Raw genomic sequence first — 144,179 nt, forward strand, 5'->3', positions numbered from 1 at the left:
TTTTAGAATAATTTTTTTTAAAGAATATCAATCGAGGAAAGTCTTACAAAATATTAAGGAAATGAACTTTGTCAAAGGAAATGCTAAAGTGTACATTGTATGTAGAATATAACTAAGCTATTCTCTTTACATAAGGTCTTTAGCATTCCATACATCATCTATGCTAATTGGCTCCATTAAATTGTGCACTCAAAAGTCATGCTAGTAGCATATAACAAACTGATTTCTCAAAGTGTACTATTATTCATGATTAAAATAGATTTAGGTCTAAGGAAGTTAGTTCAATAATTTAAATTATTACTCAAATAGGTGTTTATTGAAGGATATCTATTAACACTTATGAGGTATTCCAAAGAATTTGAAATTCAAATTGAATATATGATAGGACTAGTGAGGTTATCTACCTTATTAAAATAGTATATAGTTATCCCAAGATGTAAGAAATTTATCTAGGGAATACAAAAAAGAAGTCAAAAAAAACATAGTATAAACCCTTAAGGATGAAATTTTCAAATATTCTCAAGTTACTCGAGTAAAATGATCAGCATTCATCAAAACAATCAATATTTAAAACTTGAGAAGGTGCCGAACTTCTCTAAATATCACTCAACTATTATTGGAAAGTAATCAACTTAATCCTCATAGCATTTGTTAGGTATATAAATCCAATCGATTGGACTCGAGGTTAAAGAATAAAACTGTGTCTTGGACTAGCATCAATTGAATGAGAAAAAATCCATGCAAATTCTTCTTAACCAAAATTAGTCAAAAAGACAAAAATAATCGAGTGAAGAAAATACACTTGAGTATCCTAAAAATCACATTAACTTATGCGAAAGATAAATAAACTATCAAGGTGAGCCTTTAAATAGCCTCTCTCTCTTAGGGCTTCCAAATCGTCTGCAAACTCTCAAGGTAATCCTCAAATCTCTCGTTTGTTTCTTCTTATTTCAACTTCAGCCTATTAACTTTATTATTCTACTATAATATCATCTCATTCCCAATGGCTCCCAAAAGAAAGATTCCTTTATCTTCATTCCCATCGCCATCTAGAATAACTAGGAGCAGAGGGAAATATTCTAGTACCACATCTAAAGACTCCAAGAGGAGTAGAGATTTCTTTCAAAAAAGCCTTGTTTTACATTATCCTGTATATGGGATTCATATTAGGAAGAAATTTTGATTGGCTAGACTTAGACTCTTTAGGATTTGGTAGAAATCTTAAACTTTGGTTAATTAACATGGGCTAGTTCACCCTTTTTGGTCTCAACCATCCATGTTTCCACGAGGACATCACCAAATTTTACTTTAGTCCACCTAAGAATCCCTTCTTAGGAAAGAATGAAAAATATTTTGTTGATAATATAAGCTTTAGGTTTTAAGGACAAAACTACATCTTCATTACTGTAAAGATCTGGAAATAATAGTAATTTAATACTAATAAAATAAATAAACAAAAAAAATAAAAGAGAAAAAAAATATATATATATATAAAGGGGGGCGAGAGCAACCCCCAGATCAGCTCTCTCTCTCTCGTTTGTTGGTTCCTCGTTATCCGACAGTCCGATCTTGCATCCGACTTCACTTTCACCATTTAAGTGCCCTCGATCTACAAGGAGGTAAGTGTTTTGGGTTGATCTTCGATGGTTTTTCTGTTGTTTCGTGAGATCTAGGTATATAGGAGTGATTTGGGTCTCGGCCGAATGTTTAAACTCAAATCTACAGAGATATGACCGTTGGATTTTTTGGGTTTTGGGATGTGTTGGTTGGAATAGGTAAGGGTGTGGAATGGTGGTCTCAGATCACCGAAAATCGCAGGCCACGGTGGTCGGCGTTGACTGGCAGCGAGTTATCTATTTTGGCCGAAAATAAAATCCTAGATCTACGAAAATCTAGCCGTCCAATCTTAGTCATTTTTGGATATGTTGGTCCCCTTGGTGTAGCGCACCTCATGGTAGCCTCCGATCGTCGAAAAATTTGTCGGCAGTCGACGACCAACGATGAGCAAAACGCTTCCCTATGTTATCCGAAAATTAATTTTTAAATCTGCTAAAATCTAACCGTCTTATGGCTCTCATTTTGAGATACGTTGATGTTCGTAGCGAGGGCTTCGAAATGGTATTCTGGTCATCCATATCATCGTCGGCTGACGGTGGTGGCCAGCAGCAGCAGAATGTGGAGAAGAAGAAAAAATAGGGGGCTTTTGGGTTTGGGCATGTCGAGTAAGGTTTTGGCCTACAATAGAGGGGCCCGATTGGGTTATAGAATGGCCCAATGTGTTGGGCAGGGTTTGACCCAATTGTGGCAGCCCTTGACTTGGCCTACTCGACTTGTTTTCCCTTCTTATCGCTTACCCTTGAACCTAGAATAACTTGGTTAGGTTGTCCTACTCAGGACATCAACGTCAGTCTAATTTGGGTTCTCTTTAGGTCTCTTGGAATTAGCAATGTGACTGGCAAGTCACTTTGCTGATCGGAGTTCTAAGGACTAAGCCCTATATTCGAGACCGAGCAAGATTAACCTCGAGTGTGTTCTATGCTAGCCTATGATAATGACTTGGGTTTACCCCGAATCCTGATTTATGATGGATTCATTTTATTCTGAGGCTAGCACATTGCAATTTTTTTTAAGCTATCCATTAAATCATTAATTAATTAATTATTACTGTAACGCCCCGCTTTCCCGGGCGTGTTATAACTTGGGACAATTTCGGGACAATAATTTTTTTCTTCAAACTTAAAGCTAAAGCACATCATTCCTTGAATACGTCCCAGAATTCTCATACTTTAATCTCGAAAGAGAATCATTATACACATCAAATGCGGAAGCAATGATCAAAACCTGATATCTTAACATTGATCATAAATCAGTTCTTACATCTTCATTAACCATAAGAATCAACATTCCTCAAAACGTTTAGAATCTAAAGTAGCAGGACTTAAATACAAGGGCTGCACAACATACATTTCATTCTTCATATACTCTGCTAAGTGCCATTTCATGACTCATTTATCCTCGTATCTGCTACAATCTCCATCTAGAACGTTTGAATATTCTAGGGGCAAAACCTAAGTTAAATAATGAATCATCTAAGTAAGGGTACAGAAAACATATTTCGTGCATGAATGCAATATCTTTCCTCATAGGTGTCAACTGCACCCCTCATACTACCTACCATTTTTGCGACCACCTCTTTCGAAGCCGGGGTGTATGGGTGCACCCTTGGTAAAGTAGCGGTGCCAGTTCGTACTCTATACGGCCTCAATGCGAGTGATCAATGATATCAACGTGTATTTTTGCATTTCATAGTCATGTCATGTATGCAGTCTATGTGATGGTTACATATCAGAGTATGTCAATATGATGAAAACATTTTCAATGAACATAATTCACTTACAAATCAAGCATTTTTCATAAAACTAACTTTAATTGAGAAGTACTATTTACCTTCTCAAGCTTATCAAGCTATCTCGATATTCGCGCCTATCTCGAAGTTCGTGCATCACCTCGATTTGTGTGCCAACCTCAAAATTTGCACAAGTCTCTTCAATTTTAGTCTCAAAGCATCCTAATCACCATAATTATTTAAATAAGCATCCAAAACCTATTTTCCATAATTTATTGCATTTTCTCTATATTTCTTCCTATTTTTCCTCAATAAATCCAAAGTAAATATTTCTAAAATATTTTCTCAAATATTTCACTACGAAAATTCATAAAATAATATTCCCAAATTTCTGAAATTTTCCAAAAAATTTCACTTACCTTAACTTAGCTTCCTCAGCTTCCTCGATATGCGTGCCCTGATCTCGAAATGCGTGCCCGAACCATTTTCTCGCCCAAAATATCCAAAATATTAATAAATCACCAAATCCTATTTTTTGAGATTTTTTTGAGAATTTTTCCTTTTTTTTTCTTTCTCTTTCTTTTCTTTTCTTTTCTTTTTCTTTTTCTTTCTTTTCTTTCTCCCTTCTTCTTCTTCCTCTTCTTCTCCTTCTTCCCGCGCCTGCAACTCCTCTGCCTCATCTTCTTCCCGCAGCCGCCGTCGCTGCCAGCGCCACCGCACGCCTCCGCCGTCGACTGCCCGCCGCCTCGGCCTCCCGGACCCAGGCGCCATGCACCGCCGCGAGCTGCTGCTCGCGGCCGCCGCCCGCTTGCTACCCAGCCGTTGCGAGATCGCGGCCCCTCTGATCTACTGCCGGCCTTGCCGCCGCTTGCATCTGACCTCCTTGCTCGCTGCTCCGCTCGCGCCACCACCGCGACCAGCTGCTCCATGCCCGTGGCTCTCGCTCCTATGCCTTTGTTCGTCGACCATGGCTGCCGAGCAGCAGCTTGCTGCTGCTGCCATGGCCATTTTCGGCTATCTCCCTCTCTTTCACTTTGGTCTCTCTCTTTCTCTCTTGATCTCCCACTTTCTTGCTGCTCTGAATTGGCCAAATGCATCTCAATTTATAGGCAAGCTGCTATACAAAATGCATATATATATATATTTATGTGTATAATTTATATATCACACAATCTCAATCTGATCATAATCTTGCTAACATTTTCTCCAATCTTGCGCAAATCTCGGATGCTGAATCTTGTAGGAAATCCTTAGCCATCACTCTAGCAATTGAATAATTCAACTTGCAGCAAAATGAAGCTTCACATAAGCTCTCATTCACGCACACACGCGCACGGATGAGTATATATATCTATATATTTTGCACGTCACGTTTAATTGCTTAATCCATCAAATCATCCTGTCCTACCTACACCATGTTTCCTGGAGATTTTTTCCTCAATTTATGCTACCAAAATCTCTCCCATTGCAGCAAATCTCGGCCATTTAAAAGCTTCACAGAAGCTGGCCTTCTCATCTACTCGCATATATATATATATAATTTCATATTATACATTTAAATCTCACTTTTCATTTTTATTACACTTGTGCAATTCTCTAATTGCAATTACATCCTCAAACGCTGAATTAAATTGTATTACAATACCGAAAACACAAAATTAATAACTTTAAAGTTACTCAAAAATATCGATTTTTGCCCCAATGTCCTCACCGGGCTATCGTTTCATCCTGAAACCACTGAAGGGTTACTCATTACGCAAAACCAGAGCCCCCCTAGAGTTTCGTTGATCTTTCGGGAGTCCCCTACGACAATTTGATTTTTACAGCCTAATTAGTAACTGTATTTTAGCTGTACCGAAAGCTGTTCCCGATCCGATTTCTTTCGATACCATAAATCTTATCTTAGAACGCTTATCGAAACCCTATCATTTTCCTTAGACAATTTCACTTCGAGGCATTCCTTACAGTCGGTTCGATACTTTTAACTGCTATCAAACCAATTTTTCGGTATTTTAAACTCATCGAAATTACGTGACAAGCTCATACAAACATGGGGTATTACAATTACGCTTTTAAAAATTTACCAATTAAGTCATAAATATATTTTTTGGGGAAAAACTTTAAAATGTTATCTATATTAAAAGAAATCTAGTTATGGGTGAATATATATATATATTATTCTTATTCCAGCCTATAAGTAGGTGTGTAGCTCCACTATACACATACGCGTAGCATACATGGCAAAGCATGATGACGTAGTCGATGGCTAAGCTTGACAAATTCCATGGTGCCAAATTCAAATATTATGCAGGTTAAGGTATATAATAACTGATTCGGGGTGTTAGGCAATGGTTAAAATCTTCGATAATTTTCATTACGTCGCTATTTTTATTACCCAAATGTGACAACCTTGTTCTATTCATTGTAGGCTTGGATTCTCAGGATTTCGCTCGATCTTCTCCCAAGCTCGAACTTGAGTCATTCCTTCCCAGGTAAGTAGACAGGATATGTTATGTTTACCTTATATTGTGCACGTATATACTGTTCCATGCATAATTTGTACATGATTTTTATATGCGGATCATGGAAAAATACTTTTAAATGTTTTTAAAATGCATAAAATATTTTCATCCTACTAGGAGAGACATAATCATAAAGATTATAAATGATACCCTAATTGATTTCTTGTCTTTGAGTATGTGAAATGTTGAATGATATGGTGCATTTTAGGCACCACATGAAATGATAAATGGTTATGACTTGTGCATTAAGTAGGGTATCATTTGCATTATTAGAGGACTAACTGGTAGATTCTCTAATGACTCACAGCAGGAAAAGATCATGGTACTGTGAGGCTTGGCATGCCAAGGCCATGAGAGGCATGGATAGTATGTTTCAACACTGCTATCACGTGGGCTATTATGGTATTATAGTGTGATGATGATGTATGTGCCAGTATATATGTACTTGTGTGCATATGTGTATAGGTGCTAGGCCAGTTTCTACTAGTGGGTCGTTAGATTCGGTGCATGCATTGCATACAAAAAGTGTAACGCCCCACTTTTTAAATATACAATGAAGCTAAATACAGGCTAATCGGGCTATTTACAACACACAGGCGTTATTGAAAATCCTTTATCAACGAAAGCAAGGATTGAACCTGAGTACGCTAAATAGTTAGGATTTCCACAAGTTTAATAAAAATCTGTCATGCACCAACATATCAGAAAACTATAGCAGCCTTATGAATACATGAATTTGCAGTACAATCGTAGAACTGAACACAAACACCATACATCCTTAAGTATCTTAGCTGCTATTTACAATATAATATTGGAAATACAAGTACTATGCTTGGTTTACAAATATAAACAGCGATTTCGTAAACTAAAAAAAACCAAAACTTAAAAGCTAGCCCAACACTACCTCCTCGCCTTTACTTGAACTGGAACCTAGGATACCTGTCACATCTGACATACCTGGAACGTTGAATGTTCCAGGGGTATGAAACCACAGTTACATCTAAGTGAGTGGTACAAGATAGGAATAATGCATGCAAGAGCAATATGTAGTGATGCTAAGAAATATACAGAAATAAGTACGAAATCTCCCAAGATTATGTCAATATAAACCTCCCATGTGGTAGCCATGTCAGGATGTTGTCATGTCCGAACCTCTCGGCCCCCTTACACAGGCACGAGATATTATCTTTACTTGCCATATATGAACCCCTCGGCCCCCTTACACAAGCACCCATGGTAGTTCATACACAACAAGCCACCAATTAGCCACAGTCACCAAAATGACATGATGTATGAAAAAGCAGAAGGAATATGATATGCAAGAAACAAGCCATGCACGAGAGTCATCGTGTTCAGCCCGATGTAGCAAAGTAAAAAAGACACGCTCAAAGGAAACATGAGATGTAAGCAATAGACTACCCACAAATGAAACCAATAGTGATCAAGAAGCAAGAAGCATGTAGAGACCACTCACCTTGACTGTTTACCTTTTGGGTGTACTGCTCGCGCTTGTCCGGTTCGATTTTCTGCAGAAAATACATATTTTTGTAAACCAAAATTTAAATATTTTTACATATGGTTATTGTTTATTAAAATAGGAGTTGATATGAAAAATTGAAGGCAAAAAGGCCTATTCACGCGCCCTCATGCGTCGAGAGAAGAGGCCCCATGCGCTGCCACGCGCAACCCTCCCCGACCCGTGAAGTTCACGCGCCACCCTTATTTTTCAGCCAGCCTTGCACAGTTTTCGTATTTCGGCCATAACTCACTCGTTTTAACTCCGATTTGACCCCCATTAGGAAATAGGACTTAAATTTTGATTTATCCAGTAGTTGCAGGTGTTTTCCAGCGGTTATTTATTTTCCGATGAACCTCTCATTCTCCTTCATTCCTTCACCGATTTCCCCTATTTTCTTGCAGAACCTCCCCATTTCTCTTGAGAACAGAATCCTCACTTAGAAATATCTCTAATCCACAATGGTTTGGCCCAAAATCTTTCACCCAAAGGCCCTATTTATAAACTTTCTAAGCCAATCACTTGTCTCCACTTATCCCGTCATTATGAGTCTTATCCGCCACCTCAAGGGAGTCATTATGAGGCGTAATCATGACTCCCAAGTGGCCTAATAGTTTCTTGCCACTTGTACTTAAGGATAAGGTTTGGAAACTTTAGCAAACTTGGAGATTAAGTAAGATTTTCTAGCCAATCACGCGATGCCACATCAAGAGGGGTCATTATTAATCATCATATGACCTTATCTTATCTTCTAAGTGGCCAATGGTTGCTTGCCATGTGTCCTTGAGGATAAGATTTTGGAGACTTGAAGGCTAAGTAAACTTCTATGGCCAATCACGCATTGCCACCTTGCGAGGTCATTAATGATGTTTCATCATGACTTCCAAATAAGCTAATAGTTTTCTTCCACCTTGGGGGTTTATTATTAAAGAGGTTTTATCATTACTTTTCTAATGGCCAATAGTTTTATGACACCTAAGCACCCTTATCATAACTTTTCCTTTGGGCTAATCATATCACGCCACATGTCCAAAACCATATTTGAAAAGGATTTGGAATCCAAAGTTAAATCGAAATGTTATTTGGAGTCCACAATGTAGATTTAAATGTGATTTGAAATCCAAACCTTTCAAATATTGCACTTTCGCCCCAAACTTTTGGGTAATTTTCACTTAAGCCCTTGCAACTTGGTCTCCGGGTAATTTTTAATTACACTTTTTTGCCCCTAGAAAATGGATAAATTATGCTAATACTCCAAGATTTTAGGTAAATTACACTTTTACCCAAATTTCAATATTTTCAATTTTGCCACTAGCTCAAAAACTGAACATTTGTCTCAAGACTTCTATAATCCTTTGAAATAACCTATTTCCTCAAGTATTAGAACCCAATAATCTCAAGTATTACATCACATTTGAATTTGAAAATCTGGGATATTACAAAAAGTATAGGAGACTTAGGTGGTTAGGTGAGCAACTTATGGGGGTTGTCTCTAGGCACCTACTTTTCTTGCATTATGTTTTTCTTTTGAACCTCAAATTATGTAAACCTATGATACATATACTTGTTATTCTTCCTACTATTATGTTATTATATCCATGATATTCTTCCTAGCATTTTTATTGCATACTCTCATAGTGGGCATAGCATACCTTATACTCACGAGTCAACAAGACTCACCATTTTTTTAAAAAAATATTTTCAAAAAATTCTTCTTTTGAATATTGGTCCAGCGGATCTTCTGTTATGATGTCAGACCTCTTTTGATTCTTGATTTGATATAGAATGCTCTGTGGAGACGCACACTTATTGTTGAGTCTATTCTTTTATACTTTATTTTTGTGATATACATTTGTTCCAAAATCCCGCGATATGGGACTGTATATGTATTTATGACAGCAGAATGATAGATATTCATTTTGTAGCTGTTGTATATGAGATATCGAGATCTTTTGTGGGAAGTTGATATAGTATTTTAGTTCTTGTCTCTATATTTTGTCAGTATTATTAATGCTTATAGCAAATCAAGCTAGAGAAGAGGCTTACTAATCCACGGTGGGGTCTCTAGGCCTGGGGATTAGGGCCAGTCAGGACCTATTAGAAATTGGGTCGTGATAATTATAACTTTGTAATGTTCTTAACTTGACTCCTTGGAAACCCTTCTTGAATCCATTCCTCTCAACCTTAATGAAATATGGAAATTTTTCTCCAAAAAGTCATAAAAATTTGATTTAGACAACTCCATGGGATCACACTATTTTCTTTTCCCTGAACATCGTTTGCTCCAACACTTCATTTCCACCTCTATTAATGCCCGAGATGAATCTTTGAACTATATCAATATTCATTACCTAAAATCATGTAGTGCATCATTACCAATGCTCGCTTTAATCTTATTGCATTTATCTTTGATAAAATGTATAAATCAATCATCCATAAGTCCTATGAAAATCTCCTATACAGGATGTTTATATGTATTATTCTCATCCAAACCCACGGGTATTTATAAAAGGAAGAATTTACTCTGAATTCACCCTCAACCTTTTGAAAATCCATTGTGGACAAAGGATATGGCAAATACCTTTCGGTCCTCTACCAACTTCTTTCGGTCATTATTCACAAAACTCTCAAAATGCCACTAATCCTGCCTAAAAAATCCCTCCAAGTCGATCAAAAGTTCTAGTGATGCTTGAAGAATCAACCTTTATACATCATTTTCTCCAAGATCAAATGGTAAAGATGGAAGAAATTCAATAAGAGATCATGAAGAAAATAGATAGCATGGATAAGAGGCTAAGGAAAGTACAGCAAAACCAACAAGTGATTCTTAACAAGTTTGGAAGACCTAGAACAAGAGCTTAGAAAAGGTAGCACATAGTGGTTCTCAACTCTGATAAAAAAGAAGAGGAAAACGGAAACCATCAATGAAGATGAAGAAAATGTTTCTGGAGTTAAGGAAATAATTCAAATGATGTAATTCTTATTCCTAAGAACTCTCAATTTATTTTGAGTTGTAATATCTTTAGCACTCTTTTATCTTAAATTTAGTCTATTTTCTTTTGCAAATGTGCTCTTTTGATTAAAATTTTGAAATATACGAGTTCTTAGATGAATCTAAATACAAGTTGAAGAAATGGGTAATATAGTCCTTGGTATACAAGCAAAAGATTATAAATAAAAATCAATAAAATCATGTATTGAAACTGATTGAAAATCGAGTGAATTATCAAGACAAGTGAGTGAGCCTAAAATCTACTCGAATTGAGCTTGAAATATACAAACATATTCTTTAATATGTGAACATAAAGTTGCAAGCAAAATTGAGTGAAAGAAAAATTGTTATCAAGTGAAGGAAAAATCAAATCGAGTGAAAATTGAAAATACTCGAAGACCATAAGAATTAGAAAAAGTGAATAAATCAATCTCTTTCTACTCCATTGTCACTAGAATACCATGCGAGTGAATATGAGAATCACTCGATTATCAATAAGCACCAATCAATTGAATATTTCAAATAGAAAAGGAGTAGAATCCTCTAAATATCACTCGATTATCGTATTAAATAGTTGATAACTTTCAAAGAAACTGAGAGTGTTATCTGTTAATCCAAAATCCAATTGATTAGTAAGAAAAGCTACATGATTTTCCCTTAACCTAATTGAATACCCTTAATCCACGATCAACAACTTTATCATTATCATTGTTAAGGACACGAACTATTCATCTAAGGGTTCCATAGTCATCATATGCATTTAAAGGATGTCCAATGATGCCATCATTATTTTCTCCATCAATATTAGCTTCCATAACATCTTCACATTCTTGTGTTTGATCCCATATACTCTTATGTCTACACCATGGAGGTCCATTGTGATCTTCGTCAAACCCTCCTCTAAGCTCATGCTAAGGACTGGGTAAAATAGTCTCTCTGTTGATCAACATATCCTACCTATCAAACCATATCATTCAAGTTAGATCAAGACAACTTCAATATTGTTCTAGTCTTTCACCTATCCCCTAATGTAACTCAAATTTGGATGAAGATGGAAGGCACCCCCATGAAACATAATAATTTGAAAAAGATTCAACATCATGCATGCAAATTGCATAATAATGGTTAGGTTGTTCACTACCAAAAAAAAGTAGTAAAAAGTTAGGTTGTTTAAATAATAATTTACCAACGAAAGATGGGTGATCCAAAAGATGGAAAATATTTAATATGTGTTCAATGTCAAAAATATCCCACTCCAAAGTTTAAATGATGAGAAATATATCTTCAAATTTAAAAGTTGCCTATGAATATTTTATGTAAAAATTCCATGTCAAAAGTTAATCATTCCATTTTGAACATGAGATTTTCTATACATGAATGTCTGAAAATTCTATGTGTAATATTTCTATTTCTTTTTTTTTTTTTTTTTTGAAAGAAGATAGAAAGTTTATAAATATTAAATTACAACTAATCACGGGCCAATATTAATTGACATGAACATCCTTGCTTAAAACCCTAGAAGTACTAATACAATCCCACCAAGCTGTAAAGCACACAATTAAATGATGAAATTTGAGTTGCCAACGAAGGGGTGTGCAATCTCCAGCCATTGTAAAAACATAATAGTAAGTCAAACAACCATATTATACGAACTAAGCACTTTAGTTGGTATTAATCGATTGAACAGATGAGGAAGAAACACGCAGCACTGCAGAATAATCATGAACAAAATAAACACATATGTATAAGAGTCATTAACTGACATCTATAGAAAATAAGCACCAACAAAGCTAGCAACCTGATTGTAATAATTGGTACCAACTTTCCCCATTTGAAATCGAAAAAAATTCAAAAACCTTCATATTTGCTTAAAGTGTTTTCTATACATGACAATTCGTAGTTTAATGTGTTTTATCAATTAATTGGCATGAATGAGAGAGAGAGAGAATGAGAAATTTTCATATTTTTTTAGTCAAAGATTAAACAAATTCTACCTATACTTATAGTTATGCAACAAAACAAATGATAATTGTAAAACATCAATATTTTTAGCTTTTTGTCGTTTTTCCCAACAAATTTATAGTTACTAATTAACCATTATGTACCTAGTTGGTTGCAAAAAAAGTATTTCCTCAAAAAAATTTAGAATAAGCACCATATTCTAACCTTTTGGTGAACCTAGATGTCCTCGATTTGTCAATAACGATGTCCCCACTGCCTCTATTGTAATCAATCCTCATAGTTAATCTGTTGTGTTTACTTAATTGTGACCCTCAACAACTTATATCCAGCGTCTTTTCCCTCAAGTCAATTTTGCACAAGAATCCTCACATGTATTTGTTTTTACCCATATTTTATTCTCTATATCAAAACCCTAGCCCATCATTTTTTATTGATTTCACATAGAGAAACTTAGCAAATGTAAATCAGTTTCAACATAGAGAGCATACCTTTTTTATCTTTCAAACCCTAATTTGCAGCCACTAATTAGTTTCTTTCCCATAATTTGGATTTTAGTTTACTTAATGTTCTCACAAACAATTTCAATAGATTTCCATGTCATTTTGTATTTTCCACCTATTTTACTTTCATTTTCACATATTTTCTTTTAAAAGCCACGTCATATGTCCTTGTTAGAAGAAAACAATATAGAGTAATGGTTATAGACGATGATATACTGTTGAGTTTTATGTTTTGATGATGACTGTTTTATATTAAAATTTTAATGTTTTCATAAACTTGTTTTGATAGCTTCAATATATGTGAAATTTATTTTATCCCTCTTTAGCATTGTGCTTAGGGCTATGTTAAGTTTATCTTGATAGCCTATATGTTGAGGTTGCCTTGAAAATATATAGGGTTAAGGAACGTTGTAACGCCCCGCCCTTTTTAAGGGCGTTAAATAACTTAGGAATTTTAGGAATATATTTTTTTTTTCAATATAAACTATTTCCCGACAATGTCGTTTTACCTTCCCAGCATACTAAACAAGAATCAATAAGCTAAGACATGTAATCATCATAAATGCGGAAGCTTAAAATCGAAACTTGATATGGTACATAATCAATTCGCTTTATAACAATATAAGAATCCGTACCATTACATCATATCTTCAAAAACTTTAACACATAAATACATGGAGACTCGTTTCTCGAGATATTAACTAAACACCTCAGGTGCAATCTAATGATACCTCAATCATACATTGACATTTCTCATCTCATCTGATATATATTCAGATCTTCCTGAAACAAACAAAATACCGAATCAATCTGCTAAATCATTGGACACGTCACCCCGTGCCGCCATACCTCATTCACGTTCTTGCCTGAGCTGCAAGTTTAAACTGGAACGTTGAATGTTTCAGGGGTATAACCCAATTAGAAGATGAAACTTCTAGTGAGGGTCCAAAAACATATATATGGATGCATGATGCAATAACGTGAACAAATATTTACCCTAGTGTAACTTTCCTAGCCCACAAGCCCGACACGGAATCCTAGGCAGAATCTTGGCACCTCCGGCAAGATAATCCTAACATTATTCCATCAATTGCTCTTGGGGAATTAGAGCTACACTCTTACGGTGACATCCCATTCCCATGCACAAATATCAATATGACAATAATATCGTACCATGCAAATATCGCGACTTTCCATATAATATGACAAAATGAATTATATCTTTCATAAATATCATGCATATATAGGCAATCATATTTTTCATAAATATCATGCATAATAACCAATCATATCATATAGGATAGGCCAACTCACCTTTTGAGATAAACACGAATTTTCTTGAAAAGCACGCATTGCCTCGATATGCGTGCTATACTTCGATTTTCGTGTCAACTCTCAAAAATTGCACCAATCACTTTTCCTTGAGTACATAAATCATAAAAAGCATATTTAATCGCTAAATATTTTAATATTCCAATTTCTTTCATTTTTTTCTATTTTTCCTTCTAAAAATCCCAATAAATTCCCTCGAGACTATTTTCTCAAGTTTCTTTCCACAACAATTCATAATATCCAATGAACTTCAAAGGAAAATTACTGAACTTACCCGAATGTTGCGTTTTCATGCAAAACGAGGCTATTTGGTCTGAATATCGAGACATCGAGATGGCAAACACCAAAACTTTACGCACAAACCCTCGTAAAACATTTTTCTCGATTTTTGAGAAATTTTTGCAGAATTTTTGGACTGTCCACGCGCCCGCACGCGCCTAGGGCGACTGGGTGCGCGTGAAGACCAGCGCGTGACCGGCACGCGCCGGTCGTCTTCTCTGGCGACGGCACACTAGAGAAACTGGCCGACTCCACCAGCTTCTTCCTCTCCTTGAATTGATCCAAATGGCGTACCTTGGGGGCTGAAAGGAGCGCCGAAGGGCTTCCAACCGAGGCCTCAAATGATCGGCCAGGCGGTCCGCCTCCCAACTCCAGCGAAGCTCGAACAGCCTTCAAACCGCCATGAAAATGCCCCCAAAATCTCCAGAAAGCTTCCTCAGGCTATGGGTAACAAAAGCCCTCTATTTTAGTCTCCTAATTTGTTCGAAATTAGCCTCGATTTGAAGCTCCAAGTCTTGAAATTTTCGGCCTTCATGAACGCCTATTTATAGGCAAATCCGATCCTTCAAACGCCCTTGATCGACCAACCCGAGGCCTTAAGAGCTTCTACCTCCCCTCAATCGACCTCGAATGAGCTTTATCTGACTACAAAAGTGATTTGCAGGCAAACGACCCACGAACCAAACTTTTGGTTGCTTTTTCTTGCTTTTCTGACCAACCTAGTGGCCGTTGTCGCCTCTTGCCTTTAGAAAAGATGCTCCCCCGATCATCCCTCGTGCAACACTATGGTCCATTTCGGTGATTGGATGGGTTGGTTGGCATGGCTGTTTGGAGGTTTTCCTGAAATTGCACTTTAGCCCCTCTAATTTTGGCTATTCTCACTTTGGCCTATTTCACTCAACCCCTGAGCTTTCCATAATTTCTTTTAAGACCCTTAAGTCCTAAAACATCCATTTGACCCCCAAAAATTCCAAAAAAACATTGTTTCGGTCTCCTTCTGGTAATTTCGAAAAACTACACTTAGGCCCGAATCTTCGTTTTGGCCCTAAACCCTTTCGTTTCTTCCTGAAACCACTGAAGGGTTGTTACTTATGAAAAACTGAAGTCCCATCAAGCTTCCGTTGACTTCTCAGAAGTCGTCTATAATAATTCGATTTTGTAGCCTAAATGACAATTGCATTTTAGCTGTACCGAAAATCGTTCCTGATCTCATTTCTTTCGATGCCATAAATCATACCTTGAAATACTCATCACGGCCATATGATTTTCCTTTGGCATCTCGACTCTAGGGCACTCCCTGCAGTCGATGCGGTCAATTTTTTGGGCTATTTAGATATCAATCTTCCCCAAAATTTCGTTTTTATAATAAAACGCTTATTTTCAAATAATCCTAATTTCTTGGGTATTACAAACGTTAATAGATTTATCATTTAGTTTGATTTATCTCTAAATGTTCTCATATGTGTTAAACTTGTTTTAGCCATATGCTTTATTGGTATATTTTTTAATATGCCTCTCTTTGGGGTCATCCTAAAGATAACGCATGAGCGCTTTGTAGTGCTCGTGATATACTTAGTGTTTTATGTGACAACATTACTCAATGTTTAAGAGTAATGTGTTCTATATTTCTTATCAGATGTTTAAGTGTCAAACATCGAGATTTTTGTGTAAATGATCATATGCTTAAGTGATAGTATTTGAGTTTTGATTTGTAGAATTTAAATTGTCTTATTTTTTAGGATATGTTATATCCTTTTTTCTATCATAGGCTTGTTAAGGTTGTGCTAATAACCTTACAATGTTTTTCTTGTGATTGATGTAACACCCTACCTCTCTAAGGCATTATATTTATGCTAGGATTTTTTTTTTTTATACATACTCGAATCATTCTAAAATTCTCAACATAATCATATAAGAATAACATTCCCAAAATAGAACTAGGGAACGGTAAACTAATCATAAACGGAAGTAGAATCAGAACCTAATGATCTCAAAAATTAATACACAAAAGAGTCATACGTTCACATCACTCCGTCCAACATAATATTACAATAACAATTTAAAACCAAATACGAAACCAACTGAAATATTGGTCCTAGCCTTGACATAGGGCCCACAAAAACTTTCATCATGCTTATGCCTCGATCACTCCCATGCCTTTCCGGTCGGTCGTCTCGCTTGGAACATGGAAATTCCAGAGACAGATGTCCAACATTAGAAGATGAATCTTTTAAGAGAGGGTTAAAATAACATGTATGTATGATGCATGGACTCACATAAACAGATGCCCTAGTGTAATTTCCTTGGCAAATCAGCCCAACACAAAACCCTAAGCAGTAGTCCCATCTTGCACACAAGGCAACAGAATACTCTTATGCGTTGTTTCAGCAATACCATTGGGGAATTACGCCTGCACTATCAAGGTGACATCCCATCCCATGCAAAATTATCAACATGCCAACAATATCATGCCACGTGAAAAGTCACGTTTATCGATGCAACAATATATGTACAAACATGACAATATTTTTGAGATTTACATAATACTTAGCAATTTTCAGGAATAACATGCATAGTAAAAGAAACCTCATCACATATAAGCCTTTAAGGTAAAACCACTCACGTCGAACAAAAATACATTTTTTCTCGAAAAACATACGTAGCCTCGATTTTCGTACCAAACCTCAAAAGTCGCACAAACGCTTAATCCTCAAGCCACAAAGCACCTTATCCATCATATTTATTCAAATAAACATCATCACCTACTTTTTTTTATAATTTCTTCACATTTTCTCCATTTTCTTTCTATTTTTCTATCCAAAAAATCCAAATTAAATACGTACTCAAACATTTTTCTAGATATTTTTGCACCAAAAATCCTAAAATAATTCCCTCAAAATTTTGGAAAAAAAATCAAAGATTACCTATTGGCCGCACGCCTTGCACATGGACTACGAGTGAAAGAAGAGCGTGAGCTTCACGCGTCGATCGTCTTCTCCAGCTCCAATACACTGACGATGCTGGATTTTGCTCCTAGATTGATCTATCTTCTTAGTTGATCACAATGGTACCTAGCTTGGCTTGAAATGAGCACTGGAGGTGGTCCAACCGGCCGATCAAAGTCTCGACCAAAACTACCACCTAGGACTTTATGCCAAGCTTTGAAACCTCACCAAAACTACATGAAAACCCTCTAAATTTTTTAGAAATGATCTCACCATCTCAAGAGAAAAAGCTCTTTATCCATTTGACTCAATTTTTCCAAAAACGTGAGCAATTTGAAGCCCCAATTTCTAAAAACCTTTGGCCAAACCCTACCTTATTTATAGTCGAAATCGAGCCTCCAAACGATCAACCCTATGCAATCTAAGGTCTATAAAGCCTCTGTATGCCCTAGGTAGACCCATTTCCCCTGTTTAAGCCCCAAAATCTGGCTTCCAACATCCTCGATTTTCTCGCCAAGAAACGACAAAAATTTCCACTCAATCGGCTATTGACGTGGTTGATTCTTAGCCAAAGACTAGCCATGGTGGCCTAGGCCCAGCCCTGAGACCCCTCAACCCACACCTTTGAGTCTCCCATGCTCGAAATCGACGATGGGAGGTGGGGCTGACAACTTGGTCGGCCATGGCTATGCCCAAGTTTAAAAAATTACACTATAGCTCCTCAACTTTTTAAATTGCATTTGACACCTTTCTGAGCAACCCCTTGAGTTTCCAAAAATTCCATAATGACCCATAAGTTCTAAACTTTTCATTTGACCCCTAAAAATTCAGAAAAAATATCTTTTTCGACCTCTCTCAGGCAATTTCAAAAAATTACACTTAGACCCGAACATATGTTTTGACCATAAACCCCTTTTGTTTCATCCCAAAACTAATTAAAGGTTATTCCTTATGCACGATTTGACTCCTATAAAGGTTTCATTGACTTCTTGAAAGTCCCGTATGATAATTCAAATTTTCAGCCTAAACTAAAACTGTACCGAAAACTATCTCTAATCTAATTTCTTTCGATGCTAAAAATCATTACTTGAGATGTTTTTCAACTTTGTACCCTTTTTCGTAGGTATCTAAGCCCCAGGGTATACCTTGCAGTAAATTCGGTCAATTTTTTGGACTATTTAAATGTTAAACTTCCATAAAACTCGTATTTTTCTCAAATTAACTATTCCCAAAACAACCCAAACTTTCGGGTGTTACAATTGAGGAATGTTATATTCCTTATCTTCCAATATACTTAGTATATTAATAAGTTGCTATAGGATTTCAAGGGATATTTCATATATCCTTAATGCATTTGTGTTTTGGATAAATGCTATATATCCTTATAACACTTAGAGTAAGTTTGAGGTTGAAAAATATCTCAGGTACTCTAAATATGTGAGAGCATTACTCAAGTCTAAAAGCAGTATGCTTTAGTTGATACTTTTGTGTCAATCTTTCTTACTCTTGAATAAATGTATATATGTATTTGTTCTGAGGCAAGTGATCCTAAGTTCTCAAGCCCTAAAATCTAAGAAGGATCTCTTGAAGAACTTTTCTTGTTGAATGTTTGTTACCTTGATTATGTAGTTATAAACAACATTTTGTTAAGCTGCTTCTAAGGATGACAATCAAGTGATGGATTAATCACTTGAATAAGAATGTAGATGCAATTAAATGGTTTTATCTTAAAGCATCTAGATATAGTTAGAATAGTTCTTGAAAGAACTTAATGATATATGTGTTTCAAGCAATACTTCCTAGTGTTGCTCATGTTTAGATTCAATGCATTAGAGTAATAGAATTCTAAAGTTTTTATCCTTCAAGAATTTTTCAAAGTATGCTTTAGCAGTGAATGTGATTGAAAAGTTAGTTTTAAGTAACTTTCACAAATAGCACTTGTGTTTATTTGCGCTTAAGGATTATATTATTTAGATGTTGATGAGAAAATTGAGTTTTATATTTAAACTCAATGTTTATGATATCTTAGATGTTGTTTTGATGGTATTCAAAATAATATATGTTAATTGTATAATAGTCGAGTAAGGCATAGAATAAATTGAGTATTTATTGCATGTTTCGATTATAAGAAAAGCAATAAAGTGATCAAAGTTGTAGTCAAGTGTTATGCCTTTTAATCGGATAAGAGACATGCATAATCAAGTAAAATCTTATATTACTCGAGTATTTCGATTCAATAGTCGAGTGATTGTGCTTGAACAATGATTATGAGGTTTTTCTCACTTTTAATCGAGTATTTTTCATGAACAATCGAGTATAAGTTGATGTATAGTCGACTATTTGTGTGTGATAGTTGAGTATTTAATTCATGTCTTTGTTCAATCGAGTAACTGATGAGTTCAATCGAATAGTTGTTGAGTATAATAGAGTGCACTCAAAAGTTAGTCGACTAATGAAATTTGATAGTCAACTAATAAGCATTTTTACCTAAGTGAGGACCTATATTAGTCGATTAATTTTGAGTTGAAGCTGAAAAATAGAGCCGTTGAACTAGCTGTTGCAAGTACATTAAATGCACTATTTTGTCTGTTTAGACTTCAAAAGACTCTAAATTTTTTCTCAATCATTTAGCATGATATTTAAATATTCTAATGATTATTTTATGGGGAAAAAGAAGACTATTCATATAGATTTCATTCTTTTGACGACAATTATAAAAAGAAATGAAAATGAAGAACAAGACTGTTGTTCTTGAATTCTTTCAACTGACTTGAGTTAAAGAGATTCTTCAAACTTTCATCTTCAATTAAAAAAAGAGAGAATGAGTGCTTATATTTTTTACATTCTTTCTCTCTCTTTTCTTTGTTCTAAATCTTATAAGAGCTTCTCAAATTGTTTAAATTGTAATATTTTCTTATATTTTGTGGTTTTGCCTGATCCTTAAAAGGGAAGAGATTACGCCTGATCCTTTGAAAATGTAGTGGTTACGTCTCATCCTTTAAAAGACAGTGATTTCGGTTGAGCCTTTAAAAATTGTTGTAAAGTTTTGTAATTGGTTACTATTGAGCATGCGAAAAGTAAATGTTATAATTGCACCTATGAAAAACTGAGGTTATAACTGAACCTGTAAAAACTATAGTGGATTGTTGAAATCCTTGGTGAGGAGCCAATGTAGTAGATTAGATTGGTTGAGCCAAACTATTATAAAATCTTTTTTTGCTGCATTGTGTATTTTTTTTCTTTTATTTCAACACTATCATTTTTCTTTCGGTAACCTTTTTTTTTCCTAGCAAAACTTGAGCTCAAGTTTATTACTTTAGTAAAAGCTTCTTAAAACTTAAAAAATATAAGTTTTCATGTATTGAATCTATTTTATATTTATCAGTTTTTGTCAATATTATATTTAAAGCATTAGTTTGAAAAAGTTCAAACTGTTTAATTAAAAAATTCTTTAAAATTAAGAAAAAAAATTGAAAACCCAATTCATCCCCTCTTAAGTGTTTATCATTTCTTTCATATACAATTGAAGTTAAAGTGAAAGTTGGATACCTTAATTGCAAAAATCAAAAGTTGGGTGTAAAATTGAAAACAAGTTAAGAGTTAGTTTTTTGTTGTTGTAATTTTCCTGATAATTTTAGTTTATGTATAAATAAAAAAAATATACTTATAGTTAAAAATTAGATTTTTAAAACTTATTTTTGTATTCAAAATATATTTTATGTAATTTAAAAATGTATTTTTATAATTATAACATATTTAGGCAAATAAACAAATTGGTCACTTACAAAGGTAATACTTAATTTAATTACCAAATGTGAGATAATGTTTCCTTGTTTATCTCATTATTAATTCTATCTTATCATTATGAGTAAATTTCACAAACCAACCCTTGAGGTTGGAGTTCAATCGTTTGACAAAATTACACCAATTACCCTCGTGTTTTCAAAAATGACACTAAATTTTATTGAGTTTCATTCCCCCATATGAATTTCTCCCACAATCTGAAAACTATCATTAATTTTTAACAAATGCCCAAAACAGTCTTATATTTATATCTGTATTCTCTTTTTCTCTCTCATCTCCACCTTACTCCATTGTTTTCATTTGTACCTTGTCAATAGTCATTGGCGAGGTTGTCAACAACCATGACTCTCATCTTTTTCTCTCTCTCCCGTAGTCAATTTAACACTATATCACTCTCTCTATCATTTTTTCTTTCTTTCTCTTATTAAAAAATGAACTTCATCTCCAAAAAAAGCCTAAATTAGGGTTCATTTTCTAAAATGATGAAACCTAGAATTGGGTTGGGTTTTGTTTCTTCTTCAAAAACAAAAGAAACCCAAATCTTTCATCAACAAAGACAACAAAACCTAGATATAGGTTCTTCGAAGACAATTCATCTTTCTCTTTAAAGAAACCCAAATCTAAGTTTCGATCATCCTTGAAAACTATGAAACCCAATCCTAAGTTTTGTTTTTAAAGATTACGAAATGTAGGAGAAACAAAAGCAAGATTGATGAAATGAAATCCAAATATGGGTTTTGTTGATTTGAGTTCGATCTGTCATTCTTAAATCTAATTTGGGTTTATTTTTTGTGTTCGATTTGGGTGTTTTGATTGTTCCCATATTGAACTCAAATTTGGGATGTCATTGATTTTGTTTGTTCATCATTAGTTCATTTCAATTCACTTTGGATATTTAATTTTGTTTTTTTTTCTAATTTCAATTATGCAATACAAAGAAATAAGGCTTAGCTAGTTGTTTGACTTGGTTGCACAAAGTGTATCTATAGGTAAAAAAAAAAGACCTTGGTAGTTTCTGAATGAGAAATTGAGTGGGAAAAAATGAAACCTTTCAAACCTTTAAAACATTCAAACTTTCAAAAACCTAATATTAAATAAAAATGTTGGTGATTCAAATTTGATTTGATATTGTCTAGGGTTTCTTTGTGTATGAAACAAAACTCCCCATAGATTTTTTAACTTATAGTGGCAAGACTTGAGAGACATGAGAGGAGGGTCATGCTATTTAACTTGAGTTTGGGTCTATTTTTGAATCTAACAAACTTGCTTAAACTCAATTCATCTAAAAAATAAGGCTAATGAGTTTAATCTAAATCCATCAGATGCAAATTTGGATTTTCATGGGTTTGATACGAGTTTAGATTGGGTTAAACTCAACCCATGATAGGTTTAGCTGGTAGTAAAGGTGTTTGGTATAGGAAAAGTTTTTTAAATTCTTGAGAATGTTAGATTGAGAATCTATACTTTCATATTTGGTACAATTTTTTAAAAAATAATTATGAAAAAATAGTATTCATAGGGTTTATTTTTAATCAACTTTCTTATAAAAAGATTTTGTAGGGGTTGGGAATCTTGAATTCCCACAAACTTGGGAAAGTTTTTAACAAATAAAAAGAATAAAACACTCTTTATTCTATTATAACTCTATAGCTCTTTCATGATTATTTTTATCATAATTTTCTTCTTACAAACATATATATTATACAATATGTATATACACACACATATACATACTGTGTAAAAAATCGACATTTTTTTGACTCCCTAAAAGGTTTTGAATCTCAATATATTTTATATATTAAAAAGAATTTATTATTTTTAAATAAAAAATCAAATAAGGGTAATTTAAAAAAAACATAAATTTTTAAAAATATTACATTTAAACCAAACATAAGAATATAATATTTTTATAAAAAATACCCAACATTTCTGAGAATGTTTAAAATTAATCAAACATAAAATTGTATAAATTCTGAGAATTAAAGATTTTAAAAAATATTATTAGAAATCATAAATTTCAAAAATCTAAAAATTTCCCCTGTACCAAACACCTAAAAGTGAAGTAGTCTAATTATTTCTTTTAACAATAAGAGAAATTAATACCATTTTTTAAAATATATAATAATAAATGCAATTTTTTTCGAATGGCACGATGATAGGAGAAATTTAGGTTTCAACAATTGCCGCCCTCTGGCGGGACAGGGTTTTAGCCGAATATAAAGCTGGCTAATACCGAAGCCCTCGGGTGGGCGTCTTCTTGGTTGCTGTAATTGTCCTCTCACCTTCGGCCGCCTTCTATCGACCCTGCAAACGCCGCCGCTAAGCTTTCATAAATACGATTTACTATATATATATATATATATATATATATGAAAACGGGGATTCGTATGCTACACTTTTATTGTGGAATTGCGTATTGACAGTCGAACATGATGGAGAATTCTTTAAGTCTTGGCGAAGGGATCGAAAAATTGAATAATGGCAAAACGAATCGCGGCACTCAGAAACGTAGCCTTGAGATGGTTGGCAAGGAGTCGAGGGACGTTAAGAGGATTTTACTTTCATTGAGGAAGCCATCCCACACGCTCAAAATTGGTTCCGAGAATGTACGGACCAAAAATCGAGCTAGATTGCGCCGCCTTCTCAGCCGTCTTGTGCGGCAGCACAACTGGGATGAAGCGAGCGGTGTCCTTAGCGTCCTACTCAAAGGCACTCCCAACGAGAAGTCTCCTCCGAACAATCGGACCAAGTATTGGGTATAACCTTTGTACTTTATGTTTTTTTTGTTTTATGTTTTTGGTGTTGTTTTATGTACTTGTATACTTCCTTTAAGTGCGGGAATTCATTTTGTCCAGAAGATATGGTATTTTGTGGGTTAGATATTAAAAACCTTGAACCCTGTGTTATAAAATGGCCAATTCTTTCTTTCTTTCCTTTTTCTTTTTGTTTCTCCTTAGAAGATAATTGCATCCTTCAATTTCATTGGAATTGTTCTACCTGTGCTTGTCCTATCTTTAAGAGACAAATAGGATGCGTAGGAAACAATGGGTGTGAACTGTGAAGAAGAAGAAGAAGAGACAAATAGCATGCATAGCAAAAAATGGGGGTGAAAGTGATTAGAAGAAAGGACTGCAGCTTTAATATTGTACTGTTGTTATGAAATTCTCAATGAGATCATGATATAACCAAGCTGCCTGACCTTGACTTTTGTTTGGGTTGAGTTTGTTTGAGACTGACTTTCCATTCAAGCCAAAGCTTGAACACAATTCAAAGCTGGTCAAGTTTTATGAGCTTAGGCCAATAAAAGAAGTGTGATTGTACAGCAGCATAAAAGCCAAACTTGTAAATTGCTTGATTGGGGCTCTTTTGTTATTGGTTGAACATAGTAAGCTCAAAGCTTTCGATCCAAGTATGAACAAATCCTTGCTTGAATTGGTGTCTTGGTGGTGCCAAGCATACGATCCTAAATAATGGCAAGAAAGATGTTCTGTGGCATTCAAAATACGAGGCAAAATAAATATTTCATAATGGGCTGCCCTTCTGGATTGAAGAGGCTATGGGCGCAACAATTCTGTAAAATTCCTGTGTAATTTTGCACGTCTTTTCTTGGTTTTTTTTTTTTCTTAATCTCACACGAGTCTTTTGTTCTGTTAATACAGACGTGAAGTATTTTTTGTTCGTGGTTTCATTAACTTGACCAATGACACCAATATTCTTATATGATATTTCACAAAATCTTCAGGTAGCAATGGAGCTTCTCAGGCATATAAGAGGTGAACCTATCAACTTGAGCAAGATCCAGCATGTTTATGAAATTTGGATGAAAAGGATTGGATCAATGAAAAATTGGCCAATAAAGGTACACTGCAGAAAACATCTATTCCTCTAGGTGCAGAAATAACATGTATTTGTCAATGCTGCAATTTATTTATTTTTGTTGATATTGGATTTCTTCTATTCCTACCTAGTGAGATTAAGGCTTATGATTGTTGTTGTATTGATTTTCTCCCATGAGTTTTTCCTAGTCCCTTACCATCTCTCTTTGGATGTCATTGATTAATTTATTGAATTTTTCCCCTATCTTGATTTATGTTAATTGTTTTTGACGTAAAGATGGTAAATGTATGAACCTTCTTGAAATCATATCTGAAGAAAAATAAGGAAATAAGAAAGAATTCACAAACATGATTTGAATTCTTACAACAGCGTCACTATGTGTGAAATTCTTTTGCATTTTTGTTCATGAAAGATTTCTATATCTAATTGCAACCACAAAATTCTGTAATCCAATTATATTCAAGTGATATTTGAAAGAGTGCAAAAAACAGAGAGAATTCTGAGCACAGAGGTGTTCTCAAGAGAATTTCAGAAAGGAAACTTGATTTCTCTTAATGAAAAATGAAAAATCTAATAGAATCTGAATACAACTGAACTTATATACAGGTGCAACTAACTGAAACTAAATCCTAGCTGGATAAAAAGAATTACAACTGAAGCCAGCTGCCAACACAGCTTAACAATACAAAAATACCACATGGATAACAAACCTATATGCTATCCAGCTACTATCAGCTTAGCTATTTAACATTCCTTCTCAACATTTCCCCTCAAAAGAGGTCCTGGTAACTTTTGTTCTTCTGGTTCAGTTTTCTCTTCTATCTCTTTAACACTTTGTCTTGAGAAAACCTTCTTCTCAACATTTCCCCTCAAACGAAACTGAGGGGAGATTCTCAACTGCAGCTTGTGACACACAATAAGAAATTTGTCCTTTTTTTTTTTTTGAAATAAGAGAGCTCAATTATATTAATGAAAGTAAATAAGATGTACATCAAAGATCCGGAACAAGAGAGTTCCAAACAAAACTATACCGACCAAAACACCCCCCCCCCTCAACACAAGCCATTAGGGGAAAACGACAACCCAAAATTGACATTATAGCCAACAAGCCTAGAAGAGGGAGAAGAACTTAGCGGCCAAGGGCAGAGGTTGACATGATAATCTGATCCACTGAGTAAGGGAAAGGTGGCTCCACAGCTCTCACCCAAGCAACTAACCTAGCAAGCACATAGTCCATAACGCTGAATAAAAGAGAGACTTCCATACCTTCCTTTGACCTTTACCCCGAGCAAAGAAATCCCACTGCTCAAACAGACCCCCAACTGATCTCGGACAAACCCACTCATAGCCCCACCAACTAAAGATTTGTTGCCACAAGCACAAAACAACCTCACAATGGACGAAGAGGTGGTTCACAAACTCCGGAGCAAAGCCACAGAAGACGCAAAGCGGATCATCCCCCTGCAAAATCCCTTTCCTACCCAGATTGTCCTTCGTGTTAGTTTTACCCCAAATGACCAGCCACACGAACAGCTCCACTTTTGGAAGAGCTAGGCTGCCCCAAACACGAGCTGCCATTGAATTAATTTGAGAAACATTGGAACCAAATATTAGGGAGCAAAGCCTCTCATTGAATGAGTGCGAAGAAAAGGAACTGGCCGCATCAAGCGACCAAAATACCGTATCCCTCCTCCCTTTCACCAAATGGACATGGGAGATAACTCTCAACAGCTCAGCCCGGATAGACTCTTCTCTATCAAGAAGCGGCCTTCTCCAGCTAAGGCTCCAAAACCATTCGTTATTCACCCAAAACCCCAAATCTGCCATTCTCTTCCCTTTATCTAGGGACACCAAATACAACTGAGGCAAGAAACTCAACAGGGAGGAGATACCCACCCAAGTGTCTTCCTAAAACCGAGCCAAATCGCCCTTACCTAGCTGGATTTTAACCCCTTCCATGGCCACAGACCGAACCTCATTATTGCTGGAATAAGAGTCAACAATGCCCCTCCACCAAGAACTGAAGCTTCACTTAACCTCCACATCATTGATTCCAACGAAGATACCATTATGCCTAGCCGCAATGACTTTACACCAAAGCTGATCCCCCCCACTAATCATCCTCCATAGCCATTTAAAGAGCAAGGCTTTGTTTTTGGCCAACAAGGACCCCACCCCTAGCCCGCCCAGCTTCTTAGGCAACTCGACCAATTCCCATCTAGCAAGAGCCATTTTCGCCACGCCCTCATTCCCAGACGAACTTTGTCTGCATCTTAGATTCAACTTCTCTCTAACCAAATGAATGTCTATCTCAATGTGTTTAGTTCCAGAATGGAAGGCAGGATTCTCAGCCATACTTTTAGCTGCAGTATTTTCACATCAAATAACAGGTGAACTGGAAAAAGGATATCCAAGTTCAGAAAATAGAGACTTTAACTAGAGTACTTCAGTAACACCTTGAGCTAAGGCTCTATATTTTGCTTATCCCTCTGATCTAGCCACAACTGACTGTTTGTTAGAACTCCAAACAATCAGGTTGTTACCCAAATAAACACACAAACCACTTGTTGATTTCCTGGTAACTTGTCAACCAGCACGATCAACATTAATAAACACCCGTACATCCAAATTAGGAGGAGCAAAATGCAGTCCCATGCCAAGAGTGACTTTAAGATATCACAACAATCTCTTGCAGGCAAGCCAGTTTTGCTTTTTAGGAGAAACCAAAAATTGGCTCTACTTATTGTCATGACCCAAGTAGTAAGTAAAGGGCAATATAGTAATAGTATTATAATAATAGTTAGAAGATATTTTAGAAGCACATGGGGTGCATGTGCTAGGCCGTTAGTGAGCTTGTAATGCCTATATAAGGCTACTGCTATTGGTTTGTTGGGTATGTTGAAAATTATTGATATTGAATCTCTATTTTCCTCTCTACATTTCTCTCCAATTCTCCCTCTCGTTTCTCTCTATTACTCTCTCCCTTTCTACTGATTTCTTCCCCCATTCCTGCCCCATTTCTCCTCCTACAATTCTGATTTCATTCCCCAATTCCTCTTCTAACCCATCACAGACCTTAGGTTCGTGACAATTGGTATCAGAGATAACGATTCTTGGCTGTGGTTCCGATTTGTTTGAGGGTAGCGATTTCAGTGGGCTTCTCACGGTCGAGTGAGTTGCAACTCTGATCGGAAGTTCCGATCCCAACTGGTGAAGCAAACCAGTGGCAATCAAGCACTGCCACCTTGATCGGAAGCTCCAACCCATACTAGTGAAACAAACCGGTGGCCTTAGAGAGCGACCCACCCTGTTCGAAAGAAGGTTCTGATTCGTTCTAGAGAGGCGACACTGAGGCTGAAAGAAGAAGACGCGTTCTCTCAATTCTGATTAGTGCGAGGCACAAAGTTATGCTAGGAGGTTGGTCGAACAACAATTTAGACGGAGAAGATTGTTGAATCCGCAGAGACGGTGGTGTTGGTCAGTGATTGGGTGGTAGTTGCATGGCTATGGTTTCAACGCGAGTTGAAGGTAGGGAAATCCGACTCAGTGATTAGGTCCATATTCAGAAAACTTAAAGCCGACTTGGCTGGGTGATGTTCCAGCGACTTTAGAGATCTAGACAGTGGTTGATGTTTGGAGATATTAATCTCCAATAGTGATTTACGAAGGAGATCCAGCAACAGATTCGGAAAGGCGAGCGTGATTCCGTCACCGGTGAAGCGGACGGCCCAGAGCGTTACGAACAGATTGGAAGTCCAGTTCGACCAGACCGATAAGCTTCCTCTAGGCGCGGCTGGGTGTTGCAGTTTGATCGAGAAATTCCGACCGGAGTTTTGGGGTGTTGCCGCTTCGATTGGAAGGTACTGTGTGCTATGGTTTTGATTGCCTTCCGACTTGTGTTGGAAGCGACTGAGGGGGGTTCGCTGCCGCTATCCATTGCAATTGTTGATGGTGGCGCATGCAGTTCTCTTGGGCTGGTGTGAGGCTACTATCTCCAGAAATTTTGAACAGTCCTATCTGACTTTTGAAGGCAAAGACAATCGGTGATTATAATTTGGGTCGGTCCAGCACATTCAAGCTATCTGACAGAGCAGATCCCAGTCTTCATCTTCTTCTGCTGGTGCAATTCCATCTAAACAGTCATGACATTGGATGCTCCTTTTGGAAACTGGGAGAGAAGGTTGGGGCGCTTTGACAGAAGGGTGAATGGGTTTCTAGATGAAATGAGGGATCAACTACAGGGTCTCATGGACATGCTCACCCACCAAAGTCAATCATCCATGAAGAAACTGACTCCAAATATCCTAGAGAATATTGAGAGGTATGCTTTCTCTTTCTCATCACCACCTCCTTCATCTAATTGGAATGAATATGAAAAAGAAGTGAGAAGACCTAAAGAGGCAACTACCCAAAGGCTGCAAAGGGAGATGCTTGGAGATCGATGTTTGTCTAATGTGGTGGAAGAATTCTACAAAATCAAGCAAGATGGGTTAGTAAGGGAGTACGAAATGAGGTTTGAAGAGCTGAAGGCCTTGATGCACAATTATAACCCCTATTTGACAGAGGATTATTTCGTTTTAAGCTTCTTAATTGGCTTAAAACCAGAATGTCGATTAGTGAAGGGGATTCTTTAGCCCAAGACTGTCAAGCAAGCTGCTGATAGTGCCTGATTCCACGAATTTGTGTTTGAAGAACAGAGGAAGGAAGAGGAGGAGAAGCTGAAAGAAAGAGCAAACAAGGAAGCAAGGAGCATTGATCATTTTATGGAAGAGTTGGAGCATGAATCAGAAATGAAGGAAAGATGGAACCAGGAGCGTGGTGAACACCGCAGTGAAAATTCTGCCCCATCCAACCGAAATGATGAGAACTGCTATGGAGATGGCCTATTTGTAGCTGAAATGACTTCGAATGTTGTGAAGGTGTGTAGCACTAATCCTAAAATGTGCCACAATGTTGCTGTAAATTTTGAGGTTGAGGAGCAACATCAATTGAAGGCTGAAGGATTGCAAGTTACACCTGTTGCCGATGGCTGGAAACAGCTAAATTCAATGAAGGCACTAGATGAGGACGTATTAACTGGATTTGGCATCATATTCTATCCTCAACCAATGGTTGATGAGTATCCAAGAACAAATAAGAAGCGGCCTAGAAAGGGAATGATAAAAGAAAGAACAACCAAGCTAGAGAGAGTTGGTATTGGTTGAGGAGCAATGATTAAATTGTTGTAAGTTCTTGGGGACAAGAACTCTCTCAAGAAGGGGGGAATTGTCATGACCCAAGTAGTAAGTAAAGGGCAATATAGTAATAGTATTATAATAATAGTTAGAAGATATTTTAGAAGCACATGGGGTGCATGTGCTAGGCCGTTAGTGAGCTTGTAATGCCTATATAAGTCTACTGCTATTGGTTTGTTGGGTATGCTGAAAATTATTGATATTGAATCTCTATTTTCCTCTCTACATTTCTCTCCAATTCTCCCTCTCGTTTCTCTCTATTACTCTCTCCCTTTCTACTGATTTCTTCCCCCATTTCTCCTCCTACAATTCTGATTTCATTCTCCAATTCCTCTTCTAACCCATCACGGACCCTAGGTTCGTGACACTTATACACTGTAAAAGCAATATCCGCCTTGGTATATGTAAGATATTGAAGGGATCCAACAGCTTTCCTGTATAAAGGAGCATCAGGAAACATCTCTTTCAGTTGTAAGCCATGTCCCAACTATTATAGGAGTAGAATTGTCTATTCCACCTTTAACCAAAAGTTTGATAGTGTACTTAGATTGGGAAAGATACAACCATGTAGAATCCCTATACCCTTCAAACCCAAGAAAATAATTTGTTGATGTTTTGCATTGAGAAAACTGTCCAAAAGGTTAAGAAGAACAGGAGATGTCTCGAGTGTTTGAAGCGGCTGGTTTTATTCTAAGTTAAAAGAGTCTAGCTTAGGTGTTTTATTATAAGGGGTATTTCGGTTTTTGTGCCGGCTAAATAAAAACCTTGTAATTATCACTCATAATGTCTATAAATAGGAGACATAGGGCAAGGTAGTTACAGATGATCATTCATTCTCTATGATCGAGTGCAGTGTGTGTGAGAGGAAAGGCTTGTGTCCAAGAAAGTCTTTGTAATCTCCAAGAAGATTGTACTCAGGTGGAATAGAGATGGAAGAGTGAGATATTGATCATTCCAAAAGCCTCTGAATACGAGTGAGATTGCTGTAAAGAAGAGAGGAAATACTTTGTGTAAAGAAAAGTGTTTGTAATCTCTTGAGTGCAATGAATTCGCGAGTCATAGAGGAAGAAGAGAGGGACTTCTTGTAACTGTTCTACACTCGGTTTCTAGTGGCATTGCTCTCGTTCTTGGTGGCTCGATGTAGGGCCATTTCCGTGGCCTGAACTAGGATAATTCTTGCGCCTCTTGTGATTGTGGTTTGATTGTTTCATTTTTGTTTCCATTCTTTTTACAGTTGCATATTTTCTGTTGTTTGAGATTGATTTTAGGTGAGGAGTGTGAGTGAATTGGCAACAAGAATCATTGATTGCGTTATCTAAGAGTTCCTAAACTTAACATAATTCATTGATTCAAGAGTCTTTAGTTGCAAATGTAGTATCCAGATCTTGAATAAAGGAATGCATCAAAACTGGACTGGAACAGGTCACAAATATGTCTAACATAAATTGGCACAAACAAAACTTCTGACTGCAGACTTTTTATAAAGAGAGACATCTGAAAGTGCACTCTAAAGTCCCCAAGACTTGATGTCACATTCCTAGGGGTAGTTTGGTCCATACTTGAAATTTTGTCAGGCTACATCGGGATGTACCAAAGCTGTTATCGGCTGTGCTAAAAAGGGTGTACCTTCTAGAAGGGCCCCCTAACCGACTATAAATATGTAAAGGAGCTATGCTCCAACACATGAATGAGAAGATTTTGATTCTCTCTCTCTCTCTCTCTCACTATTCTATTATTCTCTCTGATAATCTCATAATTCCTTCCTAGAATTCTATTACTGCCCTTGTCAGTTCCTCCAGTATTGACAATTGGTATCAGAGGCGGCGATTAGGGGTGAGCAAAAGTTCGGTTAAACCGAACTAACCAAACCGAAAAGTTTGGTCGGTTCGGTTCGATTTTTCATAAAAAGCGGTTTGGTTTGGTTATATTTTCCTTTAAAAATCGGTTATTCGGTTCAGTTCGGTTATTTTGATAAAAATACTCAAAAACCGAACCGAACCGTAGATGTAGCAAATAGGCGAACTGAACCGGCCACACTGCCCCCCCCGCACGAACCGAACTGACCGTCCCCCCCCTTCACGCACGCGGGCGCGACACCCCATTTCGTCTTCTCTTCATTCTTCTCTCTCTCTCGTGTCTTCTCTTCTCTTCGAGTTCTGGCGATGGCGAAGATGAAGACTCTCTTCGAGTTCGAGTCTTCGAGTTCTGGCAATGGCGAAGACGAAGACTCTCTTCAAGTACGAGTCTTCACAGATCTGGCAATGGTGAAGATGAAGAGGAAGGCTCTTCGATGGCGATGGTGAAGACGAAGGCTCTTGCCTTTTCGATGCTTCGTTGATCAGCACTGGTCGCCCATAGATCTTGCCATGGCGAAGATGAAGACGAAGACGAAGACGAAGACGAAGACGAAGACGAAGGTTCTTCGTTGCTTCGTAGATCAGCACTGGCCAAAGGCTCTTTGTCTTCATCTCTTCTCTCTCCCTCCACCATCTGTCGCCGTGGCCGATGGCGAAGAAGAAGATGAAGGCCGGAGACGAAGACGACGCCAATGATTTGTCAGTAAGTTTTTCGACTACTTCTCTTTTACATTAAAACTTAGATCTACTAAAATCCAACCATTAGATGCTTTTAATTTTTGGGTATGTGGGTCACCGTGGTTGGGGGAATCTGATGATCGGTTTTGATCATCGGAATCGCCGGCTGGCAGCAACAACAAGGCTATTTTCTTGGTTATTTTGTGTTTCAGTTCGGTTATTTGGTTCGGTTCGGTTAGCACGGTTTAGGTTTCGGTTAGTTCGGTTTGTTGAGGTTAGTCGGTCGGTTCTGTTCGGTTATTGCATATGGTTCGGTTCATAATTTTTGGCCGGTTTGGTTTGGTTATAACCGATTGCTTACCCCTAGCGACGATCATCGGCCAGAAAAAAAATGGCAGAAGGCACATGTATGAAGTAGATGGAATTGCGATTGGACGTCATAGAAGCTAGCTTGAGGCAGAACCATGAACAAGTTGATGAGAGGTTGGAGACAGTGAAAGTGGGTGTTAGGAACACTCAAGAAGATGTTAGTCATATCTGAGTAGACATACTGGAGGTGGAAAGTGTTAAGTAGAACACAACAATCCCATTGATTCTCTCAACCCAATTACTCACCAAACCCCAAGAACACAAATGATATAGGCGAAAATATCAAGGATAATAAAAATAGTAAAGAACACAAGATTTATCCTGATTCGGTCTAAAAAATGAGACCTACGTCCAGACTGAAGTGCCTCCTTCCAATCCACTATCTTGAAAACACACTTAGGATGATTACAAAGAGTTCCAAAATCCACCTAGCCCATATACCCTGAAAACTATTAGGATTACCGAGATTACAATACTTATTCCCAGCCTTCCTCTCGATCTCTCATTCAATCCCAACCCATAAGATAAAAACAGAAGAAACAACCCTTCTCGGAATGAAGCGCACACCCCTGCCTTGCCCCATGATCCCTATTTATAGACTATAGGGTCGAGCATAGTTCTAAAAGGTGAGAGGCGCATTGAGGCGCAAAGGGTCCTAGAGCCTGAGGCGCGAGGCTCAGGAGGCAAGGCGTGTTGTGAAGTGAGGCACACCTTTTAGAAAAAAAACTCAAAATCTTGTAAAATCATAAACAACTATCAAATTATCAATAATAACACATGCATATCATTCATGATTCATCATCTTCAAATTCTAAACTAACAACATCAAAGTTGATTCATTCATCATATAAATTCTAAACTAGAAATATCATCAAAGTTCAAACTCAAAGTCTCAAACTCAAACTCAAACAAGTACCAATCAGCACGCAAAGTTCTAAACAAACACATAAACACTACAAGTCCACAATCAATAAACACTACAAGTCCACTGTTAGAATTTGTTTAGTATAGCTGTAAGTTTCTGTAAAATGGCAGATATGTTTGTAAGGAAATGTTTCTCTCTTATGTTTTATGTGTTTAAAATGTAACGGAAATGCCTCTTGGGTTATTTCCGGTTAAGTCATGTATTTTCCTTATATTTACATAATAGTCCTTTTAAGTTGTAACCGCCTCTATCTTTTATAAATAGAGGTGGGTAGGTTCTGTGAGGGAGAGTAGCAAGAGAGAGAATTCATATGTTGTATTCGCACATAGGAGTTGGAGAATAGAGAGAGAGCTAGTACTCGGTCCTTTGTTTTCTTGAGAGAGGCTATAGATTAATAGCCTAAGTGTGTGCGAGGAAGAGATCAAGGAAGAAGTGCTGTAATCTTGTTCTTTGATAGTAGATTCTGTCGGCATCATCTGACAGTCTGGATGTAGGGCAATTTCTTGCCTGAACCAGGATACGTCTTCTTGTTCTTCATTGCTTCTGTTTTGCATTTTAATCTGTTTTACTTTTCTTTTAGTTTCTATCTCTATCGGGTGAGCATTTGGGTGAGAGAGAGGTTTTAATTGTGTGAGGATTAGATCCAAAACTCAACATCCACAATCAAGAAAATGTTTTCATTTTGAAAAATACTATTTTTCTAAGTCTGGAAGATTAGCACATTATAAGGAGACATAAGAAAATGTTTTCATTTTAAAAAACTATCTCTCAGTATTTTGATAGCTGATATTCATTGTTGTTAAAATGATTTTTAATGAATTTTTCAAGAAATAGTAGGTATGTATTTTGGAGGGGGGTGGTAAAATCGCTAAATCCCGAGTTTGTACTAAAACCAAAATTCTATTTTCTTATTGTTATGGATTTTGATTTTTTTAGATATTTTTATTGAATCTAAATGGGGTGTACTTTCTTATTTACATTTATTTATGTATTAAAGTAAATGGAAGGTAAAATATAAATTAAAGAAACTGTGGACATTTACTTAAACTAAAGAAATGTAATTATGTTGTAATGTATACATGCACATGCTGGAACCGAGAAGAGGGGAGGCTGGAGAGGAGAGGAAGAGAGGATGCAGGCATGGCTGGAGTCAAGAGGAAGATGGAGTGAGGAGCGAATTGGGATGCTCAGGTTTTAATTAAAACCTTGGTTTCATGAGGCGTGCCTCTCGCCCTGGCGCCTCATCGTGCAAGACTAGGGCCTCGTTGAAATCGCCTCGCCTCAGCCCAGGTGAGGCGCCAAATTGGCACCTTGCGCCTAAGCATGCCTTTAATAACTATGGGGTCGAGAGTTACAATAACTAACCAACTGACCGATTGACCGAAACTAACTAAATAACTAAACCAGTCAGCCACTTTTCTAGAAGAATATTTATTCTAACCTTAAACCAGAAAAGGAAACATACAAATGCTAGCATACAGAATATTTGTTTACATAACTTATAATCTAATACAAATGACATAACATAAAGGAACCTACGGGAGGATTTCTCGCATTTGCGTGGGGAATTCTCGGGGCTGAGCTAGCAGTTGAATGCTGTGTTGGCCATATTCTCCAGATAGCCCAATGCAAGCTTGTTGATGAATTTTCCACCGCAAGCCACTGTAGCTTCGATCATCCCAGGAGCCAAGGGAAGACCATAGAGGGAAGAACGAATGAAATTTGTAGCCAAAGCCGCATTAAGGGGAACTATAGTTGTAACATCTCGCATTGAGCGATAAGAAAGACATGAACAACTTACCCTGATGGGCCTACGCGAACTTCCCAGGGGGTCACCCATCCTTAAACTTCCCCAGCTTAAACATGCTTAACCCAGGAGTTTTTTGCCTACATTTAGCCAAAAAGGTATCCATCTGGTGTTGTTTTCTTCTTTACTTATCCTTGATATATACTACCCTTCTCTGAACTCTTAGGGTATTACATTCTCCCCCCCTTGAGCACATGACGTTCTCGTCATGCTACCTTACAATTGGTCCCAGATCTTTTTCCCTTTGGGGGCTGTCATCCTAAACTCCTGCCAGAAGCCGCTCTTTGTACAGGCTCTCGAGCCCCGGTGCCACTCTCCACCCTCATTGGACCGCCTTCACCAAGGGTCGGCTCTGATATCACCTGTAACATCCCGCATCGAGTGATAGGAAGGATTAGAACAACTTACCCTGATGGGGCTACGCGAACTTTCCAAGGAGTCACCCATCCTTAAACTTCCCCAACTTAAGCACGCTTAATCCGGGAGTTCTTTGCCTACATTCAACCCAAAAGGTATTTAGCTGATATTGTTTTCTTCCTTACTTATACTTGATATATACTATCCTTTTCTGAGCTCTTGGGGTATTACAGTAGTCAACCAGGCCAACACTCCTATGCCTAAGCTGGAGATTCCAATGTTCAAAGGAGAGAAGCCTATGTGGTGAATCAGAAGATGCGAATGCTTCTATCACTACTGGGTGGCAGAGGAGAATAAGGTGAACATGGCGGCTGCTTATTTGAATGATGCGATAGATTCATGGTTTCAAAGTTGGAGTGGACGGAGAACGTAATGGAGATAGCCAGAATTCGTGGAGGAGTTTTGCGCTTGTTTTGGAGAAAGGAGTTTGACGGATGTAGTAGAGCAATTTAACAAGCTAAAACAGGAAGGAACGGTGGAGGAATATTAGACCCGATTTGAGGAGCTTAAATTCATACTCAGTCATGCTTATCCAACCTTAGACGAGCATTACTTTGTATCTAGCTTCCTTAGTAGGTTGGATGATGAGCTCAAAGCAATGGTGAAGATGTTGCAACCCACCACGGTGATACAGGCAACAAAGAAGGCTCACTTGCACGAGCTATCACTTGAAGCCTTTGTGAGGAAGCATAAGATTTCCTCAAAGGGATTTGGAGGGGGTTAGCAGAATCAAGTGGGAGGAGAATACAAGGGTAGCAGCTCCCAGATGAGTAGGGGTAACTACTTGCCTCGAGTACCAATCCACGCTGCTCCAATGAGGTCCCTCACATTGGATTAGAAAAGGCAGATGGGCTTGTGCTTCACGTGTGGGGAAAAGTACACTCTCGGGTACCAATGTCGGAAGCACTTGATGCAGATGGAGGGACAAGAAGAAGGTGAGAAGAAGAAGATGAAGGAATTGGAAATAGGAGGCAATGTAGAAGAAGGGGAGGAAGGGGGATAGATTTCCCTCCTTGCACTAGAAGGCCATCCTTTTGAAGAAGTGATTAAGATTAAAGGGACCGTAGGGAAGAAGAAGCTGGTTGCACTCATTGATAGTGGGAGTACACATAGTTTCTTGGATGAGGGTACAACCAAGGAACTACAATGCATATTACAAGCCACTATTCCCCTATCAGTTATAGTTGCCAATGGCAACAAGATGATTGGTAAGTACAAGTGTCAAAGGCCTTACATGGAGGATGCAGGTGTATGAGTTCACAGTTGATCTAAGGATCTTGCACCTAGGGGGTTGTCAGATTGTGCTAGGTGTTGATTGGATGAGGACAATAAGTCCTTTGATATTTGATTTCAACACCTTAGAGGTAACTTTTGAGAAATGAGGAAGGAGATTGACATTGATAGGATGTGTGGAAGGAGGAGAATGCAAGGCCGTCTTAGGGAACCACTTGAAGAGGTTATTTGAACAAGAAGAGGAGGTCATAGCTCAACTACATTCAGTGTATGCCATTGAAGTGGATGAGGAGTACTAGGAGAATGGCACAACCAAGGCAGAGGATCACTATTGGTTCAAATTAGAAGCCCTCACCTATTCCTTAAGCGAGGAAACCTTTGATGACTCTTTACACTCCTTGTTGGTTGAATTTGAGGATTTATTCTTGGAACCCTCTTCCTTACCTCCTAACCGCTTCCTAGAGCACACCATCCACCTCAAACCTAACACAAAACCCATAAACGTCCGATCATACCGAAACTTTCCTTTTTAAAAGGTAGAAGTTGAATGCCTAGTCAAGGACATGCTCTCCAAAAATATAATTCAACCTAGCCAGAGCCCCTTTGCTTCCTCTGTTCTTCTTGTTAAGAAGGACAGAACTTGGAGATTCTGTGTTGACTATAGACAACTCAATTCCTACACCGTTAAAAACAAATTTCTAATACCAATTATAGAGGACCTACTAGATGAGTTGGCAGGAGCTACTATATTCTCAAAGCTTGATCTCAGATTTAGTTATCTCCAGATCTGTATGAGCTCCCCAGACATCCCTAAGACAACCTTTCGCACTCATCAAGGGTTGTATGAATTCCTAGTTATGCCCTTTGGCCTAACTAACACACTTGCTGCCTTCCAAGTACTAATGAACCACATTTTTTGTTCCTACCTGAGAAAATTTATCCTAGTCTTCTTTGATGACATATTAGTGTACATCCCTTCCTTAGAACAACAACCACTTTCCAAGTCCTTAGTTCTAACTAGCTATTTGTAAAGAAGTCTAAATGTACCTTCGCGAAAGGAAAGGTGGAATACTTAGGGCACATCATCATGGGGGAAAGGGTGACTATGTGTCCTAAGAAGATCATTGCCATGGTGGAGGGGCCAACACCCAAGACCATTAAGGACTTAAGGGGTTTCTTAGGTTAACAGGCTATTATCAAAAGTTCATTAGAAGTTATGGGGTTATCAGCAAGTCGTTAACAAAATTGCTTAAGAAGAATGGGTTTAAATGGAATGACAAGGCAGAGACAACCTTCGATTCTCTAAAGAGAGCTATGACCCAAGCTCTTGTACTAGCCTTGCCTAATTTCACCAAACCCTTCATCTTAGAGACAAATGCATGTTACGTAGGAGTGGGGGCGGTGTTGGTTCAAGAGGGCAGGTTTATAGCTTTCCTTAGTCAAGCTTTGGTCCCAAGCACTTGGGGTTGAGCATCTATGACAAGGAACTCATAGCAGTACTAATGACAGTTGAGAAGTGGAGATATTACTTAGAAGGAAATTCATTTGTCATCATGATGGGCCATGAGAGCCTTAAATTCTTGGGGAACAGAGGCTGCACATGCAATAACAGAAGAAGGGAGTAACAAAAATACTTGGATTAGACTACACCATCCAATACAGGAAGGGTAAGGAAAATATAGTGGCAGATGCACTGTTGAGAAGAGAGGAAGTGGGGGAATGTCAAGTGATCTCAATGGTAGTCCTTGATTGGATTAAAGAAGTGTCAGTTAGCTATGAGCAAACACCTTGGGCCAAGGATATTATGACTCAGCTGGTAACTGGACCACCAGAGCACAAGGGGTATACCTTGAAGGAAGGGTTACTAAGATACAAGGGAAGACTTGTAATTTGAGATGGCAATCAGCTTCGGAAGAGGATACTACAAGCCTTGCATGACTCACCCGGTAGAGGACGTTCTAATTTGAATGTCACTTACAACAAGGTGAGGCAACTATTTCATTGGCCAGGGATGGAGAAGGAGGTGACTACCTTTGTGCTAGGGTGCTCTATTTTCCAAAAATGCAAGCATGAACTGGTTCCATACCCTGGCTTGCTTCAACACTTAATGATACCAGAACAAGCATGGCAACAAATCTTCATGGACTTTGTGGAGGGGCTCCCTAGGTCTAAAGGGAAGAACACTATAATGGTGGTAGTGGATCGGTTGATTAAATTCAGCTACTTCCTAAGCCTAGCCCATCCTTCTACAACCCTTGATGTGGCTATATTGTTGTTGGACTCGGTGGTGAAGGTGCATGGACTACCGGTGTCCATAACTTCAGATAGGGATAAGGTATTCACCAGCTCTTTCTGGAGAGAATTGTTCAAATAGCTAGGGGTTGGTTTGCACATGCCCACTGCCTACCACCCTGAAATAGATGGACAAATTGAAAGGGTGAACCAGTGCCTTGAGGCCTATATAAGGTGTGTATGCTTCTCCAAACCAAAGAGTTGGAATCAATGGTTACCACTTGCTCAGTGGTGGTACAATTCCAACTACAGTTCCCTAAAAAGGTCTCCCTTTGACTTTTTGGCTACAAACCCTCATTGATACTTGCAGTGATGCACTATTCTAATGTAGAGTTGGCAGGAGACCAACATCTAAGGAAAAGGCAAGAAACCCTACAAGTGATAAAGAAGGAGTTGACAGTGGCACAAAATCGGATAAAACAAATGGTAGATATGAGAAGATGTGAGAGGAGCTTTGAAGAAGGGGACATGGTATACCTGAAGATAAGGAGGTTCCAGTAGCAACTGCCTAAACATTCCCCATCTAAACTAGGCCCTAAGTATTTCAGGCCCTTTCAAGTGATGGCCAAGGTGGGGAAGGTGGCTTATAGGTTGCAATTACAAGAAGGGGTTGGAATCCATCTGGTCTTCCACATATCACTACTTAAAAAATCTGTTGGACCCCATGATCCAATCAGTTCAGACCTGCCTCCCTTGGAGATAGATCTCCCAAAAGTGACAGAGCCCCTAGCAGCGTTGGACAAAAGGGTCACCTATCACAACTCTCTACCCCTGACATGGGTACTGGTGCAATGGACTAACCACCATCTTTATCACACCACATGGGAGTACCTACCGGATCAACTCAAGCTATTTCCACAAGTCACTAGGTTGTTGTAATTTCTTGAGGACAAGAAATGTCTTTTAAGGGGAGGGGTATTGTCCCATTCCTAGGGGTAGTTTGGTCCATACCCAAAATTTTGTTAGGCTATATCGGGGTGTACCAAAGTTGTTACGAGCTGTGCTAAAAAGGGAGTAACTTCTAGAAAGGCCCCCTAATCGACTATAAATATGTAAAAAAGCTACGCTCTAGCACATGAATGAGAAGATTCTGTTTCTCTCTTTCTCTCTCTATCTGATAATCTCAGAATTCCTTCTCGGAATTCTGTTACTGCCCTTGTCAATTCCTCCGGCATTGACACTTGAGAGCTTGTTTAACTTTAGAATACTTGGCCCTAAGAGATTTTCTAAAACCATATAGAGATTTTGTAAGCTTACAAACATAGGAAGGAAATTGAGAATCAACAAAGCTTTCAGGTTACTGCATATAAACTTCTTGTAGATCTCCATTCAGAAAAACATTATTAGCATCTATTTGTTGAATATCCTAGCCAAAAGAAACAACCATAGAAATAAGAACTCAAATGGTAGGAGCCTTAACCACTAGATTGAATATTTCAGAAAAGTCAATGCCAGGATTCTGTTGAAACCCCCTAGCCATCAAACATACCTTATACTTGAGAACTGAACCATCAGATTTGTATTTACTCTAAAAATCCTCTTGCAGTAATCAAATTCATATAAGAGGAATAGGGAACAAGTTCCCAAGTGTGATTGTTCAGTAAAGCGGCAACCTCTTCTTGCATAGCTGCTAATCACTTAGGATCTAACAAGGGCATCCTTAAATGGGTAGGGTCCTAAATCTTGAACTAAAGCAGTAGGTAAACAGTGATAAAAGTTATAGATTTTAAAAGATTTCATTGAGATCTAGTAACCATCGAATGAGAAGATTTGGAAATAGGATTGGAAAGGTTAGAAAAAGGAAGCAATTTATTTTTGGATTGGTTATCATAAGATGGAAAAGATTCAGGTGAAGATGTAGTTTTAGGTAAAGAAATAGTAGGAGCTATTGACTTAAAAGGATCAGAAACAAGAGTAGAACTACGATGGTGAGTTGGAACTGGCTGCTCTATGAGAATCAAATGATTGCATTGTAGGGCTGTTCAAAAAAATCGACAAATTGTAGAAACCGATCGAACCGCACCGCACCGCACGTTTTCTTTTTTTGGGGGGGGTGGGGGTGGGGTGGGGCGGTTCGGCACGGTTTGAGAAATCCTCAAACCATGCGGTTTGTGATTTGAGGATTTCTCGGTTCAATTCAAAATCGAATCGCCTGCATAGTATTTTAATAATATAAAAATTAAAAAATAAATTATGAAACATTAAAACAAAACCATAAACCCTAATCCTTCATTTCTCACACCCACACCTAGCCCCCACCGCACCGAGAGTCCTCTCTACCCACCCACACTCGGAGGTCCTCTTTACCTAGTACCCATCCAGCCCCCCCGGCCACTGCACTCTCGAGACCAACGACATCGTCTCGGAGTCGGAGGCATCCAAGCGCTGTTGGTGTTGGAGGAGATCCCCTTTCACCTCATTTCCCTCCGCCTTCGCACTGTCGTCTCTCGTCGACGCTTCGCCAGAGACGCCTTCCACGGTGGCGGATCTTGAGAGGTTGGAGGTAACTTCTTGACCATTTTCGTTCTTGAAACTTTCTCTGGTTCATGTATTCCTATGAATAAATTGCAAGCGGATGAGGTAAGGTAACTTCACGTTCATGGGCTAAATGGATGAAGCGACTTTATGAAACCGCACCTCGAAAATGGGTGAATTAATATTAGGCATGTTTTGGGCAAATCGCGGAAACTTGCGGTGCGGTTTCCGTGGACCAAACCAGACCGCGTGGTTTGCTTTGATAGAAAAACCACACATGCGGTTTGGCATATTGAAAATGTTAAAAACCAGCCAAACCGTACCGTGCACACCCCTACTGCATTGATTGTCTGGATGATGCAGTCACTGTTTTTGTTTGAAGACCTGGCCCAAGGCTGACCCGACCTAAACTGGGCAGTCCAGAGTGGCCCAAACAGTAGCGAAACAGTCCAGTTTGGGGGGCTGGGGGGCACGAATTCCATAGGGCTGAAACTTCATTAGTTTTTAGGATTTTAATACTTCATATGTTTTAGGATGTTAATTCTATTTCATGTTTGTTAGGGTTTTACTTCTATTAGGATTCTAGTTGGATTTTATTTACAAGTATTAGATGGATTAGCTGAACACTATATATATATGCTTAGAAACTAGGGTTTGTAACCAACTTTTTATCAATTCAATTACAACAGCCTATTCGGATTTCTTTCAAGCAAAACAGTTTCAGTTTTGTGCCTCTTTGAAAGCCAAGCTTTTGCCATTGAAGCTTGTTTTCAAGGGTTTCTTTCGTGTGTTTCTTTACACACTCGCTATCCGCTGTGTCACTGGAAGAAGAAATAGGCACTCGTGCTGCAGAAGGATTAGAAGAAGAAGAAGAAGCAGCAGAAGGAAAGAAGACCGCAAACAGGTAATAGGCGAGTTAGAAGTGGAAAGATAGATGAACATGAGATGCTTGAGAAAGAGTCTTGAAAGGAAACTCTTATTCATTAATGAAAACATCTCTAGAAACATAAATTCTACCAGAAGGATGGAAGAACTTATAACCAGCATGCATTTGACTATGTCCAATGAAAACACATTTGGAGAAATGAAAATCAAATTTATGTCTATTATGGGGTCTGAGGTAAGGAAAACATGTAACCAAAAAGTTTTAAGAGAAGAATAATCTGGTTGCTTCTCAAATAACAGCTCAAATGAAGAAGCAAATTTTAGAGCTCAAGAAGGTAAAATATTGATAAGGAATACTGCAGTTTGAAAGCTTCTACTGAAAACTTTAAATGGCATTTGAGCGTGAGCAAGCAAAGTTAGACCCATTTCAACAATATGTCAATGTTTCCTCTCAGCAACATCATTTTGTTGATGAGTATATGGAGAAGAGAATCTAGGTAAAATGCTATGTTTCTAAAGATAAGGAATAAACACTTTAAATTTCTCACCATTATCAGCTTGAAAGGAATTCAATTTGGTATGGTACTGTAATTCAACAAATTTATGAAATTGTACAAAGGTAGCAAAGACTTCTGATTTCAGTTTCAGAGGATATAACCAAGTATACCGTGTATAAGTATCAACAAGAACAATATAATATCGATATCTTTCAGTAGATAAATAATGAGATGGAGTCCAAATATATAGGCAATGTTCAAGAGGTTGTATTGCTGTAATTTCACAGTCATGAAAGTAATTGATGTAACTTTTCAAGTTTACAAGAAGCACAAAATTGAAGAGATGAACTAGAACAAAGAAAGATCCATCTTATTCCATACTTTTGTAGTACAACAAAAGAAGGATGACCTAACTTCATTTGCCAAAGATTACAGCCAGTTTTATTTTGTTCTGCTGGAACATTAACAGTAGAAGATTCAGATACAAAAGATTTTGAGTCTTGAGACAACAATGAGTCTGTCTTTACAGAAACTAAAGAAGGCTTTGAAGCTTGAGGTAACAGTGTCCACTAGAACCAGAAACTGAAGAAGAAGGTGGCTTAGAAACTTGAACGGATCTTGAACTTGATGAACTTGTATTGGAACAAGTTGGTAAAGTGTGATGCCTCGACCCCCACTGTCGGGTGTCACCGTAACCCACGGTTACAATCCCAGCCTATCTCGAAAGACGGTTATGTCCTGCCAGCATAAAATATTAAAATAGTATGGGCGCCCTGGGTGGGGTCCAGGATTCGCCGCCTTCAATTGTCGAGAACTCGGGTTTAAAATACATAGGCAATGGAAATTTACCCGATTCTCGTGCTCAATTAGGCCTTTAGAATATAAATCCAATTTCCGTAGACAAATCAAAATAAGTAACAACATGCTAAATAAAATATTCCACCAATCAAGTATATTTAAATAGGTTTTATATTCCGACCGCAACCGATCGGTTCATACACACACTTTGAGTTACTCATAGCGGGAACCTTAACTTGATCTTAATCAAATTTTATTTAAACCGTAGCCATCTCCCGTAGTCAAGTATAGAGCATATATATGTATATTACATAAACGACATAGAAACACGACCCACATTCTCACTGCCTGCAATCACTGTTAACCGGTGACTCTTCCACCAATACCGCTTTCCCTTCTTAGACCTCGAGTTATTTGTTGGGCTAGTGGGAGTAAAATGGTGAGTCCGGGGACTCAGTAAAGGCAATATGCAATGCAGCAAGTTAATGAGCATGACATCATAGATAAAAAATGAAGTGCAACGTGCATGCAAGCCCGTCCACCGCACCTATCCCAGGCTCTAGGTGGCCTCTAGTGGTTCCCTCTATGACCCCTTCTTAAGACTCTCATGGTCAGTAATCCACCGTTTCATTCCTAGGCACTTCCTTAACATTTTATGCAAGTCATGACAAAAGTAATTTACACACAAAGCATATTAACCCTTACCTTAAATTGTTTGTCGCTCGGTGACTTTGTTTCGTTGAACAGAACCGATAGCGCACCTGCAATTCCCTTATCACAATTATATATATCCATAAAGCTAAGTAATCCATTAGATAACCACGGATTAGATTTACTAATTTAACTAATTCCAAACATTATCTATCAATTTAACTTATTAATTAAACTAACTACTTTAATTAACTTAATAAATTAACTAATTAAACTACATTTTGAAATTAATTTTGTTACCTCACTGTTGAGTTCTTCCTCTTCAAACTCACGGACTGAACTTCTTCTCCACTTCATGCTTCCTCTTCCATGGCCGTGCTTGCCTATTTATAGGCTTGGCCGCCCTATTTTCCCCCCCAAATCCATGGTTTAAGCTTCAAGGCCCAATGTCAAATGATGGTATCGGTTTTCCCCTCATTACGTGGCTGAAAATTGGCTAAACAAGGAAGAGATAGGAGTTGAGTTTGCAAGCAGCAAAAGGGAGAGTTTGGCAGCTGGCAGGGGCGGTTTTTGCTGCCCACACGTGGCTGCTTTGTGGCAGCCATTAACCCTTCAATTCGAGGCTTAAACGGCACCGTTTTGGTGCCTAATTTTGCTGGAAAATTCCATCTCTTCTCTACCAAAATCAACCTTCAATTTCTCCCCCCCCCCTTGGATTGAACTCATGGCCCCTACTGTGACCTTCGTGCGCGCGACTAGCTAGGTTGAAGATCTCCTCAATTTCTTGCTTGCATTTGTTGTATTTAGCTTGTTCTTTGGTTGCCCCTTGATAAAATCCCAAAATTTCCAGCATTCTTGCATGTCCCAAGACTTGAACTTTCCACCTTTCAATGCACACTTGCACTTCCAACCACTATGCTACAAGCTCCCTTCTTGCTTAATCCCACCTAATTTAATCTTATACCAATTAAGTGCCCAATTTTCCCACCTTGTATTCAAACCCAAGAAATTTCATAATTTCTCATTTACTTCCCTTATTCAAAAATACATTAAATTTAATATTTTTCATTAATTTCCTCAAAATCACAAATATTCCATAATTCATTAATAAACCACTTCCAACACACTAAATCACTTATTATTATTTTTTTTACCCAAGGTCAGGGATGTTACATAAAGTCCTTTCTAAAGCTTGCCTTTGAGCAGCACAACTCCTGTTGTCTCGTACTTAAACAAAAATCATCATGAAACTCAGCTATGACATGATTTTCTTTGGTAAGCTTGGATACCCTAATCAGGTTTTTAGTCTAGCAGATATATATAGAATATTAGGTAATGGACAGATAGAAGTTGTTGGTCCATCACCAACAGCAACTCTCTCAGAACCTTGATATAGAGAATGCAAAGATAAATTGTTGAGATTTGAGGTTAAATGATTTGTTGCACCAGAATCAACAAACCAGGCTGAATTAGTAAGAATTTCAGGAGAAGCATAAAAAGATTCAGGAGAAGCTGAATGCTGTAAGTTCTGATAAGAAGATGCTTCAGTTAATGATGCTTAGTAGCATAGTAAATTATCTGATTTGTCTGAGAAACAGATTCTCCAGAATTAAAGTTTGAATGCTGAAAATATGATCAAATCTATGGTAACATCTATCAGCATAGCGGCCAGCCTTGCCACAGAGTTGACAATAAATTTTTCTAGTACCACTTCTTCCTCTTTCTCTACCTCCTCTATTAGTTGAACCACCTTTGACATTATTAGAGCCTCTAGATCAATTTGTAGAAGAATCAGATCCATTAGATGGAACATTTGCTGCATTCACTGAAAGGCTTCCATCAAATAATCCAACTCTTTCTGATCACTTCATCTTTGTTCATGCATTAACAACAGATACTGAACATTTTGAAGGTTAATTTCATCCATCTGATATGTGATGAAAGAAACAACAGTCTCATAATCTGATCCTAGACCACTCATTATTGCAAGAAGTAATTCTTTATCTGCTAAAGGTTCACCAATAGCTGCTAGAGCATGTCCAATAATTTTGATTTTCAAGGGTATAATCATTGACAGATATATTTCCTTTCTTTGTGGATCTAAGCTGCTGCTTAAGCTGGAATGATTTAGCTATAGTTCGCTGAGAATAAAGATTTTCAAGGACTGTCCAAATTTCAGAAGAAGATTCACAATGAATAATTTGTGCCAGTACCTCTTTTGTTATTGTTGAAAATAACTGAGCTTATATACAGGTGCAACTAACTGAAACTAAATCCTAACTGGATAACGAGAATTACAATTGAAGCCAGCTGTCAACACAGCTTAATTCAAAAATGCCACGTGGATAACAAACTTATAAGCTATCTGGCTACTATCAGCTTAGCTATTTTAACATTTCTTCTCAACAATATTAGTGTCTGAAATGTGCTCCAATGCATGTTAGAATATTTACTTGTCCACCTAAGACATTAGTCAAATTCCCTATGTCAATGTTAAATATTTTAGCATGACTCTGTGTTTCTCCTTGACTATTTGGAGGTGTTTATTAGTGATTATGTGGGAAGCATTCTATGCTGTCATTGTATTATTTGTTTTACTTTGTAAAAATGTTCTTTTATTTGTAAGGTAATGTTTAAATGTCTCACAGTTAGCTATCAATAATTGTTGCATTCTCTTTTTTTATTTGTATGTTAGGATTGAAATGTTCTGCAAAATCTGAAGAATATGGGAATATCCTACTAATGGTTAAATGATAATGACAAATGATAAGAATGTTGCATATTTGCATGCATTATCATCTGATTGCTCTGGCAAAAGTTCTATCCTGGCAGCTTAGATGCCTACTAAGACACTATTCTCTGCTTTGTTTGAATGTGAAATAAAGTCTAGAAGCTTTTTAATTCTTTAAACACCCACGTCTTGCAAATAATTTGTCTTGCATTTTGGTTGTATTGGGTATAATTTTCAACCATTTGGATGTTGGCAGGATAGAATTGTGGTGCAATTGGAATTCATCCTTTTTTGTCTTAAACAAGGAAGTGTTGAGAATGCACATCAGGCAGTTCTATGGTATGGCTATTGAATATGTTTTTGTTTGTAGGAATTCAGAAACCAAACTTATTTCTTCCATGTCTTTCTTTTGTATTTAAGTAATTCACTAGCACCAATATACAGCTTCTGGTGATGTCTAACATATACATATTGTCACCCTCTCAGTGCTTTTTGTTGTTTCCTGGCATCTTTTGTTTCTTTTTATTTTCTAGGCTAATAATGAGTAAATGCTAGTTAGAACTTTGGGGAGAGTGGTCAAATGAAGATTTCTTAAAGTACGAGTAGAATTCAGTACAGGGAATGCAACTTCAGTAAATTAAACATAGGAATGAAGGGCTAGTAAATATTGAAGGAGAAGAATTACTAAGTGGTAAAGAACCCTTAATGCCTAGGCTGAATCTTACCAGAAAATGGATATTATAGCCTCCATCACACTTCTTTCTACCACATAGAATTTGAAAAGATGATTTCTCCTGCTTTGATATTCAAATTTTTTATATTCTTTGTGCTAGTAATTAAAATGATTGGGATTACCAGATATGAATTTTTGATGTAGGCAAGTGTTAATACCCGCACCAAGTGTGATGCAATGGCAAAATTAGGCAGGATGTGCTTAAGTTAAAAACGACTTGCAAATATTAACATTGCATAAAAAGAGAAAAATATTGCAACACTTAAGCACATTTATAAGTACTATGATAGTTAGAGGTTTAATTTGGAATTGCAAGTATTTGATGGCACCTAAAATTCTTATGCTTATCAGCGGCTCAACACATTTGTATCTTGAAGTTGTGGTATTATCCTGTTTCACATTCAAAATCCTTATTCTTGAGGCCCAATTAGATTATGCTATATATTATACACATGGCAAATATAAAACATGTTTTCAACAAGATACCGCTTTACATATACAAAGGCATTAGACATGCCCCTTAGCCACAGTTTGCATGACCCACAAGTGATAACTTTTCAGAAAATCTGGGGCAAAGCATGAATTTTGGCAAAGAACTCTGGCAAAGAATGCCTGACCTTGAAATAAATACTTGTTGGTATATACCTTTGCTCTTCTGGGGGATTCTGGGGGATTAGAGGATTACTTTTCTATATAATTCTCTCCTTATCCCACAATTTTTGCTATATACCATTTTGGCCTATGATGTGTGTCTGGCAACCAATCAGGTATTGCAGACTGATGCTTTGGCATCTAGTTGGTAGTCACTCAGGTGTAACTTTGTTGAATGTAGGTGTGGAGTTTAATCCTGGTCAAATGTTGTCACTGGAATTTATAAAGAGGCAAGGGGAAAATTGTCAACATGTTTAACATAATTGTAGGGTTGGGACATGTTCCTGTACCTATATGAGAATAATTTTCAACGTGATGCATTATTGGATACTAGTGTGAGAAGTTTTCTTAATGAGTATCGTTTTCTTAATATATATGTGGTTTTGTGAGTTTATGCAGCCAATATAGATGTGGAGGTGAAAGTTATTTGTTAAGTGGGGAAGAGTGTGCAAGCCAGTAGTCACTATTATTAATCTTTAGCTGTACTTTTTATTATTTACTGACCCCATCTAGTGGGATTAAGACTTGTGATTGTTGTTTTATTATTACCATCGTCATTGTTTCTTCAAGTTTTACCTATGTCAAGAATGAATCTTCTTTTGAATGTGAGTAGAAGGTGCTAATACTTTTCCAATTGTGCATGAGAGCTTAATTTGTAAAGAGCTTTGTCTTTATTGATTATGGATTGTTTCTTTCAGTCTAATGCAGCAACCTGAATTTGGAAATGACCCAGTTTCAAATATGGTTGTGGGGTTGACTTTTTGTCAGTTGTGGTATTCTTCTATTCCTGAAGAGCTTCAGCTGAGAGATTCAGAAGAGGCTTACCACCCTGTGCATACAGAGATGTCAGAAACAAGATTTGATGTTTCACTTGAGAACTATGAGGGTCATGATGCAACTGACACCCATGAAGCTGGTTCTTCGTTTAAACCTGATTCTGACACCTCTGTAAGGAATGACAAAGATGTAGCTCTAAATGATGATGTTCACCACCATACAGAAGTTTCTTTGGAGGTGGATGATAAAATAAAGACAGAAATAACATACCAAAACCACCAGTCCCAGGGCTTCTACATGGATCCTGCTGAGGACAGTGGACATGGGAACTATTCCTTCTCTAATCATGGTGATGATATGCAGTATGAATCTAACTTTGATGCCCGTGGTGAGTTTCAAAGTTTACTTGCTTGTAGGTGTAATCTTTGTTTTATTGGGCATGTTTTTATTGATAGGTAAATTCAGAAAACAGATTTTCTATCTACAATTTGTCACCAATTTGTGCGGCTTGTTTGCACACTACCACTTTTAGTATTTTGCTGAAGTGAGCTGGTAATGAAGCATAGCAATGATCAATTTTTTGATTTTCTTTCGGTTGTTCTTCTGCTAATCATTGAGGTGTAGGGTTCTTTTGATTTGTTTGGTGGTCTTGAAGTTAAAGTTTCTCATATCCATCCATCAAAAGTGTCAGTTCCCATGATAGCTGTTACCGTTCTAGCATTTTGAATTTTTTGGCCTTCGGCAAGTTTGATTTTCTGTTTATGTTTGTGCAAGTTTCTAGACTTTAAGATGATATCAGCTTAGGTTTAGGCCTTGCTACAATGTGGCCACCAGTGTGATTAACCCATAATGTAACAAATGAATTGCATTGCTTCCAAAGTGATCTAGAAAATCTTACCAATTTTATGCTAAAATAACTTAATGTAAATGATGTATGAATTCATGGGGATCAGGAGGGACAATTTTATACTCACTGTAGGAAAAGTAGGAGAAGGAAGCTAGAAGTAAAAAAAACTAGGGAATGATGGCTTTGTTGAAAGCTGATTGTTCTTGTTATGGCAACAAATAGTTGTCTTATTTCTGTTAGATTTGGGATGCAACTTTGAGCTTTTAGAGATCATTGCAGATTTTATTTACTTCATTTGCCAGCATTTATAATAATACAGCATTTTTATTCTCTTTTGGTTGGGGCAGGCTTGGAGTCATGGTTGTTGCCATTACGGTTATCTCAATCAAATAAAAAGCTGGAGGACTCCATCCACACACGTGGGGAAATGCTAAATGATTATTACAAGGGTGCAGTCAAGCATTTAAGAATTGCCCTTAATGCAAAACCTCCTGTGTACGAGGCCTTTCTGCCTTTTGTACAGGTAAGTTTGGTTTTTTATTTTCATTTATTCATCTTATGCACGTTGATATTGTTTTTTCTTATTGTAAGGAAAACATAATGCAGTATAGAAAAGTGCCCTCAATTCGAACATTTTGTTCATTAAAATAACTTTCAATTCATCTTTTACCAAGAAAAAAATAAAAAAAAAACATTTTTCTATTCCTTGGTAATATCATGCTGTCCCATCATTTCTTCCATCTTGTGGAAAGTTCCACCATCTTGCCATGCTACCATCATCACCACCTTTTTGGTGCACACGTTCATGCATGTGTAGTCAAAAGACAACTTGTAGTAGCCTGCAGCTAGTTTCCTTTATTACCTTGTTATTAATCTTTATGATTTTTATTGTCAAAAAACTTCTATTCCCTAAAATATTTTGTGGCAAAAAATGCTAATATATCTTGTCAAGAGGGTTCTTTAAGAGTGGGAGATTTTTCATTTATCCAATTTTAGATTGGATGTGGCTATCTTGAAATGAGGTTTATATTATTCCTATCAGTTGAAGGAGATAGTTTACTTTGAGATAGTTGCTGCAAATTTTCTTCCTTAAACTTCACTTTTTCACATGTAAACAATGTTAACCTTCCCTTTGTGACTGGAAGGTCACAAGTTCAAGTTGTGGAAACGGCCTCTTTGTGAAAAATCAAAGGGAAGGCTACGACCCTGCCCACAACCCTTGCAAAACAGGGAGTATCATGCACAGGGAATGCCCTTTTTACATGCATTTTGGCATGCATATAAAAAGAATTATTATCCTTTTCTTCCACAGATTCTTGTTTGATTGAAAGGTAATGCAAGGAATTACAAATTACTACTTTTTCCTCTATATATTTCTGTTGTTATTTTTCCTAATTATCCAAGTAACAGAGGATGTTTTGTGTGATATGTCAATTATTCTTGTTCATCGGAACAATCAGTTATCTATAGTGTTGTTTTTAAACTTCTATGTAATAATTGTTATGGAATAAGAGTGTCAATCCTGGTTATCTGGTTTGTGATAATTTTTTCCTCAAGTTAGTTTGTTGTTTTACCAGATGCTGCTGCTTGGAAATCACATTGATGAGGCTCTGGATGAGGCTGAGAAGTTGTCTTACAATTCAGAGATGATACTACCTTTAAGGTAATGGCTTTTTTCTGTTTCAGTCACAAAAATTAAAATAATATAAATTATGTTGAGGGAGGGATATGAATTACTACCTAATGGAGGAATTGAAAAGGCTAAGAGGAAACAATTCCTGCTTATGGTGCTAGAAGTAATGCTATTTGCAGCTGTTATGTGAGAGTAATTGATTTTTGGCAATATTGGAGTTGGATCTACCAATTCTGTTATTGGTGCCAGAGATAGTAGCTGTGGCTTTGGTGGAACTGGAGTGTGTTGTAAACTTGTAGTGATGGTGGCACATGAAAGTGATACTGATGATACTCTTTTTCTCTGCTATCATTATTATTATTGATGGGTATCATGGAGATTTCATTTTAAGAAACTGAGGAAACTTTTATCAATACTTTTTTGAGGTGTGTTTTCTTATGTTCATGTTGGTGTATCATTCCTAGATTCCATCATGTTCTCCCTTGCTATAAATTGCATATTATTGTTGGCATAGATTTGTAATTGAAGTCTTGAAGTTGATCTGGTGATGATGGGTGAAAACAAAACAGGGAGGGAAGGAGGGAATACTAAGCTTGAGATATGGAGAAACCCTTCAAAATCTAAAGGTTTTGAATTAAGTAGAGTGAAAATGGAATTTATAGAATGTAAGTTTAGCAAAAATATTATTGTGGATAATGTAATGGTAAAACTGAAAGTTCAAATCATAGCAAGAAATGATTAGTTATAGTCTTGGATCAATCCAAAAAGATAGGAAGATTAATGAGGATGTTACCCATAAAATTAAGGCATGATGGTTAAAATAGAAAAGTGTATTATGTGATAATAAGATTCCATTAAAGCAAGGAAAAATTTATAAGGCAATTATAAAAGTAGCTTTGTTGTATAACACAAAATATTAGGTAGTAAAGCATTAATATGTGCAAAATATGAATGTAACCGAGATGATGATTCTAAGATGGATATGTTAGTCATACAAGAAAAAATAAATTAGAAATAAGGTTATCCATAATAAGGTCTAATTGACTCTTATTGAAGATTGTAAGACGTGATTAAGATGGTTTGGTAATATGAGAAGAAGACCAATAGACGTTCCTATTAGGAAAGCAGATGGAATGGAACAAATATTAGCAACCGAGGTAGGGGAAGACCAAGATTAATTTGGTGGGAGACATTTAGGTGTGATATAAATTATACGAGCGTTAAAAAAGATAAGTATATAGATAAAAATGAATGGAACGCTTAGAAGTCATGCCGTTGACCTCGGATAGTGCGATAAAGGGTTGGTATGTTGTAGAGACCACTTCTCTATTCTAGGGAGAAATCACACTTACACACAAAACATTATTTGAATTTCTAGTGTCTTGTTTCTTAAATCAAATATTTTGTATATAAGTATTTTTATATAAAATAATTATTCACATAAATATTTTTCCAAGAAACATGTAAAATATATGTTTCAATGTATATGTTTTGCATACAAATGCAAAACTACTATTTGTATGCATTCAAAGAAAAATTACAACTTCTGTAATTTTTAAAATGCAATCCCAACACCACAAAATAAGATGAAAAATGTCTTTTTTTGTGTAATTTTTTTGTATGAAAAATATATTATATTGAAACAAACAGAGCCCAAATTTCTTCTATGACAATGGAGTTTATAACTAAACATTATTTATTGTAAAACCTAAAATTAAAATTAATCTATTGTGTTATGCATGCATTTTTTTAAATGTTATTAAGGGTAATGTGTGAAGAAGACTAATAGAGGTTCTTGTGAAGAGAGTGGATTGAATGGAATAAAGTCTTTTGCAAAAAGGTTAAGACCGACCGAGAAAAACTTGGTGGGATTAAGGCTTGATATGTTGTTGTTGGTGTGATGTTAAGAATAATATTGTCAAACTATCGACTTAATTTCACTTTCAGGATTCCAAACATAAGAATTAGAATTCAATTTCTATTTTTGATGATTTGTTCCAAGCAAAGTTACTGAAATTCTAATTCTGTTGGAAACTTGGAATCGCTGAATTATTAAATTGGAATTCCAATTCTGTAAAATTGTTTCCAAAGAAGTTCTAAAAAAGGAATTGGCGTCCTGCTCCATCTGGCTAATTTCGTTTTCAGGATCTCTTCACTGAAAGTGCTTAATTTTGTTGTACCTTCTTATCTGTTCCCTTTTGTCTGTAAACCTGAAGTTTTGCATCTTCCATCTATAACATTTGGATTAATGTTATTTGGGGAACAAAGCTTTATAGAGTTGAATAGGATCAAGATTTTGAAGCTTTTTCACTTCATTATTTGTTTATTTCTATTTAGTAATTTTTCTTTAAAGGGGAGTTGGCATTGAATCGTTGATGAACTTTTGTATAATTTCATATGTCCTAGTGCCAAAAGCCAAATTAGTTGTTTCCCGAGTCAATTTTATCATACTTTGCAGTCATTGCAAATTGTTTATATGTTTTCCTCTTTCTGCTAATATTATGTTGTGCTATCATGTAGATTATGGTTATATAGGGATCTTATTACTGCAGATCACAAATACAACTGGCTTGTTTATTTTCTTCATTTATTCTTTCTTTCTTTTATTGAGTATTTAGTCTTTCTTCTTAAACATGCAACCGAGGGGCATAGCTGTGTGAACACAAGGTTTGTGCCAGCCTATGAAAGGAAGTATGGCTCCAAACCCATTACCTTTGCTGCAGCAGTATTCCCAGGGTAATGACAGGTGGCATAGCATAGCCCTCACTGACTTGACTGACTGGATAACCCTATTTTGACCAGCTTGTGCTAACTGTTTCGGGGGCATGCCTCCTAATTCACAAGCATAAATGAATGTGCAAGAGAGGAGCAGCCTGCCTTTGTGAATCAAAAGCCTAAGGCAACTTAACCTTAAAAAAGCCCTAAAATACCCAATCCCTTGGCCTGCTAAACAATCTGCGCTACGCCTAAGGGGCACAAGCACTTTTTAGTTCTTATCGCTTCACTCCCTTTTCAGGAAGACGAGGATTGGACGAAAGGGGTTCACTACTTTCTTTCCTACCTTGTCTTCGTGATTGGGCCTGATGTTAGAATTCATGTAGTCAACCCTATCTAGTGGGATTAAGGCTCGATATATTGTTTCTGTTTATTTAGTCTTCATTTTTTATTTCTAGTGGGATTAAGGCTTGATATATTATTTCTGTTTATTTAGTCTTTAGTTTTTATTGCTGCAGGGTAAAAGCTAGTCTACTGGAGCATTTTGATGGTGCCAATTATGTCAAGCTTTCAACCTGCTTTGAGGATATTCTGAAGAAGGATCCAACCTGCAGCCACTCCTTGTTAAAGCTCGTGAACATGCATCATAACGGTGACTATTTTATTCCTAAACTTCACATTTTATAGTTTGGATGCGGTATTGGTTTAGGGTTTAGATCTTATTCTGAGATCATGTTTACAAATTCCCCACCTAGTGGGATTAAGGCTTGATATGTTGCTATTTATTAAGTTTACAGATTCCTAACTATTATTTGCTGATAGCATCAAATAAATGATGGATTTCTATCTTCAAAACCAATTGGGAGAACTGAATAGGAATCTTGTTAAACTCTGATATTTCTGGAAAACGCTTCTTGGCCTTGGCACTCTTCATGGGGAGGCTTCTTTCCCATTTGCTAGTTCTATGAGTCTCATTGTGATTCGAGGATGATGGACTTTCCTTGGAAGACTTTATCGAGATTGAAGGCCAGTGTTCGAAAAATCGGCCTAGGCGACCGCCGAGGCGTTAGGCGGACGCTGGCCGCCCCGATTTTGGCCTAGTCGGCCCCCCTAGGCGCTGGTCCGCCTAACCGGCCGTCGGCGGCCCCTAGGCGTCCCAGGCGGCTCCTAACCGCCTGGGCGGCCCACTTCTAAATTTGTAGGGTTTAAAAGAGAGGAGACAAAACATAGCGGCCTCTCCTCGTTTGCCCCGATTGCTCTCTCCCAACCGCGACCGCCTCCCTCTTCGAAAGCTCATCCTCATCGCCGCTGACGCCTCCGCCTCCTCCGCTGCCGACCATCGTCTCTCTTGGCCGCGATTTTCCGATGTCCCTTGGCCTGGACCAGTCGTTTCTCTCGTTCGCTGAAGCTGTTCTTCCTCTGACCACCAGTATCTCTCTCTCTCTTTCTCGTTGTGCTTCCTGATTTGCAGTAGCCATCTTGCACTCGATTCGCTGTTCTTCCCTTCCCGATTTACAAATAGAAATTCTATTTGCTATATACTATATAGTATATAATATATATAATATTATTACAATATTACTGCTATTGCTATATGCCTATATGTATTGCTATATAGTATATATATAATATAATATGCTATTTCTATGTATATACATATATTACTAACAGTAACAGTTATAGATTATATATATGCATATATTACTAATAGTTATAGATTATATATATGTTATTGCATTATTGTTGATTTTTTACTTTGATTTACTTGAAAATAATATGACATTATATCAAAAAGTTCAAAAAAATAAAAAAAACAACAATTTTTCTAGGCCTCGCCTAAGCCCCGCCTAGGCGCCCAAGGCACTAGGCTCCAGCTTGGCGCCCGACTAGCGCCTAGCGCGTTTTAGAACACTGTTGAAGGCCCTCTCTTGGTTTGTCCTTGTTGCAAGCAATTCCAGGGGAGGCTGACTGTGGTGGAGAATTGGCATTTATGTGCAAAGAAAATAGGAGTTTGTTAATCATGGATTGGTTGATCCTTGGTTTCCACATAGGTATCGGCAGTTTGTTTAATTTTGGGTATATTGCCCATACACCCCCCCGTGATTTGAGCCTTTTGCTCAAACAACCCCTATGGTTTGTTCTTGGCCAAGCCAATCCTTGTACTTTATTTCAATCACCAAAACACCCCTCGTAATACCCTATATTACATGGTGTTTTTAAATATATTATTATAAGCTGAAATTCATATAAAGAATTTATTTTTGAATTTTAGAAAATTAATTTAACTAATTGCCTCGATTGGGGATAATTGAGTTATTTAAGGAGAAACAAGTTAAAGGGACGGCATATAATCTTGTTAAATAAGACTTGAGATATGTAAGCATTTCTATAACAAGCCTAAGGCTATGTTCGAGTTGAAAAATGGTTGAACTCAATGAATTATCAGAGATTCTGATGTAGCATTAGAATACAAAAAATTTACGGGGGTAAGCTTGAAATTCAAGGGTTGTTAAGTATGGTGCAAGGGACAATTACTTAGTTACCCTGGGATCCAAGGAGAATTAAGGATCACAAAGTGAGCTGAAAGGAGATTAAATATTATTATTTAAGAAAAGTAGTGGCCGGGGTAGATAAACAAAGATATTTAAATCAAGTGGTTGACCATTGTGCATGACTTGCTCATGAGATAAATTTCTAGTAATTTTAGTACCCTTGAGCATATTGGTTGAGAGCTTAACTCTTGCATTCTTATAGCCACATGGCCATAGTGGCAAAACTTGAGAAGCTAAGCAGGAGGTATCCTTGGAGAATTAAAGAATGAAAATGAGGTGATGAGTCATCATTTTGTTAGGCTGTGAGATGGAAACCGAGTTATTGGGGTTATAAATTTAGATTTTCATTGCAGTTGAAAAGCTTTTGCAAGTCTCATTTTCTTTGATGTAACTGAGTGCTAGACCAAAAGAATGGAAAGCAAAGGAGAAACAGAGGTTAAGGAAATCTCAGGAAGAGAAATAAAAGAAACCAAGAGGAACTTGCTTGGCCAAAAGCTCTAATTGGGTAAGTTCTTTTGGTCTATCCACTTAAGTAATTAGTTTGCATTTGAATAGAAATGATGAGATAACGAATTTCTTGATAGTTTGGTGATTACTAAAAGCTAAAGGAGAGGCTAACTTGAAGAACTTACTCAGCTCACTTAAGGAAAGGTAAATCCTACAGTTCTTTTGGTTTGGTTCTATACTTGAGCGGCTTGAATCAAGTAAGGGTTGTGAAAAAAAAAAAAAAACAAAGAAAAAGGAAATCAACTATTAAGTTTTCAAGTTGCAACAGCTAGGTAAGTGGTGGATTTTCTGAGGTTTGTGAATGATTCATGAGATGGATTTCTTGTAATTGAAATTTGTAGTAGTGGTGGCAGATTTTTGGAGTGTGCAAGGGGTTAGCTATTGACAGTCAAATGGTGATGTGTTTAATTCTCAGGGGTGTGGATGTATATGTGTGTACGTGCGGAATATGATACATTTGTATGTGTATGACGGCATATGGGAAATTTTAAATCTGGAATCTCAACTCCAGCAAGGTACAGTCAGCTTTAAAATGTTTTTTGGAGTAACAGAAGTTGATTTGAAATGATTTTCTGTTTTAAAATGCAGCTTTTCAAGTTAGCTTTACAATGGTATATAGCTCACAGAAATTGGATATGTTTGGGCAGTCAAAAGATCAAAGAATTGGACTGGAGTTCATGCAGTGATGCCCCTATGTGTTAGTCACTTGTGCAAGGACACATTCGTAGTAGCCCCAAAACCCTCTTAGTTATATAGTTAGTGAGGATAATTGGTCAATTTGGTCATAAATGATCCTCGGCGAACATGCAATGCTTGAAAATGATTTTTAAACCTTACTGAGTAGCAATGCTCATCACCGCACATTCAACATGTAAGGTTTTGCAGGTACTAATAAGGGGGAGGGTCTAATTGAAGATTAAACCCGCTTTGGTTTTTTTTTTTTTGGAAAAGTTTGCAATGAATATGTAACATGTTTTCAATGTTCAGTAAGTAACTAGGCATGCTTTGTAGTAGTAATGTATGTATATGGGTAGCTGGAACTACATGTACTATGTTATTAAGTATGTTTAATGTAAACGTGCAAGGAACCAAGACAAAGGATGTTGAATGCGAATGCTTCCTGCATGTGGTTAAGGGTATGATGGTGCGTGGTCTTGTTGAATATTTGTTAGGTTAACTCCAATTGATCATATTGTATCTATCAACTCTTCTTCCTCTTTTTTCCCCCTAAAACTTGGGTAGTGAAGATGTGTATCATTAGGAAATAGTTAAGAGTTTGGTTGGATTGTGTTCAATTAAGATTAATTTCTAATGAGTAGAAAATAAGGGAAAATAAACTTTTTAATAGTCTAATAACCTACAACAATAATGTTGGATATTTTCCCAAGGTTAAAAGGGGAGCAATCACTTGTAGTAACCCTAGGGCGAGAGTAGGGCATCACACCCTTTATGTCAGCAATGTCTTGGTTTTGACTGTTGGGTTCTACCCATCGCTAAAACCCAGCAGGGGGGAGAGAGGGAGAGAGGTGGCGGCGGCGGCAGCGGCAGCGGCGACGGCGACGGCGACGGCGACGGCGACGGCGTGAGGTTGAGCAAGTTCAAGGGAGAAAATGGAGAGGTTCGAGATGAGAGAGGTGGGATGAAGAAGTCGATTGACAACATGAACTTGCTGGTCCTTACCAGTGACAAATCTTATTGAGGAGTTAGTTGGTAGAATAGTGGCATTGGTCCTCAATGGTGTGAGATCTGATGGAGAAGTTGATGGCAGCATGAAGGCTGGTTGTTGGTGATGCAATGTTTGGTGATAACGATGTTTGGTCTTCTTCTTTTTCTTTTTCTTCTTCTTCTCTCTCTCCGCATTGCTAGGTTGCATTTGGAACCTAAGAAGCAAGAACTTGATGAGGGTTCTGACTACCTGCTAGAATTCAATTATACAAAGGGAATTCTCTCGCAATTCAATGGATAATTGCGCGGGAATTGGTGAAACAAAGAGGAAGAGGAAAGAATAGAAAGACAGAGAGAGAGAGAGAGAGAGAGAGAGAGAGAGAGAATTGAGAGGGGAAAAGAGATCGAGAGAATTGAGAGAGGAAATAGAGTCAATTGTATTCCAATCATGCCTTTAAGGGCTGTGAGGGTTGGCTTATATACCAATCTTTGGTGCCAACATTTGAATTATATTCTGCAATCTTCTATAACCATCTTTTATCTTTTATTTCAATAATACTGTCAGGACCCGAGGATTGGGCCTGACTCGGTTGGTAATTGACAGCAAAGAGAGAGAAAGAGAGAGAACAAAAGGGAGAAAATACTGAAAATACTTCTTCATTCGATGCCTTCTTCTTTACATGGACAGTAGTTATACAATCAATTCTAACAGAATAACCATAGTTGGTTATGGCCAGCTTCCCGCCTTATAGCTCCTAACTAACATACAATGTAGGTTTTATTCCCTAACTGCCCTTAGGGTCGTGACAATTTCCCTCCCCTTCAACCAATTCTTGTCGTCAAGAATTATAAGAGTCGGGTAGCCCTAGGAAAGTGCTGCAACAATTCTAGTAAATTTTCCCAAGTAGTATGCTCCGGTGGCCGATTAGTCCACTGAACCAGTACTTGTGTAATAGGTAAACTGCCCTTGTATATGATCCTTCTCTCAATAATGGCGCGAGGCTCTACCTCCTCTTCCAGCTGCTCAGCTATGGGAGGTAATTCTGTGTTGACATTCGCTAGGGGCCCTTTAACTGGCTTAAGTAATGAAACATGAAAAACAGGGTGAACTTGCACTCTTTCTGGCAGCTGCAACCAGAAAGCCACTGCTCCCACTTTGGCCACAATAGGAAATGGTCCAAAATACTTAGGACTCAGCTTGGAAACTGGAATTGTGGTGTAAGGCTGTTGGAGGAAATGCCTGACCTTCAAATAAACCTGCTCCCCCAATTCAAATGATCTTTCAGTCCTCCTTTTATCCGCCATCTGCTTCATACGGTTCTGGGCAGTGGCTAACTCCTTCCTTAAGATAGTTATCAGCGACTGCCTTTGTGAAAAATACTCGCCCACTGCTGCCATAGTAGGATTAGGGCCTGAAATTGCGGGTAGGAGGGTTGGTTTATACCCAAACATGGCCTCAAAAGGACTCCTCTTAATGGTACTATGGTAACTAGAATTGTACCGCCATTGAGCTAGGCCTAACACATATTCCAGCTCCTGGGTTTTGTGAAACACATGCAGCGCAAATAGGCTTCAACACACTGATTTACCCGCTCCGTTTGTTCGTCCGTTTGGGGATGGTATGCAGTTGACATATGCAACCCGACACCTAATTTTTTGAATAATTCCTGCCAAAAGCGACTAGTAAAAATGGTATCCCTGTCAGATATTATGGATTTGGGCACCCCATGGATCTTGACCACCGAATCTAAGAAAACTCGTGACACCTTTGCTGCTGTAAATGGGTGAGTTAATCTGATAAAATGGCTGAATTTGGTCAACCGGTCTACTATCACTAATATCACATCCTTCCCCTCTGATCTAGGCAGGCCTTCCACGAAATCCATTGATATCTCCTCCCAAGCTTGCTCTGGAATTGCTAAGGGCTGCAACAACCCAGGGTAAGGGACCTGTTCATGTTTACACTGCTGACAGATCTCACATGACAACACTAATTGTACCACATCCCTTTTTAATCTTGGCCAAAAGAAGAATTGCTTCACCTTTTGATAGGTGACCCTTACTCCAGAATGTCCTCCTATTGGTGAGCAGTGTAAGGCCTTTATAATCTGCTCTTTAAGCGTTTGGTCTTCTCCAACTACCAATCTACCTTTGTAACGAAGCACCCCTTGAGTTAAAGTATATCCCTTAGGATTTCCTTGCTGCTCTGCTGGTTGCACTGCTAATTGGGCCACCCTCTCCTTAATCCAATCCGTGGTGTCATAACTTTGTACCAACTCCTGAATCCACATAGGCAGAACATTAGATATTGCATGACAAGTGCCTTTCTCATCCCTCCTTGACAATGCATCCGCTACCAAGTTTTCTCTACCCTTGCGATATTGAATTATAAAATCTAACCCCATCAGTTTGGAGATGCCTTTCCGCTGTAATTGTGTGTGCAATCTTTGCTGTGACAAAAATTTAAGGCTTTGGTGGTCTGTTTTTATCACAAATGGAATCCCTTCCAAGTAATGTTGCCATCTTTCTACTGCTGCCAATACTGCTAGTAGTTCTTTGTCATAGACACTCAATCCTAGGTGTTTTGGAGCTAAAGCCTGGCTAATGAATGCCACAGGTCACTCTCCTTGCATCAACACCGCTCCTATTCCTTTGTCACAAGCATCCGTCTCTCCACTACAAAACCCTTTGTAAAATCCGGTAATGCCAACACCGGGGCCTCAGTCATAGCCTTTTTAAGCTGAACAAAAGCAGTTTCAGGTTTTGGATTCCATTGGAAAGCATCTTTCTTAAGTAATTCAGTTAGGGGTTTGCTTATTGTCCCATAATTCCGAATAAACTTTCTGTAATACCCCGTCAATCCCAGGAATCCCCTCAATTCTTTTTCAGCCACTGGTCTTGGCCACTCTACCATGGCAGCCACTTTAGCTGGATCTGTTTGTACTCCTTCTCCCTACACAATATGTCCCAAATATTCCACTTCAGTTTCAGCAAAGGCACATTTAGATAACTTGACATACAATTTATGAATCCTAAGGACTTCAAAAGTAAGGCGTAGGTGAGCAACATGTTGTGTTAAATCAGGGCTATAGATGAGGATGTCATAAAAAAAAACAAGGATGAACTTCCTCAAGTAGGGCTGGAAGATTTGGTTCATTAAGGCTTGAAAAGTCACGGGCGCATTGGTTAACCCAAAGGGCATGACAGTAAATTCGTACAGTCCTTGGTGTGTCCTAAAAGCGGTTTTGTGGATGTCATTAGGTGCCATTCGGATTTGATGGTAACCAGATCTGAGATCCAGTTTGGAAAAAACCTTAGCCCCATGGAGTTCATCTAGTAAATCTTCAATTAAGGGTATAGGGAACTTATTTTTGACAGTATGAAAGTTAAGCTGCCTATAATCAATACAAAATCTCCATGTACCATCTTTTTTTTTAACAAGAAGTACAAGAGAGGCATATAGGCTTTGGCTGGGACGAATTATAGAGGTTTTTAACATAGAATTGACTTGTTTTTCTATTTCAGATTTTTGGATGGGAGAGTATCTGTAAGGCCTAATGTTAATAGGGTCTGAATGTGGTTTCAAAGGAATGGAATCGTCCAAAGAACGTTGGGGTGGTAAGGAATGGGGCTCATCAAATAAGTCCTTAAAATCCATCAAAAGTAGGCGCAAGGTATCCGAATTATGTACCTTCTTAGAGATTTGAGCTTCAATGGTCTGATCCGCTAGCTGTTGGCTATTCTGGGGCTTGCCGTCTTCTTGCACTGCCACAGCTTGTATAGAATACAGCTGTGCTATCTGTCCTCCTTTAGTGAGCATCATCTTGTGTAGCTTGCTGCCCTTAATCATTCTGCATTCACCTTGCTCTAGGCTGCCCAGCAAGGTAAGCCTCCTTCCTTCCACTTCCACAGTCACCTCCAACTTATTGAAATCAAAAGTTAAGGGACTAATCGTCTTCATCCAGTCAACCCCGAGGACTATATCGCATCCTCCCAGCTCCAAAACTCTGAGGTCAGCCACAAATTCTTGATCCTGCATCACCCATTTGAACCCTTTGCATTTGTAATGACTAAACATCCTACTACCATTAGCCACTATTACGGATAAAGGAGTAGTTGCTGTTAAGGCCCATTTCAAACTTTTGGCTATAGTTTCACTGATAAAACTGTGGGTGCTCCCACTGTCAATCAACACCATTAGTCTTGTTTACCCCACATGGCCTTTTACCTTAATAATTTGTCCCATGGGACTGCCTTTTAAGGCATGAAATGAAATCTCGCCCCCTTCCTCCTCTTGTAATTCCTCTGTATTGTCTTCTTCTTCCTCTATCATTGCTTCTTCTTCTTCTTGATCCCCTTCCATTTGCATTATCTGTTTCTTGCATTGGTGCCCAAAGCTATACTTGTCCCCACACTTGAAGCAAAGCCCTAGCTGTCGCCTTTGTTCCATAATCGTATTCTTAGGCCCCTGAGGGTTGTAGGCCCCTTTAGGTGTCCCTTGAGTCACTAATGGAGTCATGGTCTTGAAATTACCCCCACCTGATTGTCCATTTCCCAATCCTACTCTTAGAGGTACCCTGTGTTTCTTGAAAATTGCTTCCAATGTCAACTCTTGGAGCCTCGCTTTTTCTGCCGCTTGACTTACAGTCGCTGGCATCATCATCTTCACCATTGACCGAAGCTCATCCCTCAATCCATTAATGAAGGTCGAGACTAGATATTGCTCCGTTAAACCCGGTTGAGCCAAGCACACAATGGCTCTCAATTCCTCAAACCTTGTTTGGTATTCCACCACTGACCCTTCTTGTTTTAGTTTACTGAACTCTTCGATTACATCCCCAATGCTTCTTTCCCCAAATATTGCACATAGCTTTTCTGCAAAAACACCCCAATTCCTTTCCTAGTCTTGATCTTGGGCCCACCCTTGGTACCAACAGTCAACCGTATCGTTTAGATAAGCTGCGGCCATCGTAACCTTTTGCTCCTCTGGTACCTTATATAACTGGAAGAATCTCTCACAATGCCTCACCCACCACCTCGGCTTAGTTCCTTCAAACATAGGGATTTCTAATCGTGGGAGTATGGTTATGAGAATTATATAGAGGGTTTCACACCTGAGTTTCTTGATTTGACCTTGATTCTTCCGCCCTTAGCTGGTCTCGATTGGGTATATGATCCTGGGTTGACAATAAGGGTTCTGAGTTTCCCCTAGGAGGAAACTCTGGTGACAATTGGAATTGCGGCAAGGACGATAAGATGCCCAAGACGCTATTCAGTCTTTGTCCGTATTGTTCTAAAGCCTCACAGGTTGTTTCCGCATCCCCTTTTATCTCGTCCTTCATCGCGACCAGTTCCTCTTGCGTCTGCGTCATCGCCTCTTGAGTCTGGTGCACCTCAAACTCCATCGCCTCCATCCGCGCTTCCATCTGCTGCGTCCGTGTTCCTTCGGCCATTCTTTCCAATCCGTCCGCCTTTGTCCGTCGCAGGCCTCCGCTCACCCATAGTCGGTTCGACTGGCTCTGATACCACTATGTCAGGACCCGAGGATTGGGCCTGACTCGGTTGGTAATTGACAACAAAGAGAGAGAACAAAAGGGAGAAAATACTGAAAATACTTCTTCATTCGATGCCTTCTTCTTTACATGGACAGTAGTTATACAATCAATTCTAATAGAATAACCATAGTTGGTTATGGCCAGCTTCCCGCCTTATAGCTCCTAACTAACATACAATGTAGGTTTTATTCCCTAACTGCCCTTAGGGTCGTGACAAATACCTTGGTGTTCCCCTTATATCCTCTTGCCTTAGTAACCAACCTATTGGTCAGATGACAATTCCCCCTTGCTTGAAACCTTACTTGTCCTCAAGTAGGTTAAAGTAGCTTTACTACCTTGGGAAACTGCTTCAAGAGATCAGGTAGGTACTCCCAGGTGTTGTTTTTTGGGTGGAGGTTGGACTGACGCACTAACACTTGTGTGATTGGCACCTTTTGCTTGTAGACGATCCTTTTGCTCACTATAGCTATAGGTTTTGCCTCTTGTTGAGTAGTTTGAGCTATTGGAGGTAGAGTAAAACTTACCAGGCTGTTGCCAGGCGAGAACTTAAGGAGTGATACATGAAACACGGGGTGGATGTAGGACCCCTCTGGGAGTTGTAGTCTATAGGCAGCCTTATCCACCTGAGTTATCACTTCATAAGGACCATAAAATTTGGGGTTGAGCTTAGTTAGCCTTCAATTGGGCTTGCCTTAACTACAAATACACCTTATCCCCCACAGAGAAAGACCTCTCACTCCTCTTGTCGGCAAACTGCTTCATTCGATTTTGTGCATTAGTTAACTCTTTCTTTAGGGTGTGCACCATCTGCTGCATCTAAGCCGAATAATTGTCCACTGTAGCCACTAAGTTATGGCTTCCACCCATTGGTAATGAAGGAGGTTTGTACCCGAAGAGCGCTTCAAACGGTGTCATTTTCAGGGAGGAATGATGGCTGGTGTTGTACCACCATTGTGCCAAAGAAAGCCATTTATGCCACCCGGTAGGATGCATTAAGCACACACACCTTAAATAAGTTTCTAGGCATTGATTGATTGATCCTCTCAATCTGCTCATCCATCTTCGAATAATAGGAGGAAGACATGTGTAGCTGAGTTCTTAGGGACTTCATGAGTTCTTTACAAAGTAAACTTGTGAAAAGTTTGTCCCTATCTAAAATAATTACCTAAGGTAGCCCATATAACTTGCCCACTTGATCTAGAAACACCCTAGCCACCTCTTATGTGGTGAAGGGATGAGATAGATATACTTCGTTAGCCGATCAACCACCACCAATACACAGTCTCTTCCTTCTAATTTTGGCAAGCTCTCTACAAAATCCATGCTGATATTGGTCCATGCCTGATCAAGTATGGGTAGAGGTTACAACATCCTCGAAGGGTGGATGTTTTCATGTTTACACTTGTTGCAAGTGTCACAGCCCTTCACATATTCTCTTAATGCCTTTTTTAATCCTTGCCAGTAAAATAGTTGTTTAATCCCGCCATAAGTATTTTGCACACTTGAATGACCTCCAACAAGAGAGTCATGTAGTGCTACCAATACCTCTTTCTTGAGGGATTCATCCTCCCCAATCACCATTTTCTCCCTGTATCGTAACAGTCCATTCTTCAGTGTATATCCAGGTCTACTAGCTGGGTCAATAGTAAGCTGCTCCATAAGCTCCTTGGTCCACTCTCCCTTATCACAGCTGGATGTTACTTCTAGGAACCAATTAGGCGTAAGGGAAGTAATAGCAACTAAAGCTCCTTCTTCCAAGCATCGAGAGAGAGCATCGACTACTTTGTTCTCTTAACCTTTCTTGTATTAAATGACATAATCTAGCCCCATTAGTTTTGGCGTACCTTTTCTTTGGAGATGTGTATGAAGTTTTTGCTACAACAGAAACTTTAGGCTCTCATGATCAGTCCTTATGATGAACCTTCCCCATTCAAGGTAATGTCTCCACTTCTTTACTATTATTAGAACAAACAAAAATTCCTTATCATATACACTGAGACCCAAATGTTTAGGGGCCAATGCCTGGCTGATAAAAGCTAGGGGTCTGGCCCCCTGCATCAGAACTACCCCCACCCCACAATTACTTGCATCTATCTCCAATACAAATGGTTGAATTAAATCTGGGAGACTTAATATAAGGACCTCACTCATGGCTATTTTCAGTATTCCAAAAGCTTCCTCTGCCCTCCCCCCCCATGGAATCCTTCCTTTTTCAACAACTTTGTCAATGGTTTACTGATGATGCCATAGTCCTTTACAAACCTTCAGTAATACTCAGTAAGGCCCAAGAATCACCTCAGGGCTTTCACATTAGCAAGTCTTGGCCAAACAATCATGGATGGTACCTTTTGGGGGTATGTGCTTACTCTTGCCCCTGAAATAATGTGGCCAAGATACTCCACTTAGGTTTGTGCAAATACACATTTAGACTTCTTGATGTACATCTTATTGAACCTGAGGACTTGTAGAGTGGTCCTTAAGTGCTCTAAGTGTTTGGAGAAAGTAGGGTTGTGCACTAGGATATCATCAAAGAATACCAAAATAAATTGGCATAGGTAAGGTTCAAATATTTGGTTCATGAGGGCTTGAAAGGTTGCTGGGGTGTTGGTCAATTTGAAGGGCATTGCCAAGAATTCGTAATGCCCTTGATGGGTTCTAAATGTAGTTTTGTGGGTATCATTAGGGTGCTTACAGATGTGATGATATTCTGATTGGAGGTCAAGTTTAGAGAAGATTTTGGCTCCATGTAATTCATCTAATAAGTCCTCAATAATTGGTATAGGGAATTTATTCTTTATTGTTAGGGAATTGAGTTGGCGGTAATCAACACAGAATCACCAACTGCCATATATATATATATATTTTACTAAGAGTAAGGGAGAGGCATAAGGACTGATACTTGGTCGAATGATAGACATGTGCAGGATGTCTTTGATCATTCATTCAATTTCAGTTTTCGGTTTTGGGGGTATTTGTAGGAACAAAGGTTAACTGGCTTAGAATTGGGTTTTAAGTTGATGGTGTGGTCTATTGGTCTTTGAGGTGGTAGAGCCTTAGGTTTCTCAAACAAGTCCCCAAATTTAGCTAAGAGTAAATCAAGAGAGTCTTGTTGGTTTACCTCCCAAGGAGTTTGTGCCAAGTCCTTAGAATTTAACATGAGCTTCCCATCATCCTTTGTTTTTTCCTTCAGTTCAATAGCATGTACAAAAAAAAGCTAGGCCACTTGTGTCCATTTGCTCTTGAACAATTTGTGCAACCTCTTGCCTGTGATTAACTTACCGGTTCTTGTCTTAGCATTGCTAGTTAGGGTCATTCTCCTCCCTCATTTTTCGAAGCTCACTTCCATCTTATTAAAGTCAAAACAGATTGGACTGACTTCTCTCATCCAGTCCACCCCTAAGATCATATCACATCCCCCCAACTTCAGTAAACATATAGATCAGCCTCAAAATCTTCCCCTTGCGTCTGCCAACAAAATCCTACACATGCATATTTACACAGTGCTTTTTGGCCATTGGCTACCGTGATTGATAAGGGATGAGTCATTGTTAGGCTGCATTTCAACTTCTTGGTCTTCTTGGTTGTCTCTTCATCTTGGAAGCTATGAGTGCTTCTGCTGTCAATAAGTATCATCAAACTACTCTCTTACTCTCCTTTCCACCTTTATGATCTTATTGGTGGTCACTCCCCTTAAGGTGTGTAAAGAAATCTCCACCTCCTCTTTTCCTTCTTCACCTTTATTGGATTCCTCCTCTTCTTCCCCATCATCTTCTTCATTTCCTGCCAACAATAGCAATTGATGTTTACATTGATGCCCTGGAGAGTACTTATCTCCGCATCTGAAGTAGAGGCCTACTAGCCTCCTCTGCTTTATCAGCTTTCCTGCGAATGGTTGTGAGGGTGCTGGGAGTGCCAACCCCTTGTCACGTTGTCCCAGTGTTCCTCCATTTTTACTCCACCCTCGGCTACTTTGTTGTAAGGGCATCACCTGCCATCCATTGTTCACTCCCTTCTACTTCATTAGTGCCTCTACAGTTAACTCTTGTAGTTTTGCACTCTCTGCAGCTTATTAGACTGTCTAGGCTGAAACATCTTAATGGTGGAGCATAATTCTTCGTTTAAGTTGTTAATGAAGCTTGACACGAAGTATCCCTCCATAAGGATGGGATTTGAGATTAACATGAGAGCCTTCAACTACTCAAATCTCTGTTGATAAGCTTGTACAGATCCCTCCTGCCTCAACTTATTAAACTCCTCCACCACATCTAATATTCCTCTTTCACCAAACCGCTCATAGAGGCCCTCCACAAATTCCCCCCAAGAGCACTCCTCTTTTACTCCACTCCAGCCTTGGTACCATGCGTCTCCCACGTTATTCAAATAAGTAGCCTTTAATGTCACCTTTTATTGTTCAGCCACACTATAGAGGCTGATCATCCTTTTGCATAGCCTCACCCACCACCTTGGGTTATGGCCATCGAATAGGGGGATCTCCATCTTGGGCATAGGAAAATCGATCTGATTTGATCTAGTTATGTTGCCTTGCCTCCTGACTCCTACTTTCTTCTCTATCTCCTGATGTCCTGTCTCCAATTCAGCAGATCCTTCAGATATGAAGTTTCCTCCCTGGCCATTCAAGATTGGCTCAGATCTCTCCCTAGGAGGAAATTCAGGCGAGATTCTTACTTGAGTTTGGCGCGAGAGCATTAATATGAATTGCTGCATCTGTTCCGTGAGAGCTTGACCTTGCCCTCTCTTTTGATCCTCCAGCCTAGTAGTTTGCGCTCTGCTCTCTTCGCGCCACAAATTCACATCTCCATCGATCCTCCTCTCCACTGAATTCTCAAACGCCCCCATACGGTTCTGCATCTCTGCCATCTTCGTTGTCACCTGTTGGAGTCGCACCTCCATCTGCTTCATACTAGTTTCATCCGCCATAACCCACTTCGAAGTCTCCTCCAATTGCCCAGAACTTGTTCTGATACCAAATTGTCAAAATTCAATTCTAACAAAGGGAATTCTCTCGCAATTCAATGGAGAATTGCGCAGGAATTGGTGAAACAGAGAGGGAGAGGAAAGAGTAGAAAGTCAGAGAGAGAGAGAGAATTGAGAGAGAAAAAGAGATCGAGAGAATTGAGAGAGGAAATAGAGTCAATTGTATTCCAATCATGCCTCTAAGGGCTGCAGAGGTTGGCTTATATACCAATCCTTGATGCCAACATTTGAATTATATTTTGCAATCTTCTATAACTACCTTCTATCCCTTATTACAATAATACCCTGATGCTCCCCTTATATCTTCCCGCCTTATTAACCGACCTAGTGGTCACGTGACACTGCCAAACCTAGATGGATTGTAGCAACGATGCTTGTCTTTTTCTTTATTTTATATTTTTAGTTTTTCCTTTAATTAGAGTGAGATTAGATCTAAATTTGTCTTAATCATATTTAATTGATGGTGTTATTGATAGAAGGGATGTTCTGGCGATTTAAATAGAGTATAGGGACTAATTTGGCCAAAAACAAACCATGGGAGGTGTTTGAGTGAAAAGCCTAAACCACAAGGCATTTACAAGAAAAATTTACCTTTTAATTTTTGGTGTACAATGATTGTTAGTCTGTTTTGGTCTTCAATTTTGTTGCTAACTGGATTTGGGTTGCCTGGATCTTAGACAAAGATGCATATATGTGATGTCCCTACACTTTTTTGTGTGAAGTGGCATATTTGGTGTGACAGAAGCAAAAGAGCTTTTGGGGTTTTTGGAGGATTTTATTTAGTTTGAAGGGGACTATTGTGACTCCTAACTCCTGCCCTAGGGTCACTGCAGGTGATTGATCACCTTCTAACCTTGGGAAAATATCCAAAGTTACTATGGCATGTCATTGGACTATTAAAAATTGTATTTTCCCTATTTTTTTACTCATTAGTAATTTAATTAAACATAGTCCAACAAGCTCTAATTAATTCCTAAAGAGACACATCTTCACTACCCAAGTGTTAGAAATAAAGAGGAAGATGAGTTCATGACCTCATGATCAATTGGGGTTGACCCCACAAACATTCAACAAGATCACACACCATGATACCCCTAACCATGGGTAAGAAGCATTTGAATTCAACATCCTTTATCTTGGTTCCTTGCACGTTCATGTTAAACATACTTAATAACATGGCACATATCATTCCTATTATCCACATCATGAGAGCCATTACATACATTGCTATTACAAAACATGTCTAGTTACTTACAAAACATAGAAATCATGTTACATTTTCGTCGTGAACTTCTCAAAAAACCAAAGCAGGTTTAATTCTTGATTAAACCCTCCCCCTTATTTTTTTTTTTTTTTTGATCAAGATGTAAATATGTCTAAAGATCAAAATGTACAGTATACTCTGGGCATACCCGGGACAAAGAAAAACACCAAGACTATAGCCCTTGAGCAAGATACTCGTACTGGATTAAAACATGGGGATACAAAGAAAACATAGCTCTGTATACAAAGGTTTTAATCCTATAGGAAATGCTCTCACAACAAGGTTTAACATTCTCAAAAACAACACGATTTCTAGCTTCCCAAATGTGGTAGACCGTGGCTGCCAAAGCCATCCTTTTAACTCGGCTCAGCCAGGAAGATCCTTTAGCTTGATGCTGCATCCACTTTAACGCCCTTGGCAGCGAAGACATAGCACGAGCAAGGCCAAGCCAAGTCTTGATTGAGCTCCAAATGTCCAAGCTAACCTGACACTGAAAGAAAATATGACCTACAGACTCATCAGCAACACCTCACATTGGGCATGAACGATCAATATAAAGGAACAAAAGCTTATCCTTCGTGAGAATTTTTGCCTTGGCACACAACCACAAAATGAAAGCATGTTTGGGAATAAGGTTGGACTTCCACACCACTAAAGCCCACATAGCTCTCTGCCCCTTGGGCCTAAAATAATCATACATTGCCTTGGTGCTAAAGGACCCACTTTTGTTCCACCCTTCAAAAATAGACAATGCACCATTGAGGGAACCTCCATCCTGTAATAGAGTGTCCTTGATACTCAACAACTTTTTGAATAAAGAGGAATCATCCTCTCTATGCTCCCTCTCCCATATGGATGCTGCCCCTAAATACTGATGGCCTATTCATTTCACCCAAAGAGAGTCCTTCTTGGAGTGAATGTTCCATAATAATTTGGATAGCAGCCCAGTGTTCCAGCTTCTAAGATCTCTGAGACCCAACCACCTTCAGACTTCGGCATGCACACAGACCTCCAAGGAACCAATGAGAACTTAGAATTCCATAAGAAGAGCCTACACAACTGAGCTATATTATCAATCACAGCACTAGGAACATTGAGGATCGAAAGCCAATGAACATTGGCATGTTGAATGTGCACTAATGAACATTGCTACTCAGTAAGGTTTTAAAAATCATTTTCATGCATGCTATGCCATGAAATGCAACACTTGCTTGTTAGCTGATTATTCTCACTGTATATAATTGAGAGGGCCCTGGAGCCACTGTGGATTCTTTTCATCCTTGCACCACACAGAGTATAAACAGTCAACCTTAACCTCGAGTCTACCAAGTGACTCTCTATGGCCATAGAAAGCTTTAGAAATCTAACTTTAATGCATACAAGCTGGAAATTAGAGCATGAACCATTTAACTAACTATGCAAATTTATGCATGCTTTTAAAACTGAGAATGCAAGTAAACCCTTACCCCTTTCTTTTGTCCAGGTTAGCCAAGCAACCCATTGACTCCTTTTCCTTTCCTGGAGGGAGTTGAGTGAAGTTCTTCAAGTGGGCATTTCCCTTAGCTTTTAGTAGTCACCAACTGATTAGAGCTTCAGCCAAACAAATTCCTCTCAGTTTCTTTTATTTCTCTTTTGGTCTAGCCCTCAATTACAACAAAGAAAATGAGACATGCCAAAGCTTTTTAATTGCAACGAAAATCTAAATTTATAGCCCCACTAACTCGGTTACCGTCTCACAGCCTAACAAAATGATGACTTGTCACCTCATTTTCATTCTTTAATTCTCCAAGGACCCCTCCTACTTGGCTTATCAAGTTGTGCCACCATATAGCTTGGCTATAAGAATGCAAGAGTTAAGCTTTCAGTCTATATATGCTCAAGGATACTAAAATCACTTGAAGTTTGTCTCACGAGCAAGTCATGCACAATGGTCACCACTTGGTTTAAATATCTTTGTTTATCTACCTTGAACACTATTTTCCTTAAATAATAATATTTAATCTCTTTTCAGCTCAATTTGTGATCCATAATTCTCCTTGGATCCCCAACTGCTTTAGGGTCACCAAGTAATTGTCTCCTACACCTTACTTAACAACCCTTGTCAAATTTTTCAAGCATACCTCGTGAATTTTCTGTATTCTGATGCTACATCAGTATCTCCTATGATTCATTTAGTTCAACCATTTTTCAACTTGAACATATCCTTGGGCTTTTTATAGAAATCTTGACATGTCCTGAGACTTAACTAGCTTACCCCTCATTCCTTTTAACTCATTTCTCCTTGATAACTTGATTATTCCCAATTGAGGCAATTAATTGAATTAATTTTCTAAAATTCACAAATAAATTCTTTAGATGTGAATTTCAGCCAATAATAATATATTTAGAAGCACTGTGTAATACAAGGTATTACATCTATTCTCATTTTCCTCCGTGTTTCTTCTTTTTGGTTGGTTTTCAAATTGTATCTCCTTTTGTGTTCTTCCTTTTTGTTTAGTGTTTGGGTGACTTCACCTGGTGGCTGCTTGAGTGAGCCACCAGGTGAAGTTAGTTTTTGGGTGTCTCTTTAAATCGCAGTTTCCTCTTTTCATGTAGTTATGAAAAAAAAAAAAAATGAAGTTTTGGAAGCTGGTGGCTGCTTGAGTGAGCCTGTATGCAATGCAAGTGCGTTTGTTTACTAGTTTCCCAAGCTGTGGATGAATATGTGCTTTTCTTACCAGCTTTTGTTCACAGGAAGGGCATGTGGACAAGCAAAACCAATTACTTATTTATTTGCTAGTGGGCCCCTTTGAAATTTTAGGTTCAAGGACATCTTTATGTGTGTGTTTTGGGATTTCATAATTCACATTCTGGCTGAGTCATGTCTACTATTATTGAATGGATATCCTACATTACTGTTCTAATAATTGATGAGCAGACTTGTTATACGGGAAATTATTAAGAAGCAACAAAATTATTGATATGTGCTATAGAAAAATTGCTGGAGGATTGATTTGATTGCTTGAACATAACTTTTTTGGCCATATTTGCAGGGGACTATAGCCCTCAGCACCTGTTAGAAATGATAGCGTTGCATTTAGATGCCACCTATCCAGAATGCAATATATGGAGAGAGTTTGCGTCTTGCTTTCTCAAGATTTATAGCTGCGAAGAAGATCGACTGTCAATGTGCCTGGATGGAAAAGAAGGCATAAATAAGCAACGATGTTCTGTTCGTTTCAATAGGATTCCTGAAATATTTACCCAGGGAATTTCTGGGAAGACTTGGAGGTTTCGTTGCAGATGGTGGCTAACACGTCACTTCAGCCTGAACATTATCAAGTCAGAAATTGAAGCAGGTATTCTTATTGGTAATTTAATGTACTTTTCGGGCACAACCTTTGATGATGACCTACTCAACTTAAAACATACATTCATCTACTGATATGCAGTCTTTTCTCCTCCTAATTGATGCAGGCGATTTGCAACTCCTGACTTACAAAGCAGCCTCTGCATCTCATATGTATGGGCCACACTTTGAATATGTTGTAAAGGCTTACATAGTTTTAGAAAACCAGGATAGAGATTTGTTCCTGTCGTTGAAATTGCATATGCTCAATTGTGTTGGATTCTATTCAAATTTTGATGGGAAGTAATATATTTTGTGAGTGAGAAGAAACTTCTGGAATTCTCTCCCCCCCTCCCCTCTTTTTTTTTTTTTATTTACATCCGATACAGAACTGAGAAAGGAAAGAAGTCTAGTTGGTTGCAGTGGAGCTGATAACCAAGTTAAAAAGGGTAATGTTGCTCCAGCAAGAGCTCCAAGGAAAAAAAAAAGATTTCAAATAGGCTATATTGGATTGAATGATAGACCGCAAGAGAGGACCATAACTGGAAGAGATGATACTAAGTGGAAATGATGCAGAATTTTGGACTAAAGGGATCAAGGAGAAAGCTTAGGAGATCATGACATGAACTTCATGGCTGTGCTAGTGGTGTATGAGCTTTGCTCCTTCCTTGTACAGTGGGGCAGTTAAGAGTGAGTTTGATAGTTTTTTTTTTTTTTTTTTTTTCCCTTTATTTTATTTTCTTTTGGCTAAATGAACCACAAAGGTGGACACATACAGTTGTGACACAAATACAAGCGACAGGAAAAGGAGGACCCGCAAGATTAGCAGCGATTGCTAATTGGAACAGTGGCTTTATATTTATGCATGCATTGTTTCACATATGAATGATGGATTGGGCATTTCTTAGAGTGTGATTATTCTTCTCAAAATTACAACCAAACACAATATTATTTTATTCTTAAGAGAATGATTATTCTTCTCAAAATTACAACCACACACTATTTTTTTATTTTTAATAGAATAGAAAGTACTTTTCTCACCCAACATGCGTTTAACATTTTTTTTTATCTTCATTTCCATTCCCCCATGCACATCCCAATGAAACAAACACAACCTAATGATTAAAAAATGATGAAAGAAAAAAAAATTAAAAACAATAAAAATAAATTAAAGTTATCAAAACTATGCTTGACTAGGGTTCGGTTTGAATCATGAACCGAATCAAACTCGTTCTTTTAAAAATTGAATCGAAATTATTTTTTTTATTTTTGTTTAAAAATCGAAACTGAAGAGTTACGTTTCGATTTTAGTTCCTAAAAATAAAGAATTGGAATTAGAATTGAAATCGAAATTAGTTCAAAATGTTAAAAAATAAATTAAATAAATATAAAATATATAATGTACTACAATAAGGATAAAAAATTACAATTTGAATTAGATTGCAGATTGTACTGGTTGTCTGCCAACAATAGGCAACGATCAATATTTTTTTTTTTTTTTGACTGTTGTTTTTATTTTGAATTATTATTAATATTTTTAAAAATCTTATTTAAAAATCTATAAGTACCCCATTTAATTTTATTTTTTCATTCACAACTCAATTCTCACTTCTTACTATCATTCTCTCAATTTTATTTTTTTTTCATTTAGAAATTATAATTTGATTTTGTAATTATTTTTTTATTATTTTTATAATTCTATTCAAAATTTTTTTTTTTCAAAAAAAATATCAAGTGACAAAGACAAGAGTAAGGTTGGGAAATCTACCTAAAGTGAGCCATTGTTCCTTGAACAAATTCCTACATAAGAATACCAACACGTAATCATTGATGATAAAGGTGATGATCAACAACAAGAGCATTCTACAAAAAAAAAAAAAAGAAAAAATATTGATATCCAACATTTTTTAGGTACATTTCAAGAAAATTTATTTGGCAAATGGGATTATACGAGTTACTTGCAACTATTATAGAGATGGGTGTTCAAAAAAATCGACAAACCATGAAAAGTGACCGAATCGAACTGCACCACATGATTTTTTGAAGGGGGCGGTCCAACACGGTTTGAGAAATCCTCAAACCGTGCAGTTTGCAGTTTGAGGATTTCTTAATTCGGTTTAAAACTAAACCACTTGAGTATAATCTTTATATATATAAAAGTAGGATAGTCTTGAAAAAAGAAATTTTCCCCCAAAACTTGCATTAATGATTTTTAATTAATACTTATTGCATTAATAATTTATAATTTATAATTTACATTAATAATTTAAATCCTTCAATTGCTTTTAAATAATAAGTAATTAATAAAAAAATTCCCCCCCCCAAACTTGCATTAATGATTTGCATTTAGTATTTATTGCATTAATAATTTATATTTTGTAATTTGCATTAATAATTTAAATCTTTCAATTATTTTGAAATAATATATACTAATTATTGTAAAATTAATAATAAATTTTAAATACACGAGTTTTTCAATGCTAATTATGGAATTTTCAATACATTCTTATGTGAATATTAAATATTTAATTAATCCATCAATCAATCAAAAATAAATATTATTTATGAGAAATATAAATAGACACTTAAATTATTAATTAAGTCACAGAAAATTGTTTATTTATATAAAATTACATCTTTATATAATATAATATAATAATATATAGTAGAATAGTATGCAAATATTTCTTTCCTCCAAAAATCTGTCAAACTATTTTTTTACATCTAAAATTTGTATTAAACTTGCATGAAATTTTCAATGCTATTAATTAATAAAAAATAAATACTATTTATGAGAAATATGAATAGACACTTAAAGTATTAACTAAGTCACGAAAAATTATCTATTAAATAAAATTTTATGTTTATATAATATAATAATATATAATATATTATATTAAAGTAGAATAGTTTGCAAATTTTTGTTCCCTCCAAAAATTTGCCAAGCTATGTTTTGCCTCTAAAATTTTTATTAAATTTGCATTGGTTTTATGAGATATATTAATAGACAACTTAAACTATTAATTAAGTTATAGAAAATTATCTATTTATTTAAAATATTATCTTTATATCTTTTTTCTATATATATTTATATAATATTAAAATATGATAGTCAAACAAAGTATTTTTCCAAGTGTCAATCAATGGTGAATTTTTTCCCTCAAAAACTTTCATTAAATCAAAAGTAGTGATTAATTAATTTTTAATTACTTTAATAATTATATTATAGTCTTGAAAATGTGATATTTTAACAAATTTATAAAAAATTATTTAAGGTTGTCAAATACTAGGATTTTTCAATGCTAATTAATATTTAAACTATCACATTTTTAAGACTATGGAAGAAATCAAAATTCATATTTTTAAAATTTTGTTATTATTGAAAAAACTTATTCTTACTCATATTTAAGAGTTTTAATTTATATTTATAATTATAATATAATAAATAGAAAATAACGAATGTCTTTGAGTGGATATATTATATATTTTATAATATTTATTTATAAATAAATATAATATAATGAATAAAAAATCTTATAAGTATTTTGTCAAGTGATCTACTTAATGTATTAATTATTCTTTAACACATTAAATGGCAGTACATTGAATTAAAAGTGTTATCCATTAATATATTGAATAGCGAATAATTAATTAAACTTAAAATTTGATAAATAATTAAAGATTAAAAAAATATAATTATTAATTTTGTTAAAATTATTTAAAATAATTTTTTTTTATTTTTAAATTAAACTCTCTGTGTATCACACGGGTTCACCACTAGTGTAATAATAAAAAAAATATAAAACAATTTATTTTGTTTATATATAATCTTTTATTTATTTTGATTTATGAGTTAAATGGTTGATGAATAATTTATGAAACTATGGAAATCGCACCACGAAAATGAGTGGATTAATATTTTGGATATTTTGGACAAACCATGAAAATCATATCGAACTGCACCACATTTTAAGGTGTGCTTTGGTGCGGTTTTCGCGCACCAAATCAGACCGCGCGATCTAGTTTGATAAAAGAAATGCACAAGTGGCTTGGTGTACTGAAAATGTTAAAAAATGGCCAAACCCCGTGCACACCCCTAATTATAGACAACAATTCAAGTACAAAGATGGTGGTGGATATGGGACGTTTAAGATGCACTTGAATAGCAAGCATCCAAGGGTCTTGAAAAAACACAATCTCAAATAGTCGGGTTTGCAACTTATAATTCCTTCGCTCTTTATGTTTATTCCAGTGAAAAAAATGGAAAGAATTAACTAAAATAATTTTTATTGAATATTTATCTTTAAATTTTGATGAAAAATAGAATTTATTAATTATTGTCAAAATACTTTAAATTATTTGACGAAACGTGTGTCTAGAACTACTCTTACACATATACTTCATTCACTTTATAAAAAAAAGTAATAAAAGAGTTACAAAAAGTTTTTAAAAATTTAAATGGTAAAGTTATTATTTGTATTGACATTGGTGTGATAATTGGCAAATGCTTTCATATATGGGCCTTACATATGTCATTAGATTGATGATAGTTGAAATATTTAAAAAAGTATTATTGCATTTAGAGTTTTTGATTAAAGATATATTGCCGAAAATATTTATAAAATTATTAGTTCTATTTTGCAAGAATATTATTTAGTGAATATAATTTTTTTTATTGGTTTTGACAATGCTTTTGCTAATAGTGCTTCTACTAGAGAATTAGAAAATATTTGTAAACTAAGTTTCGATGGTAAATTTTTTAACATAAAATGTTCATGTCATGTATTAAATTTATGTGTTCAAGATGGATTGAGATCTTTTGAAATTTACTTTACCCCTATTTAAAAAGCTATTTTGTATTTGTGGACTCATCGACAAGTAATGAAAGAATGGGCTAGATTTTGTAAGAAAATGGAATGCGACCTAAAAAATTTCATAGAAATGTTCCAACACGTTGGAACTCAACTTATGAATTATTAAATAAATTTTTTTATCATAGACAATTGTTATGTGCTTTTATTGCAAATAATGTTGGCTTTATTGTTTTATATCCCCAATAATAGAATATTTGTGATTTTTTTTTTAAATTTACTAAAAATGTTTAATGATTCTACATATACATTGTCCCTTGTTTATTATACTGCACCTTCATTATTTTTAATGGTATGCATTAATATTGTAAATGTTATGCAAGATTATAAAAATGATGAAGAGTTAAAAGAAACAATTAATTTGATGAAAACAAAATGGTGCAATTATTTTGATAAAATTCTTGAAATTTATCTTGTTGCTATTGTTTTTTTATCCTAGATGTAAATTAGATGGTTTGTTTGACTATTTGAATTTGCATGTTGAATGCTTAGGAAAAACCGATTAAGATGTTGCACAAAAAGTAAATTACATTAGAAAGTTAATTTGTGACATGTATATTGAGTTTAGTGTTAATTTTAATAATGTTGCCCAACAAATCTTTAAATATGGAGGAATTTTCTAAAATGAGCAAGGCGAAACAACTATTATTTCAAAGGCAAAAGAAACCAAAGAATTTATCAAGTTCTATGTATGAAATTGATCTACATCTAACAACTTCTTTTGAGTTTAATATTTGTCTAAATTTGAAAGAATTTTCAATTTTGATCTATATCTAACAACTTCTTTTGAGTTTAATATTTTCCCAAATTTGAAAGAATTTTCAATTTTATAATGGTGGAAAGAACATTCAAGCAATTTTCCTTTTTTATCACAAATTGCCAAACAAATTTTAGCAACTCCTATCTCAATAGTGGTGGTTGAACAAGCATTTAGTGAGAGAAGGGGTATTCAGGATGACACATGATAAGTATGACTCCTGAATCGGTTGAGGCACAAACATGTGTGGATAATTGAACCAAAGTGGAACTTAGACAACAAGAGATCGTCAGCAATAATAGTAAAAATTTATATGAAATTACAATCGAAAGCACAATAACTGGTACTTCTAAAAATAATTTCGATTAAGGTAAGGGGTTACAAATTTAAATGGTTAGTAAATTATGTGGATTTTGAGTTTTTTTTTTTTATCTCAAAAGGATATGTAGATAACTTAAATTATATAAATTAAGTTAAAGCCTTTTTTCCTTTTTTTTCTTTTTATTAAGTCAAAGCCTTTTTTTTTCTTTCTTTCTTTTTTTTTTTTTTTATCTTTTTATCAAATCAGTTCCAATTGGAATCAGAACTGTTGGGAACTAAAACCAAATCGTCAGAGAATTGAAGCTAGTTAAGCCTAATCAAAATGACATTTAGATTTTTATTTTTTAAGTAAAAAAATCTTTATTGGAATTGTGTAAGCATCCCCGCCCGGATATCCCAACCACCCGGACTACTCGAACAAAATCACTTACGGAAAGGAAAAAGAATGAAACATAAGACTAAATTACTCTAGCATGCATACTCAAGAAATAAAACAGCAAAAGCAAGGCTATATACATGCATGCCCACAAGTACCCCATTGGAACAGCGATCGCATAGCATAAAATATATATGCAAACACCTGTGCCAACAAATAGAAGGTACAAGAAACGATCCCTCACAGTAAAAAATAAAGGACAAAAATCCTGCCAAACATCAGAGACTACGAGGGCAAGCTAACTGTACACCCTACCGACATGGATGGCTGCTAGGTGGTGCGATCCTCGCCCTTGAACTTCATTTTACCCTTATCTGGAATGATGGAAAACAAGGTGAGTCGTAAGATTCAGCAAGCTATAAGAAAAAGAAGGCTATAAAGTAAATAGAATAGGAGATCACCCCAAACACAGTCCCACACATACACACAAGCCATGAGACACTACAACACAATAGGATAGCATAAGAAAAATACATACCGGTCCTTGGGACCCACACAAGACACCCGGCACCCAAGTCCCATACCAACCTGCCGCTGCCCTGCGAGACAACATATGTCTTCAACAAACTCGTGCGCACTCCTCGGGTTGATACTCCCGACACCCGAGCCTCTGAATAACTGAGCCCTAGGCTCCCTCGGAATGGTACTCCCGTCCGAGACCACTGTACATAAAGTAACCATGCAATGCGCATATAAAAATGCAAGGCGTAGTAAGCATCAACTAGATACACTAGCGCTCATACATCCAGGCATTAGGCAGATGCTTCGCCCATATAGTAAACCACACGCGATGCATATGCCCGTGCCAGATGCAACTAACAATACTAGGATGTCCGTGTCCAAGCATAACCAGATTATGAAAACCCCAACATGCAGCCCATACCCATGTGCATACCAAACCATGCAACAGAAATAAAATATAATCAGTCATACTATAACCACATAACGGCAGAGCTAGTTAGCAGTGCCTGGCATCGGTCGACGGTCAATGGCTAGGAGTGCGCGGCCGATGGCCTAAGGGAGATCGTACCGTAGCCACTCCAATGTCACTAAACAACTGACCCCTGCCCCTACTGTCTAATGGCTCTAGCCTATTAGCAGCCATGAGTCCATAATCTAAGAGCCTAATCCCTGAAAGAGTACGACATCATTCCCACAGGCATGGGGTGACACAAACCCCCGTAGGCAACCAACAAATAAAATCCTTGAGGCCAGCTTAATAAATTAAATTTAAAACGAACAACTCAAAATTCCGTAATTAATTAAACGGCCGAAACAAACGAAGGGAAGTTAAATAAATTGACAACGAACGAAACGTCGCAGAGGGAATAAAGAACTTACCTTAACGAAGATATCCTTAGGCTTGTTTTGCCCCCCAAGTGGTAAAAATTATACAAATTGCAATATCACAATAATTTACCAAAATTAATAAAATTAAGCTCTAAATGAAATTCCAACCGTACAAAATAATTAATAATAGCTTCTCTACTTACCCGACTAATTAAATCTTCAATTAAACTTGATTTAAAACCTCAATTTCTCCCAAATTCTTCCAATCTTTGTGCCCGCGCGCACTGTTCCTTTTTTCCAATTTTTGCTAGTTGTTCTGCCGCATCAAGAATGCCCGAATTGGGCTTTAAATTGAGCAAAAATGAACGGCTGGGAGGAAGCCACGTGGCAGCCGCGAGACTAGCGCTGGGAGGCCACTACCCTTGACGAAACGACATCATTTTGGACGCCAATTGGTTGATTAAAAAATCAGCCAATTTTTCTAGCCTTGCGTGCACACCCGTGGGCTCAAACTCGCGACCGCCTCTGCCTCCACACGCTGCCTTCATACATATAGCGTGGCCCATTAAATTTAAAGGGACCCTTGGTCCCTTTTTCAGAAATCACACCGACCCCCCCTCCATCTTTAGAAATTCACACACACACCTCGCTAAATATTTATACTGACACCCAAAACTTCTAGAAATCTCACAATTTAATTTATTTCAATTTTTTTCCTATTCCCATAAATATTCTAGAAAAAAATAATTAATTAACCTAATTTCCTATTTTCTTAAAACATAAAAAATTATTATTATTAATGCCAACAAGATATATTATTATTTCCCTTAAATTAAATTAACCCAATAAACCAATAATTAAATTAAATTATGATTTACGGGTCGCTACAATTGTGTGGGACAAAGTGGGGTCAATCAATGTGGGAAATATGTCTCCTTGAAGGCTTTCTTGAAACAATTGCTTGACCAGGTTGGCATATGCAAGATAGGATTCAAGAGGCTTGCCCTGAAAACCTTTCTGAGAGGAACATCCTTCCCAAGAATGACCTCCACCTCCGAAGGTTATCTCCAAAGACTTTCCCGAGGGAACTACTCCTGAGGGTAGGTTACAACACTGGGAATACAACGAAGAATAGCTTCGATAGCATAGCCTTAGGCTAATAGGAAGACATAAGTTAATAATAGGACTATTTTGCATGGGCTAAAAACTTGTTTGGAAAAGGCTAAGGAAGCTTCAGCGAATGAGCTACCTTTCATATTATGGGTATATCAAACAATTAGCAGAGTTTCTACTAATGAGACAGCAGTCAATCTTGTTTATGGGATAAAGGTACTCATTCCTATCTAGATTAGAGCTGGATCCCCCAGGTTGGTAGAATTCAACAAGGAAGCAAACTCTAAACCCTAAAGGAAAACTTGAACCTTTTAGAAGAACAAAGGGATCAAGCATGTATCCGACTAGTTGCTTATGATAGGAAAGTGGCAAACTAATACAATTCAAGGGTAAGAAGCTAATCATTGAAAGCGGGCCCAAGAGATCTTCTCGATAGACTTTTGTAAGGGAGGACCAAGAAACTCTGAGAGAGTTTGCAAGGTCTGTCGAAGAGCGTCTTACAGGGTATTCCCATGATAGAGACATACAAACACACCTACAAATTTTTTTTTCAAAAATTGTGTGATGGATAGAAATTTATGGGATCCCTGCCAATTCCAAAAAGTTAAGAATCTTTATAACTTCTCATATACTTCAGCTATAAATAAAGAAGAACCCGTTTTACTAAGTAACACATTTCTATCTCGCAAAATAGTTTTGCAACTTTTTTTAAAAATTTAATTTAAGAATTAAAATATTTGCACATGTAACGTCCTATACTCTCTAATCATTTTTTGTTTTGTAGAATTCTTTAAAGACGAATCTCTCATTACAAACTATATTATTGTATTTATGCGACAATATTTTTAAAAATATAAAAATAATCAATATTTTTCAATAAATAGGAGAAACGTGTAAATTTACCTTTTAAACTTAGAGGTTACTCAGAACAGTAATAGAAGGCGATATTTTGGAATTGCAGAACTTGTGACCACAACAACCGGTAACTACCAACCGGTTGGTGTTGGAAAGATAAACACTCTTTTCTGTTCTTTCTTTCCTTCCGGATGAAACGAGAGATGGCTTCTGTTTTTTTTTTTTTTTGTAATTGTTTTGTTTTCCCGGAAATAGAAAATATGTCTTTTTAATTCATGTTATGAATAAATATTGCGCACGTCTCTAGAATACCTTGGTCCTTGGATCACCTCTTCCGTTTCTTCTCCGGTTGAGTGATGGAGTCCGACACTCTGGAATTTCTGGCGAATTTGGAGTACCTTTCGGGCTTCGGGAACGACTTCTGGTCAGAGGCGATCCCCGGAGCGCTGCCTCAGGGTCAGAACAGCCCTCTTCTTTGCCCCCTCGGCCTCTACGCCGAGCAGATCTCCGGCACCTCCTTCACCACTCCTCGCAAGCTCAACTCCAGAAGGTAGGTATTCATTAGTTTCCTTAATTCTTTTTCGAAGCTCACAAGACCCGGGAGGCCTGTACCCAGTTAAAGATAATTGTAATTTTACTCTAAGAACATTAGGATTTGAAGGAATCAATCATTTATGGATGGCAGCTTCGATCCAACGTATCTATTTGGTACTGGTAGTGGAGATACTATAACGCCCTTTTAAATTTAAGAGCTTGAGTTTATATACAAATAAGCTTTTAATTGTAAATGATGGCTCCTAGGCCAAGTGATTTGTTTTTATTTATTTAGTTTAAAATAAGGGTTGAAGATTTTGGGCCAAAATAGGGCACATTTGATGATGTATCTGATAACCAGATAGTGTGTGGGTGTACGGGAGAAATTATTTTGTGCCTCCAAGGCACCACGTTAGTGAAGAAAATTGGTGCCCCAAACCAATCACATATTGTCACATGTATAGTGCACACTATGATTTTGGAATTATACTTAAAAAAACCAACCTGATTATAGGTGAAGCTGACAAGTCAAATAAGGAAAGTGCAATCCTACACTAATCAGAATAAAATCTGAAGGCTTGAATCAGTTACTTACAAGTAGTAGATTCCATCTAGCATATATGCTGGAATATCTAATAACACAGGATCGTAGAGATATTCAGATACATAGGTTCCTGCTTTCCAATCTGATGAATTTGAGCCTTTCTTGAAAATACTGAAGTCTATTCTAGGTTTAGGCTCCCTTTCTTTAGACATAAAATAAATATTTTACATTGGAAAATATTTTTAAATGTAAAATGTTTTACACCGAAGATTATCTTTTATCTTATTTTTAGTGTTTGTTTGCAGTGTAAAATATTTTCCAAAAATTAGTTATATGTATATATAAATATATAGGTATGAATTATGAGTATATATTTATATGTATATATGTACATACATGTCTGTATGTATATCTGTGTGTGAATGTGCATGTATATGCGTGCGTGCGCGCATGCATGCATGTATGTCTATGTATACGTATGTATGTAAATGTATGTGTATGTGTATGCATATGTATGTATTTATATATATGTACATGTATGTCTATATGTATTTATGGGTATACACATACATATATGTGAAGATGTTGTGACAAAAGAAGAAAACAATTTGTTAACTTTGGTGTAAATAGGAAAATAACTTACGGATTTTGAATTGGTAAATTATTGTACATCCTTCGGTGTAAAATATTTTCATTACAAAATATTTTTCATTTTTTTTGGGTCAACCGAACACCAAAAAATAGAAAATTGTTTTCCTACACCAAAACAAACAGAGTCTCAATTTACATCTTAGTTCTTTAACAGGGTTCTACTTGTTTCATAGATAAAGATTAACTTTTGCAGTCTACATATATTTATTAGTATTTTGAAGAAATGAGAGAGAATGAAAATGGATTGTTCTATAGCGCTTTAGAAGACCTGCATACGTGTTCTTGTGGAATTACCATCCATATTTTCCATTTATGCCTAAATTTTTCATTCTTTTTGAAGAATTTAGAGAATTAACAATTCTGATTTAGAAGAGATCCAAAGCACATAACAACTCTAACTATTCTGTGATACACAGCTATGTTAAATACAACAATACAACCTATCTCCAAACTAAAAAATAGGACATTTAAATTACAAATTAATAACAACTTATTTAGATAATAAAACTTAATTTTTTCGGATATAAAAAAGCTTTATCTTCTATCTTCTTATCTGGCCTTTAGTTTCAAATCTCCAAGATATAATTTCGGCTTTATCTTTTCCAAGATTATCTTCAACACTCTCCCTCAAGCTGGAGCATAGATATCCTTTATTCCCAGCTTGCCTCTTATTACTTCAAAGCCTTGTTTGTTCATTGCTTTTGTAAAGATGTCAGCTTCTTGTAGGCCAGTAGGAATGTACATTAGGTTTATTCCACCATCTTCAATCTCTTGCTTGATGAAGTGCCTATCAATTCTTACATGTTTCATCCGGTCATGTTGAACTGGATTGTTTACTATACTGATGGCAGATTTACTATCACAGTATAATCTTGTAGGATCAATATTAGTCATCTTTAAATCATTCATAAATTTTTCCAGCCATATTATTTCACAGACTCCTTGAGCTATAGCTCGATACTCTGCTTCAGCACTACTTCTTGCTACCACACTCTGTTTTTTGCTTCTCCATGTGACAATATTTCCCCACAGCTTTGTGCAATAACCAAAAGTTGATTTACTATCTTCAACTGAACCTGTCCAATCAGCATCCACAAACCCTTGAATTCCTCGGTCTTCATATTTTTTTGAATAAAATACCCTTACCAGGAGTTCCTTTCAGGTATCTTAGGATATGATAAACTGCATCAAGATGTTTGTCATGAGGTGAATGCATGTATTGACTTACCTTACTTACTGCGTATGAAATGTCTGGTCTGGTAAGAGATAAGTATATTAGCCTCCCCACTAATCTTTGATACCGCTCCTTATTTACTTCTTTTCCTGTCCCATCTATATTGGCCTTCCAATTGGGTTCTAGTGGGGTACTAGTTGGTCTACAACCCAACTTGCCTGTTTCTTTGAGTAGGTCTAGTGTATATTTTCTTTGAGATATAAGAATTCCCTCCTTGCTCCTTGCTACTTCCATCCCAAGAAAGTATCTCATCTGCCCAAGGTCTTTCACTTCAAAAGTCAGTTGTAATTGTTCTTTTAAAGCTTTGATCTCCTGATGATCATTACCTGTAATAATAATGTCATCCACATAGACAATTAAAATTGTTTTTAGACCATTAGCAGCATGTTTAGTAAATAGGGTATGATCAGACTGCCCTTGTTGATACCCCAGCTGATGTAATGTGGTACTAAATCGCTTGAACCAGGTCCTAGGAGATTGTTTTAGCCCATATAGAGATTTGATTAATCTGCAAACCTTCCCTTTTTCTTCAAATCCGGGAGGATTTCTCATATATATCTCTTCTTCTAGCTCTCCATTCAAAAACGCATTCTTTATATCAAGTTGGTGTAGTTCCCAATCTAAGTTGGCTGCAATTGATAATAACACATGTATAGAATTGAGTTTTGCAACAGGTGCAAAGGTCTCTTCATAATCTATACCTTGGGTTTGTGTGAATCCTTGGGCCACCAACCTTGCTTTGTATCGTTCAATGCTCCCATCAGCTCTATGTTTTGTTGTGAAAACCCATTTACTTCCTACCGCTTTCTTGTTCTCAGGTAGTTCAACCAGTTCCCACGTGCCATTTTTTATTAGGGCATCCATTTCTTCCATTACAGCCTTTTTCCAATCAGGATTTTGTAGAGCTTCACCAATGTTTTTTGGTATGTACACCTCATCCATTTTTATAGTAAATGCCCTGAAACCTGGGGAAAGCCGAGAATACACCAAATGATTAGCAATGGGGTGTTTAGTACATGATCTTACCCCTTTTCTCCAAGCAATTGGGACATCCAGATCAACTGATTCAGTCTCCGAATTCCTTGTTTCTGATTCAGCATTCTGTATTCTATTGCGATCTTCAATTGGCATTGCTGATTCATTTCTTGCTCCCTCTCCATGTGTTGGACCTTGTTCCAGGAATGATGATTGGTCTTGCCTTGGTTTGAGATCCTTTCTTCTTGAATATACCTTGAGTGGCAGCTTTGATTCAGGATCAGGATCAGTTGCAGTTTTTTCTGTAGCAGATTTCTGCTGTTCTCCCCTTGAATAAGTTACAGTATTTGGAATAGGAGTAGAAGGAACAGCTGTTTCAGGCAAAATACTAACATCCCAACAATTATCTCTACCAAAAACTGCCCTAGTCATCTCCCCCTGCAGGTTAGTGGTAGGATAATAAGACTGATTCTCGAGAAAAGAGACATCACATGATACCAAAAACTTTTTAGTGTTAGGACAATAACATTTGTATCCTGGTTGGGTGGGCGAGTAGCCAACAAACACACACTTTAAGGACTTAGGATGCAATTTTGAGTGATAATTGTGAACGTAGGCTGTACATCCGAAGATTTTAGGGGATAAGGAATTCAACATGCGGGTTAGGAGAGGATATGATGTAATGAGAGTGTTTAATGGGGTTTTGAAATTGAGGATCTTAGTAGGAAGCCTATTAATGAGATAGGCTTCCGTAAGGATGGCTTCTCCCCAAAAGGATGTAGGCACAGAACTAGAGAACATCAATGTGCGAGCAGTTTCTAGCAAATGTCGATTTTTCCTCTCGGCAATTCCATTTTGTGGGGGTTATAGGGACATGTGCTTTGATGAATAATGCCATTGTCTCTCAAGTATGTCTCGAATTCAGAGGAGAAGTATTCTTTTCCATTATCCGAACGAAGGATATGAATGGATGTTTGAAAATTGTTGAGAACCATTTGATGAAAGTTCCTAAAAAGTTTAAAGACTTCTGATTTTTCCTTCATCAAAAATACCCAACATACCCTAGTATGGTCATCTATGAAAGTGACAAACCAACGAGTATTGGTTAGATTAGGTAACCTAGTTGGCCCCCATATATCACTATGGATAATGTAAAAAGGTTTAGTTGGTTGATATGCATGAATAGGATGAGAAGATTTAGTTTGTTTAGCAAGAATACACTCTTCACAATTGAATGAATCACTCATATTATTGCTAAATAAATGAGGGTATAAAATCTTTAAATATCGAAAATTCGGATGACCTAATCTTTTGTGCCATAAGTAGATGTTAGAATCTGAAACAGTAGAGGAAACAAAAGAATTCTGTAACCTAGAGAGAAAAACAGGAGCTGCAGCCGATCCTTGCACATAGTAAAGGCCTTCTCTCTCCTTAGCATTGCCAATCATCTTCCCCAAAACAAGGTCCTGAAACACGCAATGAGTAGGAAAAAACGTCACTTTACAATGCATATCTCTAGTAGCTTTGCTGATAGACAGCAAATTGCATTTTAATGAAGGCACATATAGAACATATTTCAGCCATAAACCATCTAGATATACCGAACCTTCACCTTCAACATGTGATATTGCACCATCTGCCATAGTTACCCTTGTATTCTTCTCACAACGTTTGTAATCCATCATACCACAAAGAGATCCGGTCATATGGTCGGAAGCTCCCGTGTCAACAATCCAATCATTCTTATTAAGCAGCTTAGAGAGATAACAATCATAAACTATACCTTGTTTTACATGGGAGGTTGTTGGGATTGATACTTCCTCAGAATCAGTGGGTTTTGTAACCCTTGTTTGGTTTAAAACTTGTTGCAGGATTTCCAACTGGTTGGACGTTAGGGTGATACTTGTACCTTCTTCTGTATCTGCTGCATAGGCTAGTTGTGGTTTTTTCTGATTCTGGTTTCTCCCCTTCCAATTAGCCGGCCTTCCATGTAACTTCCAGCAGTTTTCTTTGGTGTGGTTTGGTTTCTTGCAATGATCACACCAAGATTTATCTCTTGTATGATCTCCTCGAGGTGCTGTTGTCCTTTGTTTGGAGACTGCAAGTGCTGATCCACCCTGATTGTTAACTTCCGTTGCTGTGTGCATCATCACCTTTTTTCTGCTTTCTTCCCTCCTTACTTCGGCAAAGGCCTCCTTGATGGAAGGAAAGGGTTTTATCCCCAGGAGTCGTCCTCTGACTTCATCTAAGTCAGAGTTTAGTCCCTGCAAGAAATCAAACACCCGCTCCTTCTCGACCATCTTAGCATACCCCACTCCATCTTTTGTACACTCCCAGTTTATATCATAATATAGATCCATCTCCTGCCATAGTTCAGATAGAATATTGTAGTAATTAGTGACCGAGTTGTTACCTTGGCGGGTGGTTCTTAAGGCCGATCTTACCTCAAAGCATTGTGCTGCATTTTCCATATCCGAATACAGACTTTGAACGGCATCCCACACTTCCTTGGCTGTCTTATAGAATAGGTAGGTTCTCCCTATCTTTGGCTCCATAGAATTGATGATCCAAGCCATCACTATGGAGTTTTCAGCATCCCAGGTACTATACTCGGGTGTATCAGCATCTGGTTGTGTTGTTCTGCCTGTGAGATAACCCATCTTGCCTTTTCCTTTCATCACTAACATAACCGACTGAGACCATTCCCGATAATTGGTTCCGGCAAGCTTATGCTGTGTGATTTGAAGGGTATGATTGTCTACCGAGATAGGCGAAGGGGATGGAAGAACTGATCGTGCTGCGGAAGGCGCGATATTGGAGGTTGCACTGGTGGTTGAGAAATCGGCCATATTGAGGAGAGTTAATGTGCTACGGAAGGTATGGTAATTTACAGAAACCTAAGCTCTGATACCATGAAGAATTTAGAGAATCAACAATTCTGATTTAGAAGAGATCCAAAGCACATAACAACTCTAACTATTCTGTGATACACGGCTGTGTTAAATACAGCAATACAACCTATCTCCAAGCTAAAAAATAGGACATTTAAATTACAAATTAATAACAACTTATTTAGATAATAAAACTTAATTTTTTCGGATATAAAAAAGCTTTATCTTCTATCTTCTTATCTGGCCTTTAGTTTCAAATCTCCAAGATATAATTTCGGCTTTATCTTTTCCAAGATTATCTTCAACACTTTTCTTAATTGTTTTCAGCATCATTTGAACTTTAGCCAACGGGGGCTTATCTGTATTACTAGTAATGTTAAGCACTGATCTGCAGCAATTTTTGTTTCTTCGCAGTTGGCTATATCGTATCAAACCATCAGTTACACACGAACCGTTTACACCTCGACTACCAAGTCATGAGAAGCTTGTGAGTGAATTCAACCAGTCTAACAGCTCTGCTACCCCAACTCAACTACGCTGGAAGCCTGTAGAAATTCCTGAGTCACCAACTGATTTTATTGATGGTTTATACACAGTATGTGGGGCTGGCAGCTCTTACCTTAGACATGGTTATGCCATTCACATGTAATTGGTATTCTGAACTTTGTTAACTAATTTCATTTGGTGTTCTATCATTACTGTAACTAGCATTCTTCCATTGTTTCCATTATCCATATAAGATTATTTTGTCTTTTATTTATTTTGAAAATTGGGGGAACTTTGGAGGCAACATGATCCATTTAGCCACAATGGGACTGTTGGAGCAGCAAAAAAGCAATTTTTCTTTCTTTTTTTATTGTTTGTGTTTGCAAACCATGTAATATATATACATATATATCTTCATATATATAGTACACTAGTTGTATTGATCATGTTTGCCTAGTATTGTAGTGAACATGCAAGATGACAATGGTTCAATCTTTGGAAACTACAATATGGATTTATGTTTCTAGACAGAAAACTAGATTGAAAATGCTTGTAGAAAAAACTAATGAAATCATGTGGGAGGGGGGACATATTTGTATCGTTATAAATTGTTCTTGCAAGGACAGGTTATTTTTCAACAATGAAATGCCCTATGGATTTACAACATTGAAACAAGGTTAATTTCAAAATGTGAAATAAACTTGTTTTATGTGTTTTTCTTTTTATAATCTCTTAAGCATTGGTTGGGATCGGTGGTAGTTCAATTTTGATGTATCTGCTTTTAATAAGCAGCAGAATATGTGTGAATGTAGGTATGCTGCGAACAAATCAATGGATAATTGTGCCTTCTGCAATGCTGATGGCGACTTTCTGATTGTTCCTCAAAAAGGAAGTAAGTGATAGCCATCAATTTTGTCCTGGCATTTGTAGGTGCTCCTTTTCCATTAGCTCCAAAAGTTTTTTACGTAACCGTGGTCTTACACATGAATTCGCCTTTATTTGCTATTTGCTTGTTCAGAAGTTATCATTCATGAAAAAGGCACATGGTAAAATGCAAAACTGCTTCAGTTTTTATTATTCATGAAGGGAATGCATTTGGAATTGGTTAAGGATCCATGATTCTGAATGAAACGGTCTTCCTTTTAGTGGGTTCTTTTGACTTAAATTCCCCATTAGTAATTTGCCTTATTCCTGAGTATCGGTTTTTGCATCATTGCTTACAAAGACATCCATTTCTAACTTGGCTTGGCGGCAATAACAGCTTTAGGACATTCAAGAAAAGTTCATCACCAGCTTCTACTACTTATTTATTTATTACCTGCTCTATAATGCATCTCTGTTACTTCCTGTAGTTTTTCTTTGCCTGCCTTTATGATTGTTTTTTTTTTAGAATATCATACGAAGAACTGTGTCAAGATAGTTTCTTTCTTTCTGTTATCTATTATGTAGGATTATGGATCACAACTGAATGTGGAAGATTGCAAGTCTCTCCTGGTGAAATTGTTGTTTTACCTCAAGGATTCCGTTTCGTTGTTAACCTGCCAGATGGCCCATCACGTGGATATGTTGCTGAAGTGTTTGGCAACCATTTCCAACTTCCTGATCTTGGGCCAATAGGTACATAATTCCTGTGACTTTGAGTTGCTACTTAATTGTTTTCTCAAGACATATTGTATTGTGTTATTGCACATTTCAATTCAGTGAATTGTATTTATAACTTCTGTTCTCTGTTATGTTTAGGTGCTAATGGTCTTGCTGCTCCAAGGGATTTCCTTGCTCCCATGGCCTGGTTTGAAGACAGATCTCGTCCAGGGTATACAATTGTACAGAAGTTTGGTGGTGAACTTTTTACCGCGAAGCAGGATTTCTCCCCATTCAATGTGGTTGCCTGGCATGGTAATTATGTCCCATTTAAGGTATGTATTTGTTTGAATGCATCCTTCCACATTTATGGAATAAAGAGCAGTTCTTTTTCCCCCATCAGTGCTCCTTATGTGACTGACATATGTTAGTACACCTGATGGAACAAAATTCCATTGCTTGCAGTATGATCTAAGTAAGTTCTGCCCATATAATACTGTTCTGGTTGATCACAGTGACCCATCAATAAATACAGGTGGGCTAGCATCTCTTCTACTTCTTGCCTTATTTCTTGTTGGTTGGTACCCATTTTTAGTTTCTGATTTACATTTCAAAATCGACACAGTCTTGACAGCATCAACAGATAAACCTGGTGTTGCATTGCTTGATTTTGTCATTTTCCCTCCACGGTGGTTGGTTGCTGAACATACTTTTCGACCACCATATTACCATCGCAATTGTATGAGTGAATTTATGGGCTTGATCTATGGAGGATATGAGGTAAAACTCTTCAGCTTGTGAATTATTTTTTAGGTTATGGTGAGTTTTGTGCAACTTTGGTCATTGTTTTACTCCATGGCTTGGAAAACATCCATTCTTTATTTATGCGTTAGAACTAAGAGCATTTTGGCAGGAGGATGGAGAAAAGATCCTAACTTCTGCTTGCTAATTGAGTGCTATATAATGCCACCTCCAGAAGGAGTGGTGCAGGGTTAAACTTTGGTTTTGGGCTCAATCGAATCCATTTTAGACATATATTAGATCTTATGTATGCTTGACAAGGATAAAGATTAAAGATTCTCTGAAACATTTGAGGTTGGAGCTTTACCCATTTTCTAGTTGCCTGGCAAGCAGTGAGGAAACCAACTGACTTCTTCCCTTTATGTGATCATGAACATCCACAATAAGCATTAGATTGGATTGCATAAACTCATACTTGGCTTCACATCAGCTTTTTTTTTATAGATTTTTATAACTTCACTTAGCTTCATAGCTGCATTTCTTTTTACATATATAATTTCATTTTCAGGCAAAAGCTGATGGGTTTCTCCCGGGCGGTGCAAGCCTTCACAGCTGCATGACACCCCATGGTCCTGATACCAAGACTTATGAGGTAGCTAGGCATAGTATCCATACTGATTTTCCTTCCTTTTTGGCTTGGGGTCTTCAAAAATTTTGGTCTTGTTTAATTGTCTGTCTAGCAGTTGAGCTTGCTGCACCTGGTATGTAAGATATTGGGCAACAACGACAAACTGATGAACTATTATGTAATTAATTCTAATGCTATAGATAGAATTACATATTCTATATCGAGAGAAGGGGGCTGTAACTGTTACTCGCATGCATGTTGATGTAGGTAATGGAAACACAGAGAGAAAATAATTGAGGCAAAACAATTACAGAAAATTAAATACATATTTGCTGCTAGATTAGCATAAGAGTAGTCAACTGGAACTGGAACTGGGTTGTCTAGGCATTTATGCTCAAACTTTACCTTATTCCTTTCTGATCACAGGCAACAATTGCTATTGGAATTGAAGCTGGACCTCGGAGAATTGCTGATACCATGGCTTTCATGTTCGAGTCATGTCTAATACCTCGTATCTGCCCATGGGCTCTCGAGTCCCCCTTCATGGATCACGATTATTACCAGTGCTGGATCGGACTAAAGTCCCATTTCAAGGGTGACCACTCGAAAAACGATCAACAAAGGGAGTTGCAGAATGGAAACGACGAAACTGGAAGTGGAGGTCGTAATGGATAAGTTTGGTTTCAGACATGAAACCTGGCCGTGTTTCCTCGTCTAGAAAAATGTTCACAACATGTACATGATAGGGTAGAGGAAAAAAAAACAAGAAAAGAGAAGTCAGGCATATTGTGTATTGGCTGCACCTTGGACAATCATCAATAAATGGATACCTCTAAGCCTCTAACCGTTGTCTTGCTGCAAGAAGCCCTTCTTGACTTGGTTTCCATGCTTCTTCGTGTGATTTGCTGAGTTTGGAAGCTTTTTGGTCATGCTAATGAGGAAAGGTTGCATGTATGTCCCAAGGGAAATCATCCCTCGTTAGCATGATTGCTTGCTGGCTTGCTTTGAACAAGTATAATGATTTTGTCACCAACTTGATAGCCTGACTACACAAGTAAATGACAAAATTGCCCCTGCATTGGATGTAAAAATCGTTGCTGCAAGAGCAATTTTGTCTCTTTCAGCCTGCTTGCCTGCCTGATCTCAAGATGCTAAATGCCATGGATGCAGCTATCTTGACAAGATGTGAATATGACAACTCTTATTTATTTAGTAAGATGAGCCATGTATGCTGTCTTGCTATACTAGATCAATAGATGTCCTCCCCCACAAGGGTTGGAACTAAAACATTAGTCGTTCACAATGTGTGAATTTTTTCACATAGTTTTATTCTTTAATTTGTGAATAAATTATTTTTACAATTTCATCCCATTACCTTTCACTAACACCTAATATTTTTATGGTATTATATGGTTTTGTAGGATGCGAGAGACTATCTTTGTATATTATATAGATTAGTTAAACACGATATGTCAAGTGTTAAAACTCAAATAATTAAAATCTAACTCTGACCAATAAATTATATTACATGTCTTTATACTAGTAGAAAAGTACTTTATCATTAAATTGCTTTTGTCTTCTTTGTTCTCAAAATTATAAATTTTAACAATACTTTTTTTTCACATAATGTTATTTTGTTATATTAATTATTTTGACAATTAACAAAATTATTTTTATAGTAAAATACATCATCCACTTTAGATTTGCATAATAGTTATTTTGAGAATTAACAAAACTATTTTTATTATATCTTGGGTAAAAGACATCATGCACTCCTACTTCCTTCAAATATAAGAGTATGCATTTGGCCTACCCCATATATTTTAGAAATTACATTTATTATTTTTAATCTTTAAAAGTTAATATCAAATTACACCCTTGTCATTAGATTTATATTACATTGAATGTGAAAACTCAAGGATACACATTGCAATTTAGTGAACCTCAAGGGTATCAAGTGTAATATGCTTTGTAACAGTCCAATTTCCCTTTGATTTCAAATTTCTAGAAGAAATTGAATATTCAAGGTTATATGAGGGATATTTCAAACCATTGAACGAGGGCTTAACTAGACAAATGGACCCATTGGAGGTTTAAGTAGGAAAACTTAAAAGAATTCATACCTCGAGATAAGTATGAGAATGATTAAAGGTGTGGAGAAGCCAATATGGAAACAATGAGGCAACAAATACTCTAGAAGGTTCATTCAATTAATCAAATGTTGAGGCATAGGAACCTCAGTCGATTGAAGTTAAAAACACAAAACTCGTTGTGTTGAATAAACAAGTTCGAACAACTAAAATAGGGTTTTAGTTGACCGAAGTAAGAAGGTGAAGAATTATTCTACACATTGGACAAGTTCGACGTCTAAACTTGGGGGTTAGAAGACCAAACTAGGGGTTCAAACAACCGAATAAATGATCATTGAAAGAACTAGTATTTGTGACCAAATTGACTTGCAGTTGGGTTTTGAACCATGGACTTAGGGATTTGAAAGTATATTATTAAGACATTAATAACCACCTAATGGGACATTTTTAAGGGTAAAAAATGAGCAACTAAGGTGGTCCATGATTAGATTAATTGATGAGGATTATGTTACCAATTAAGGGATTAGGCCATGAGGAAAGATATGGTTGCTTAATTGAGGTGCTAAACCAACCTAATGACAAGAGTCTTCTCTATTCGTATCTCTAAGAATTTTGGACAGATCTAAAGAATGGAAACAGGGAAAAATAAGGTGATTAACATGCAAGATGCAGGGTAACACTATAAGAATTGAATGCAACGTCGAGAAAAGCAATTAGGGTTGATGTTTATCCTAAAACCAAAGCAAGAAAACTCTGAAATAAGGTTGATGTTTTCCTTAAAAACCAAGTGAAGAAAAATCTAAAATAAGGTTGATGTTTTCCTTAAAAACCAAGTGAAAGACCAACAAGAAAAAGAGTAGGAAAAAAATAGGAGACAAATTAGAATTTGCATAGGCAAATTTGCAATTTGGTCTCTAAACGTTGGTGGACCAAAATACCTCCATGAAATGAACTAATAGGGCATCAAGTAGGGCAAATTGGGTAACTATTAGGGCAACATCACTACAAAAAAAAAGTGACATTTACTAACAAATGATTTCTATTAGTAAAACATGAAAATTTGTTCGTATAACCCTTTTAAACTTTTATCTACCGACATATTTTTCGTTTGTATATGCATCATTGGAATAGAGATCTACCAATAGACAAAGAATTTGTGAGTAAATAGTAGAGTTTACATCAACGGACAATTATCCATTAGTACAAGCTATACCAATGAAAAATTTTTGTTAGTAAATCACAAAATTAATTCAAGTTTTTAACTTTTACCAGTAGAATATTTTAAAGTCTACTACCGAATTCTATTAGTAAAGACCATGAATTTTTGTACTTCATCTAAACTTATTACTATTCAACTAAAAAATATAGTGGTCTAATACAATAGGAAAAGAAAAAAAAATGGTCTTAAAGTTCCAATAGTTCTTCATTTGAACTATTTACTCTTCATCACCGGCATGCACAAGATTAGTTTCTAAAATTCAACTATAAGTATCATAATGAATAATACGAAATCCAAAAACACAAAACAAGTATTTAAAAATAAAAACTTACTCTCATGATTGTCACTAGTTTGGTGACACGAAGGTGAAGAAGGCCTATTACTAGTTGTTCATAAAACGCTATCAACATTTACTAGCTATTAAAACACGAAAATGTTATATTATTTTGCATCAGACAACATAACATTCGTATTAATTCAAGTTTTTAACTTTTATCAATAGAATTTTTTAAAGTCTACTAACGAATTCTATTAATAAAGACCACGAATTTTTGTACTTCATCTAAACTTATTATTGTTCAACTAAAAAATAAAGTGGTTTAATACAATAGGAAAAGTAAAAAAAATAGTCTTAAAGTTCCAATAGTTCTTCATCCAAACTCTTTACTCTTCATCACCGGCATGCACAAGATTAATTTCTAAAATTCAACTCTAAATATCATCATGAATAATGCAAAATCCAAAAACCCAAAATAAGTATTTAAAAATAAAAACTTACTCTCATGATTGTCACTAGCTTGGTGACTCGAAGGTGAAGAAGGCCTATTACCATTTGTTCATAAAATGCTATCGGCATCTATTAGTTATTAAAATACGAAAATGTTATATTATTTGCATAAGACAACATAACATTTACTAGACGTAAACAAACTCAGAAAGGGCCATGATCCCCCCCCCCCCCCCCACTCTCTTTGCATGCTCGTGTTGACGAGAGCAACATATCACGTCTGTATTAAAATATACTTATAATTAGAACACATAGCAATCATAAATTTTTCAAAAATATTAAGTTTTATATAGATAAATTTTATACCTCTTGATTGATGAATTGATGCACTTCATTTAAAATATTCCCACCACTTTCACTAGGGAATCACTGTTCAAAATATGTCACTAAGCCAGTTATTAATCCTTGCATGTCCTTGAATTGTTGACCCTCACCTTTCAATTTTTGTACTTCTACTACATCACAGTGGATTTCCTGAGATGATGTGGTATCGTGGTTTCTAGATGCTGTGAAAATATTGGCCACACACTGTACAGTCCTTTCTTCTCAGGTCCTTTCACTTGTGAATATGTGTTAGTTTTCGAACAACTTGACGCTTAAGGTTCTCATTCATTTTTTTTTTTTCATGTATATGCAAAAGTAAATGTAATTAGATTAGACAATTATCAGATCACATAGAACAGTTTCCAACACTAAAATATACTCAATGCTCTAAAACCCCTAAAATATGCTCAATGCTCGCTTTTAAAACCCCTAAAATATACTCAATTTCCAACACTAAAATATATTTTAGGGGTTGCTAACTTTTAAAATTAGCAACCCCTAAAATATACTCAATGCTCGTTCTTGATGGGAGATTTATCCAACTTTTATCCACTGCACAATGACTACATTGAAACATGAATAATTAATGTTAATATGATATATTGTGATATAATAGGTCAGACTGCTATCTAAGTTCTTGGATACGGTTAACCTCATTGATGTAGACATACAAGACCAACTGAGTTAAGAAAATTTTGACAACACCTCCACATGGTTCTCCAAGTACATTGCAGTATACTATAATTCTAATATGGGTATGTATCTAAAGAACATAAATATGGAGAAACGTGTGCTATGAAATAACCCCAAATTAGTTGATCGCATATTCACATTTTCTAAGTGAGTTACCAAATCCAAGAACAGTCCCAAATATGGGGACTATCTAAGAATTAATCTTATTAAGAAATTCCCCGATGAGTTTCTAAGCTCAAAACAACTCAACCAACACAACTATAGTAGTTTTTTTTTTTTTTTTTTCTTTAACTCCTAAATGTTGTTGTATGAACATTCTACAAGAAAGGTAAATTACAAGATGATTGTAATGAAATAAATAGTTTACATACAATATTTTGATAATGAATTTTTTTTGTAATATGTCCTAATGCTATATTTAGATGACATCTTAAATGGACAATTTTTTTATATATCTTTGCATTATTAAATGGGGATTTTATCTTCATTCATGACTCTAATTTGTATGAATGATTTCCTAGATTTTTGTTGAAGATCTCATTTTTAAGTTTTTAAAAATATGATGATGAAATTATTTAGTATGAGCAATTTCAAATAGTTCCTAGTCCTTACATTTCTTGAATAGGGACTTTGAGCAAACAAATGTGGACTAGCACATAAATTTCTGTTTTGATTAGTATGAGATACTAATAATAAAGGGTGGTGAGTCACTTGCTACATAAGCATGGGATGCTTATAGTAAATGGGTGGATAGTTGTTGGTTGAATAATGCACCGAACATGACACTGATAACAAATCACATCACTAAAAGGCTTAATGATTTGTTATCAATTACGATTGTGTAACTGATCCTCTAATTTGAAACAACATAGTTGTCTTGTATATTAGTGTGTGAGATTTGTTAATGATGCAGACTTATCCAATTGCGAGATGGGAATGTTCACTATGTGGTCTCATTCGACTGATATACAGAGGTAGGTGTTTACTAGATAGGATCCATTACCTTGGTTGTGAGTTGAACATCCTATGTGATCTTTTGTTGGTTTGTGATGGAAGAAGTTCTTAGCCAAGGCATGAATGATTGAGAATCAATTTTCAATGTGTCATCTCATCACTCCAACTGAGGTCTATCGCATAGAACCGAGTCAATGAGTTTATCAGTCCATGGCTCTTACTCAATCGGGACATTAGCAATGGAAGAATTGAATTACGCGGTAATCGTCAACAAAATGAGTTTACTATGAATTGACTTCATTACTGTAAGAAATAATAGACACCCAAGAAGGGGGTGAATTTGGTGAATTCAAAATTCTATTGATTTTAAAGAATCTTTGGATAAAACAAATTGGACTTTTTCAAACTATGAAAACTAATGTTTTAAATATAACTTTGATAGAAAATGATATGTAACAAGTGTAAAGTAAATTCAATACAAAAAGATTATCATTTTAAAGTTTTAGAAAGTTGTTGTTGTGAATATTAAAACTGATAATAAATTTGTTGAAAATAGAATGAAAGTGCTAATATGGAAGAAAATAAATAGAGCAATACGCAACAAATTTTACAGTAGTTTAGTGATAGCATGCATATTTATACCATATTTTGGCATTTCACCTCATTCTTATTAGGCCATTTGAAGCAATTTTTGCTGATATTTCATTGTTTCTATTTTATTATGCTTCAAATTGTCCTTGCGCTATTTTCTATCTTACCTCTACTCTATGGATCCAGGCTTTAGGGAATATTGGATGAGCTTGGGCCTACTTTCAAGGAGCTTGGGCCTACTTTCAAGGAGCAGACTTGGGCTACTCATTGTGCTGTTTTGGGCTCACTTGTTTTCTGTTGGGCTAGGCCCAACCCTAGCCTCCCTAGCCTTTCCTTTCTTGGCCATGTATTTAAGGCCTCTTAGCATTAATTTTCAGAATATCATGAGATAGAAAGGGAGGAGAAAATAGAGAGGATTCTGCCCGTTTTTGTTGTTGTAGCATTTTTCTGTTTTCTACATCTTTTGTTCCATTTTGTTTTCCTTGCTATAATGATAGGCTAGAGCATTTGTAACCGGTTGTGTGTCTTGAATCCATGTGGAATTTGAGTCCCGGATGAGCTACAAGAATCTGGTTTGTTGTTTGTTTCTTATTCATTTCTATTTGGTTTAGTTTGGGCAGATTTATGAATGCATGGAGTTCATGGCAGGTTTGTGTGAATTTGCATGGTTTCATTTTCTGTTAAATGCTTAAGAGAGCAGAATGTTATAGCCGGTTGGTATAACATCTAGGAAATGAATATTATGTGCTTGAACGGTTGTTCTTGCATAGGTTCGGATAGGTTGAATAGAGAGTGAATGGCTGCATTTTGTTTACAAGAGATTTCTGTATTCATTTTGTTGTTCCAATCAGCCTAATCCTTGGACGGTTGTTGGGGATGCTTTGAGTTTGTTATCTGGACATCAAAACATCTAGCAAGCCAAGGTATATAGGTTGGACGAGGAAGATTTCACATAGGAGACAAATACACAGCCGGTTGCATATCTTTTACTGATTTTTCATCCATCTTTATCTTTCTGTTTTGCCAATTAGTTTTCTGTCAAAAACCCCCCCTAAACAAACCGTTGGTTATGTTGGTTCTCCTTTGTTGGTAGAAGAAAGTGAGGCTCCTTGTGAGAGATGACCTAGGGTGCACTTTGCTGCAAACTAGAGAAGAGATGCAAACATAGATCTCTAATTCTGGAGTGGTTCGATAGCCGGCCATTTAGCTCAACTAGTCTATCCACTTCCTTGGCTCTTCACTAAGGATTTTAACAATCCACTATACCTTTTTGTAAGATCAGCTATAACCTCTGCTTTTCAATGACTCAACAGTAACAAAAAATAAATAGCTTTTACGAGGAGCAACTGGAACCTCTTGTACTGTGTTTTTTAAGGGATCAAACACTAACCACAACAAGATAAAAGAAGTTTACAATTTTATAACACTTTGAAAAGCTCTTACAAGATTGAGAATGAATGATAACATTAGTTTCTCACAAGGAAAAGAGAAATGAAGAGAATATGAAGATAAAAACACACACTCTCTCTTTTTCTTGAAATAAGATCAATTCTTTGAGGGAACTTTGCTTGAGAATGATTTTAGAAGAATTTAGCTCAGATCATCTATTCTCTTAATGCCCATCTACCTTTTATAGCCTTCATTGCTTCATAATAGTTAGCCTTCTTGTCCATTGGGTAAAACTTGAAAGATAATTAAGATATATTCCATTCTATTTGACCCCAATGATTAGATATTTAATTTATACTCCAAGGATGTTTTGAAAGCCTTTTTGTAATAGCTATAATTGAATCTAACACTTTTTCGGATGTTTGTAATGGCTAGTTTAACAGCTATAATTTTTAGCTTTAGCATAACACATTACTCGATTATTTTTGTTCCTTGATTATTTTTGTTCCTTACTCGAGTAAACTTAGTTTGTAATCAAGTATTTTTTGATTGCACTTGATTATTTTTAATAGATACTCGATTATTTTTGTCTACACGCAGCTTGTAAAGACATGAACTTTTACTCAATTACAAATGAAAAATACTTGACTATAAAATAATTAGTTTAAATTTAGTCACTCAATTAGTTTTAATCTAGCCAAAACTTGCAATGGATACTCTATTATAAAAGAATAATTAATAGAGTACAAAATTAATCACTCGAGTAAAAGATGCCCAAAAATTATAATATATATTCACTCGATTACAAAAGAAGATTACTCGAGTATAAAAGAACATTTAGTCGAGTACAAACTCGAATACATTTTATATACTCAATTAAATAGATGAAATCATAGATTCAATAGCCTAAATCAATATTTTACTCGAATAACTTGGAACTTTTACTTAACTAGTATTCAAACATACTCAATTTATTCTATGCCTTACTTGAATTATCATTCAATCAACATATATTGTTTTTGAATATCATCATCAAAACAATTTTCTTATCAACATCTAAATATCATAAACCTTAAGCTCAAAACTAACTTTCCAATCACATTCACAAGTGTGATTGGAAAGTTGATCACAAGTGTTATTTGTGAAAGTTGGTCAAAACTAACTTTCCAATCACATTCACTTAGATACATAAAAAGCCTTAGAAAAAATATTTTTAAAGCACGTCGCTTTGATAACAAGTTGAGAACAATATGTGTTACTCAACTAAAAGCTTTCCTTTTCTAGATTCAAATAAAAATCATTCTACTAGGCTTATACATCAATTCACAGCATGTAACATAAAGATGCAACGTACATATTCACAATTACCTTATGAGACATACTCATGCCTAGGGGGAGCACTTCAAAGAGTTAGATATGAAATTCTCCTCTATTTCTTTTCTTTGGTTTTCTCCTTATGCTTTCAAAGAGTAGATAAATCTTGTGATCTTGTTATTTTATGTGCTACTTATACCTTCAAGTGCTTTTAAATGAATTCTTGCAATATTTGTTCTCTGTACCTTGCCTAGGGGGAGTTATTATTACCTCTAAGGTATTTATGCTCTAGATATTATTTTGAAATAAAAAAATTGATCTCTTAATTATTTGATATATGTGCTTCTTAGAATGAATTTTGTGTGTCTCTCTTATAAAAATGGGAGAACATTATTTGTAGGGGGAGAATCTATTATCTAAATTAGTATCCTCATCTCTTTATTTGTATGAGGCATGCTCAAGTGCTATCTTAAAAATTCATTGAGCATTAGGCAATAAGCTCAGGGGGAGTTTTATCTCTTGATAGCTTATTCCTCAAAGGAATGAAAATTTCAAAAAGAGGGAGAAGATTATTGTCTTGGTACCATATACTTTATGTGATATCAAACTTCTCATCCTTTTTGCTAATGACAAAAATGGGGAGAAGTTTTAGTGGAACATTTGTGATAAATGTTCTCTTAAACATTAAAGTTTTTTCATTATCAAAAAGAGGGAGATTGTTGAGTTTGTTCTTGAATGTTTTGATGAAGATTATTGTATGCAAAAACTTTAATGTAAGGTGAAATGACCCGATATTTTTTGGATAGAATAAATGGAAGTGAGTAAGTCGATTAATTCTATGTTAAGTTAATTGTGGCTTGCTAGTGGTTTGTGGGCTAGGTGGAAGATCGCATGTGGTGTTTGATGGTCAAAGTAGCTAAATTTAGTGTTAAAAGTTCAAGTCGAAGTTGAAATGAAATACATAAAAGCCAAGCAAAAGAGGTTATATGGGGATATGATGTTGAGTAATCAAAGTCCAAGTTAAAGGTATTAGGAAATGGGTTGCTAAGGATGTTTGACAGAGATAGCTTCTGTCGGGCGACAGATGGAGTAAACTGTCAACCGTTGCTGGGGAACTATCAACTATTTAGTGCAATGGATACTATCGATCAACAGATGGTGTCAAGGTTGTCGACCGTTTAAGGCTGTTTGAGGATGCTTGAGGAGAATTAGCTTATGGTTATCGACTGTTCCTTCTTGTTTATCGACCATTGGCTGAATTGGTAGCATTTTGCTGGCATTTGCATTCTTCCTATCAACCGATGGGGGTGAGTCTATTGACCAATCATGAAGGATGGTCTCTAACAATCGATAGATGCCTTTACAACTATCGATCGATTTTGACTAGGCACAATTTTCCAGGTCGTTCAATTTATAAAATGATAGGGAGAAGTTGGTAGAAGGTGGTGGAAGTTGGTAGAGCATCGTGAGGCGATGGGTTCTCCTTCTCTTCTCTTTTTCTTCCTTTCTCTTCTTCTCCTTTCTTGTTTTCTTCTTCTTGCTCTTCTCCTATTATTCTTATTCTTTTCTTTTTCTCTTGATTTGTAAAGTTTCAAGTAGGAAGGATTTCAGGGCCTGTGGGTTGCATCTTTGGTCTAGACATCTAAAGAAGAAACCAAGGCAAGCTCCTTGTTCATCTTTCTCCTTATTTCTTGGCAGGTTATTCTACACTTATTTTTACTTAGCAGCTTGTCTTTCCATCTTGGGTTTGTTTTCTCAATCTCTTAAATCCTAGGGTTCTATGGATTTTGAGTTCTAGTTTGGTGTAGTTTGGAGTACTTTTGGTGAATCCTTTTCTATAGCCGGCATAGGGATTGGTTCTCCCTATGTTTCTTTATGGAATGATGCCTAACCATGTTGGGATAGGTTCCTAGAGGTGATGGGGGTGTTATGTGTGCATTTCGGGTGTGTTGTATATGGATTTAGGGGTGTGAGTTACAGGGGCTATTGACCAGTTGGGCTAAGCTATCGACAGTTTAGGTGTCTTGCGGGAGGATACTGTCGATCGACTCAAGAAGTTGTCGATTGATTCCCTCATAGAACAAGCTGTCGACCGATTGTAAGCAACTGTCGACCTATTCTACTAATATTTGTTATCCAGCATTGCATTGTAGCATTGGGCTTCGGGTTTGCATTACAGGTGGATCATTTGTTATATGTGCTTGGACACGAGCAATGTATGGTGATTAGGAACACTAGCATTGCATTAGATGTGAATGTCTATGTGGGCAAAGTGTGGCTTGATGCCTGGTTTATGGGGGCCATGGTCTCATGTTTATGCTTACATCGCCATGCATTTTCTATGTGTTGCATTGCATGGTTACTGATGTTCGGATGGATTCATCCGCGGGGTATACCCATGAGCTTCTTCTCAAGATGATGTTATACGAGCTTTGACTCATGATGATGTTATGGGAGCTTTGACTCTTGATGATGATGTTATGGGAATTTGGGCTCATAATGATGATATGGGAGCTTTAGCTCATGGTAGTGGCATGGGAGCTCTGGTTCATGATAATGTGCTCGCCAATTCATGGTTGCAGGCATGTTTGTATACAGAACCCTAGGTGCCAGGGTGTGTGACTTATATGGGCCTCTCGGTTCGTTATATATGCATTGATGTGTTTGTGACTGGTGGGTCGAGTTTTGATTCATGGCATGGTTTGTATGCGGTGTATGAGGAAGTTTAACTTTAGCCTTACTTCCTTTTTGTTTCTTTATGCTTACTGAGTCTTGTGACTCACTATTGCTTTACATCATTCCAGGTAAAGGAAAAGAAAAAGTCGAGGTGGGTCCAACAAAGCTTAGTCCTTCATGGGTAGATGACGTGTATAGATTGAAAGATTCCTGGGTGATTTTGCTTGTTTTGTGTCCGAGGAGGACATTGTCACATTTCGTTAAATTGTAGTGCTTTTTATGTCTATTGGGTGGATGGGCCTAAATGTTGTATAAAAGAATTAGAGATTATGTTGTGTCATGCTTCCGTTATGTAAACTAAGGAAGGGAATTTGAGAATGTGTCTCTTGAGTTTGCATTTTTGTCCATTTTGACAGGACTACCTCTCCAGACTCCTATGCTAGGAGGACTTTTGGGAGTGGGCCCTGACAGTATGGTATTAGAGCTTGTATAAAAGAAATTACAGGAATTTTGATCGTTATATAAGGCATGTTAAGGGTGCTTTGAGAATAAACTTAAGGAATCTTGTTATGTTCTCATAGGCTTATTAACATGTTTTGTATATGTAAAAAATATTTTATCATTCTTTAGAATATTGCTTAAGGATATTTTAAGCCTATCTTAATAAAATATATGTTAAGACTTCCTTGAGAATATATAAGGTTAAGGAACCTTGATAGGTTTATCTTTTAGTATGGTTTATCTATTAATGTTCTCATACGTGTTAAAATTGTTTTAACCATATGTTTTATTGATATGTCTTTTAATATGCTTCTCTTTAGGGTCATCCTAAAGATAATGCATGAGTGTTTTGTGGAGCTCATGATATGCTAAGTGATATATGTGGCAACATTACTCAAAATTTAAGAGTAATGTATTCTATATTTCATATATGATGTTTAAGTGTCAAACATCAAGATTTTTGGGTAAATGATTATATAGTCAAAGGGATGGTTCTTGAGTTTTGATTCAATGATCTTAAATTTCCTATTTGATATTTAGTATCAAATTTTTAAGGTTCTCAATGTTCTGAAATTTAATGGAAGAACACTTGAGGAACTTATAATGTTCAATGTTCATTGCTTGATAAGAAAATTCATTCAAGTATTGAATTCAACAGTATTTGATTAAGTTACTTTAAATTCTTAAGTTGTCTAGTATTTTAAAGTATTTATGTTTTGAATTTAAAATGTGTAATAATAAGTGAAATCATATATATACTTTATTTAACTTATGTGTGTTTTTGTAAATGAGATATCATGATGCTCAATCAAGTGCATCTTTGTGCTATGTGTTATGACGTGTTATGAGTAACATATATTGTGCTCAATGTATTTTCAATCCTATATATGTTTTGTCTCAGTCGAGTAGCAAGTAAGTTATTTGACTTATGCACGTTTCATGTGTGTATAGTTGATAAAGTATGTGTTAATGAATAGTTTTTTGGATAATAGTATTTCTATGAAATATGTTATGTTGTGTGCTAAGTAGAATGATCTTTCTTTGATTAAGGAATGAATAATTTTTGGTTGAGTAACAATCTATGTACTCAATTTATTCCTGTCAAATTTGGTAAAATTCCATTATATAAGAATATCTCATTATCTTGGTCCATTAAGGCTTTCTATCTAATCAAGTGAATGTGATTAGAAAGTTAGTTTTAACCAACTTTCATGAACAACACTTGTGTTTTGTATTTGAACTTAATGTTTATGTTTCTTATTTAGATGTTGTCATTGATGAGAAAATTATTTTAATGATATTCAAAACAATATATTAAAGATTATTTTTTATAAAGTTTAATAGAGTCAAAATTCTATGTTACTCGACTAATCTATTGATCTAGGTATTTGAGTATATGATTTCATCTATTTAATCGAGTATAAGATTCTATTGTAATTGAGTATGCCAATTTTGTATAGAATACAATCAATTGCAAGTTAAAATGTATTTGAGTATGTACGTGTTTATACTCGACTAAATATGCTTTTGTAATCAAGTATTTATGTCATGACTTTGGTGTAATAAAAGTAATCAAGTACTCATGTTTATAATCGAGTAAATGTCTTTTTATACTGGTGTAATAAAAGCAATTGAGTACTTATGTTTATAATCGAGTAAATGTCTTTTTATACTTGAGTAATATTTTCTTGTAATCGAGTAAATATATGTCAGAATTTTTGGACATCTTTTACTCGAGTGATTGAATTTTGTAATCAAGCAAAATTGAAAGATTACCTAAGAGGGGTGGTGAATCGGGTGTTTTAGATATTTTTACAAATAATGAAAATATCTTGAAGATTATGATGTAGTTAAGTTATTTGATGAAAACAATTTTAATAAACTACAAACAAGTGCGTCAACAGATGAAATAAATGAAAGTATATGCAGCTAGAGAAATGATATGAGAAATCTTTTATATGAAAACTTAAATTTAAAGATATAGAATATATGTATGCATCATGAATAGTATAAGTAAAAAGACTTTTGTATGCTTTATGAGAACAAATATTTGAAGAGCATTTTTTGCATATTATGAATGTTGAAATAAAAAAAAAAAAATACTTACATAAGAAGTATTGTAATGACCAAAAATTTCCAAGAAAATTTTATTTTTCAATACAATGCTTTGATGCCTCTAACCAATCATCTTTTACAATAGCGCAAGCATAAATAAACATTGATACACACCTCAGGGGCTACTCAACAAAATAAAACATATCATTAGTGCCCTTGCACATGTCTCACTCCCCAAAGATCTTTTAGGTTAGGGGAGCCTCATACACATAGTTAGACAAAGATCTGACACCACTAAACTCGACATTGGACAACGCCTTCCTCAACCTGGAATGATATTAAAGCAAGGTGAGCCACAAGGCTCAACAAGTATAAATAAAATAAATGGCTCAATAACAAGTGGTTGGAGACAAAGTGAAACACCCATGATTACCAACATAGCCATAGTAAGGTTCCCAACACATGTCCCCATGTCATGGTATCCATTATTATACATATTCGTTATGCTTATGTCATATGCCCCTCGTTATGTAAATCATATGCTCATGAATGTGCATCTAGCCCACATGACCCAATATTAGTAATGAATGTATAACTGGCCCACATAACCCAATATTAGTAATATTGTCAACTTGTTCAATTTATCTATACATGCGACCCTTAGGCCTCACAAATGTCAAAAAGGTTCCAAGGCTTAAAATACATATTAAACCACATCTTTACATATCTCATTCGCTTCTCACATTCTTGTATAGTATACGCCTACTCGGCCTACCATCACCATCATTGGTGTAGCGGTATCAAGCACTTGCCCATAAAATGATAGATAATTACATTTACCATGTGGTCACAACTTAATTAATAGTGTTTAATTTCATGCACAATGCCAACGATGGGTGACCAGCAGTACTAGCTTTCCTAACTCATCGAAGGTTAGTCATAACAGTTGATAGCTATAGCCCATACATCTAATAATTGACAGCCAATAGTTTTGTGTTCTGCACCCTTAAACACACACCATTAAACACATATTGGTACGTTTCCCACACATTTATGGTAGTAGGCTTCATCCTAGTATTTGTAAGTCGACATATTGATATTTCATATGATTCCCGAGGTTACAAGTATATTAACATCCCATATGATTCTGGGGTAAGATTATGAACCCCATCTAGCGTAAGAATTTGTACCACTTTACCTCCACGGTTATAATATTGCCTCTTTCTTTTGAACTCATCGATATATAAATTATTGAGTGGTCTGAAATATTTGATAATAATGAGGATTTGTAATACTTGAGATTTTTGAATTCAAATGTTTGAGGATAAATGACATTTCAATGGATTATGAAAGTTCTAAGATAAAAGTACAGTTTCGGAGCTAGTGGCAAAATTATAATTTTTTAGCCCAGGTAAAAGTGCAGTTTCTGAAAAACTCGGGGCACAAGTGTAATTTATTTAAATCCTGGGGTATTAATGTAATAAACCCATTCTCTAGGGGCACAAAGGAAATTTTAGATGGCTTGGGGACCCAATTGTAAGGGTAGAGCGCAATTATTGAAAAGTTTGGGGTGAGAGTGCAATATTTGAAAGGTTCGAGCCAAAGAGCAATAACAAAAAGGTTGTGGATGTAAAACCTTATTCCAATATATATTTGGATTGTTTTGGATTTCAAATCCGATTTAAATATAGCTTTGGATTTCAAATTATATTTCAATTTAGTTTGGGACATGTGGCGTAAGGCGATTTGGCCACACATGAAAGGTCATGATGAAGCCTTATAATGACAAGACAAGTGGCATATTTTGGTTGGAAGCACATGGGAGGAAATGATGGCGCGACACGTGGCACAACGCGATTCGTTGGGTAATTCTATAAATAAAGACTTTGGGAGAAAGGATTGAGGCATTCCAAAAGAGAGGGAAGCGAGGATATTGTGAGAGAGATACTTCGCAAAAAAAGAGGGGGGAGGTTCTGCCAAAAATGAGAGAGAAACGGGTCTCGCCATAATTTTTGGGCCTTCCTCAAAGATCATGCCGAACAGTCAGGAAATTTGCAATGTAAGTCAGATCTAAATTTATATTCTTGTCAAGGGGTGAAACAAGAGCGTGTAGGAAAAAATAGGGGTCGAATTGGGGCTAAAACAAGGGAGTTTTGGCCGAAATACAAAAACTATGCAAGATTAGCTGAAAAATAAGGATGGTGCGTGAACTTCACGCGCCGAGAAGGGGCTGCGCATGAAGGTGCATGGCCACCTTCCCAGGGAGCATGATGGCATGTGGAACACTATTTTCCATGAAAGTTTTTAGCTTTACTCCCAATTTAATACTCTACAATCCTATGTGGAACACTATTTTTGTTTTAGTTTACAAAAATACGTGTTTTTTGAAAAAAAACCTAATCGAAAGAACATGAATAGTACACTCGAATGGTAAATTGTCAAGGTGAGTGGTTTATGCATGCTTCTTGCTTCCTCTTGACCACTTTTGGTTTCATTTGTGGGTGGTTTGTTACTTAAATCTCATGTTTCCTTTGTTTCGTGCATATATTTTCTACTTTGTTGCATTGGGTTTGAACATGATGACTCTCGTGCGTGGCTTGTGGCTTGCATATCATGTTCCTTCTACTTTGTCACACATCATGTTGTTTTGGTGACTGTGGCTAGTTGGTGGCTTGTCATGTGTGAAATACCATGGGGGCCTGTGTAAGGGGGCTAACCACGTGGGCCTGTGTAAGGGGGTTACCTCGAGCTTGTGTAAAGGGGTTGAGGGGTTCAAACATGGAAAGCAAGGAGGCTATCTTGTGCCTGTGTAAGGGGGTTGAGAGGTTCAGACATGGCAACATCCTAGCATGGCTACCATATGGGAGGTTTTATATTGACATGATCTTGGGAGATTTCATACTTATTTCTGCATATTTCCTGGCATAACTGCATATTGCTCTTGCATGCATTGTTTCCTTTCTTGTACCACTCATTTAGATGTAACTATCTAACTTGGGTATTTCATACCCATAGAACATTCAACGTACCAAGTATGTCAAAGCGTGACAAGTACTCCAGGTTCTAGCACAAGCAAAAGCGAAGAGATGGTGGACATTTAGTTTTCTTTTCTTGGATTCGTTTGTACAAACTTGTAATCCAAAGAGTTGTATTGTAATTCGTAGCTACTATACTTAATCAGATGATGTATGGATATGGGTGTGTTCTACAATTGTACCACAAATAATGAGCAAAAGATGCGATGTTTATATTATTTAGTGGAAATCCTAGCTACTTAGCATTACAGGTTCGATCCTTACTTCTGCTGGCAAAGGATTTCCAATAACGCCCGTGTGTTGTAAATAGCCTGAATAGCTTGTATTTAGCATCACTATATATTTGAAAAGTGGAGCGTTACAAGATTGGTGTAGAGGCAGGTCAGTTGACCGCCAATGCAATTTATATGAAAAACTTAAAGCACACACAATCCCCCAATAATAGGTATAGCATCATTCCTAAGGAAATATCGGGTGAAACAAAACCTATTTAAAGAAGACTTGGCAATGAAACTTGCAACTATACGGAAAGAAGAAAGAACATAACTTGCATAGTTGGAGATAAGAGAAGGGAACTTGCCTCCAACATGAAATAAGGAGGAAAGAGAACTTGCATAAAGGAAAGAACTTACATATACTTCAAGAATAAAATCTTGCATAACAAAATCAAAGATAACAGTGCAAGAAGGAACTTGCAACTTCAAGAATAAGGTTAAGAACTTGCAAATACGGTTAAAGACTTACCTCCAAAATAAAGTAAGGAGGAAAGAAAACTTGCACGAAGGGAAGAACTTACATATACTTTAAGAATAAAATCTTGCACAACAAAATCAAAGATAATAGTGCAAGAAAGAACTTGCAACTTCAAGAATAAGGTTAAGAACTTGCAAATACAGTTAAAGATTGACCTCTAAAATAAAGTAAGGAGGAAAGAGAACTTGCCTTATGAAGAGAAACCAAATAGAAGAGCTTGCCCAAATGCTCTACCCCAACTGGCAGCTCTAATCCAATAAGAAGAAGAAGAAAATAATAGAAGAAGAAAGTGGAGGAGAAAATGGAAGGAAGAAGAATATATATAGCCATGGACTTGAAATCCCATCCAAAACTAAATTGGAATGAAACTTGAAATCCAAAACTAAATTGAAATGGGAATTGAAATCCAAAACTAAATTGAAATGAGATTTTAAATCAAAAACTAAATTAAAATGAGATTTAAAATCCATCCAAAACTAAATTGAAATGAAGGCTCACATCCACAACCTTTAAATCCCACATTTTCCCTTTACCTTTTCTCATTCCTAATACCCTCATTAAACCCATTTTGGTCATTTAACCATTTCACTCTTATTTAATTTAAAAACAAAAAATACTTGCACACTCAACCACCCAACTACCCCTCTCCTTGCTACAACTTAGCACCGGTCGATAGCTCCTTGCCATCGGTTGACAGTCTGTTGTGCCTTCTTGTCGCTGCCTTCCCTCTTTTCTTTTCTTTTACTTTACAAGCATCACTACCCTTCACACTTCATTGCTCGTCTTTTCCATAACTTTATACTTCATTTATTTTGACTTTTCACTCATAACTTATATATATATATATCTCCTCAACACCTTGATCTAATAATAACAAAATGTAACATACCTCAATATAGTAACCAAAATTCCCTAGACCCACTAATGAGTCATTATAATATGAATGAAGAATGTTCACTTCAAACATTGGCCCGAAAGAATATAACTTACTGAGTTTAGAGCAACGTTAGTAGCTTATATTTATTCCTTAATGGCCTTGGCATCAACTTAGGTGGATCTCTAAGCGACAGTTTCATCTCTTGTTGCTCTTGGCCTTTTATAGAAGCTCGAGGATCAGATTTAGTATTGATACCTGCATAACTCACAGCTTCTTTTGATTTGACCTTTAACAGTCAAATAAGTTAGACATATATGCATCATATATATATTAGCATTAAGCACATGTAACGACCCGCTCCCACTTACGAGCGCCAAGGGTAAATAATCGACCAGATTACTCACCTATCAAACCACAACTGAAGGGTTGGACTATGTTTCAAGAGAAACGCTCTAGGTGGGAACTAAGCTTCGTCCTTCCCTTCGTTTCACTCAGGAATCGGTCCCAACTCAATCAAGAAAACACAGCGGACTGAGACCGGAAACCCGAGTGAGCTTCACCTCTCTTCAGCTCGCCCCATAGCAAGCCAGAGGTGACCCAGGCACAAGCTAGCATACAAACACTTCGCTGAGTAATGAGGATTTATGAGAACGTACCTTGCTGATCTTTACTTGGTCCGAAACTCATCTTAGCCAACTAAGCCATATCCAAAGAACCATCTCACAATTATTTATCACACTATGATGATTATAACAACTAAATACATCTAATGCTCAATATCGCTTACACTCAATTACATGAATACGTATAAAAATTTACAAGGGAATACACAACAACACATCTCAGGCAACAAATTTAATTGCCACAACAGCCTCCCGGCGCCATCCCTGCTTGCCTCTGGACTTGCAATATCTACACATGAGGTAAAACCTCATGAGTCATAAAGACTCAGTAAGGGTGCAATGCATGTAAATATGAATATAATCATGTTTATGTATGCCAATGCATGCAAATGAGGCTAGGCTTACACATCCTCACAACCTACTAAGGTTTGAGACATCAACCTATCAGCCACCACCACTAGTCCTCCATATGGCCACAGGTCCACTAGTTCTTGCATCACACAAGATATAACCACTACATGCCAGTGCAACATAAAAACATTATCAAGCATATTTACCAACTTGCAAGGCCACCTCTACATGGGGTCGTCCCTTACCTGGCTCGAAGCCTCAACTCTGCCTCGGGTAAGAATGCCAGCCCGAACTCTGAGCTCTTCTAGGCTCACCGCCTTCCCGGTCGAACCTGGAGGCAAACACACAAAAACCCAACTTCATTAACATCCGGTATTAACCCAATGCCCTCAATTTCGCCACAGATCGCAAAATCACCATCAACACTATCTCCAAACAACCAACCACAGCATATATCAGCCGTTTAATAATTTCCAAACAACCCCGACCCAGGGTTTAATCCAACAAATAACTATTTTACATTAACTTGCTTAATGCAAATAACTTGGGAAGAAAATATTAATTTACCTCGGCTCTTTTGGAGAGAGACTCGAAAAACGCCTACATCGACCTTGCCTCTCGAGAAGCCATTTGCGCACAAAAATCCAAGTTCCGAGCCTCCGGCATACTCGTCAAGCTCCAAAATAGTTCTCAAGATTATTCCAGAATTTTCTGGAATTTTTGGAGATTTTTCCTCTATTTTTCAGAATTTCTATTTTTCTTTTTCTTTTATTTTTTTTTCTTTTCTCCTTATTTTCTTTCTCTTCTCCCTTGCGCGCGCGGCTACTGTTCATTGTCTTCTTCGCAAAGCCGACTTACGCGCACGCCCACTGCCGGCGGCCACCGCTCGCCCGCAGCCATCACCAGCTGCTCCCCACGGCCACGCCACCACCGGCCTGCGTCGCACCACCACTGGCCTGCGCCGTCTCCACCGCGGCTGGCCTCCCCCGAGCGCACACTGCCTCCTCTGGTCTGCCATGGACGTCCGCCTCGTTGCTTCTAGCCGCTGCAGCTGCTCCCTCAGCCAGCCTCAACATCGAACGCTTCCACGAGAGCCGCCGCCGCTAGCCTCCCGTGAACTTCCAGCCACCGACCCCCCCTGCAATCGCTGCCGTGGCCGCTGCTGTTGCAGCTCTTCTTCATCGGCCATGGCAGTGCCTGCCATGGCCGATCGGCTAACAGGCTTTCTCAGCGTTCTCTCTCTCTCCCTCGGCCATTGCTTGCCTCGGCCAAGCTCTCATGCGCGAGCTCTATCTCCCGATCTCTCTTTCTTTGCTTCTCTGACTCGGCTATCAAACGGCAGCCATGGTTGCTGCCTTCGGTTAGCACATCCGGCCAGCATCTCTCTCTCGCAAGCTCTCACTTGCGATCTCTCTCTCAATCGCTCGATCTCTCTCTGCTGAGCTTTCTGTTTTTTTTTTAAATTCAAAATTTGAATTTGAAATGGAAGCAACAAGCAACTCGCGCCTGTGCATATATATACATATATATATAATACACAATTTATATGAATTCTCCCAATTTCATATTTATTTCACTTGGGTACCTCATAATTCCACTTAAAATTTTTGATAATTACATTTAGGCCCTCCAATGCCTTATTAATTATCATTGCCATCCAAAATCTTGATTTCTCAAAAAATTTAATTACCGACCTTTACTCGGGAGTGTCGATTTCGTCCCTGCACCTGCACGAGACATTTATTCGACCCCGAAGCACTTAAGGGTTGCCTTACTCAGAAAATCGAACCACCCCTAGGGTCCCCTAAGCTTCTAGGAGGTCCCCTCCGACTATTCGGTATTGGCACCCACTCGGACTTATACATAATTTATTCCGAAAATCATTCCCGATCGGACCGCCACCAGCGTCATTAGCTTCATCTCGAGACGCTCATCAATCTCTTGTCCTCTTCCCTAGACATCCAAGTCCCGAGGCACTCCCTGCCGCCGACTCGGCAAACCTTAATAATTAATTTCTAAAAATTAACTCTTGGGCTTCCCGGACCATCTGAGATCCTTTCAAAATAATCGAAAATTATTTATTTTTAATACCATGTAATACCGGGTATTACATTCCACCCCCCTTAAAGAATTTCGTCCTCGAAATTCACTTTACCTTAATCTCTTGCCCAAGATAACCACATTCTCCAGCTACTCTCTGAATCCCCTGCTCGAGAATCTCGTAGCCGAACCACTTCTCAGCTTTTACCTCAGGTTATTCCCATCTCAAGGCTTCACTTAAGCATTTGATCCTCCACTTCTCGAGGACATTTATCAACCAAACACCGCTTTGGCCTCTCGCCAAACCGCACCACTGGTCACTGGTTATGTTACTGTAACGACATTCATCTCCAGATGAACTTTCTCTGTCTCGAAGCATCGCTTTGTAGGTTTATTTCCCATTTCCCCTTTTTCGCATCAACCGAAACAACTCTCATTAACATTGCATTACTGATCAGTCTACCACGATTTTACGCCGATCACACATGGCAACGTTTCCAACTGCCAATCACACATGGCCACGATTTTACGCTGGTCCAACCAGTAACATTTTAGCACTGATCCTCAGCCGCATTGTTTCCTTTAGTGCCCATAAGACACTCAGACACCCATTTATCATGGCACACCGCCATTTATTACAAGCATGCAGAGTTTGAGTTGATCCTCATGGCAATCTCTCATTACCGATCAACTTATCACGCTAGCACTACATGGGAGGCACCCAATTGGCCCACTCTGCCAACTTCGACCATTTCATACATGGTCTTCTACTTTGACCAGCCGACCCTCATTTATCTATACGATTTACACAAAATCGATGTACCTAACACCATGCCAGGTAATTACACATTTCAACCATACGTGCATTACCCGAGTCCAACTCGAGCCTGACGATACATGCACCATTACCATCTCACCTCGAGCTTAACCATGCTTGGGCCACAACCTTCTCCCAAATAGGAGTTTCTTGCACAAGCACATAGGCTCATCTGGCCTTCATTTCTGGCCGATATTGCACGCTAGTAAGGGCATCATACCCATACCAGAGAACTCTTCACTGAGCAACTCCTCTTTAATTTTTTTCACCCCATTTCCGCTTTCACAATCATGTCCCATGCTAGGCCTTACCTTGGCTATTAAACCCTACCGCGGGTCAAGGATCCTACCATTGCGCTTAAGGTTGCGGAACCATTGATCAGCCTTTGTCATCACCCACGGTGCGTGGCACAAGTTATTGGCTTATTACCATCTGCACAATCACTTATTGCATCGCACTTGTAGGATGACTCGTGCCTTTGGTTCGCACCACAACAAGCTAACACGGTAACACCCCCACTCTTGTAGCGGTTTTCTACCCAAATTTACTCGCCCAGCTTCAATTTCGTTAGGACTTTTCAAATCTCACATTTCTCAACAAAGCCTCTCACTCTTTAAGCATGAAACTTTTTGGCCCACTTAAATTAGGTTCATACTCACTTAGCATTAGCCACCTAATTTACACCATGCTGAAAGGTTATCCTTGACCTTCCTGACATCTTTTCCCCTAACAGCGATGATGACACTACCATGCCATCTCAAAAGACTCGCTGCTCCATGAATTTCACTGCTCAACGCAACCGGCACGACCCCACTCTTAGGTCGCCTTCCTCAAATCACTTTGCTATGCTTATAGCAGCTAGCCAATTCCCTGAGAGACTCTGGCTTCTCCCGGACTTCTTATAACTTTTACTTCAATCAGCTCACACCTCAGTGAGCGACCACATTGGCCCTAATGCCATCATCATTAGCTGAGACGACCTCTTGCCATCGCTTAGCGCCACATCCAGTCGCAACCGCGACTCAGGAGCCACCCACGCCCTGGCTGATTACTTTCACGACGCCACTCGACCATGGCAGCCGCTACTCGCTGCTGCCGATATCACCGGACGATGCCTTCGGTCGCCACCGGCTACCCCTAGCCGGTCACCAATTGACTCCACCGGCTGATTTCCTTTCACAACCGTTAACCTTTAGCCACGAGGTTAAATCTCATCAATTTCCCACACTCCAAGGCATCCCTCTAGCTGTATGACTCGCAGCTATTAGGTGATCTAATCACCTAAACATCATTCCTAGGAACCAACCTTATCCCACGAGCTCTTCCTTCGAGCTCTCGTCACCCACTGGCGACATCTTAATTTCGCCCTCATCTTCCATCTAACCAACTCGATTAGCTCAAGCCGGATCGCCCTGCTCACAACCAACACATGCTTCCTCCAGGCACTGCACTTAAAATCATTGACTATGACTTCGATTTAAACTCCACCCACTGGAAATCACTCCAACCAATCCTGTGGAACACACACTTCCACTTAATGCCGTAGGACTCCTCTTCCTACTCAGGCACTCACTATTACTCTGGCTTTTCCTGAGTGATCCCTCCTGATAGAGTTGTAGTACCTTAGGAGGTCCATCTAGTGTTGTGGCCCCATACCCAACCTTTTCTTGGGAGAACATCTCAAGTTCTACCTAAGCCACATTTCAACACTGCCATCTATAACTCTCGCTACGGAGTAGCACTCCTTCAAGTGACACAACTTTGCCTTGACCAACCATCTTTTATCACGTTGAATCTCTTTCTCAAAATTCGCCTGGTCTAACCACCAGGACCCGCTGAATCTTTTTGTACACGGTCAATCAACAAGGCTTTATATCACAGTCCTCGAGCCTCACGCTCCCATCATTGCCATCAGGTGCTACCACCTGGCAACTGATCCTGTGTCATCAACCGGAAATCCATCCGGTGCTACATGAGGGTACTTCCTCATTTTTGCATCGACACATCAGGACTAATACTAGACCGTGCAATTGCAAGCCTTCATGAATTTCAAACCGTGCCTCAGCCACACGTTCAGCCTGCCATAACTCACATCGCTGGATTAGAGATCCCCTTTCTCGAAGCCTTCACGCGTTTCAATATTCCCATCTCATGATTAGCTTCTAACTCGTAAGTCTCGCCCTCCACGGCACTTACGTAACATTCTCGAGCCATTTACCAACTCCACTAATCAACCCATCTTCATGCATTACTGCAAGATCACACTGGGTCCATCATCTCAATTTACTCGATCAATTTCGACCAAGTTTAATCACAACTGCGTTAGCATCCTTTGGAAAGGAGCATCGCCACACGTCTTATTTTCATACCACAAGATATCACCCTCTCAATTCACAAACCTTTTTACTACTAAGACAACCAAAGGCACCTCGATGATTTTTCAACCCTTACGGACTTTTAGGTCTGGCCCAGACATAACCTACAGCATGTTGGAAATGTATGCCCTAAAGACACGTTTTGTTTAATTTATGGTAATGATGTTTCTTTTATTCAGTTTATGGCACATATATTATTTGCATTTAATTGTTGGAAAGGTGTCCATGCTATTAAGTAAGTGATTCATGTGATGGGTCGTTCTTCACAGTTAGGCATGAATCATGGGTACTTAATAAGCAAGAAAATATAACTCTTGATCTTTTGATAGAACTGGGCATTCTATCATGATAAGATCATTGTGCAATAGATCCTAATGGAGGATGGCTTGCCTTAGCCAGTAAACAGTCCGTTTACTCTAATTGTACAAGCGCATTTGGAATGCGTAGAGTGGACCTGTGATAGAAGCTAATGACAAAGTACTAATTATCATGGAGCTAGTCTATCACTGCTACTACGTGGACGAGTACTCTAATACTTGAGTATTAGTTGGTGGTCTAGTGAACCTAGATCTATATTCTTGGATTCATTGTAAGTGAGGTCTATCAAAGATCAATATCTTTTTGAGTTGGGAGTATGGTTTCTAATTAGCTAAGACAGACTAATACAAGATAGTTTCTGTGATTCACCCCCTTGTGATTGTCCAAGAATAATCGAATAATCCAGGGCCCTGGGAACGTGACTTAAGAGTGTGTGCTTCTGGGTAGCTCCCAGTGATAAGCAAGTACATTCGAGTAGTCACGGATTATTGGACTAGTGATCTAAGGATGGTAGAAGTCATTTAGAAAGGTGTTAGTACATTATTCCTTTCTAAATGATGGGTGTTACGCAGAGGGGTATTTTCGTCATTACACTAGTAGGTCAAAGACATGGCATATGCAAAATTATTCGTGGGGTCAGTGTTTCCATATGGTGATAGTTGGAACACTTAGAATGACAAAATATAGCTACTAGGTAGCAGGGATATTTTGGTCATTTTAGCAGCCGTGAATAATTTGTCTTTTGGTCCCCGGGGTAGCTCGATGTAACTCATGTATTTTTTAATACATTTGGCTTGTTGGATGAATTACATTAAGAGAGAATTATTTTATTTAGAATGGTCCATTGGGCTAAAATAAAATAATGGTTCATTAGGGTCTTAATTAATTAATTGGGCTAACCCAATTAGAAAATTAATTAAAAGATCTTGGCCCATTAGGGTTTGGCCCACTAGGGTTTTTTAACCCTAGGGTTCTCCCTATATATATCTCTCTTTAGTTGTTTTTTCATCCAAGTCGTTTTTCATTCTTCTTCACCGAAGAGAGGCCACGAGTTCGAGTCATACTCCGGAAGATCGAAAGGGGGCGTTTGAGTTCTGATGCGACGGAGCCGAAGGCTAGCAGGACAGCCGTCGTCTCCTCCACGCGAAGAAGCTCCCATCGCTCCATTCCGTCCGGTAATCCGCCGTAAAAGTAAGTCTCCTAGACTCTAACCAATACGAGGATCGTTTTTATTTTAAAACGCTTCCGTTGCATGCTTTTGATCCTCGTTCATGATCCTTCACAGCATACCCCAAGTCTTCGGAGTCTAACCATTTCCACCGTAGACAGGTTACTCCACATAGAGGGCTGCAGTCCCTCCTGTGAACTAACCGTCTAAATCCAGTGGTCCTTAGCATTAGACCCGTCAACCATAGGCATCAACTGTAGCGTTATTCCCATGCTAGACCTGTTTCTTTTCCACGGGTTTCTTTCTCAAACATCTCGAAACGCTATAACCCCAAACATTCCCTGAACCGTCTCAACACCGCTTTACTCACAACTGAGTTATGGAACTGACCATAGCTTTCACCACTTCTATCGCGCATCTTACAAATCTTTAGCCCCTGACCATCTGCATAATCACTGTGTTGCCTTGTGCTTTAGGCGAGCCAACACCTAGTCACCATCATTGTGTCACTCCCATACACTGGCCCAACACTGGTTCCCCATCGTGTTGCCCTGTGCTTCATAGAGTTAACACCCAATCATGTGTCACTCCCATACACTGGCCCAACACTAGTTTCCAACAGCATGGCTCAGATCCCACTCTGATCTGTTTCGCACCCCGTAATGTGACTTTCAGCCTTCCAGTCACACATCTGATATCAAACCCAGTATGACTACCTCGCCATGCTCGTAGCCACTATCCTTACCAGGCTTCCTACTCGGCAAAATCTATCGGATCATTACCGCGTTCCACGATTCTTCCTTAGGACTACTCTAGATGTCCTATCCTTTACAAGAGATTCTTGGTCTCACTTGACCAAATTTCCTAATGTGCTGCTCCAGATCTTCCGCATTTGACCGTTATCTGCAGTTCACTAAATTGCTCAGGCCCATGGGCCACTTGCCCTTAACACGAGCCAACTCATTAGTCTTCTGCCACACGGTCCATAGCATCAGATCCGTTACATCGAGCCTTACACCCTTAGCATCAAGGCTACTTAAAGCCTTCCCGAGCTACGATGGTTCTACCACCATCATACCAAAGCCATCTTATTTGGTTATCCTTACCTTGATAACCTCAAGTTCATATCATGAGCCTCGCTCCTCCAGACTCTACATCTCTTACCGCTTACAAGACTCTCAAACCACTTTTCCTCTTGAGGCCTCATAATCTTACCCCACGAGATCATGCCTCAAGCTCCGGCACTCATATCCATAGAGCACCTACCATTACCCTCCAGGTAAATCGAGACCTCTCGTCTCTCCTTGCACACCCATAGTGCATTCAGTCACGACGCCCAGCTTGGCTTTCCAACAAGCCTCTCTCAGGCTCCCATGACTTGGAATATAAAATTCGGGGCCTTCACATTGCTTACCATGCCCCTGCCCACTTGGCATCCGAAGTTGGCATTTCCATTGCGCGCATAGCCTATGGATGTCCTGTTGCCACAATTCACTACCCTCGGCCCACACACCGCTCATACCCTTCATTGGGTGACCTCCACGTCTCCCATCAAGGGTCTCGAGACCTTAGGCGTCATCACGACCCCAGGCATCATAATGAGGGTCTATTCACCTCTCATCTCCTGACCTTAGGCATCCCACTAGACCCCAAGCGTCATAATGAGAGTTTTGATTGGCCCCTCATCCATCGATCACATGAACGGTCACTTGGCCTTACTCAACCAGGACTTCTAACCCAATGGCTCTCACGCGCATATCAACACATGACCAACTCTTTAATACCCAATCTGGATTCCCCTAGATTCCAGCTCGACTCACTTGGGACTTCCATCTCGTGCCAACACTAGCTAGGGTCCACTTGCCACACGCCTATCATTCCCAAGGATAGACCTCATCTCATCAGAAAACCAACTAGGGTCTACTCATACCCTAGGCACATCCCCTCTGGGATCATCATAACAATACGATCACATCGCATCACATTCATCTAGCATCCCGACTCTCCTCAGAGTCCTTCCGGATTTTGCTTACGTCATGCCTTCACTAGCCATGACATACTGATGCATTACACGCATACTCCCCACAGAGCCTTACTGCAAGCAACCTTATTCCCAGTAGTTCGTCACATTGCTTGATGTCAAATCTTTTCCTTGAGCCTCGAGCTAACACCCACTTTAGCTCATTTTATCTCAAGCGTACATGCCTTACTGCACCACTCCCAAGGGATAACTCTATTTCCTCGAACATGCTCGGCAAATCCCTGACATATGGACGCTCCACTAATCCCCTCCCGGACTAGTCATGCTTCTGCTTCGTGTCCCCACACAAGCCTCAACACTTCAATCCCAAGGAGTTCCCATTCTTAAAACACTTCATATCCTCGAAATGCCACATTCGAGTTTTCTTGATACTAACACCCACACTTGGGTTTTCGGTTCCTCATTGCTCAACCCATATACCTCTCACAGGTATATCATCTCAATCTAGGGTATTTTCTCATCCCAAGAACAGGAATATCCAAACATATCATTGCAGGCCTCAATGACTTGACCCAATCCCTTAGGGTCCTCGGTCCATATGTCCAACTTTCAAGGTTATCGGACCAACCTTATATTGAAATCTCAAAATTTCAAATCAATTGTTCTCGACCCCAACTTAGCAGTTAAGACATTTCAACTTACATTCAAATCATGCCAGACATCCTCTATTCCAAAACCCTGGCAATTACTCACATTAATCACTTAACCGACCACACTTAACACTTAAGCACGCTAGCCTTCCTCACTTATATAGCTAGCCATGCTCTGATACCAACTGTAACGACCCGCTCCCACTTACGAGCGCCATGGGTAAATAATCGACCAGATTACTCACCTATCAAACCACAACTGAAGGGTTGGACTATGTTTCAAGAGAAACGCTCTAGGTGGGAACTAGGCTTCGTCCTTCCCTTCGCTCCACTCAGGAATCGGTCCCAACTCAATCAAGAAAACACAGCGGACTGAGACCCGAAACCCGAGTGAGCTTCACCTCTCTTTAGCTCGCCCCATAGCAAGCCAGAGGTGACCCAGGCACAAGCTAGCATACAAACACTTCGCTGAGTAATGGAGATTTATGAGAACGTACCTTGCTGATCTTTACTTGGTCCGAAACTCATCTTAGCCAACTAAGCCATATCCAAAGAACCATCTCACAATTATTTATCACACTATGATGATTATAACAATTAAATACATCTAATGCTCAATATCGCTTACACTCAATTACATGAATACGTATAAAAATTTACAAGGGAATACACAACAACACATCTCAGGCAACAAATTTAATTGCCACAACAGCCTCCCGGCGCCATCCCTGCTTGCCTCTGGACTTGCAATATCTACACATGAGGTAAAACCTCATGAGTCATAAAGACTCAGTAAGGGTGCAATGCATGTAAATATGAATATAATCATGTTTATGTATGCCAATGCATGCAAATGAGGCTAGGCTTACACATCCTCACAACCTACTAAGGTTTGAGACATCAACCTATCAGCCCCCACCACTAGTCCTCCATATGGCCACAGGTCCACTAGTTCTAGCATCACACAAGATATAACCACTACATGCCAGTGCAACATAAAAACATTATCAAGCATATTTACCAACTTGCAAGGCCACCTCCACATGGGGCCGTCCCTTACCTGGCTCGAAGCCTCAACTCTGCCTCGGGAAAGAATGCCAGCCCGAACTCTGAGCTCTTCTAGGCTCACCGCCTTCCCGGTCGAACCTGGAGGCAAACACACAAAAACCCAACTTCATTAACATCCGGTATTAACCCAATGCCCTCAATTTCGCCACAGATCGCAAAATCACCATCAACACTATCTCCAAACAACCAACCACGGCATACATCAGCCGTTTAATAATTTCCAAACAACCCCGACCCAGGGTTTAATCCAACAAATAACTATTTTACATTAACTTGCTTAATGCAAATAACTTGGGAAGAAAATATTAATTTACCTCGACTCATTTGGAGAGAGACTCGAAAAACGCCTACATCGACCTTGCCTCTCGAGAAGCCATTTGCGCACAAAAATCCAAGTTCCGAGCCTCCGGCATACTCGTCAAGCTCCAAAATAGTTCTCAAGATTATTCCAGAATTTTCTGGAATTTTTGGAGATTTTTCCTCTATTTTTCAGAATTTCCATTTTTCTTTGTCTTTTATTTTTTTTCTTTTCTCCTTATTTTCTTTCTCTTCTCCCCTGCGCGCGCGGCTACTGTTCATTGTCTTCTTTGCAAAGCCGACCTGCGCCCGCGCCCACTACCGGTGGCCACTGCTCGCCCGCAGCCATCACCAGCTGCTCCCCACGGCCACGCCACCACCGGCCTGAGTCGCGCCACCACCGGCCTGCGCCGTCTCCACCGCGGCTGGCCTCCCCCGAGCGGACACTGCCTCCTCTAGTCTGCCATGGACGTCTGCCTCGTTGCTTCTAGCCGCTACAGCTGCTCCCTCAGCCAGCCTCAACGCCGAACGCTTCCACTAGAGCCACCGCCGCTAGCCTCCCGTGAACTTCCAGCCACCGACCCCCCCTGCAATCGCTGCCGTGGCCGCTGCTGTTGCAGCTCTTCTTCATCGGCCATGGTAGTGCCTTCCATGGCCGATCGGCCAACAGGCTGTCTTAGCGTTCTCTCTCTCTCCCTCGGCCATTGCTTGCCTCGGCCAAGCTCTCATGCGCGAGCTCTATCTCCCGATCTCTCTGTTGGAAATGTATGCCCTAAAGACACGTTTTGTTTAATTTATGGTAATGATGTTTCTTTTATTCAGTTTATGGCACATATATTAATTGCATTTAATTGTTGGAAAGGTGTCCATGCTATTAAGTAAGTGATTCATGTGATGGGTCGTTCTTCACAGTTAGGCATGAATCATGGGTACTTAATAAGTAAGAAAATATAACTCTTGATCTTTTGATAGAACTGGGCATTCTATCATGATAAGATCATTGTGCAATAGATCCTAATGGAGGATGGCTTGCCTTAGCCAGTAAACAGTCCGTTTACTCTAATTGTACAAGCGCATTTGGAATGCGTAGAGTGGACCTGTGATAGAAGCTAATGACAAAGTACTAATTATCATGGAGCTGGTCTATCACTGCTACTACGTGGACGAGTACTCTAATACTTGAGTATTAGTTGGTGGTCTAGTGAACCTAGAGCTATATTCTTAGATTCATTGTAGGTGAGGTCTATTAAAGATCAATATCCTTTTGAGTTGGGAGTATGGTTTCTAATTAACTAAGACAGACTAATACAAGATAGTTTCTGTGATTCACCCCCTTGTGATTGTCCAAGAATAATCGAATAATCCAGGGCCCTGGGAACGTGACTTAAGAGTGTGTGCTTCTGGGTAGCTCCCAGTGATAAGCAAGTACATTCGAGTAGTCACGGATTATTGGACTAGTGATCTAAGGATGGTAGAAGTCATTTAGAAAGGTGTTAGTACATTATTCCTTTCTAAATGATGGGTGTTACGCAGAGGGGTATTTTCGTCATTACACTAGTAGGTCAAGGACATGGCATATGCAAAATTATTCGTGGGGTCAGTGTTACCATATGGTGATAGTTGGAACACTTAGAATGACAAAATATAGCTACTAGGTAGCAGGGATATTTTGGTCATTTTAGTAGCCGTGAATAATTTGTCTTTTGGTCCCCGGGGTAGCTCGATGTAACTCATGTATTTTTTAATACATTTGGCTTGTTGGATGAATTACATTGAGAGAGAATTATTTTATTCAGAATGGTCCATTGGGCTAGAATAAAATAATAGTTCATTAGGGTTTTAATTAATTAATTGGGCTAACCCAATTAGAAAATTAATTAAAAGGTCTTGGCCCATTAGGGTTTGGCCCACTAGGGTTTTAACCCTAGGGTTCTCCCTATATATATCTCTCTTTAGTTGTTTTTCATCTAAGTCGTTTTTCATTCTTCTTCACCGAAGAGAGGCCACGAGTTCGAGTCATACTCCGGAAGATCGAAAGGGTGCGTTTGAGTTTCTGATGCGACGAAGCCGAAGGCTAGCAGGACAGCCGTTGTCTCCATAACGCGAAGAAGCTCCCATCGCTCCATTCCGTCCGGTAATCCGCCGCAAAAGTAAGTCTCCTAGATTCTTATCAATACGAGGAACGGTTTTGACTTTAAAACGCTTCCGCTGCATGCTTTGTTTCCTCGTTCATGATCCTTCACTCTCTTTCTCTGCTTCTCTGACTCGGTTATCAAACGACAGCCATGGTTGCTGCCTTCGGTTAGCACATTCGGCCAGAATCTCTCTCTCGCAAGCTCTCACTTGCGATCTCTCTCTCAATCGCTCGATCTCTCTCTATCGAGCTCTCTGTTTTTTTTTTTTTTAAATTCAAAATTTGAATTTGAAATGGAAGCAGCAAGCAACTCGCGCCTGTGCATATATATATACACATATATATATAATACACAATTTATATGAATTCTCCCAATATCATATTTATTTCACTTGGGTACCTCATAATTCCACTTAAAAATTTTGATAATTAGATTTGGGCCCTCCAATGCCTTATTAATTATCATTGCCATGCAAAATCTTGATTTCTCAAAAAATTTAATTACCGACCTTTACTCGGGAGTGTCGATTTCATCCCTGCACCTACACGAGACATTTATTCGACCCCAAAGCACTTAAGGGTTGCCTTACTCAGAAAACCGAACCACCCCTAGGGTCCCCTCAGCTTCTAGGAGGTTCCCTCTGACTATTCGATATTGGCACCCACTCGGACTTATACATAATTTATTCCGAAAATCATTCCCGATCGGACCGCCACCCGCGTCATTAGCTTCATCTCGAGACGCTCATCAATCTCTTGTCCTCTTCCCTAGACATCCAAGTCCCGAGGCACTCCCTACCGCCGACTCGACAAACCTTAATAATTAATTTCTAAAAATTAACTCTTGGCTTCCCGGACCATCTGAGATCCTTTCAAAATAATCGAAAATTATTTATTTTTAATACCATGTAATACCGGGTATTACAGCACACATGAATAAATATATTCTAACATTCTTTTATAAGTGAACACAGTTAGACGCATTGGAATAAGCAAATAAAGCTCTAATTGTCAAAATCGGTTCCTTTTTACTTATTGAATAACTATAATGACCCGTTGGTGGGTTTAGGTCATTTTTCCATCATTTTATGGGAAGTGTATTTTGTCATTATGAGTTCAATATATTCTGGGATGTTAAAGAGTAAAAAAAAAAAAAAAAATGTAAAGTGGGAAAAATTAGAAGAGCGGGGTTGTCGTGTATATTTATAAATGTATATCTGTTGCATGTATATTATATTGGTGGATATTTATTTAAGTGTATTATTATATATATGTTTGGTATAAAGAAGAAAATAAAAGAAAATAGGGGGAGGCACAGCAGGCTATCGATCGTTGGCAAGGGAGTTGTTCACCAATTGTGAACGGTCACTCGTTCTCCTTCTGTCTGTCAACCATTTTTTGCTAGGCTCGGTATCTGTTATATTTAAAGCAATGGGAAATTATTTGTATTATGTTTAAAGAGTCAAATAAATGAAATTTGACGTATGTTGGAAAGTAAAAATTAAATGAAGTATTAAGATGTGAAATAGTCAAAGCAAAGAAGTGGTATTGGAATGTTTGAAAAGTCAAAGAAAGAAAAGGAATTACATATGGTGTTGAAAAGTTAAAATAGAAATTGGGAATTTGGGGTTGTGGTTGTTGAGTATGTAAGGATATATATATGTTATATGTATATTTTATTATGTTGATATTGGTATTAAAGGGGTATTATTTATATGTGTATATAAATATATATGTGTGGGATGTATATATATAAAGGGAAAGTAGAGAAAAAAAAGAAGAAGAAAGGGTAGCAGAAATTATGCCTTGCATGCGTGGGTTCTTCTCCTCCTTTCTTCTTTTTCTTCTTCTTCTTGTTGTTCGAAGACCCAAGGGGGTAGGTGCGAGCTTTCAGTGACCCTGATTCGGTTATCTTCTTCTCTCTTCGGTTTGCTCAAGGAAAGTTCTTCTTCCTCTTTTCCATTTAAAATGCAAGCTTCATATCTCTTTATTTTTGGATGCTAATTCTCTAATCCTTCCTCCTTCAAATGCAAGATTTTATGCTTCTTGTTCCTTTCTTATGCAAGATCCGAATCCCTTTTTAGTTTAGATCCCTTATTCTTTCACCTTTAGAGTTATTCTTGTAAAACCCTTATTTTTGTTAAGTGTGTTATTTCTCTTGTATTGTTAAATCTTGTGAGTTTTGTTGGATTCTTGATTAACGTCCTTTAAAGTCTCAATAGGGTTTTGGTTCACCCTTCATTTTCCAAGGAATGATGCTTTATTTGATTAGAGTTAGGAGCAATGCAAGAACTTGGTGTATCTTACTTGTATTGTTGGTTTCATGTTCGTTCGTGTTTCCTGTTGAACTTTGGTTGACTAAAGTTACCACTTCGGTCAACCTAAGTTGTCTAGCAAGCTTTTATGCAACTTCGATTGAAGGATCATTCGACCTAAAATAATGGGTCCGCATTTTGCCCACTTCGATCGACCTAAGTTAAACTTCGGTCGACCAAAGATATTTAGCCATTTCAGCACACATTTTTTCAGCATAATGATCTATTAAATTTCGATCAAATTGAGCATGTTGTATTATTTAGGGTATAACTTTCTGTGGTTATATCCGATTTGAGATCCACTTTTTGTTATGTAAACTAGACTTCATAAGATTCGTTTCCAACATATTACTTGAATTATTTGGTTACATTTTATACCCTTAACGGCCTTGTTAATCGCTACTAAAAAATCTGAAATTTTACTGTTCTGGATATTTTGATATTGCTTTGGATTTTAGGGAATAACTTCTTGTGGTTATTTCCAAATTTGAATCCGTTTGTTGTGTTGGGATGTGATTCCCAACAAGTCTAAGGCGATGATGGTAAGATCAGGTAAGTATAAAACTATCATAGGGTTCGACTCGGGAGTGATAGATTTAAAGGTCCAAACCCACTTATAGGAAGCCCGATAAGAAGATGGCTCAAGTAAGTTTATCTTATTTTTTTGAGGAAAGCAGGCTTGGCCTAGTTGCTCAAAACAAGAACCAAGCCCAACCCATTTTGCTAGCTGCCCTATCTGAAGCCCATTAGAAATCCCATTATTCTCCTTATATATGTCTAGCCTATTAGCCTATCACTCATCTCTATTAGCCCATTACTTGTCTTATTTGGTTTAGCTTATTTGAAGTTGCTGAAGACTTGGTCATCTCCATTCAAATCCAGGTTGGTTTTTTCTCCCCTTTTTCCTCACCCTCTTCTCATCTCTTTTGGATACCTAGGGAGTTTATCTTTGTGAGATGCTTCGATGGTTATCTACATATATATCGTGTTTATGGGGGTGTTTTTTAATAGAATTCAGATTATAGATTACAGGAAAAGAAAAGAATTGAGGAGAATATAAAATTGTTATTATAAATGAATTGTATAAGCTTATAAATACAAAGGAGCTATGATTTACAAGGAAACTGAAATCATCTAATTACATTAAATCAGCCCATAATTCTATGAAAGTGATATATATACAATTACAATTAGTCAGCCTATAATTACGTGTGATCATGAGAATTTTGTGTGATTGTCTTTCTGTCATTGTTTCCTATTTTATTATGCCCCCGCAAGCACAAGGGTCCTGATAGGACACTCAGCTTGGACCAATGGAGGAGAAAGGATTGTCTAGCTAATGGCTTGGTGAGAGAATCAGCTAGTTGGTCAGTAGAGTGAGAGATCCGAAGAATATTGCGCGAAACTTGATCTCGCACAAAATGGAAGTCGAGTGCAATATGTTTCATACGGGAATGGAAGACAGGATTTGAGCACACGTAGGTGGCACCAATATTGTCACGTTAGATGGTGGGAGTGTTTGGAATAGAGACTTTAAGTTCAGTGAAAATGTTGGATACCCAATTTACTTCGGTCGTGGCAACTGCAATGGCCCTATACTCAGCCTCAGTAGAAGAGCGGGCAATGGTCGACTATTTCTTAGAGCTCCAGCTAATAGGATTGGATCCTAGAAACACAACATAAGCAGAAGTGGAATGCTGAGTATCGGCATCACCGTGTTAGTGTAGGTGCTCTAGACCCAATCAGATTGGGCATGTTGTACACTGACAATTGTAATCATGTTTATTATTTGAATAAGGAGTTGTTCAAATTCACAAGAAGTCATTCTATTACTTTCTTGTTATTATTGTAATAACCAAATGAGACTAGATAGAAGTCCATGTGATGTATACTGTGATTAATCTATAAAGATGTGAGATGATACATCATAGTTTCTAGACATCATTAAATGTCCCAAGTCGTAGAAATGTCAAGAATGAACATTGACAATTGCGGTAAGACTTGTATGTGCTATGTTTTTGCTATGTGATAGCAATGGGGGTCTCACACCCATAGGCATGGGGATGCCTAGACAAGTACATAGGTGACCAATATTGGAGAACGTGTCACTGGACATGACTCACCATGAGAATCCATTTTGTTTATATGTTGACAGTATTCTCATATGAGGTGGGTGTAACTAATCCTTGGACCTAAGGTTGTCACGGTCATCTCATAAGAAGACCGGTATGCTTTGACATCGTTTCGATGGGCCTAGATAAAGGCTACACATGGGCGATCACTGGGCATATCATGAGACTTATGGAGATGGGTGCATAGCAAAGATGTGACTTGTCTATCCCTTGATAGAGGATGATGTATCTAAGGCACCTTCGGTAGATATTCACTTTAAATCCGTGGCCATGGTGAAAGAGATCAATAAAGAGTTATTGATTCACTTTCTTTTAAGTGAAGATATCAGGATGACCGAAGAAAAATTTATGTGATCATAATCAAGCAACGCATCGCCATACTTGAGATCACATAAGATACATTGACGAGAGGATCGAATTACATGGTAACCATGCTCGTGAAAGATTATTTGCAGATTATGAATCCTTTTGAATAATTGGGTAGGTATGATGCCTTGCTAGAGGCTAATCTTATCTTATGTGTTCGTACCGACACATTGTCAACATATTCGGGAGCCTAATGAGTCATGCGCAATAGGCACAGTCCCTGGCTCAAACCAGGAGAGTGGACGTATGGTTAAGTGAGACACTTCGATAAGAAGTTGTATCGTAGTAGGTTCTCACGGAAAAAGAACAAATAGACGTAATGACGTCGATATGTCGAGGAGTCGTCATAATGGAAAGAATTTCCTAAAATGGCAATTGATTAAATTAGGAAGGAGTTTCTAATTTAATAATTTTCTATTTGTTAGAGTGGCAAATAGAAAATAAAATATATTTGGGCTTAAGTTAATATTTGGACTAAATTAGATTTGGGTCAAATATTAAATTAAATATTATATTTAGACTAAATTAGATTTGGGCCAAATATTAAATATTATATTTTGGCTAAATTAGATTTGGACCAAATATTAAATATTAAATTTGGGTTTGAATTAGATTTGGACTAAAATATTTTATTTAAACTTATAAAAGGATTTGGGCCAATTAATTATATTTCTAGTTGGACAAGGATAAGCCCACTTAAGATTCTAATTGAATTAGAATTAATGGGCTAACCCAATCCGTTAGGGTTTGAGAAACCCTAGGATATTTCTCTATAAATATCCTTTTATAGGTTGCCCAAATAAGAGAGTTTTTGGTGTGATTTTTCAAGCGTTGAAAAATAATTGCCGTTCACTTTTATTCATTTCTTTTTGGCATCGATTTGAAACGTGGACGTTCTTTTTCGTCCATACACAAGTCGTGAAATGGAGAAAGAGCTAGCACTCCCATTTCGCTCTCCTTGCCAACGGACGCGTGCCGCATATCACAAGTTAAAGGCCAGACGCTTGGACGGCTCGAATCCGCAAACAACTCGAAAATCTAAAGGTTAGATCTATTTTATTATGTATGTGATTGTTTGATTTCGACGTTGATCCAATCGCCGGGATCGGGGTAAGGTTCAAATTTTTGAACTACGCTACTTGCCCCGTAGCGATCTTGCTTTGCTTTCACACCGGCCCAATCTGCATTGGCAAAGGCATGAAGAGTTAAGGAAGACTTGGAAGAGATGAAAAGATGGGAGGTGCCTTTAAGATAGCGAAGAACTCGCTTGATTGCCAGCCAATGATTTGTTGTCGGCCAATGCATAAACTGAGCAAGCTTGTTGATTATATAACTGATATTTGGTCGGGGTGAGAGAAAGATATTGTAGAGACCCAAGCACTTGATGAAACTCCATAGGATTATGACTAGGAGTGCCATCTTCAAGAACCAAGGTAGTGGATGGAGAGATGGGCGTGCTTACTGGCTTTGCATCACGCATCCTTGTCTTATGAAGAAGACCAGAGATATATTTTTGTTGAGAGAGAAAGAGACCATGAGAGGAACGAATAGCTTCCACACCCAAAAAATAGCTGAGAGTACAAGGTCTTTTAGGGAGAATCGGTTGGATAGTTGACGAGTGAACCGGTGAAGAACGGGCAGAGAATTCCTTGTGATAATAATATCATCTATAAAGACTAACAAATAGAGTATATGAGATCTAGATGAATAAATGAATAGGGAAGTATCACAACGGGTGTTTTTAAACCCATAATGAAGAAGAAATGAGCGAAGCTCATTATACCATGCCTGAGGAGCTTGTCGAAGACCATATATTGCTTTATGTATTTTGCAAACATAGGAAGGATATTTTGAGTCCACAAATCCTAGAGGTTGCTGCATATAGACACAATCAGATAGAGTGTCGTGCAAAAGCGCATTATTGACATCCAACTTATTCAAGTTCTAACCACGAGTGACTGCAAGTGTAAGGACTAGGCGGATAGTAGTCGGTTTCACAACAAGGCTAAAGGTTTCTGAAAAGTCAATGCAAGGACGCTGGTGAAAGCCCTTGGTTACAAGGCGTGCCATATAACTAGCTATAGAGCTATCTGGATTTTGTTTAACTCGGAAGACCCATTTACACCCAATAACATTTTGTGTGGGGGAGAGAGGTACTAGAGTCCATGTAGCATTATTTTTTAGGGCTAGAATTTCTACTTCCATAGCTTCACGCTTTTGGGAATGGTGGACAGCTTGGTTGAAGGTAGCTGGAGTGGCTGTGGTGTGTAGAGAGATGATTTTTTTTGGTTTGCATATGTTGTTCTATGACCGGGTTTGGATGCGATGAGGTGGGTGTAACGCCCCACTTTTCCAAATACACTACAATATGGAATATAAGCAGACATCACCTATGGGCGTTATGGAAACCCTTACCAACGGAAGCATTGGATCAAACCTAAAAACTTAACCAAAGCTAAATAAAAGGGTTTCTACTAGATTTCCTTTACAAGTATAAGAAAAGATCACGACATCCAATACTTTAAAAGTGACTCAACACATAAATCATAGGTACAGCTGTAGGACACCCACATACGCACACCTCTAACAATCTTGAGTACCCTAGCTGTTATTACAATACATCATTGTGGTACAATTACATGGGTACGTAATAACTCAAAAAAAAAAAAAACCCCAAAGCTAGCCAAGCATCATCTTCTTGCTCACGCTCAAACTAGAACCTGAAACACCTGGCACTTCCAACATACCTGGAACGTTGAATGTTCCAGGGGCATCAACCCAAGTTAGATATTACATCTAGGTGAGTGAATCAAACAATGAAGTACATGCGTGCAGATGCAATAAGGTTATTATGAAATCCACCCCTGTGGTAGCAATGCCAAGGTGTTGCAATCACCTTCGCGGTCATCATAGTCACTTCTTGGCTCACTGTAAGAGCACAAGATCACCCATGATGTCCCAACAACTAGCCACAGTCACCACAACGAACATGATATATGACAAAGCAGAAGGAATATGCATAACCAAGAGAAAAATGACATGTAAGCCACAAAAGCATGATATGCAAGCCAACACTCTCACCCAATGAAGCTAAAATGACCGGGATGTAGCAAAAGTATGCAAGAAACACTCACCTTGCTGGTTTGGAAGCGTTAAGGCACTGTTCACAGGGTTTAGGAATGCTTTTTTGCAAAAATAACATACTTTCATAATTCAAACCTAAAGTATTTTTATATGGGGTCATATGAATAAATTTAAGGACCATGTCTACAAAATTTGGGGCCAAAGGGGCCCTTCACGTGCCCTCACGCGCTGGGGGAAGGACCCCCACTCGCTACACTCATGGCAGTTAGGTGGCATGTGAGCTGCACACGCTGCCCCTCCCGTTTTGACCTCTTGAGATTTTTCGGCCCGTTCTCCCTCGTCCGGACTCCGATTTGACCTCCGTTTGAATTCATGCACTCCTTATTCAATTCTCTATCAAACCATGGAAAGAAATTAGAATTAACTTACTGTTTCAATGTTGTTTGGCTCCTTTTACAGTGGCAGTCCAAATTTTTTGACGAAGCATTTCTCCACTCTATTTTTGGGCAAACATTTTCCTCTCAAACTCAGTTCCTTTTTTCTATTGATTAATGGTGAGATTTTCCCTTCTAAGGGCTTAGTATTTATAGGCATCTATGGCCAATCCAAGTGTGCCATGTGTCACTTGCCATGTGTCACTTGGATAAGGTTGTAATCATTGCTTTCGTAGGATCACGCCATGTGTCCCTTGAGATTTGTGTCATTTCACCCCCTTGCGACATGTGTCCATTGAAACATGTGCCACCACATGTTAATTAAGTTTTTCGAGATTCCTCATAATTGCTCATGATTATGTTTCCTAACTATTAGTTAACTCATTTGGTTCCTTTAACTAACTAGTCACAAGATATTTTTAACTTCTTCAAATAACTCCTTAGCCTAAAACTTCTTTGTACTTATATCACTTGAGCCCTAGAACTCCTTAAAATTCTCCAAAATACCTTAAGAAGATGCCCCCTCATGGTAGTTTCCATGATCTTTCGAAAAATCCTTCATTTGTTCCTCGGCGATTACCCAGGAACTTTACAAGTATCAACCGTATCCTTTGACTTTCAAGGAAACGCTTTATAACAACGCCCTAAAAACCTTGAGTATTATAGTGGGGATGGTATGGGGGTGAGTGAGGTGGGTGAAGGTAGTTCCGGGTCTGGTGAAGAAGAGACTAAGAGTAGGTGAGATGAGTAGGTATAAATTGAAGGGGATACCTGAATGGGGAGGCACCTTTAGTTAGAGACTTGGTCGGCGAACTGTTGAGGAGCAGAATTGGATGGTTGAAATTATTTCTGGGGACGAGGAGGGCACAAATTTGGGGAAGAAGATGAGGCAGAGGTAGATGTAGTGTCAGAGGGTGTTTTGAAAAATTTGAGTTGATAGTGGGAAAGATTTTGAGATGTTAAGGAAAGATCATTCGAGTTCTGAACTTTGTATGGGAATATGTGTTTTAAAAGGATGACATATATACCTAGAGATGAAGATGCGATTGGATTTAAGATCAACGCACAGATACGAGTGATGGGACTGTGAGAATCCGAGATATACACATGGTTAAGACTAGGGTTCGAGTTTATGTCTATTGTATGGTTTAAGCCAAGGATAACACAGACAACCGAATACTTGAAGAGAGGTGTATTTGGGTTGATCACCAAATAGCTTGTGATATGGATTGTCATGGTTTAAAACTGGGGTTGGCATACGGTTAATCAGGTAGGTGGCATATTGAAAGGTATAGTTCCAGAAACGCAAAGTCACAGCCGCAGTGTAGAGTAGAGTAAGTCATGTTTCTACAACGTGATGATTCTTGCGTTCTGCTGAGCCAACATGTTCTAGAGTATATGGTGGTGAGGTTAAGTGTTGAATGCCATGTTTTGCTAGAATATGAGAGATGGCTTTGTATTCTCCACCTCCATCAGTGTAAATTGTTCGTATCTTGGTGTTAAAGAAATTTTCAATGAGAGCTTTAAAATTTTCAAAGATGGTGGTCACATCGAATTTGAATTTAAGTGGAAATAGCCATGTGTATTTTGTGTAGTAATAACAAATAGAATGTAAAATCGAAACTGTCCAAAAGAAGTCACTGGGGATGGTCCCCAAACATCATAATAGAGAACTTGAAGAGGTCTAGTACAGTTTAAAGATGAAATACCAAAAGATAATTTGTGACTTTTGTTGCACAAGCAAGAGTCACAATGAGAGACAAAATTGGAAACATAAATGTTATTATTTGAAAGAATATTTTTCTGAATTTCAAAGGATGGATGTCCAAGGCGTTGGTGCCATAACTGAGAGGAAGATGCAAGCGACGTGAATGGTTGAGAAGTGGATGATGTAATACCCCATGTTTGTATGAGGATGCCACGTAATGTAAGCAAGTTTAAAATACTGAAAAAATAGCTTGATAGTAGTTATCAATACCGAATCGACTGCAGGGAGTGTCTTGGAGCTTAGATGTCTAAGGAAAATGATATGGTATTGATGAGTGTTTCGAGATAGTATTTATGGCATCGAAAGAAATTAGATCAAGAACGGTTTTTGGTATAGTTAAAATGCAGCTGTCATGTAGGCTGTAAAATTGAATTATTGTAAGGGACTTCCAGGAAGTCAATGGAAGCTTGAGGGGGTTTCGATTTTTCATAAGGAACAATCCTTTAGTGGTTTCGGGATTAAACGATAACCCGGTGAGGACACTGGGGCGGAATCGTCATTATCGAGTAATCTTGGATTATTAATTTGCATTTTGGTATTGAAATGCAAATTAAGTGGATGTTTGAAGGCATAGTTGCAATAAGGGAATTACTTAAGTGAAATTAAGAAGGAAATTGGGGTTTAACATGCAATAACGTGTTATACACGTGCTGTGTGTGCGTGGATGGTAGCCATCCCTCTACAACTTACCCATGCCCTGCAACTCCAAATCTCCACGCCCTGTAAGATTTAGATGGTTTTGCATGCAAGGAAGAATGGTTGAGGCAGTGGTGTGAGCCTATAAATAGAGGAAGAGTTGAGAGATTGAGGGAAGCAAGAACAGAAGTGAAGAAGAGAGCAAGCAGTGGCTTCTCTCTGGAAATTAAAATGGCTGAGAGAGCTCGTGAGATAGATAGATAGAGAGAGAGAGAGAGAGCTGGAGCCAAAAGCAACAAGAGAGGTGGGTCGCGGCCATGGTAGCCACTGGCAGCAAGCCGCGACCAACGGCAAGGAAAGACGTGACAGGACAGTAACCCGGTGGCTCGTGGTGGCACGAAAAGGCACTCAGAAGCAGTCGAAGCAAGCTACAGCAGCTTGCGATAGCCATGGTCGCAAGCTTCCAGCAAGTTCATGCAGCCATGGCCGTGGGCAGCAGCCACAACGGAGCAGCCGCGATGGTGATGATGACTCGTAAGAGGTTAGAGACGGTGCAGTAGGCCGCAGAAGTGGTGGATGGAGCCCAGCTAGAGGAAGCCGAGATGCTCTGTTCATGTGCAGGAGTTGCAGAGGAGGAAGAAGAAGAGAAAGGAAGAAGAAGGAGAAATGAAAAGAAAAGAAAAAGGCAAAAAAAAAGAAGAAAAATGGGAAAAATTGAGAAAATTGAGAAAAGTTTTGAAAAAATCTCGAATCATTCTAGGGATTTATTTGGGACCAGATGAGCATGCCAAGTCAAGTAAATTATTCTGGCACGCGTTTCAAAGATATGACACACATACTAAGAAAGCCTAAGAGGCTAAGTTTAAGATAAGTAAAATTCCCTAGAAAATTTTAGAAATTCAGGGATATTATTTTATGAATTGTCATAGTGAAATATTTGAAAAATATTTAGTTTGGATTTATTAAGGAAAAATAGGAAGAAATAGAGAGAAAAAAATAAAGAAAATGTAAGAAATTATGGAAAAATGGGTTTTAATACTTATTTAATCAAATATGGTGATTAGGATGCTTTGAGGCTTAAAGTTGAAGTGACTTATGGGAATTTTGAGGTTAGCACGCAAATCGAGATGATGCACGTATTTCAAGGCAAGGCACGAATATCGAGGTAGCCTGATAAGCTTGAGAAGGTAAGTGGTACTTCCCAACTAGATTTAGTTTTATGAAAACTGCTTGGTTTGTAAATGGTCTGACCCTAAACCTGATTTAAGTAAATGATTTTATCATGTTGTCATGCCTTGATGTGAATATATCATGTAGATTGCATTTACATGTATTGATGATGAAATGTGCATATGTTCACGATGATATTATTGATAATGCATCGCATAAGGGTTTGGGATTATAGAATATCATCGCTGCTCTGCCAAGGGTGCACCCATACACCTCGGCCTGGTAAGAAGGCTATAAAAATAGAGAGCAACAGTTATGTGAGGTCAACTCAAACTGAAATGATATGGAAAGGACATTTTGCATTTTGCACTCATGCACGAAATATGTTTATTGTTCCCTTACTTAGATGATTCATCATCTAACTTGGGGTTTGCCCCTGGAATATTCAAACGTTCCAGATGAAGATTATAGCAGAAATGATGATGAATGAGGCATGAAATAGCACTTAACAGAGTGCATGATGAATGAAATGTATGTTATGTAGCCCATGTATTTAAGTTCTGCTACTTTGAATTCTGAATGTTTTGAGGAACGAGGATGTAAGAACTGAATTTCAATTAATGTTAAAGATGTTAGGTTCGATCCTTGCTTTCGCATTTGATGTGTATATTGATTATCTTTTGAGAAAATGTATGAAAAGTTTGGAATAGATATGAAGAATGATATGATTTAGCTTTAAGTTTGAAAGAAAAAAAAATTACTATCCCAGAATTGTCCCAATTTATGACGCGCCCGAGAAAGCGGGGCGTTACAAATGATGAGTTGAGTGTTGGTGTTGGCCATTCATACAAGTTGCGCCTATTCCGGCCTCTCGCCAAGGATGCCTCTGTATTCAGATCCTTCACAACAAAGTGGTTAGGAAAAAATTCAATAGAGTAATTATTGTTTTTGAAAAAATGAGACACTGATATAAGATTTAGTTTTATAAGTGGTGTACACAAAACATTATCGAGTGTAAAAGAGGTAACCGGAGATTCAACCAGGGTAGATCCAGTGTGAGTAATAGGAATTTCATTACCATTACCGACGACAATGTCCTCATTGCCAACATAGTTAGAGTGTGCTGAGAGATTCTGTAGATCTGATGTGATATGATGGGTTGCTCCCGAATCCAAGATCCAATTTTTGTTGCCTGACTGATCTGTTATTCTCTTGGCCAGATTCAAGTTGGGTCTTAGCGAATAAGATGATGGTTGTGGGCGTGATTGGTAGAACTTTGCACTATGTCCAGGATGATCACATAGTTGACAAACAATTTTAGATTGATTTCGATAGCCAAAGTTCTTATTATTACCCCTATGATAGGGATTAGTGTTACGGTTGGCATGTTGCTGGCTTCGATTGAAGGGATTTTGATTTGTACTCATCTGATAATTGTAGCGTTGGTTTGACCGATTGTTGTATCCTCTGTTAGTGTAGGTGCTCTAGACCCAATCAGATTGGGCATGTTGTACACTGACAATTGTAATCATGTTATTATTTGAATAAGGAGTTATTCAAATTCACAAGAAGTCATTCTATTAGTTTCTTGTTATTATTGTAATAACAAAATGAAACTAGATAGAAGTCCATATGATGTATACTGTGAATAATCTATAAAGATGTGAGATGATGCATCACAATTTCTAGACATCATTAAACATCCCAAGTCGTAGCAATGTCAAGAATGGACATTGACAATTGCGGTAAGACTTGTATGTGCTATGTTTTTGCTATGTGATAGCAATGGGGGTCTCACACCCATAGGCATGGGGATGCCTAGACAAGCACATAGGTGACCAATGTTAGAGAACGTGTCACTGGACATGACTCGCCATGAGAATCCATTTTGGTTATATGTTGATGGAATTCTTATACGAGATAGGTGTAACTAATCCTTGGACCTGAGGTTGTCACGGTCATCTCATAAGAAGACCGATATGCTTTGACATCGTTTCGATGGGCCTAGATAAAGGCTGCACGTGGGCGGTCGTTGGGCATATCGTGAGGCTTATGGAGATGGGTGCATAACCAAGATGGGACTCGTCTATCCCTTGATAGAGGATGATGTATCTAAGGCGCCTTCGGTGGATATTCACTTTAAATCCATGGCCATGGTAAAAGAGATCAATAAAGAGTTATTGATTTACTTTCTATTAAGTGAAGATATCCAGAAGACCGAAGAAAACTCATGTGATCGTTATCAAGCAACACATCACCATACTTGAGATCACATAAGATACATTGACGAGAAGATCGAATTACACGGTAACCATGCTCGTGAAAGGTTATTTGTGGATTATGAATCCTTCTGAATAATTGGGTAGGCATGATGCCTTGCTAGAGGCCAATCTTGTCTTATGTGTTTTTACCGACACATTGCCAACATATTCGGAAGCCTAATGAGTCATACGCAATAGGCACGGTCCCTGTCTTAAACCAGGAGAGGGGACGTATGGTTAAGTGGGACACTTCGGCAAGAAGTTTTGCCGTCGTAGGTTCTCACGGAAAAAGAACAAATAGACGTAATGACGTCGATATGACGAGGAGTCGTCATAATGGAAAGAGTTTCCTAAAAATGGCAATTGATTAAATTAGGAAGGAGTTTCTAATTTAATAATTTTCTATTTGTTGGAGTGGCAAATAGGAAATAAAATATATTTGGGCTTAAGTTAATATTTGGACTAAATTAGATTTGGACCAAATATTAAATTAAATATTATATTTGGACTAAATTAGATCTGGGCCAAATATTAAAATAAATATTATATTTGGACTAAATTAGATTTGGGCCAAATATTAAATATTATATTTGGACCAAATTAGATTTGGGCCAAATGTTAAATAAAATATATTTGGGCTTGAATTATATTTGGGCCATAATATTTTATTTAACCTATAAAAGGATTGGGCCATTTAATTATATTTCTAGTTGGACTAGAATAAGCCCACTTAATATTCTAAATTAAATTAGAATTAATGGGCTAGCCCAATCCATTAGGGTTTTAGAAACCCTAGGATATTTCATTATAAATATCCTTTTATAGGTTGCCCATTATTGAAGTGATTTTGGGTGTCGTTTTTCAAGAGTTGAAAAACGTATTGCCGTTCACTCTTCCCGTTTCCTTTTGGCATCAATTTGAAACGTGAGCGTTCTTTTACCGTCTATACACAAGCCGTGCAAAGGAGAAGGAGCTAGCACTCTTATTCCGCTCTCCTTGCCAATGGACGCGTGCCGCGTATCACGAGTTAGAGGCTGGACGCTTGGACGGCTCGAATCCGCGAACGACTCGATCATTGAAAGGTTAGATTTATTTATTTGTTTGTGAATGATTTAATTTCGACGTTGATCCAATCGCCGGGATCAGGGTAAGGTTCAAAATTTTGAACAACGCTGCTTGCCCCGTAGCGATCTTGGTTTACTTTCATCCTCCACGTGATGCTCCACTCCCACTACCACGACCTCTGGTATTGTTCCTTCTCTGACTAAATTGGGCCAATATTTGTACTTCTTGTTCCTTCGGTTCTCCGTGGTTTTTGAATCAAGTCTTCATCAATGAGTTTTTCAATCAGATCTTCAAAGGAAATAAGGGAGTCACGCATCCTAACAACCGTTGCCAATTCTTTATATTCGTCTTTGAGGCCATTTAGTGTGTAAGACACAATCTGAGCAGCATTAAGAGGATGTCCAATAATAGCTAAGTCATCAACAATACCTTTGATGCGGTTCATGTAAGCAATTATAGACTTTCCTTCCTTTTTTATAGTCATGAGAGAATTCAGTAAGGAGTGTATCCTTGTGGTTGAGCGATTGGCAAAGCTTGTCTCAAGTTTGTTCCAAGCATCTGCAGAGGTGGAACAATTATTTATAATTGGGAAGACGTAACTCATGATTGTTGCTTTAATTCCCAGAAGCACGAGTCTATCTTGACGGGTCCAAAGTGTGTTCCCAGGGCCGTCTTTTACTGGACAAGGGTGTGACCCAGCAACGTAACCCAACAATCCGTAACTGAACAATAGATTAGTTATTTGAGACTTCCAAGAAGAAAAGTTGGTTCCATCCTTAGCTAATTTGAATGGGATTTGAGATGAAGCATTGAGGGATATGAGATTATTGGTAATTGGGAGAGGAGTCTCTGCAA

General features: G+C 37.7%; 2 protein-coding genes across 4 annotated transcripts; both read left to right on the plus strand.

Moving 5' to 3' along the window:
* The first annotated feature begins 23,426 nt into the window (after window positions 1–23,426).
* LOC127810829 (uncharacterized) lies at window positions 23,427–75,997 on the plus strand. Its single transcript, XM_052350392.1, has 9 exons — window positions 23,427–23,954; window positions 24,941–25,057; window positions 48,140–48,222; window positions 49,966–50,432; window positions 51,239–51,414; window positions 52,469–52,554; window positions 55,758–55,891; window positions 74,810–75,115; window positions 75,234–75,997. The coding sequence occupies exons 1-9, from the start codon at window positions 23,628–23,630 to the stop codon at window positions 75,410–75,412; spliced, it is 1,875 nt and encodes a 624-aa protein (XP_052206352.1). The 5' UTR covers window positions 23,427–23,627; the 3' UTR covers window positions 75,413–75,997.
* Window positions 75,998–84,891: 8,894 nt separating this feature from the next.
* Window positions 84,892–95,857, plus strand: LOC127812211 (homogentisate 1,2-dioxygenase). Of its 3 annotated transcripts, none has more exons than XM_052352587.1 (9): window positions 84,892–85,298; window positions 91,992–92,172; window positions 92,859–92,955; window positions 93,513–93,680; window positions 93,804–93,979; window positions 94,110–94,179; window positions 94,270–94,424; window positions 94,954–95,037; window positions 95,440–95,857. In XM_052352587.1, exons 1-9 carry the CDS (start codon window positions 85,105–85,107, stop codon window positions 95,686–95,688), a joined length of 1,374 nt encoding a protein of 457 aa, XP_052208547.1. In that variant the 5' UTR covers window positions 84,892–85,104; the 3' UTR covers window positions 95,689–95,857. The 3 variants fall into 3 exon arrangements, with proteins under 3 accessions (XP_052208547.1, XP_052208546.1, XP_052208548.1); XM_052352586.1 differs by having other exon boundaries at window positions 84,894–85,298; window positions 91,992–92,222; window positions 92,876–92,955; XM_052352588.1 differs by lacking the exon at window positions 84,892–85,298 and adding an exon at window positions 91,064–91,563 and having other exon boundaries at window positions 91,992–92,222; window positions 92,876–92,955.
* Window positions 95,858–144,179: the final 48,322 nt, after the last annotated feature.

Source organism: Diospyros lotus, chromosome 10, assembly GCF_014633365.1.
Source record: "Diospyros lotus cultivar Yz01 chromosome 10, ASM1463336v1, whole genome shotgun sequence".
Taxonomy (NCBI): domain Eukaryota; kingdom Viridiplantae; phylum Streptophyta; class Magnoliopsida; order Ericales; family Ebenaceae; genus Diospyros; species Diospyros lotus.

Coding starts and splice junctions, on each gene's coding strand:
- LOC127812211 (XM_052352586.1), top strand. CDS start 85,105: ATGGAGTCCGACACTCTGGAATTTCTGGCGAATTTGGAGTACCTTTCG. Junction 92,223..92,875: donor CATGGTTATGCCATTCACAT/GTAATTGGTATT, acceptor GTGTGAATGTAG/GTATGCTGCGAACAAATCAA. Junction 92,956..93,512: donor GATTGTTCCTCAAAAAGGAA/GTAAGTGATAGC, acceptor TCTATTATGTAG/GATTATGGATCACAACTGAA.
- LOC127810829 (XM_052350392.1), top strand. CDS start 23,628: ATGATGGAGAATTCTTTAAGTCTTGGCGAAGGGATCGAAAAATTGAAT. Junction 23,955..24,940: donor ACAATCGGACCAAGTATTGG/GTATAACCTTTG, acceptor CAAAATCTTCAG/GTAGCAATGGAGCTTCTCAG. Junction 52,555..55,757: donor GAGATGATACTACCTTTAAG/GTAATGGCTTTT, acceptor TTATTGCTGCAG/GGTAAAAGCTAGTCTACTGG.